At 37.0% G+C, this 144,179-nt stretch overlaps 3 protein-coding genes across 3 annotated transcripts; all 3 read right to left on the bottom strand.

Annotated features, from left to right (window-relative positions):
- Nucleotides 1-9,411: 9,411 nt before the first annotated feature.
- On the bottom strand, nt 9,412-32,893 carry LOC149829701 (actin-interacting protein 1-2-like). Its single transcript, XM_090015263.1, has 6 exons — nt 32,889-32,893; nt 31,630-31,791; nt 27,371-27,554; nt 15,323-15,745; nt 12,837-13,244; nt 9,412-9,669 (listed from the first exon to the last, which is right to left on the bottom strand). The coding sequence occupies exons 1-6, from the start codon at nt 32,891-32,893 to the stop codon at nt 9,412-9,414; spliced, it is 1,440 nt and encodes a 479-aa protein (XP_089871389.1).
- Nucleotides 32,894-68,155: 35,262 nt separating this feature from the next.
- Nucleotides 68,156-90,115, bottom strand: LOC149829700 (actin-interacting protein 1-2-like). Its single transcript, XM_090015261.1, has 4 exons — nt 90,080-90,115; nt 84,842-85,264; nt 71,610-72,017; nt 68,156-68,413 (listed from the first exon to the last, which is right to left on the bottom strand). The coding sequence occupies exons 1-4, from the start codon at nt 90,113-90,115 to the stop codon at nt 68,156-68,158; spliced, it is 1,125 nt and encodes a 374-aa protein (XP_089871387.1).
- Nucleotides 90,116-96,463: 6,348 nt separating this feature from the next.
- LOC149829699 (actin-interacting protein 1-2-like) lies at nt 96,464-143,937 on the bottom strand. Its single transcript, XM_090015260.1, has 6 exons — nt 143,890-143,937; nt 135,035-135,442; nt 131,597-131,850; nt 101,114-101,275; nt 96,861-97,044; nt 96,464-96,550 (listed from the first exon to the last, which is right to left on the bottom strand). The coding sequence occupies exons 1-6, from the start codon at nt 143,935-143,937 to the stop codon at nt 96,464-96,466; spliced, it is 1,143 nt and encodes a 380-aa protein (XP_089871386.1).
- Between the last annotated feature and the right edge of the window lie 242 nt (nt 143,938-144,179).

The following is a 144,179-nucleotide window of genomic DNA, read 5'->3' as shown; positions in this document are numbered from 1 at the left end:
TTCCAACTATTATAAAAATATAGGTTTTCAACTTCGGATATGAGAAATAAAGATTTGAGAACAAAAATTATTCAGCAAAAAATATGTGAATATGCGAATTTCATCCTAAATATGTAAATTTCCTTCTAAACATATGAATTTCCTCTTATATATATGATATTTTTCTCTTAAATATACAAATTTCCTTCTAAATATATAAATTTTCTTCCAAATATATGCATTTTTTCTCAAATATACAAATTTTTTTCCAAATATGTGAATTTTCTCTTAAATATGTGATTTCTCCTAAATATTTGAGAAGAAAATCATATATTTAAGCAAAAAATCGCATATTTGAAAGAAACCCACATATTTATGAAGAAATTCACATATTTAGGAGGAAAATCATATATTTGAGAGGACATTCACATATTTGGTAGGAAATTTGCATATTTAGGAAGAAATTCATATATTTGAGAGAAAAAATAAATATTTAGGAGAAAATTTATATATTTGGAAAAAAAATTGCATATATAAGAGAAAATTCACATATTTAAGAGAAATTTCTCATATTTAAGAAGAAATTCACATATTTAGGAGAATATTTTCATATTTGAGAGAAAAAAACACATATATAGGAGAAAATTCACATGTTTAAGAGAAATTTGCATATTCACGTATTTTCTGCAAAACCATTTTTTTTTCATATCTGTATCTCTCTGATCTAATAATGAAAACCTATATTTTTATAGTCGTTAGAAGAAGATATAGGCCTGTAACTTTCCTGTTTTTAGTAAGAACTGAAAACTTTTCTAAGGTTTATGTTTTTGAGTTTAAAAAATAGAACAGAAATATGCCCTACAAACTAGAATAATTGAACAATCTATCTTTCAAAGAATGTTTCTTCCCCACCACTAATCTGATCAAGCTGATCTTAGTGGCATTAAAAAGCGAACAACATGATCTCTCTGCACTTTTTATTATTTTTTTAGATTTTTGGCACGTGGCTAGAAAATAGCATAGAATAATCAGGATAGGCACAATCACATTTGTTCATCTTTTATTTTAAAAATGTTATCAGGGTTGTATCCCTGCATTCGTTTATCATTTTCTAGCAAATCAAGTATCGTTGGTAATGTATTTATGCCTAGTTTGTTTGTTCTTCTTTATATTTTTTCATAATCTTTCATTTTTTGGGTAAAAAATAAGTGGTAAAGTCTGTAGCAAATCTTGGATGCAATACTTAGACACATATTTAAGAGAAAATTTAAATATTTGAGAGAAAAATCACATATTCAGGAGGAATTTTGCATATTTAAGAGGAAGATCGTGTATTTAGGAGAAAATTCGCATATTTACAAATTTTTGTTGAACATTCATTGTTCTCAGATATGTATCTCTCTGATTCAACGTTGAAAACATATATTTTTAAGTTGTTGGAAAGTTAAGATACATGTCAATAAGTTTTCTATTTTGAGTCAGAACTGAAAACCCCTCTAAGGTTCTCGTTGGAGTTACAAAATTGGAAACGAAACATGCTTTGTAGACTGGAACAACCAAATAGTCTAACTTTTAAAGGATGTTTCTCTCCAACCACTCATTAGATCATGGTAACCTTGGTGGCATTGGAAATATAACACCTCGATATGCCTCTATTCTTTTTATTATGTTTTTGGGTTTCTAGTATAAATGGCTAAAAAATAGTATAGAATAATTGGGATAGGAATAACCATGCTTGTTCAGCTCTTGTTTTAAGAATGTTGTCAGGGTTGTATCTCGTTCGTAGTTTTTCTGCAAATCAGGTATCGTTGAAAAGGTATTTTTGTGTAGTTTCTTTATCCTTTTATTTAGTTTTATGGAATATGGTGCACACCGACAATAAGTCAGTTCGTGATCAAGACATCGAAATAAAATTCTATTGCAAAAGCAGTCAAAGTGAAATTTTATGGAATATGACAATGACTGATACTACTAGAATTTGACTTAGTAGGTCACTAAATTTGAAAAAACTGATTAACAGAGAAAACACATAAAACAAAAATATCTTTCCAACGAATCAATAATTGTAATTTTTTGATATCGGGGTGCCATGATATGGTATGAATAACCGGTTTGAATGATGCACCAGAAATACAGTCACTCGAATGACTGTACTCTTTGTTCAGATCTATTTTTGGTGACTGCAAATACAAAATCTGTCAGCGGACTGAACACTGGAAATATAGGAGAGTTCATTAGATTTTCAACAAATCTAAGTAAGCACAAAATAGACCTATATCTACGAAGATACACTCTGATTATCAGGACTGGGTCAGACAAACCAAAATGCATAAACACACATCAAGCACAAATGCACAAGTTTTGATTTTCAATTTTAATTTTTTGGTGGTTAAAATTTGACCTGCACAAAAAATATACTTCCAATGGTGATTTATCAAATTTTCAACTGCCCTTTCTCTGAAACCCAACTCCGGTTAGACAATGCTCAACTCAAACACGAAAGATAATCAACCACACAAGCTTTCAAGAAAATAACTTAACAAATCTGTATTCATTCAAAAGACATGCATGTTTCAAATATGGTGCAACACAATCCAACTCTAACAATGAGATGACAGATTTAAGAAGCAATAACAACATCCACAACACAAATTTAATAGAGCAATTGGGTTTTAGCCAAACTGATGGAGACAAAAATTGGCCAGTTCAAGCCACAAACATGTTTCTTCAATTCTAGTGGTCACAAGATAAGAAGTGTAATCTAAAATTGCCACCAAGGAACACATGCAACATTATGGGTCACGAACAGTAGCAGAGATGCACTTAAAACAACAATGGTGGATGCCCTTCATGTCCATCACGATACCATGAGGATGGAAGGCATCCTACTCGGTTCCTCCAAGCTCGAATACTCCAAGTTTGGCTCAAAACACAAAAATTGCCATTCTTTCTCCAAGTTTCTTCTCAAAACTTTTGCAAAATTCTTCAAATTGTTGTACATATATTGTATTTGAATCGTTATACCAGATAATGTCCTTAAGTGATTTACACAATGACATCTATGTCGGAGACAACGATTTACCTTTGCTACAAATAACAATCCAACTTATTGACGTGTTTAGTAAAATTAATTTTTATTTCAACCCAGAGAGATTTACATAATTTGTCTGTTATATGTTCAAACCACAAACTCATCATTTATAAAAGAAATGTCACTTCGTCTATTCTTTACTGACGAAGCAAAGCGAAGCGACACCCTCCTAAACTTGTGCGACCTGTCATTCATTTATAAAGGAAACATCGTTTCACATACCGCTCATTTTAAAAAAGCGCACACAAATAAATTGCATTGCACATTAATTAAAAAACATCATTTCATTTGCCTTTTGCAAAAATGAATTATAATTGATTGCAAGTCAATCAATATCAAGCAACAATATGCCTTTGTTTGTCTTTCTCAATGAAATCGATTTGTATTTATGAAGTTACCTCGATTTGTATCGCTGAAGTTACCTCAATTTATACTTTACTAAGTCTAAACATTGTGTTGATTTGTTTGTTGTTTTTCTTTTCTGCCTTTTATGAATCAGTCATTTTGTAAATCGCGATAGGACATATCATTCATATAGACAAAGCTCTTAAAGGCAAATCGTAATAGGATATTCAAATGGATTTAGTGGGATGAGATGTATTTGATTGTCAGATGGGTTTAGGTAGGGGAGTGATTGGATTGGGTTGGATGTGAGACCTATTTAGCTCTCATCAAATTTAAACCCAATCTAAACTATTATATATAGAGAGAGATACAAATTTACATATATATATTTTAATTAAATTTATTTGGGTCTCAAATGAACCCAAAAGTTATTATATTTAAGTATGATCCATTTGGAATTTAGATAGATCAAAAACTTATTATATTTTAGTAAAATTCACAGTACACTAAAATGATTCATTTAGATCATAAGTGAATCCAATTCTTTTTTTCTTAAGTAGGAGTTATTTGGACCTCGAATTGAATTCAGATTTAAACAAATTCATTTTACCTTCATGAGAACCATTTAGGTCTCAGGTAGATCCAAAAGCCTTATTTACTTACTGGAATCCAATTGGATCTCCAAATGGGTCTAAATGTTAATATACATAATGAGATCAAATTGAGTCTTTAAGTAGATTCGATATCTTATTTTCTTAGTAGGATCCAATTTGGTCTCTAAATGGATCTAAAATACTTTTACATTAGATTAGATTTATTTGGGTCTTAAACGGATCCAAATCTCTTATAGGTCCAGTCCAAACCCTGATCTGAGTCTAAACTATTTCCATATCCATGATGGTCATGTATTGTATCTAAGCCAAACCATTGATTATGATGTATTATAACTAAATACTCATATTTTTTGTAAATGAATGTGGTTGTAAATCACATCGATTTGTAGTTATGAAGTTACCGCGACAATGATATGTCTTTGTGAACGAAATCAATTTGTATTTATAAAGTTACATTGATTTGTATCATTGAAGTTAACTCGATTTGTTCTTTACTAAGTCTAAACATCGTCTCGATTTGTTTATTGTTTTTCTTTTTTTACCTTTTATGAATCAGTCATTGTGTAAATCGCGATATGACGTGTCGTTCACTTAGACAAAGCTCGTAAAGGCAAACCCAATCTAAACTATTATATATATATATATACACATTTACATATATATTTTTTAATTAAATTTATTTGGGTATCAAATAAACCCAATTTTTTTTTATTTAAGATGATCCATTTGAAATATAGATAGATCCAAAACTTAAACCATAAACCCCAAACCCCAAACCCCAAACCCCAAACCCCAAACCCTAAAGCCTAAAGCCTAAACTACAAACCCTAAAACCTAAAACCCTAAACCCTAAAACACTAAACACCAAACCCTAAACCCTAGACCCTAAACCCTAAACCTTAAATTCTAAAACCCTAAACCCTTAAAACACAAAAACCTAAACCCTAATCGTGATAGGGCATATCATTCTTATAGACAAAGCTCGTAAACACAAATCATGATAGGACAAATCATTTTTGCTTTATGTTCATGGGTGTACAGATCGTGATAGAACACTTCTTCTATAAAAAACAAATCGCGATCTCTTATAGAACTGATTGCAAGCCAATCGGTATCAAGCAAATCGCGATAACATGTAGCCTTTATACGTACAAATCCTTTCAGCCTTTTATCATTTTTTGTGTAAATCACGATAGGAAGAAAGGTCGTAAAAGTAAATCATAATTTCTGTAGTACACAACGCTAAATGCTTCTTCAATTTTTTTTTATGAAGGCCGAACATTACAACAATTTATTCAGTAGCACTTGTGTGTTGAACTTATTAAAAAAAGAATTATATATTTATAGAATGTCACATTACAAAAAAGAATTATAGAATTACAACAAAGAATTATAGAATTACAATAAATAATTATCGGGATACAAAAATCACATAATGTTTATTCAGTAGCACTTGACGACTCAGATGGACTATGATATACAAATCGTCTCTTTCTTTTTCTTGGTGGACTCTCTTTTCTCGGTGGCCTCTTGGTTTCCTCGAACTTATTCAAACCACTGGTAATCATCTCTACCAGTGTACCATATTGTGATCGCATTTATCTCTCCAAATTCTGCACCTACTTCCGTAACTCCTTATTCTCTCTCTCCAACATCTCTAACCTTGTGACAGAGACTACCTTCTTTTTTGTGAGTTGTGTTTGCTCCTCACCGTGTACTACAACTGAGGGAATCGTTGTTGTAGGCAGAGGGACACAATGAACATTTTTTCTATGCTGGGAGATGACATGTTGGGGGACGGGAGGGATGCATGGGTTCCCAATATTTTCACGTTGCTTCTTCTCAATCTCCAGATTTTGATGCATGGGTTCCTAATATTTTTTAAAATAGTTGAGGTCATATTGTCGTTCTTTATAATCATATGCTATGTTACAAACACCTCATTTGTTCCAGCTATCCAATTGTTTCCTAAAGTGTTCATGCTAATTCTCGTTCCTGACCCCACCACTATTCATCTTCCTTCTCACTTCCACAAGCTGCTTTGGGGTAGACTATCCCAAGCCAGCTTACAGGAGAACTTGACTACCATGCTGCAACTTGGCTTCAGATTTGCTAAATAGCCAAATATTGCAGCCAGACAGTCTCGCAGCCTCAGCAATAACCTCTTGGTCCTCGTCCTCCCCATCTTCATACAGTCTCCACACAACCTGTACATTGGAGATTATGGTTTAGGTATAGGCATAATTATTCATGCTAATGAATGCTAAATATTAAAATGATTTATAATAACGAGTGCTAAATATATTACAACGATTGTTGCTAATGAATGTTTTGTATTAAAATGATTTACACTAATGAATGCTAAAACGATACCGCTTTGTACTAACGAAGACAAAATCATTCAACGATCATTACTTAAGAATGCTAAAGATTATAACGATTTACACTAATAAAAGTTAAATACTAAAGCGATAACGATTTATACTAAGGAATACAAAATCCTGCAACGATCATTACTTAATAATGTTAAACATTAGAACGATTTATACTAATGAATGCTAAATGCTAATACGATAATGATTTGTACTAACGAAGACAAAATCCTACAGTGATGATTACTTAAAAATGCTAAACATTTCAAAGATTTACACTAATAAAAGTTAAATGCTAAAGCAATAACGATTTGTACTAAGGAATACAAAATCTTATAAGCAATCATTACTTTAGAATGTTAAACATTAGAACGATTTATACTAATGAATGCTAAATGCTAATGCGATAATGATTTGTACTAACGAAGACAAATTCTTGCAGCGATGATTACTTAAGAATGCTAAACATTTCAACAATTTATACTAATGAATGATAAATGCTGAAACGATTATAAACGATTTTAAACCATTTACCTCATTTAATTGCAGACCATCTAAAATGAACTTAGCATTATCCTCCTTGACATTTATTGTAGCCTATCGGTCGATCTTGGAAAAACCATAAATCGCAGGGCCACACTGAGGACAAAAGGCGACAATATGCTCTCATGCTCAGGCCTACAAAAATAATATATTAGTAAGACTATAACCTTCAACGACATTAGTCTATAACTACCAAATATGTAATAAATAATTACCTTAACAAATGGCTAAAACCCTTCGACGGTTTTTGTACCCTTACTCACACTGTAAAGTTGACTGCATAAGAATGCAAGAATAGTAGCACCCCCTGCATAGTTGTCTACTTCATCGAAGTCTTTCAAGAACTGCAGCCACAGGTAACTTAACCTCGAACCAGACAAATCCGAAAATAGAGTAAGTCCAAAAAAATAAAGAAGGAAGCTGCGCAACTCTTGGTCAGCTCTTTCAGATGCACATGTAGCAGACCGGCCTTCCCATTTATTACGAAAAGAAGAAACTTTCATTAATGTGAAATTGCTTTCACCAAAAATACATTGACCCCAATCCTCCATCGACATTCCTAGAAGGGTCGTGCACTTGTCCCTTGCATTATAGTTTGAATCTCATGCTAGGACAACAATTCTATGGCACTTAAGACCCGTAATTTGTGGCACATCTTCTAGGGTCATGGTGATCTCAAAAGAATCAAACTGGAATGTGTTCATCTTATGATTTCACTTATTGACCGGGTGGGTCATAGTGTTCCAACACGAGAAAGCCACTGAAGTGCATATTTCATAATTGATCATTCTGATATTCACTCAGATGTCCATATTACGACAGAACTGCAGGCCACTGACACCGCCCTTTGAGCTTTTCACCTGGCGCTCTACTTATCTTCTGACCTCTGTGTAGCACAAAATAACATATTATTTGTACCAAATCAAAATTACTCTCATTTGTACTTTTACATGTCGCTATACACAGTAATTCCTATATATAATAATCGTTGCACACTCGCTATCACTGTAATCATATACACAATAATCAATATCAAAGTAATCGCTATACGTACTAATCGCTATACATAGGTCACAATAATCACTATACATAGTAATCGCTATCACAGTAATCACTGTACATAATAATACCTATCACAATAAATCATTACGTAATCGTTATATGTTACATATAAACAGATTCAGATATCCTTCAAATTTGGATATTTATCAGATTTGATAGCAAAATCAGAATCGAATTATACTCGAATAGTTTTAGCTTATCAAATGCAACTGAACAATCAAATTTGGTCGGATATAGGATCAAAAATATGATTCACTGAGTGGCAGTTGTGCCAGAGAATGATGTTAAGGCACTTTGTGCATTTGAGAAAGGAGGTGAGACGGCCTTTGTATTTGCATTGAAAACTGGATTTAGCAACTACCACCTCATAAAATGGTAGATGCCAAATCCAGAAATGGACTGCTGCCACTTTGTCAAATGCATAAACTCCCTCCAACTACCAGTTCCCATATGGAGACTTATTTCACATTCTTAAGATCGAAATATCATCAAGAGGGCATTTATTGCATCCCCACCCAAGGGAAGCCACTTCTTGAAGGGACGCATGAGAAAAAGTTCTTTCCCATGGGGGGAAGGTGTGAACCAGTGTTGTCGATATTGGCCTGAATGTCGATGCACCAGAAAATATTGACCTGAATTGGCTATTTTTTAATAAAATGTAAAAAATAGATTAAAATTAATTTTTTTTATTATTTTAATGGCTTTAACATGTGTCACGTTCTGATTGACACAATATTTTTTAATTATTTTTTGGCCAATTCAGAATAATTCACTTGAGAATGGATATTGGAGGATTCACCTGAATCATTGGGCCAAACGATACAAGTCCGATTCCGATACAGACAACAGTGGTGTGAACCCATTTTGACAGGAAAGATGCTTGTTTGCCTTTATTATGTAAACACCACCACATGTTTTCCATGGAGATGTTTGTTTCACCTCCCTTAGTAAAAGTTCTCTTTCCTACGAAAGAATGTCTCTTTCATCCCCCCCCCGAAAAGAAAGCAATATCCATGCTTGAACAAAGAAGAGAGTGCGAATAGGCCAAGGGATTAAGCTTTCTATTATTTCATCACAATTCCAGCAATGAACATTGCATACACAAATATGATCATGGAAAATATTTAGGTGTATGCATGGCTGATCAGACCGACAAAAGGAGAAGGAAAAAAAAAACACCCAATATAACCCAAAAAAGGCGAAAAACTCACATCAGCAAAATCATATCAAAACACGAGCCATTCTGCTATGTTCTTCTAGTCTTCAATCAAAGACAAACTGGAAAGGGTTTTCCTACAAACAAAACAGAGAATTCTTTTGACGAAGACTGCACAGAGCAAGAAATGTAAGGCCACACAACTTGCTTCCAAAACCAAATCAACCATCAATTGCAATTACGATCCCGTTACTGCTGCACTAATCTCCACACACGAATGCATGCATCTTCACCAGAGCTTACAACAGTGCAATCATCATTGAAAACTAATCCATAAACACCTCCCAAGTGAGCACCCTTTATGGTTATACGACTTGAAGCTGGCTTATCAACTTCATATATAATTATGCTTGTGTCTAGAGATCCCGTAGCAACCATTGTGCTATCAGGAGACCAAGCCACACAATTTATACGAGCAGTATGGTACAACATGTTCTTAAGCTTAACCTGCAGAAGATAGTCAACTGGTTAGTGAGACAAATGTTCAGGAAGTTAAAAATCAAACCTTGGTAATTAACATTACATTTCTAAAAAGGATTAATGCGGAAGGGAAAGGAAGAAAGAGAGATGGACTGTGCAAATGGGAACCAAAAAGTTAGAAGTATGAACAACTTAAATATAGTGACAAAATCTATCAAAAATAAAGAAAAAAAAAACATGGATGAAGCATGACAGCCTTCCACTACTTTAATGTGTGTAAAAAGAATTTAGGAAACAAAAAGAAAATTAAAAAACCATATAGGATTTACATTGTGCCTGATAAATTGAACCATGGCATTTTGCTATGTCACATGGGTGCGGGTGCGGGTGCGGGTGCGACACGGGTGCGGCACAATTTCAAAAATTTTGGACACGGGGACTCGGCTATATATATATATAATTCTAGTAAACAATTAAAATTAAGTAGCCAAAACTATGACCTTAATTTTTTCGAAAGTTTCAATTTGGCATTCCCATTTCTTTATGGTAGTTCTTAAGCTAGCTTTTCTAATACTTGTGAAACCAGTATTTTTTTAAACTGGAAAAGCATTTATTTAGCTATCTCAAATGGTTGGGTTACCTTTTATCGTGTTTTATACATATTTTTACATAAGTTGTGACTTGTGAAACAGTCACACAGACTGTGCACACAGTCTGTGCAATGCAGTCTGTGACTGTGCAGACTGTGCACAGTCACACAGACTGTGCACAGTCACACAGACTGTGTGCAATGACTGTGCAGTTGCAGTTGCACAGTCTGTGACTGTGCAACTGCATGCATTGCACAGTCTGGTTATATATTAAAAAAAAGATATATAAAAATTGTTTTTTTTTGTTTTTTGTCTTAAAAATGGACATTTTTGGACTCGGTCAAAGTTGACCGAGTCCAAAATGTGGACGGACGCGGCCTGGACTCGTTGACCGAGTCTGACTCGGCGTTGACCGAGTCCGGGCCGAGTCCGAAGCCGCACCCGTGTCGGGGCGTGTCGACTCGGGTGCGGCACCTCCCTAGCCGAGTCTGTGTGACATAGGCATTTTGTAGTCTAGGAAAACAAGGGTAATTATAATACCGCACACAAGGCCGTAAATGCTTAAGAATTTTCAAGGTTTTTGGATCTAGAATGCCATTGACATACAATAGAATGAATGTCTACTACATTTTTCATAACAGGGATATTACGCCGAATCAATTCATTCTAGGTCTTGATTGCTTTGTCACCTTCTCATAAAAATCCAGAACATGCAATTAATAGCAAAGTACACCATTATTATCAAAACTAGTATTTGTCTTATGCACCACAATTTGCTTTGTAATCCCATTGTTGCTTAAAGCTAAACTTATGGTCCCCAATAGTAATATTCCTGCTTATTGCTGATCTCCAATCTTTACTGAGCTCCTCCTTTTCCCAGTTCCTTCAACTTGCTTCATGTCAAATTTTTTGTGTTCTGTAATTTCAAACAGCTTGTAACATGCCCATTCTATCCCTGACAATGCTCATCTTTCTGTTTAATTAACTCTTAAGGACAAGATGTAAGGATACGTGGCATTTCTTCAATATGTGTTTTTATTTTTGCTTTACGTAACATGCATTAGTATTGTATCATTGTCATCAATGACTCGTGTAATTGATTTGTAGTACCAGTTGGAGTCACACTATCTCAACCGGGCCATATTCAGGCAAACCTAGCTTGACTAATAAAAAAAAATTAACTCAATCCTAGTGAGGATTAATCTATTATGAGAGATCATCCCATGTGATTAATGAGTTGGGACATCAACCTGTTGTAGTTAGAATATTCATTTTCTCTTTCCTATTTCATTGAGTCAAATTGAAATGACAAAAATTGACACAGAATTAGAGCAGCCATGACGAAGTGATCTATTAATCTCATCTTCATGCTTTTTCCTCTAATCTTCTAACCTCTTTCTTCTCTATGGATTTAATATTTTTCAGAAGATTTCTTTGTTTTGAATGTTAAATTTTAAAACACTTACTGGAATCATAGGCAGATCTGACTGTTAGCTTTGAACAAATCTGGAATCTAACTTGTTTTTTGGTCCCATAGGCTTGGGTGAAGGGGATAAATGGATTGGTACGTGGAAATGGTAGCTCTATCTCAGCTGGTGGTGTGGTTGGCTGGAACCAAATAATCAAATCTTCAAGGAAGTACGACCTTGCAAAGGGGGGTGATTGAATTGGTAATTAAGTTTATGGTTCAAATCAAGCTTGCAAAGGGGTCAAGCTGAGGTTCCAGACAGACTTATGGTCCAGGGATGTAACTCTTGCTGAAAGATATCCACCGTTTTTTCACATAAACAGAGATAACAACATACTTGTAAGTGAATGTTGGAAAGGAAGAGCTAGTTAGTTCACTGAATTCAGAAGGAATTTCAAGGAGCAAGAGGTAGAAGATTGGTTTTGGTTATGGCTATTGGATTTTTAGGCCCATGGAAAATTTCTGACAGCGAGAATTCCTTATATGGAAATGTGACGGATGTGTTATGTTCTCTATAGCTTCATTTAGCCATGCTTTTGGCTGTAAAGATGTAGACCACTTTCCAAATGACACCGTCCAGGGTTTCCATCCCTCTCCTACAGCCAAGATATTTGTGTGGCTCTTAGCACTTGATAAGGTTAATAACCAGTGCAAATTGAAAGACAAAAGTTTCCAGCTTGCAAGTACTTGCTACTTCTGTTTCGATGAGAACGAAACAATTGAGCATTTGTTTTGGTTTTATCCAGCATTTCAGTGGTTGTTCAAACAAGCTTTGGATTGTGCCAATAAAATGGCCAGATGGGGATTTAGCTTGGATTGGTCGGAATAGGACTGGTGGTTAAGAATCTTAATTTGATCTATTCTGTAAGCTTGTTGAAATATTTCTTATCCCCTGGCTTAAATTATTTCTCTTAGACAAAAAAAAAGGATTTACATGGTTTGCAAAGTGTTATAATGTGCATCTCCCTCGCATACTGTCTGTAGACTCTGTACATACACCAATTCTTGTTTTCTTTTTGTTATGTGTGTGTGCTTGTGTTCAAGGATTGATACACACACACACACACACACACACACACACACACATATATATATATATATATATATATAGAGAGAGAGAGAGAGAGAGATGGTACCTCTCGAGTGACATGGTCCCATACAACAGCTTCTCGATTGAGATCACCAGAAATAAACATAGAGGCATCTGGGGAGAAACGAATGATGTTAATAGCACCACGATGCTTCTCAAGGACTGACTCTTCAGTGAGAGTGTCCCCATTGACAGAATAGACGTGGAGTTTCCCATCTTGGCCACCAACAATGGCCTCACTTCCATCAGGTGAAATTGCAGATGCCGTCACAGCAAACCCAAGATTCAGAGTTGACAACACTTTGGATCCACGAAGCATGATTACTCCTGAATCAGTTGAAAGCAATGCCAGCTCGGGCTTATCAAGTGCAATATTTAAGTCCTTTGGTTGTGCACCAATATCAATTTGTTCTTCATCACCACACTGATCAGCATGCAGCGGAATTCTCCTTACCTGTAAAATTTTGGGAAAAGGATCATCTCTTGTAGCAAAAGCAAGTTGAACATATTGTACATAGCTACAGTTGTTGTACAGTCAGCAAAATATAAGCCCCACAGCAGGATATCATCAATTGGAATTTGGCAGGTAGATTAAGAAATTGTTCCTTATTAAAGGAATATGCTATTCATCAGACTTGGTGAGCAATACTACCGTGTATTGAACTTTTATAATTGGCTGGAAAGCTTTCCAGACAAGAATATATGGACTATCCCTGATATTTACTATCCGAACATCAAAGAAGAGGACCAAATATTTGGAGAACACCTGATAAAATCATCAAATTGGACTAGGACAATATAACTTAAAAACGAGGAGAAAATCTCCAACCGAATAGCCTTTGGAAATCTTTCACATGTTATTGCCATTAGACATACTAGCGAGCACAGACATGCTCCCAGTCTATGCCACAGGGACTCACCAAAGAGGCCTCTGCACCCACGTCGACGCGACGCGGGTGTGGCACCCAATTCGGTCAACCCGCACCCAAGGTTATCATTGTCCAAAATGGACTTGGTTAACTTTGTCCATTAAAAAAAGGGACAGGGCTCGATAATGGGTAAGGGTACCTCGAGCACCCCCCTCCCCCCCCAATTAAAAAAATAAGGGGGTACCTCGAGAAGGGGTAAAGAGGGATGGGGCTTGAGAATGGGGTACCACGAGAAAGGGTAAAGGGGTGGTGTTAAAATATATATATATATATATATACCCTCTTGTGTGACAATCAAAGTGCTATCAACATGTGATTCAATCCTATCTACCACAGTCGTGCCAAACATATTGAAATTGATCAACATTTTGTAAGACAAAAGGTTGAAGAGAAGGAAATTGAACCAGAATACGTGTGGACTGCTGATCAAGTTGTTGACTTGTTTACAAAAGGACTTATCAAGGACAGATTTTGGATGTTCATGGTCCAAAACCATGTACAACTGGAGGGGGGGTGAAAAGATACTGTCATTTAGTATAAGGTCTGGAACTCAGAATCCAGACCCAATTCCTTTCATTTTAAACACATGCTCATTAGTGTTTTATTAATGGCATGCTGTAATTTTATCATAACATGTAATGGGTATTTTCATACCCTAGCTATTGTATTTGTGTGTATTTAATCAGAGAAGCAAAAATGAATACCCTGATTAGGGATTTTTGCTGCAGCCACGTTCTCTCTCCCCATGTTGTGCTGTTGCTTGTAGATGAAGAAAGGAACCCATGATTTCTATCAAGGCGGGTTGACCCGTTTATTAAACGGGTTAGTTTAAGCCCAACCTAAACCCGCCTAAAAGGCGGGTTGGCGGGTCGGGTTGGGAGGTCGTGTCAGGTTTTGCCACCCCTAATCTCAATATTTGTCATATTTTATGACAAAATCTTTGCAGTTTGTAGTTCTACTTTTAAAGGCAGTGACATTTTTTATTGATAAAAATATAATTTACAATCAAGCTCCTTTACCACCAGAGAAAATTATTAACACTATCACAGTTCACTATACATGGAGTTCACAAAACTATACTAGTCATCAATAACTTCACTTTTCATATTCTTTATATATTTTATATTTTTCACTCCATTGTTCTCTAAAATGCCAAAATTACTTCTGTAATATCACATAAGGGCATTTTATGAAGCACATTCTTGTGCCATTTCTATATTGAGGGATCTAACATTTCTCCATCAACGCAAGATTTCATTTTCTTGTTATTCAATTGCAATGAACATCTAGTCAGTCTTTTCCCTCAAGACATGTTTTATTTAGAACACAAGATCTTGTTGGCTTACTATGCCTGACTCAACATTGAGTAGTAATTTTAGCTAGTGTGTAAATTGCCTACCCCATCAAGGTGCAAGATTGAATTGAAATATATTCATTTCAGTGATCATATTGGATAATAGAAAGACACATCATCATGTTCTCCAGCCTAGTTGCAATCATAAGTCATCAAGAAAATCAGCTTCAAAAAGATGGTGCAAGCACACAAACCACAAGATATAAAAATAAAGGCAACTACTACATGTACATGAAGAAATGGTGCTACCTTGTTATCAAAGGCAAATGTGGTGAGCTCTCCTTCCACCACTGCAAAACATTTAATTTGAGAGTTCTCCCTTCTCTGTAACCTTCCTGCACATCCAACTCCTTGCATCCATCGGACAATCACCCCATCATAACTGCTAGATAGAATAATATTCTGGCTGCCTTCAGAGGTGACTGCCAAACCAGTGACGCTCTTCATGTGCCCAGAAAATGATACTGGCATCTTTTCTAGGTCATTGGCTGAATATATACTAATAGTGCCACCAAGGGAAACAGTGACAAGATGATTATTCTGCCACAGGCAACCAACTAGCATTCCATCCAGTCCAGAATCAGATGAAGTAAGTGTCTTCTTCACCTTACCGTTTCCATTTTCATCAATCTCCCACACTTTTGCACTTTTATTTGCAGACACTGTTAGCACCTGAAACAGCAGGATAAGCTTTCGCAGTAAGATATGAGAGTTGGCTACTAGAGAAATAAATATATAAAACAAATAATGAATAGGTATCTTTCTGTTGAGTCACACCAAAAGAAAAAATCATAATCAGCAAGTGCATTCTCTTTGAAGACCTAAAAATAAGAAAAAACAATGTATCAAATATTGCATTAACACTTTCCTTTAATACACCTGTAAAATTGCAACAGGCAATTCAGTCAAAACCAGAAATCCAGCAGTAGCCGATGTGATTCGAAGCTAACAAGGAAAATGAAGGGCTTTTCACCATCTCTATTTCTCATAGTGACATAATCACTTCAACAGATTAAGTTTGCAAACTAAAGGCTATTAAGATACAGCATACAATGCAAACTACTTGTCTTAGATGTTCAAATGATATAACCCAAATATTGTTAAGATATATATATATACATATATATATATACTTGTATATATATTATGTACTTTAAAGTTAAGTCAACTGTGGTTGACTTAGACTAGTTGTTGGACTGCTGGTCCAACGGCTAGAAATCTAGCCATTGGACTAGGTCCAACAGCTAGTCAAACTAATGTGGACTCCCTTTTTCTCTCCTTTAATCTCTTTTCTTCCTCCGTTTCTCTATAAATATGGGTGCCTTTGTAAGGTAAGAGAGTGATGGGTAGTTTTAAGCTTCTTGTGTGTTTTTTAGTGTATTGTAATGATGATTAAAATGTATTTTTCTTTGTATTTTTAATGTTCTTTATTAATGAAGTTATTCATTCACATTCTATTGTGTTTTATTTTAGTTATTACGTTTTTATCCAAATGCATTGTGTTTTTATTCTTGGAGTTCATTATAGAGTGCATTGAGGTCCATGCCATTTTGTGACATGGTATCAGAGCAAGGCATCATGGTCTTGAAAAAGATTCGTATTAATGAATAGCATGGATTCGAGGATTTTGCATTCCGGTATGTATCTTTAGCTTTTCTATCTTCATATGTATGGTAGGTGTTTTGAAAGGGTTATATTAAAAATGAATGTCTTCTTTTGAAATTAGAATATGTAGAAATTGTTAGAAGTCAAGCACCTTCGACCAAATCTTCATCCACAGCAGAAGAGAAAGGGATTTGCAAGAAGGAGAGGCGGCAATGACTGACATGATTCTCAATGAGAGGTTGTGCCCTATATTCAATGTTATATATATGATACAAGTTGGATTGGGTCTGTCAACCCAGACCCGATAATACCAACCATGTAAATACAATACAAAAGAATCATTTTGGGTCTAGAACTAGACCTGTACACTACATTCTCAATACCCTCCTTCAAGTTGTGCATGGTTTTGCAACATGGACAACTTGTTCTTCAAGAACCAAAAACGCATATTGGTACGGCCCTTAGTGAACAAATCTGCCACTTGGTCAGCCGTAGGAACATAAGTAGGTGCAACTTCTCTATCTTCAATCTTTTGCCGAATGAAGTATTGATCAATCTCTATATGCTTTGTGCGACTATGGTGAATAGGATTAAAAGCAATTTGTATGACACCTTGATTATCGTGCAAGAGAGTGGTGGGTAGCATAGATTCTCCAACTTCAGTCAAAAGATGTCTCAGCCATGTGGCCTTTATTGTAGGAGCCACCATAGATCGATACTCAGCTTCAATACTAGATCGTGCAAATGCACGTTGTTTCTTGTTACTCTACGCCATCAAGTTCCCATCAAGAAAAGCACAATATCCAGAAACCGACTGCCTGTCATCTGGAACTCCAGCCCAATCTGCATTTGTGTATACATCCAGTCGATGTTGCTCCCCTTTAGTCTTGGATTGATGATAAACTAGACCATCTCCAAGAGTTCCTTTTAAATATTGAAGGATTCTCTTGACAACATTCATATGCTTTGTTCGTGGGTCATGCATGAATTGTGAAACTTGATTCACTGCATACACAATGTCTGGTCTAGTGAAGGTGAGATATTGGAACATACCCACAAGACTCCGATATTTCTTGGAATCTTCATATGCTTCCCCATCCCGGGATCCGAGTTTATGATTAAGGACACTAGGGGTGGATAGAGGTTTATAATCCTTCATGCCTGCCTTATCCAACAAATCCAAAGTATATTTGTGTTGGGTTAGTGAAGTGTTTCATCCTGTCGATCCACCTCAACCCCTAAGAAATAACGCAAAACCCCCAAATCTTTCATCTTAAACTGTCGACTCAATAAGATCTTGGTAGCTTCTATGTGTTCATCGGAGTTCCCAGTAATAATAATATCATCCACATATATAAGAATTAAGGTGCGTGCCTGACAATCTCGAAAAATAAAAAGCGAATGATCAAGATGAGATCGAACCCATGTCTCTGAACTTCAATAGAGAAACTATCAAACCATGAGCGGGAGGCCTGCTTTAGCCCATAGATGGCTCTTCGTAGCTTGCAAACATGTGTGTTGGGGCTATGTTTGGTATAACTAGAGGGTTGCTCCATATACACCTCTTCCTTGAGAGTGCCATGCAAAAAATACATTTTTGACATCAAGTTGACTTAGAGTCCATCCATACTGAACTGACAAGGACAGAACTAATCGAATAGTTTCCATCTTGATCACAGAACTAAATGTTTCGGCATAATCTTGCCCGTATTCTTGAGTGAACCCTTTCGCTACTAGCCTCACCTTATAGCGTTCAATGGATTCATCGAGTTTATACTTGATTTTATAGACCTATTTAGATCCTACAACATTCTTGTTCGATGGTCTAGGAACAATCTCCCAAGGCCCACACTCATGTAAAGCTTTCATTTCCTCATTCATGACCTCAACCCATTTGATTGACGTAGATGCTTGTGAGAAACTGATAGGTTCATCATGCTTTTCAATCTGGGAGATGAACAGTTGTAAGTCTGTAGAGAAGTTGTCATAACTTACCCATCTTTCAATAGGATGGTGAATCCTCTCAAGCCTCCTGGGTTGCACAATAGGTCGTTGAACTTTGTCTTTGTTTCACTGCACATAGGTAATCCCTTAAAACTTTGTAACATCTGAAATGACAGGCATAGTAATATCTTGTGTGTTTGTCGACATTTCCTTTTCTGGGTGTACAACTGTACTATTTTGTTCTGCAGATAGTGTATGACATGAGGGTACGTCATGCATCACCATTTGATCAAGCACCTCAGCAACAAGCCATGGCTGATAACTTTTAGCATCCTTACAGTGTCCCTCTGTACTTCCTGAATCATCAGTATGAGTCTCGTCAAACACGACATTCCATGAAACTCTGATGCGACTGGTAGTGGAGTCATAGCAGTGATATCCTCTATATTGATCAACATATCCAACAAACCTACACCTGCATGCCTTTTTCTGAAACTTATCACGTTAAGAACTGTCAATATGAACATAGCATATGCAGCCAAACACTCGCAACTCATTATAGTCAGGATGAACCCCAAATAGTGTAAATAGCGTAAAATAAGGGGATTGATCTGCTAACAATTTCATTGGCAGTCGATTTATGACATAGACAGCTGAATGAAAAACTTTCATCCACAAGTTTAAAGGAATGTGAGTGTTATGCAACATACTCAGCGCACTCTCTACAATGTGCCAGTATTTTCTTTCAGCCGCACCATTTTGTTGTGGTGTGTGTGGACAAGATATTCGACGACCTATTCCATTATCTTAGAGAAATTCAGTAAATTCCTTTGATAAGTACTCTCATCCACCGTCACAATGAAAATATTGAATTTTAGTTGAAAATTGATTACAAACTAAAGCACAGAATGAGCAAAAAAGCTTGAAAACTTCAGATTTATATTTGATAAAATAAATACAGGTGTATCTAGAGTAACTATCAATGAAAGTAATGTAATAATGATTGCCCAATAAAGAAGACTGCGGGGCATGTCTCCAGACATCAGAATAGACAATTTCAAAAAGCACAAAATCTCTTTGATTTATTGAATGAAATGGAAGAACATGACTTTTACATAATTGACAACGGAAACAAAGAAGAAAATCAGCCTCGACATTCAAACTAGACTGCGGAACAAGTCCACTAGACACAAGCTTCTCAATAAATGAATGATTACAATGACTAAGACGACGATGCCAAATCTCTGGCTTATTACATTGAGATAGACTAAAACAAACTTTTAATGACACTGGACGAACTGGTTGTGAATTTATTGATGCATCATGAACTAGAAGAGACTCCTTGAAGACATACATGTTTCCCTGTCGTTCTCCTTCAACGAGTGTCTTCTTCGTGAGAAGATCCTTGACACATACAGAAAGAGTAAATTCGACAAAAGAATTAGTATCATTGACAAGTTTAGAAACAGAAACAATGTTTTTAACAATACTAGGAAAATGGTAAACATCAGATAAAGGTAATGAGGAATTGGGGAGTAGAAGGAAAATATTTCCAACATGAGAGATAGGATGAAGAACACCATCTCCGGTTTTAATAAATCTTACCAATATCACATGTCACATGTGCAGCAGCCCGGAGTTAATGTACCAAGTCTCCTACTCAGTTTGCTTAAAGCTCAATTCTGAAAGAGCGAAAATCAAAAGATTCTTCACATTTTTCTTTTCATCTCCTTTACGGTCGTCTTCTGCTTGTCCCCTAGTAGAAGGCCCAGCACCATTAAACTTGCCTTTGTTTTGCGGATTATGCCAGCAATTTGCTTTAATGTGCTCCATTTTATTACACTGAAAACATGTCGGGATGTTTATAGGGTTCCCTGGATACAAGTTAGGTGACATGTAGGGTATGGGAAAAAGCCCATGGCCTCCTTGATTACCTCTTCTATGTCCACGCCCACCTCAAAAGCCCCCACGTCCTCGCCCTAATACTACTCATGTGACAAGTACCTCATGGTTGTTGGAATTCAGGGTCATCTTCTCGCCCCTAATGGTAACTTCATATTGTAGTAGCTTAGTCCGTAGATCTTCAAAACTGGACAATGAAGGGAGGCATAGAAGAGAGGTGACTAACATGTGGTAGTCAGAACCCAGACCATTCAGTGCCTGTTGAACCTTTTCTTTGTTAAGAATTACGCAACCCACCATGGCTAGTTGATATGTAATACTCTTGATTTTGTTCATGTATTATGTCACTGATAAACTCTATTTCTTCAAAAGCTGAAATTCTCTCTTTAAATGCAAAATCCTAGCTTATGAAATCTGTGAATAAGTCTGCGCCAATATTTGCCACAACTCTCTGGCTGAACATTCATCTAGGATGGCCACTAATATCTCATGGGAAAGCATAGAGGTAATGTAAGCCACAACTGCCTGATCTTTTCTTCTTCATGTTACAAATTTTGAATTATGAATCAATTTGTTGGAAACCTCCCCTTTATCATCTCGCTCTTCTTGCAGGATGAATTCTAGTGGTGCATGGATCGTTCCATCAAGATATCCAGAGAGATCCAGACTCTTAATAAAAGGAAAACTTTGTCGCTTCCAGGTCAAGTAGTTATATGAGTTGTCCAAGGAAACTGGAAGGGAGAATCCATGTGAAAGGACAACAAAAGAACACTCTGACCAGCAGTTTGATTTACCAGCAATGTAAATTTGTTTTTTTTTTCTTTTTGCTACGAAAATAATATTGCAGGGAAACAAATAATCAGTAGAACACGACAAATTAATGATCTGAATTTTTTTTTGTATGGACCGAAACTTTGATTTGGTTTTGGAGAATAAGATTTGACTTGAAAGACAAAAGAGAGATCTAAGTTTAAATGGAAACACAAATCTGATCTGATACGATCAGATTTGATTTAACGCTGCTGAAGGGAAGAATCAATATGCCATGGCCAGATCTAATTTAGTCTGGCTTGGAACGAAAACACTAGATCTGGAACGATCCGATCCAGCATCAAAGAGGAAAAAAAATAATCAAGATTTAAGAAAACAGATCTGGTTTGACGTGACCAGACTGTTTGACGTGAACAGATTCAGTTTTAAGAGATCGAAAACTTAGAGAGGAAGAAAGATGTTTAAAAATTTTAAGAGAGAGATTTTTAACCCAATATGATAAGATCAATTTTCAGGACAGAAGGAGAATAGAATCTGATCTGATAAGATCAGATCTTGGATCAAAGAAAGGAAGAAGAGAACTCGACCTAGTATTTACTTCTCAGCCTGCTCTGATACCATGTTAGAAGTCACGCACCTTCGACCAGATCTTCATCCACAGCAGAAGAGAAAGGGATTTGCAAGAAGGAGAGGCAGCAATGACTGGCACGATTCTCAATGAGAGGTTGTGCCCTATATTCAATGTAATATATATGATACAAGTTGGATCGGGTCTGTCAACCCAGACCCGATAACACCAACCATGTAAATACAATACAAAAGAATCATTTTGGGTCTAGAACCAGACCCGTACCCTACATTCTCAATAGAAATTATTGTCTTTTAATATATTTTTTAGATTATGGATATGTATATTGAAAAAATTATATTTTGCAAAAATATGTGGTTTCTTAAAATCTTATGTGTTTCATGTTTTGCAAAATATTAATTTTTTACATTTTTTTTTGTGTCTCTTAATGTATGTATTTACATAGATTATCTTTGGGATTTTTAATATATAGTGATATTTCTTTGGTGATTCTAACTATGTGACCATGCATGATTTTAATTATGTAGCCTTTGTGATTATTATTGGATGGCATAAGCATGATTTGTCATCATGAACTCGAATGCATATTTTAATTTCTCTATTATGCATTATATTTTTTAGTGGGTTCTTGTGTATGCTTCTTGAGCATTTTATGAATAAAACTTATATTTTTTAAAAGACTCTTGTATGATTGTTGCTTAGCCCTTAGTAGTTTTATGTGCTTTTTGGTAGCTTAGTGACTTGAGTGTTTGTGCACTTTTGTAACCCTTAGTGGTTTCTTTCTTGTGCATTGATACTTCATTGCATGTTTCTTAAAGATTTTATATTTGTTACATTGTGATAAAATTCTTTGTATGATATATATGAGTTCATGGTTGTTGATAGTTATATAGCTCTTTGTGAATCTCTATATGTTTGTCATCAATTGTCTAATAGTAGACTAATGATTTAGATCTAGCTTCTTAGAAGCTTTTCTTTAATAAAATCATATACTTTTGTCTTTTTATTGAGATTTATTGGATCTTTTGTATATGATGTGCCTTAGTGCACTTGTTTCTTGATTGGTGGATTCATGATTCCATTATCTTTTGAAAGATACTCTAACATCATAATTTCATCACACCTATGTAGATTATTTATATTGGGCATGATTCTTGTCCATTATTTGCTTGTCAAAGTTTGTAAAATTTGTCATGAGACATCTTGTGTTGGAAGTGATTGCATCAATTGACATATTGTTGTGCATATGATTGAACTATATTCATTCTAAGTCTTCATCTACCTTTATTGGATTTGATTTAAAACTTTGTTTTTTCAAATCGGTACTTTTATATATGAACTCACTTATTTGAAAATCAATTTCCGTGAGTATTTTTTGCCTTCTTTTGGCATTGTTTTTTGTCCATCATAGATTTTTCTAGGATGCGCCATTTATTTTTGGCCTTGTTGTTGGGTCAGAGTTAGCCGTTGAGGTGAGTTATGTGTGCACCTCATGTCATCTTACTAGTCTAGATTCCCAAAGGTTATGAGTGATGTGTTGTCACTTGTCTTGGGTTTGATTGGTATCTACATCCATGTTGCTTTTGTTGAACAAGAGATGCTTGTTGGGGTGAGTTGTGTGCACCTTGGTTTTCTTATCAGTATAGATTGTCGCCTTATAGTTTGGCTCTAATTGACGGTTGTTTGATCTCTAGTTCTATGAGTGTGTTATATCACTCATTTGTTTATTTGGACAATGTTATTATGAATACTTATAATTATGTTTATCTGTGATGGTTATCTATTTTGAAAATATGGTGTTTGAAAGATTGTTAAAATTGATACATTTATCCTTCTTGATGACATTAGTTTGTTTTTATTACAAGCTCTCTTACTTTGTGTCTTCTCCTATTATGTCTCTTATTTAAAAGATATTTTTGTGGTGAGTTATATGCACCCATTGGTTATTCACATTTTGTGTGTTTGTATTATACTCTTATTTTAGTAGCTGATGCACTTGAATATTGAGGTTTGTCTCTTATTTAAGTGTCATTTTACGTAGACAAGAAAGATTTGTTTGCAATGAGTTAGGTGCACCCATTGGTTATTCATACTTTTTGTGTGTTTGTATTATGCTCTTTTTCTAGTAGCTGAAACATTGAGGTTTGTCTCTTATTTAAGTGTTATTTTATATAGATGAGATGTTCACACTTTTTGTGTGTTTGTTAAGCTCATAAGTGGCATTGTCATTGATCTCTTGTTCTAGCAGCTATTACACTTGAATTTTGAGGTTTGAAGGTCAAGCGAGGTAAATTGCTTATGGTGGTCGAACTATTGTGAAGGTTTGCAAAATATCATTTCTTGATATTTGTGGGATTTTCAAATCTCTCCACAAAATTTCTAAAAAAGATTCACTCATTTACCCTTGTCTGGGAAATGGTTATTGAAAATTCTTCATGCATTTTGCATTGAATATGTTTTAATTGCATGCTTAAAGATATTTTAAATGTGTTCCATGATTAGTTATCTTGGGTGATTTACATCATGATATGCCTTGGTTGCATAGGATGCAATATTTTGAGTGTATTTATAGATATTGTTTCTATTGTTGAGATTTAAATTGTTATTAATATTTGTCATTATTACAAAATATCTCTTGTTATGATTTGTACGTGGGATTTTGAACTTCCCCATTATTTCTGTTGTACATTTAATATGGCTACTTGTTTTGAAAAACCCTGCTTTATGAATATTTTTTATGTGGGTTAAACTCTTTTGTGAGTTATTTATTCATGGTATTGATGTTGTTTGAAAATTCATATTTCATGCATTAATGTGCTTTTCGAGATAGATGTGTGTATTGACTTTCAATAATGCATGTTTTCATGAATGTTTAAAGTGATGAATGATTTATACGTTTATCTTTGAGATATTTTATGCATGCATCTCTTCTTTTGATAATATGCAATTGTGTTCTCTTATAAATCAAGAACTATGATTTCGTAAAATTATCTATTGAGGTGAGACTCTCAATGAATATTGTGTATAAAAATTTAATGACTTTCAAAATTGATGTTGAAAAATTTTCTTACTATTAAAAGATTTTGAAAATTATTAAAATGTCTTATTAAATATGTATTGTATTTTTGGCGTGTTTGGTCATTTATATATATATATATATATATATATATATATATATATATAGAGAGAGAGAGAGAGAGAGAGAGAGAGACAAAGAGATGGGTGTGTACGAAATGAAATATGCGAATGAAATGTGCTAAATGGGTTTTTCTGCTCTTTTGGTGTGGGTTTTTTTTTTGCAGTTCTGACCCCATAAATGTGTTGGGCATGGTCAATTTACGAGGAATCCACACTTGGATCATGTGTTTTCGATGAAAAAAATGATATTTGGAGCCTAAAAATTAACAAAGATTTTGGAATGGTGATTTTTTAAACGTTATAAAAATCCGCTCATGTGTCAGAATCGAACACTTAAAGAGTTGAACCCTATAAAATCAAGTACATAGATCACATTTGTACGATTAGAATTTAAAAATAAAACAAAAAAACCCTGAAAAACTCATTTAGCATGTTTCATCTAGCATATTTTATTTAGCACATACCCATTACTCTCTCTCTCTCTCTCTATATATATATATATATATATATATATAGTTATTTTTAATTGGATTGCTCCTTTTGCACTCTTTAAAATATTGGCATTATTGATGATTCTAGAGAACTTTCAAGCATATCAAGGAAGATCTAGAAGCTCCTTCAAGAATTTGTATTATAGAAGAACATGTCGATATCTTGTGTAATGGGATTCCTTTTGTAATTGCAAACTTATAGTGAGTCAATGTAAGTTTGAGCGGGGGCGTTAACATATATCATGGTTGCCAGTCGAGGAAGCAGGAGCAGGAAGCGTGGCACTTTCAAAATTTTAGGAAGCGAGAAACGTGAGACTACTTAAAAGTGAATCAAGAATCATCTTGGAAGCGACCTAGGAAGTGAACCGGAAGCAACCTACGAAGCGAGGGGGAAGCGAAAAAATAAAAATAAAAAAAAATGAAAAAAGGGAGGAAGCGCAGGAGAAGCGCGGGGTAAGCAACGGGAAAGCACGCTTCTCAAAAAAAATGGCGCTTCCCAACGCGTTTCGGAAGCACAACATTTCGTGCTTCCACTAGGCTAGGTGCTTTCGGTAACTCTGATATATATACTTTAAAGTTAAGTCAACTTTGGTTGACTTGGACTAGTTGTTTGACTTATGGTCCAATGGTTAGTGTGATCTCCCTTTTTCTCTCCTTTAATCTCTCTCTTCTTCCTTCTTTTCTCTATAAATATGGGTGGGTGGGTGCCTTTGTAAGGTGAGGGAGTGATGAGTAGTTTTAGGCAGAGTTACTGGAAGCACCTAGCCTAGTGGGGAAGCATGTTTCGGAAGCGTAAAAGGTCGCACTTCCAAAACGCACTGAGAAGCGCCAATTTTTTTGAAAAGCGCATTTCCCATTTATGGGAAGCGCGTTTCTCTTTTATGGGAAACATGCTTCCCATTTATAGGAAACACACTTCCCATTTATGGGAAGCACGCTTCTCCTTCGCTTTCCCTGCATTTCCTCTCTTTTTTTGTATTTTTATTTTTATTTTATTTTTCGCTTCCCCCTCGCTTCCTAGGTCGCTTCCAGATTCGCTTCTGGTTCGCTTTCGAGACGATTCTTGATTCGCTTTTAAGTCGTCCCATGCTTCCCGCTTCCTAAAATTTTGAAAGTGCCACGCTTCCCGCTTCCACTTCACATATCGCTTCCCGCTTCCTCGACTAGCAACCATGGTTTTAGGTTTCTTGTGTGTTTTTTAGTGTATTGTAATGAGGATTAAAATGTATTTTTTTTGTATTTTTACTGTTCTTTATTAATGAAGTTATTTACTCACATTCTATTGTGTTTCATTTTAGTTCTTATGTTTTTGTTCAAATGCATTATGTTTTGACCCTCGGAGTCCATTATGGACGGTATTGGGATCCGTGCCATTTTGTGACAAATATAACCTCAACCAGGTTTATCCAACTACACAGAAAATATGAAAGAATTTTCTATCAATACCAAAGTAAAGCAGACTAAAGCACACAATGAAACTTTGGATTAACACTTCCACTCACACCTGTAATACAGACAAGTACAGCCCCATCAGAACCAGTATGGTGCTGGAGACCATTAGAATATAGGTAAACCAGATTGTATAAAACTTTCATTCAACAGATAAATGAATGTGCTTCTTCGATCAACCAAAAAACAAAAAAGTAGAAGAAAAACTCTCCATTAGTCAGGCATTTGATTATATGAGTAACATTTAAATTTAATTGTGTTCCAATTAAAATGTTCATATTATCAATCTAAGAATCTGAAAAAGGAAAAAGTAGATATCATTCAATGTAGATATTTGCATACTAAGTCCACCACTGGAAGTATAATTATTAATCAATAATGAAAATAGCATAGGAATATCATAAATACCTCTTTACTGTCAGGACTCCAACTAACAGCATAGATGCTACCATTGTGACCTTCAGCAGATAGCTCCCCAATCTTTTCTCCTGTCCTCCCATCATATAGTATACCTTTCTTATCTGAACTTACACTGATAAACTTGCTTCCATCAGGAGAAAACCTTACACAATTGACAAAGTTGGAATGTTCCCTGCACTTCAAACAATAATGTTTCCTTTACATACTACCTCTGTTCGGTAAGACACAATCAAGAACATCTTCCTCAGCACATTATATTTTATTATGGCCACAAGCCTACATTGCTACAATGCCATGAATGAGTTTTTTATCATTGACATAAAATTAAAATAATGACTACATTTCTCCTACAAGAAATTTTGAAAAAAAAAAAGAAAAAATACCAAGCACTCGATGTTAATTAATATGAACCCTAGAACATTTTTCCAGAAGTTTTGCATTGGACTCTGCAAATCAAGGACACGACTGTTGCTCCAAAATAAAGAGTATGCTTCAACAATTAATGGGGAAAGGCATCTTGTAAACAATGTAGCCAAATCACACCAATGCACAATATTTGATGGGCCAAACAAGCAATGCAAGGAAACTTGAATAAATGTTATGTTTCTGCGTTCTATCTTGAACCAAGAGGCTACCATGAATTAAAATCTTAGAAGGATGAAGACATCTAACACTCAATCCAATTGCATCGATCAGAAGATGGCAGGTTTAGTGGATACTTAAGGGAAGTTTTCCACTTTTTCACTTTTTCTGTTTTGGTTAGCCTAACTGGAGTGCAGACCAGTGAATTAATGAGGTAACAAAAATAAAGGGTTCATATACATCATGATGACCACTTTAGAGGTTTATCCCAGGGTTACCGGAAGTACCATAGGACATGGGGAAGCATGCTTCTCCGAAGCATATTTCGGAGGCGCGAAACGTGGCGCTTCCAAAATGTATCTTTTTTTCCTTTTTTTGTTTTTTCCTTTTTTTGTTTTTTCCTTTTTTCGCTTCCCCCTCACTTCCCGCTTCCACTACCCGAATCGCTTCCCCAACTGGCAACTCCGGTTTATCCTTTGAAGTACAATATGTTATAAGGAAGCATTACATGAGAGTCAAAATTGATTGGCTAGTGAAGTCCTTTTTTGTATTCAAGACCCAATAGGTCAAAAGATATAGTTATGAAGGGCATTTTTGTAAACTGACTTAAATTACCTTTATAAGGGTCAATATGAGAGGGATAGGGCACGATTCCAGCCCCTATTCTCTTTCTCCCTTGTCTTTTCTCACTTCCTCTCTTTTCCTATATCTTCTTCTTCCTCCTCACTCACTCATTTCTCTCACCTTGTTTCACAGTTCGCACACACCACATATTCTTTCACACATCAAAGGAACATAATCATGTTACCATCAATCTGAAGATGGTATCAGACCAGATGAAGATATGAAGGGAAATTTTGAAGCATACATCAACCACAAAATGACAAGGGGATTCATGACCTGCCACATGGGAGCTCCCATCAGTTTTGGTTGCATTCATGCAGATAATATTTCAGAAGATTTTGGTTAGGGAGCTCCAAAATCCAAAATTCAGTTTTTAAACATTATAACAAAAAGTATTCTTAGGTATTTCCAAAAAATCTATGTAGTATAAACCTCCTTCTTTACAGCCTTCTCCAATCAGCTTCCCTGAGAGACGATCCCGCACTCATAAACCAATAGAAGAGAAAGAAACATTATACCAAAGGTCACATAATTAAGAGACAAATAAAAGATTTAGGCTTACCTTGGGAATATATCTAATTTTTTGAATAAAAAATCTCTTTAAAATATTTTCAAAATTTCTTATTCCCTTTATCTCAAGAGATATTCTATCAACAATAAAAAACATTTGACTCGCTTGAGTTATGACATCCAGATAAAATATCACAATTTAGTGTCATATGAAATGAGGCACATGAGCCAAGAAGCCAAAGAGACTTACTGGGATCAAAGATGCCAACAGAAGAGACCGTAGCTTCGGTTGGTGAAGCTCCTTTGAATAGAGGTTGAAGAGCTTCTACAATTTGAGTCAAGGACATGCTCTCAATAGTTGATTCTTGTGTAGCTTTGAATTCACTTGACTCTTGAGCAACGGAGGCTACCTTCTTCTCATAGGGTATCTTTAGTTTAGGACAATATATCTTGACATACCCCGGTTCACGACAATAATAGCAAATAATTTATTTTTTTTTCAAACTCATTGTCTTGCTTTCCATAGCTATCATTGTTTGGTCTCTTATAATGTGATAGTTATAATGTAGTAGTTGGTAAGCATGGACATGGTTTCTCAGCCTAGACACGGCTATGACCGAATTATCATCATCTTTAAATGTCTTTTTTTTAGTCTATTTTCTTTCATACTTAGCTCTTCAATAGAGAGAACTTCTCCTTTATGAAGAAAAGCCGATTTAGTAGACTCAAACTCCGGTCTTAGACCATTGATGAATTGATAGAAATGTTTCACATCAATTTGTCTTTGACGGAGTTCTATGTCTTTGGGATAATGTCATTGTGACTCAAGAAGAGCAAACTCATTCCAAAGGTCGAACAACTTACTAAAATATTCTCTAATACATTTTTCTCCTTGAATCATAGTGTGTACCTTGTCTTACAAGTTGCAAATGTGGGTAATATCTTTAAGACTATGTCACAGGGACTCTTCAACTAGGTGCCGCACTCACATCGCACCCGCACCCGATGCGATCAACCTGACCCTGGGTGCAGTCAATGCACCCAGGGTCATTTATGTCCAACTTTTTGCCGCATCCCCGCACCCAAGTTTTTTTAAAGTGTCGCACCCCTGCCCCTGCACCTGCACCCATGTGACATAGATTTAAGAGAATACATTTTCTTAAGATAGTCTCATGCAAATATTTATTTGCATGTTCAAATTTAGCTAGACTCAAGCACTTCTTGATATCAAGACTACTAATGACCCAAGACATAATCTTGGCATGCCCCATTCTCCATTCTTTCCATTTTTTCTCATATGTGGCCATAGCCATAAAGATTCAAATAGAGATACATGTTTAAATTACTTTGAATAGAAAGCTAATCTAGTTTGATCTAATTTCAAATCTAACAAATATGTTAATCAAATCCTCAAACTGTATGAATCCATATGTATATATGAAACTTAAACCTTTATGAATGTGCAATTAGATTTTCTAGAGAAGCGTCATTTGTTAGTAGCCTTTTCCCTTATCGGTTAACTTACTCTTTTATCATTTATATATCCATAACCTATGTTAACTGTTAAGAAAAAGAAAGTTTGCCAAGCCCCTCATGTTCTTGTCATATTTTCTGCTTTTTGCCATTTTTATAACCTTCCAGCCTTAAACACAGAGGGAGAGAGACCTAAATTAGTAAGTGTTCCTGATGTGCTCAGACTAGATTCATAACTATATCGCTCTCATGAAGGGGGCTTGGCAGTTATAATGTATTTTGAAGCAATATTATCAAGATATGAACTGTGATCTGGAAACCAGCAGGGCCCATCCTCTAGGACAGAAAAGCTCTCTAGTTATGGCTTGAAAAATCTGTTTAGATTTTTGGTAGAAAAAGTGGTAGTCCTGTCCCTACAAGAACAAAGATCAATTATATTAAAACATTTACCTAGACGGTGCAGTTAATTTAAACCTGTGTTGGCCATTTTAGGAATAATAGTTTAAATGTTATCTTCAATACCCTGATATATTCCCCTTGGATGTTATTAGTTAATTCTCTTACTAGTTTTAAACAGACTACACATCAGATAAAGGGCAGGTATACATCTCCCTCACTAGAGCACATAATTCCTTACAATTTGGAGAAAATATTATTTACATCATGTGCATTGCTTTTGGAAAATGTCATTCAAGCATGAAGATACTAGGAACACTTATTTATACCATGATTTTATATTCCATTGCAAGTTAAACGTTATAGTAATGTTTCAAGCCAGAGTGCACTCCTAAAGTTTGAGAATGGTCATTATTTACTTAAAAGCTAACACATCATATACTGAATAGCTATTAGAATTTCATTTGCTTCGACAGGCTAACATGTCACGCTTCAGTTCCTGCATTGGATCCTCATACCTTTACCAAAAAAGAAAGACAATGTACCAAAGGATTCTTCATACAAAACAATTATGTTAAAACAGCTGAACCTTTAGCAAATTTGCACTATCCTTGACCTAATATAGTATAAATCAATCTCTTAAAACCATAAACAAGACTAACCTTTGTGACAGTTTGAACCTAAATGGTGGTCCCTCATAGAAATTCACCAAGTAATCTTCTCCACATGTAACAATACGAAAAGGTCTTGTAGGCTTGAATGCACAACTTAAGACACGTCTTGAATGACCGTCAAACTCACCAACAGTTGATCCGGAATCCCACCTACAAACAAAAACAAAAAATACAACAAAGAGAAGGAGATCACCATGACAAAGATGGATTAAACTATAAATTGTGCAAAGCACAAAATACAACCGAAACAAATTTAAATGTAAAATATCAAGGCAATCTCAATCAAACTTCACATATGGTAAATAATGCTAGAAAAAAAAAAGATATTATCTCTATCATAAACAGAATGTCAATGATAGAAAGACAAAAAAATCACCCTTTCCTTACTCTTTGAGGTATCAAAAGAAAATGGAATTAGCAACATTATGCATGCTTGCTTTGTCATTTTTTAATTGTGTGCAAATGATTCAATTATAAATAATAAAAAAACTACATGTGACGTGCACTAAATGGAATTAGCAACATTAAACTGTTTAAGAGAAAAAAGTTTGTTCGGTTCTGAGTGCCAAACGTGTAAGCCTGTTAGGTTATTAGTGGACAGGGTCACACGCATTTACTTTTTTTTTCCCTTTTTTTCGACAGTACCATTGGGATTCGAACTTACAACCAACACAAGTGACGTGCACTAACTGCTCTTGCCAGATAAGCGGATCTCCCGTTGGTATCTATTTTTTTTCTATTATATTTTTTTATAATCCAAAGAAGAATAAAAAATCATCACCGACGGCAGATTGTCGGTCCCTCATATTTTGCTTGCACTCTGAGACTAGGCCATGGGTTAGATTTAGATGGTGCATTCATTTATGTGAATCCATTGGCATTCATAAACGATAGGACGAACTCGGTCTGGATTCAAGTGGGTCTGGCGTCCTACTCTGTCCTTGAGGGACCTTTTACCAGACTGGCTTTTGAGAAAGCTACGATTCCGAGTCGACCAGACGTTTGCTGCATGGATTGTCAAAGTTGGGCCGCATTTAAAAAATGTGACGCCTCTTTTTCTAGTCTTTTGGCTACGATGAAACAAACATTTAGCGGCGTTTTCTTGTCAAGGAATAGGGTTCTGCGGCACTTCTTTAGTGGATTCCTCTGCGGCGGAAACTAAATGGGACCCACATGAGAACAGTTTTTCGAGAAAAATGAGAGTTAAGTGTGTAAAATGACACACCCGTCGAGGCATTTTTCCATACGCCATGTTTGTTTTGGCATTGTAAGTTCTGCAAAAACGCACGCCCATCGATGCATTTTTTGCGAAAAAACTTGAATTTTCCATGACACACAAACACCCCCTTAAACATCACAGTTAAAATTGTCATGTTGGCATCGGTGAGTCTCAGTTTTTTTTTTGTTACCTTTTCTTTCTTATTTTTAATAAGCAAGATGGGGTTAGGCCGACTCCACCCGTTACACTACATACCATTGGGTTTTGAACTTGCAACGTTCCATCACATGGTGACTTGCACTAACAGCTCCTACCAAACAAGCAGAGCCCCCGTTGGTTACCTTTTATTAATCCTTTCATACTTCTCTCAATTAAATTGAACTGGCAAGAGCTTTTAAAAATCGATGCCTATTTTTGTATGATAGATCATTCCCATCCATGAAAATGGAACAAACAGGTCTTTGAAATATAAAAAACATTATTTTTTGACAAAATATTATTATGTAATATATACAAATTGGGGTCTCAGGTTCATGGCGTTATCCCTCAACTTGCTCATCAAACAGCAAAAAAAAATAAAAAGAAAAAGACAATTCTCCCTCAATCAACACAGCTTATTTGTCTCTTCTGGTTCATTTTTTATGTTTGTAAATGTAGCTATGAGAAACTCAAAGTTAACCAAGCAATGGGTCAAGTCAAGCTAGATGATGGGTTCAGGGCTAGTCAAACTCTTCCTATTTATTTCTTGTCCTAAGTAAGATTATGTTAAGACGTTGCCAAAATACATATTTGCTCCTAATTAAGTGAGTCATTAGTAGCCAAAGCTGTGTTGTTGGTAGGAGCTGTCAGTGCATGTCTCCTTGTAGTGGGAAGTTGCAGGTTCAAAACCCAATGGTAGGTTGAATAACTGATGGGGTCTGCCAAACCCCACCTTGCCTTTCAAAAAAAAGAAGTGAGAGCCATTAGTCTCTTAGCCTAGTTGATCATGTCTCATTAATTTATAACCTTAGGGAGACTGGTCATGCCCTTCAACGGACAAGATGGCGTGGATGCCAATTCCTTGGGTGGTAAGTCATGGATACAAATATAGTAAGTAGCAAGTCATGGAGACGTGGATTGGTAGCCCCAAAGGGTTTTGTGTAATGGAAGGGCCCTTGGCTGCTAGGCGGGTGGTTAGAGTTTCTCACAAATGTCAGCCCCTTGCATTATGAAGGGTAAGGGTTTCATGCCTTTAGCTCGTGCCGAAGCAAGACGACTCCCTAAAGACAAGGTGTGTCTCAGGGGGTTTACACCGTGGTATCAACGGCTGAATGTGCGATATGCATAGCCAGCGCAGGGTCTGATTTCGCAGGTGGTTTCAACATTCCTCATAAAAAAAAGACTTCTTGATGTTTAATAGAGTCTTCCTTTTATATATATATAGTTAGCTAGTTAGTTAGTTAGTTAGTGGAGATGTGCATACAATATATACATAGTTAGTTAGTTAGTTAGTGGGGATGTGCATACAATATTAATGAGTTGAAATGAGCAATATCTCATAGCTCGTGTTATTTTATGTGAATCTTTATAGATATGATCTACATGGTCTATTTGGTTGGGATCAAATTTTTTGTTTCATGGGAATCCAGTTTATGCAAGTGTTTTTTTTTGGTGATTCAAAAATCAATGGTCACAAATGCTCAATTTTTTCATAGCTTAAAAAAAGTTTCTTTTGTTGAAAAAATGTGATCGATATAAAACTCGGTTGTTAGAAAAAGAACACCGTGGATTATCATGGGTTGTAGATTTTGAACCTTCTTTTAGTTGGACGGTCCCTCTTCCTATATATAGAGCACCTACTCCCATCTAGTAAAAGGTTTGGGTTTTCCAAATCTTGTAGTTTTTTTTTTTGTTGATAAGACCTTATAAATGTGATCTATATGCATTTTTAAACAGAAAACAAGTTTTAGATCATGCGATTGTAATCATTGTATAGGTTTTTTAAGACCTTAAAAAAATCAACGGCCTAAAATGTAGCAAAGTTTCATGATTTAAAAAATCTTATTTTATGTCCAAAAACATGATCCGGACATGATTCTTATCAAATAACTATGTTGAACACGGAGTCCGATTGAGAAGATACTACATCTATGATTTTACTATGTGTGTAGGTAATCCCGAAGCAGCTTAGCATTACTTTATATATATATATATATATATATATATATATATAGGAAGATGGGTCCGTGCTAAACCCATTTGGTGCTAAACCGCATGCTAAATGGGTTTTTGGGCTTCTTCGGTGCTTTTTATGCAGTTTTAGCTCTATAAATGTGTTGGGCATGGTGGATTTACTAAGGATCCACACCTGGCTCTTGTGTTTTCAATAATGTTTGGAGCCTAAAAATTTTACAAAGATTTTGGACCGTTGTTTTTTTGAACCTTATAAAAACCCACCCATATATTGGAATCAAATGCTTCAAGAGCTGATCCCTATAAATCAAGTACATAGATCACATTACGGTCAGAATTTAAAAGTAAAATGAAAAAAAGGATGAAAAAACCCATTTAGCATGTGGTTTAGCATCAAATGAGTTTAGCACAAACTCATTAATATATATATATATATAACCTTGGTTCCATTCGCAGGTAGATCATAGATCAACCACCAATGGGGTAAAATTCTGAGGTCAAGACTTTCGCCCTCGCGCCTATGCTGGGCTTTGGCTTAAGTAATTCTTGTTTGATTAAATTTCACAATTTATCCCCTACTGTTTGGTGCACTGAAATCTATTGTCAAACAACCGAGGCATAGAAAGTAAGGTCGTAGCTCTAGATCATAGGGTTTTATTGTTGTTGTAACTTGCAATTAATGGGAAAAAATCACAATCACATTAGAAACGGTTGAAGGCATACATGTATACATTATGTTTACACTTTAAAGTGATAATTTCCTACTAAAATTCTAATATATGATACAAAAGGGCAGCCTTTAATTTTGCTCCCAATACATCACTAAGCCATGCCTGCGTATGTCAAATCGACTTCTTTCACTTTCTTACTAATATTATATTTCCATGCCTCTCTCTCTATTTGGTAGATTTTTTTTTCTATAAACTTGAGTAAGGCCCTGTTTGGAAGCTGTCAGTATGTGGCAGGAATGGAAATTTTTGTGTGTATATTGTTGGGGTTAAAACGGATGTACTGGGTCTCCCCATGAGTGTGAATTGATGGAAACAATACGACGATGACACTGGTAGAAAAATAAACCAAAACAAACCAGTAGCGAAAATAAAAACAGCACACAACGATTTACGTGGTTCTCTCTCAACTGAGGTACGTCCACAGCGACCAATAGGTCAACAACTTTTACTATCTTCAAACAAAGATTACAGAGTGGCCAAAAGGCATAAGCCTTACAAATACACAAGGTGTAACGAAATGAACAAGAGGATATACCTCACTGAGGAACAAAGAACGAATGATCTGAAGAATCAGCTTGACAAAGTTGTCCTGAAAGAAGTATCGTAGCACTTCTTGCTTTTTGTTCCCTCCGCACCTTTTCGGTGCCCTAAAAGTGTTTCTCACACTCTCTCCCTAATGTTCTGCCTTTTTTGCTCTCTTCCGCTGCTTTTGTTCTCTCATCCATCCCCTAAATAGAGGACGAGACTCGCATTAAATGTGGAAGACTAAACGTCCTGCATAACTTACGATGTGCCTGAAGTGCCTTATCACAAATCGCTATCCAGTGATAACCACAATTCGTCATCCAGCTGAAGCACATAACGTTAACCACAAATCGCTATGCAGCTGAAGGCACTCACCACAAATTGCGATCGACAACTCGCTGAACCTCAAACTCTGAACAACTAAAGCATCATTCAGCTGAGAGGACTTCTACAAATCACTATCCAACGAATACTCCAAATCGTCCTCGAAAAGATCAAGCATCGTGCTTAGAATTATGCAGCGATACTGAATGTGCATCGAACCAATGGATCCCACAAAGGAGGAAACCGCAACAATTCTCCCCCTTCCCGACTTATGTGGAAGCTTCTTCCATTCCTGCTAGGAATCGACACTTCTCATGCTTGTCCTTGGTCAGCATATCTGATGTATTGTCATCAGTATGCACTTTCTCTAGTTGCAGCAATTTTTTATTCAAGACATATCGAATCCAGTGGTATCAAACATTAATATGTTTCGATCTTGAATGAAACGAGAAATTCTAACTCAAATGAATAGCACTTTGACTATCACAATGAAGAACATACTCTTCTTGCTTCAAGCCCAACTCTTGCAAGAATTTCTTCACCCACAACAATTCTTTACTGGCTTCTATAATGGCAATGAACTCAACTTCTATAGTGGAGAGAGCTAGACATTTCTGTAATTTCGACTGCCATACAACTGCTCCCCTGCAAAAGTAATCAAATACCCAGAAGTAGACTTTCTACTGTCTACATCACCAGCCATATCAGAATTTGTGAATCTATCAAGAATGGGTTCACCCTTTCCAAAACACAGACTCATCTTTAATGTGCCCTGAAGATACCTTAGAATCCATTTCACTGCTGCCCAATGTTCTTTCCCTGAATTTGACAGAAATCGACTAACAACTCCAACAGCATGAGCTATGTCTGGTCGAGTACAGACCATAGCATATATCAACGAACCTACTGCCGAAGCATAGGGAATTTTCTGCATCTTTGTTCCTTCTTCATCATTTATAGGACATTGTCTTGAGCTAAGTTTGAAATGGCCTGCAAGTGGACAATTAACAGGCTTTGCTTTGTCCATGTTGAACCTCTCAAGAACCTTTCTGATATACTTTTCTTAAGATAACCATATCATCTCATGTGATCTGTCATGAACGATTCTCATCCCAAGAATCTGCTTTGCTGGACCTAAATCCTTCATGGCAAATGTCTCACTTAGCTCCAACTTTAACTTGCTAATCTTGCTGATGTCTTGGCTCACAATCAGTATATCATCCATATAAAGCAAGAGAATGATAAAATTACCATCTGGAAATTTCTTCACAAACACACAATGGTCTGTGGAGGTTCTTGAGTATCCATGCTCATTCATAAAGAAATCAAATTTCTTATACCACTGCCTTGGTCTTGCTTCAATCCATACAAGCTCTTCTTCAACTTGCAAACTAGGTGCTTTTTACCCTTGTCAATGAAACTCTCAGGTTGTTCCATATAAATTTCTTCTTCCAAGTCACCATATAGAAATGCAGTCTTCACATCAAGCTGCTCAACTTCCAAATTCATGCTTGCAGCTATATCGAGCACAGTTCAGATGGAGGGCATCTTCACAAGTGGTGAGAAGATCTCATCAAAGTCAACTCTTTTCTTCTGAGCAAAACCTTTCACAACAAGACGTGCCTTGTATCTAGGTTGAGAGTTGTTTTCATCAGTCTTCTACTTGAAGACCCATTTGTTCTTTAACACCTTCTTCCCTTTAGTTGTCTTTACCAGATCAAAGGTGTGATTCGCATGCAATGAATCCATTTCTTCTTTCATTGCCTTAAACCACTCAGACTTGTTTTCATCCTCCAAAACTTCTTCAAAAGTTTCTGGCTCACCTTGATCTGTAATCATCACATACTCATTTGATGAGTATTTTCTGGATGACTGCTTTTCTCTAGTGGATCTCCTTATCGGAGTCTGAGGAAGTGACTCTTGGGGTGTTGGCTCCCCCTCAATTTCTGACTCAACACTTCCTTCCTTTGCATCATTGCGAGGAGGTGGAATCTCCTCCACGAAATCATGAACAGTCGGCGCATCTAGGGGATCTAAATCAATAAGATCACCTGTACTGGACTTTGATGGCTCAGACTCACCAATGTCTTCAATGGTCTAATCTTCCAATAAGACAACATCTTGACTTCTGACCACCTTTTTATCAATAGGGTCATACAGTCTGTAGCCAAATTCTTCATGTCCATAGCCAATGAATATGCATTGCTTGACTTTTGGATCAAGCTTGGACCTCTCTTCCTTCGGAATGTGAATAAATGCTCTACAGCCAAACACTCTTAAGTGTCCATAGAAAGGTTCTTTTCCTATCCAAACTTTCTCTGGAACATCTCCCTTCAAGGGAATAAAAGGAGACAAGTTGATAAGATCAATTGTTGTCCTCATTGTCTCACCCCAGAAAGATCTTGGCAATTTAGAGTGTGACAGCAAACATCTGACTCTCTTAAGAATGATATGCTTCATCCTCTCAGCAACCCCATTCTGTTGAGGTGTCATCCTTATAGTTCTTTCATGCGTGATGCCATGATTGGTGCAATACTGATTAAATGGCCCAATGTATTTGCCACCATTATCCGAGCGAACACACTTCAACTGCCTGCCAGTTTCTTATTTAGCCATGGCCTGAAAGTGCTTGAATACATCTAGAACTTGGTCTTTAGTCCTCAGTGTATACGCCCAGACTTTCCTAGAGTGATCATCAATGAAATTCATAAAGTACAATGCACCACCAAGTGTCTTGACCTTTAAAGGTCCACACACATCAGAATGTACAAGATTTAGAACATGAGATTTTCTAGATGCAATGCATCTATGGAAAGAAACTCTATTTTGTTTACCATGGAAGCAATGAACACAAGGTTCCAAAGATGTAGCTGTTGCACCTGTCAGGAACTTTTTCTTAACTACGACTTGCAGCCCCTTCTTGCTCATATGCCCAAGCCTTCTATGCCATAATTTTGTGGACGAGCCAGTCTCCACAACATTCACAACACTCTTCCAGATCTTCGCTTACAAAGTGTAAAGGGAACGAGCCTTTGTTCCTCTGGCTATCACCAATGAGCCTTTGGTTAGCTTCCACCTTCCATCACTTTAGGTGTTGTTATAGCCCTCATCATCTAACTTTCCAGCAGAGATCAGATTCAGTCGGATGTCTGGTACATGCCTCACATTTTTCAGCAACAACTTACAGCCAACACTTGTTTCCAAGCAAATGTCGTCCATGCCAACAATCTTTGACACATCTTCATTTCCCATTCAGACATTACCGAAATCACCTTGCGAGTAGGAAGTGAAGAAATCAACCCGTGAGGTAACATGAAATGAAGCTCCAGAGTCAATCACCCAATCGGTCTCCTGATCGATCAAATTTATGCTAGTGCCATCACAGACAACCATGAGCTCTCCATCTGTGACTGTGGCACCTTATTTTTCTTCTGAGCTCTTCTCTCTGTTCTACTCCTTAAGCTTGAGCTTCCTGCACTGTCGCTTCATATGCCCCTTCTTGTGGCAATAATAATACTCGACGTCTTTCTTTGAGCTCGAGTGTGAGTGGCCTCTGGAATTGCCATGGTAGTGCAGAGCCCTGCTCTTACTTCTGCTTCTCCCCCTGTTTTCAATCACAAGTGCCTTTGAGGTAGAAGGACCTAATGACTTTCTCCTGGACTCTTCATTCAACAGACTGCTGGTAACTTGGCTCATCGTTACCATTCCATCAGGTGCAGAGTTACTGACTGTGACCACCAAGGTTTCCCAACTCTCAGGAAGGGAAATAAGAGCAACAAAGTTTGTAACTCATCATCAAAAGTGATTTTCATTGTGGCCAACTGATTTACAATGCTTTTGATCTCATTCAAATGCTCTGCAATAGAGCCGCCCTCTTTATACTTGAGGTTCACAAGCTTTCGAAATAGAAAGGCCTTATTCACTGCTGCCTTTCTATCATAAAGGCTCTCTAGTTTGGTTCAAAGACCATGCGTCAAAGTTTCTATGGATACATGATGAAAGACACTATCATCTATCCATTGTCGAATGAAACTGATCGCCTTTCGGTCTAGTTTTTTTCATTCGACATCTTTCATCTCTTCTTGTTTGCCTCTCACACCGTCTATGGGTCCATTCAAATCTTTATAACCCAAGAGGTCTTCTATTTTAGTTTTCTATGCCATCCAGTTTGTGCCATTCAAACTGATCATACGCCCAATGTTATTCTCCATGACTTCACACACAAATATACTAACCAAATCTCTGATACCATGTGTTGGGGTTAAAATGGACGTACCGGGTCTCCCCACAAGTGTGAATTGATGAAAACAATACGATGATGATAGTGGTAGAAAAATAAACCAAAACAAACTAGCTGCAAAAATAAAAATAGCACACAATGATTTATGTGGTTCCCTCTCAACTGAGGTATGTCCACGACGACCAATAGGTCAACAACTTCCACTATCTTCAAACAAAGATTACAAAGTGGCCAAAAGGCATAAGCCTTACAAACACACAAGGTGTAACGAAATGAACAAGAGGATATGCCTCACTGAGGAACAAAGAACGAATGATTTGAAGAACTAGCTTGACGAAGCTGTCTTGAAAGAAGTGTCGCAACACTTCTTGTTTTTTTTTTCCTCCGCACCCTTTCGGTGCCCTAAAAGTGTTTCTCACACTCTCTCCCTAATATTCTGCCTCTTTTGCTCTCTCCCATTGCTTTTGCTCTCTCATCCATCCCTTAAATAGAAGACAAGACTCACATTAAATGTGGAAGACTAAATATCTTGCATAACTTACGATGCGCCTTATCACAAATCGCTATCCAGCGATACCACAAATCGCTATCCAACGATAACCACAAATCGTCATCCGACTGAAACACATAACGCTAACCACAAATCGCTATGCAATTGAAGGCACTCACCACAAATCGTCATCGACAACTCGCTGAACCTCAAACTCTGAACAGTTGAATAGTCATTTAGCTGAGAGGACTTCTACAAATCGCTATCCAGCAAATACTCCAAATCATCTTCGAAAAGATCAAGCATCGTGCTTGAAATTCTGCAGTGATACTGAATGTGCATCGAACCAATGGATCCCACAAAGGAGGGAAACCCAACATATATCTCATCAAAGGGTGTTATTCTATAATATCTGCCCAACAGGTGTCCCGCTAACTCGAGTGAGCATTCAAATATTTGTCCCACATTCGTTCGTGAAGGTACTCTTAATGGATTGAATGCCATATCAACTGGTGTCCCATTTTGCAAATAAGACATATCCAGTCTAGGCAATTTTTTTGAAATGAAACCTTTTTTCCTATGACTTCCGACTACTTTATCGCCCACTTTGATTTTACGGGAGATTTACCACTTCCACATGTGCATCTGTTTGGAATGCAACTAAAAAGTTGGAAATAATACTGAAAGAACGTTAGGAAGGTTGTTGAAGCAGTCACCTGTGTGAGATCTGGTGTAGTATTTGGTAACTACCACCTCATGTAAGTGGGATGTAAAATGTGGAATTGGACGTGTCAAATACCATCTCACTTGCATCATTTCTTACAACTCCATCCATCACCAACAATTCTGGTGTTGGTATTCCCACTCTGGCTACTTCTGACAACTAGTTTCCAAACATCGCCTAAATCTATGAAACCCATCCATTTGGATGGGCAAAATTTCATGTTTATGCATCCGCACAAATATACGTGTGGTGTTGTAGTTTCAGTTTGGGTTACAAACTCTGTAGCGCATGTACAAGAGAGAGAGAGAGAGAGAGAGAACATTCACCATTCAACATTACCAAAATACATCCAACAGAATATTGGATGGGAGAGACAAAAGAGAAACATAAGAGCAAAACAGCCACAATCTAGATGGCGATTGTACATAGTTCAGAGTACAAGCCGATCAGCCCCTCCCCCCTACTATGTAATTTAAGAGCCAGATACACATCAGACATGACCCGTTGTCGAAGCCTTCCGAAATCGAATTTGATGCCCCTGAAGAAGATGTCGTTTCTTTCAGTCCATATGACCCACCATGCTGAAAGCAACCAAACCCGCCACAGTAATCTCCATTTTTTTTGTGTCGTACAATCCTGGGACCAAGCAAGAGGTCCTGAATAACGAAGCACGGACTAGTTTGAACAAGTGGCGCACCCCAAGTTTGAAAAAATAAGTCTAGAATGACCGGGCAGAGCCAAAATAGGTGAGTCGTGTCCTCTACAACCTTCTCGTAAAGAACACACATGCTTGGAAATTGAATCCCCCGTTTCCTGACATTAATTTGGGTTTGAACACGATTCAGAGCCACAAGTCACGCCAAAGCTTTTGCCCTTGGAGCTGGCTCCTTACCCCACATACAATCACTGGGAAACCAGTTCATCCCGGATGGCAACAAGGAATGGTAAACTTGCTTAATGGAGAACCTATCTCCGCTCGCCATGGCCCAGTGAAGCCATGTCATGCCATGGACAGGCCTAAAATCTCTGCCACTGAAGGATCGAAGTGTCTTCCGCCACTCTAGCCAGAGGGACGAACGACACACTGAACTGGGCGTGGAAAGAAGGGATTCATGTAGACTACCATATTTTTGCCTAACAATCATAGCCCAAGAAGATTGAGATGTGGAAGCTTCCCAAGCCCACTTCAAGACTAAAACGATGCTCCTCTTTCTCATAGTTGGAATCTCTAAGCCACCTTGGTGCCTCGGAAGCACGATCTGTTGACAAGAAACAAGCAGGTACTTTTTGTGCGACACATTCCCAGACCAAAGGAAGTGCGAAAGCAAACGATTGATCGTCTGCTCTACTGTCGTCGGTATAATAGACATGCTCATTCGAAACTCTGGTAATCGGGCTAAAACATGGCGAATGAGCATCACTCGTCCCGCAAAAGATAAATATTGAGCCTTCCAAGCCTGCAATCTTCCTTGCACCCGCTCTATGGTAGACATCCAAGTAGAAGTTCCCGCTGATTATAGAGAGTGCAACGATGGACCCAAGAAATTGACAGGAAGTCGGATATTGGGCAGTTGAAGATCCTTGCAGCAGCCGATTGGAGAAGAGGGTCAGCATTGAGTAAGACCAGAGCGCACTTACTCTTGTTCAGGCGAAGGTCTGAAATTGCAGCAAAGACTTTAATAATGAAGTACAACCTAGACATTTGATTAACATTCGCATGTCCAAATATTAAAGTATCGTCTGCATATTGAATTGTGTGACCAACAAAACTAGGAATGCCCAAGGATTCCAAGAAGCCTGTTTCTTCTGCCCTTTTCATGAGAATAGGTAAACCATCTACCGCGATATTAAAAATGATAGGTGCTAGAGGACAACCCTGTCGTACACCTCTAGCCAACTTGAATTCTTCCCCTCTCATTCCATTGATGCAAACTGATGATACGGATTTTGTGACCAACTCCTTAACCCATGCTATAAATCGGCTGCCAAGCCCCATATTTGTTAGAGATTCAATCAGAAAATCCCATGCCATTCTGTCATAAGTCTTGTGAAAATCCAATTTTAGCATGAAGTGCGGTGATCCAGTCGACTGTAAAGAGTGAAGAAGCTCAGTTGCACAAATAATGGATCCTTGCAAACTTCGACCTGGAATAAAAGCACCCTGGTTCGGACAAAACAAGTTGATCAATGACAGCGCGCAACCGATTAGCCAACACCTTAGATATAATGCGATACAGAGCACCCGTCACCGAAATCGGCCTAAAGTTGGATATGTCTGATGCCCCTTGCCTCTTAGAAATCAAAGAGATGACTGCCACATGATATGGTTTAGGCAGCCTCGCATTACGATAGAATTCATCGAACAAGTGGAGCAGGTCAGTTTTTACAGTTGACCAAAATGCTTTGAAGAAGTCAATGTGAAAACCATTAAGGCCTGGTGCCTTCCATCCCGATAGTTCGCTAATAGCATTCGAAATCTCCACTTCAGTGAATCTAACCTGCAAAGAAACAAATTAGTTTGCCGCCAACTGCTTATAGCCCATATCGCCGATGACCCCCCTGACGCCTAAGTCGGCCGAATACAACCTGGAGAAATAAGAAGTAATAGCTAGCAGGCAATTGTGCGGACCAAACTGGCATCCATCGATCTCGATCGAGAGTATACAGTTCTTACTGTATTTATTTGATGCGTTCATATGAAAAAATTGTGTATTATCATCGCTATTAGCCAACCATGCAACTCTAGCCCTCAACTTCCATCTAAGCTCATCTCGTGCTCTCCATTCTGCAACGAGAGTAGAGAGTACGACGATACGCTCCTGCAATTGAAGCACTTGACCCTTCGGTACACCAACAAGATCGACCTGACGTTGGGCCAAATCGGAGAGCTCAGCTTCCCACTGGCCGATGAACCTAAACTTGTTCAGGTTATTAAAACTTAGCCATTCCTTAATACGTTTTCGAAGACGAAGAAGCTTAACATGGATGCGGATGGCCACCCAAGATCCCGTAGCAGGTTGAGCCCACGATTGACCTACCAACTGCTGAAAGTCTGGCACCCGAAGCCACCATTCCTCAAAGAAGAACCTACGACATGCCTTGGAGCCTGCGCCCCACGAAACAGTCATTTGTCCATGATCGGACATGGTCCGTGGCAGCAGACAAGCAGTGACATCCGGAACTGCGTGAAATAGTTCTGGGGAGAGAAAAACGCGATCAAGTATCCGCAAGCAAGGGCGAGACCTCATATTTGACCACGAGAATTGCTCCCCTACAAGAGAGAGAGAGAGATCTAAAATGGTTTACAATTTAAGTACTTGATTGCCAAATTATTCGAGATCTAAAATGGTTTACAATTTAAGTATTTGATTGCCAAATTATTCTAATGGCTGGTTGACATGGTGAGTTGATTCACTTTCTGGGAAGCATATTGATTTTGTCAGTTATCAAGTTTGAACTGAAAAGTTTACTTCAACGATAGGGTCGCGAGATCGAAACTCAGAGGAATTGACAGGGGCCTGCACAAGATTTGAATTGCTTATCCGGTTCGGGCGTCAGGTGTACGGGGGACATAAAAACAATGAAAATATCAGATACAATATAATTGCACCAACATTAAGCACCTGATCACCCTCCATCTTGAGGACAGCCTGTCAGTTGTGGGGCCTAGGGCCTGATGGAGGGCAGTCAAGTGCATAATGCACAAATTTTGTGCCATGTGATTGCACCCGATAAGAATCCACAAAATATGGTGGTTGTGTCTTAATCTTTGAGGGTCTTATATCGCAGTGGGCCGAGCCCATTAAGCGACCTGGTCTTCGATATAGGTTTTCTTGTCATTAAAAAATAAAGTTTAGATTAAAATATTGTTAAATTGTAAAATAGATGCCGTCATTATCCTAAAGAATTAAACATTAAAATTTTTTAAATATTTTCTAAATAGTCACTTTTTGAGCGCACAATGGTGAAAGTTGTCCTTAGTGACCTGTTCCAGCACACAGAGACAAGGTCCTACCCCAGAACTACCCAACAATTAAGCGCACACTCTATCCTACTGAGAAAGTGGAAACTCACTATGACACTTTAGTGATTGGATGTCATCCAAGAAAGTTTGCTCACAAAAAAACCAGGACCGTTTTATGGGACAATATTTGCTACCCCTCGTGGGTAAGGAACCCTTCAGTGAAAAACTGTAATATTTTTATTATTTTTTGCACATTTGACACGATCTACATGTTTAGTTTAGTAGAAAAGGACCTTTGAAACATGTTATTATAACATGCATGTGAGATTTTTTCAGGGTTAAAAAATCAACGGCCTACAATGTACCAAACTTTCAACCTTCAAAAAATAATATTTTTACATAAAAAAATATGATCTAAGTGTTCATTCTTACGAATTCGACCATGTTGAATACATTTGCTCAAACCAACCTTCTCCTGTGAGTTCCAATTAGAGGGTCAAATGCTTTCCCCATCTTATATTGCCCTTCGTAATGATGCATCTACTCATTCAGGAATCATGTCAGCCTTTTACATTAATGTTAGATCATGGTTGTTTTTACTTTAAGCTTACGACATTGTATGTAAGGGTGTCAATAGGTCGGCTTTGGTTCGACCTAGGTGGAACCAAACTTGGATCAGATTTTTGGGTAGGATACCGGATCTAGACCCAGGTCTAATCGAGCCTACTATAAGATAAATCATACCTAGATCCAATAAGAACTACATGAACCAGACCCAGATCATACCTGATAAAATAATAATTTTTTATCATTTTTACATTGAAAATTTATGGTCTTAATCAAAGCTTGAGTCAAGCTTGGGTCTGGTATAAAATTTCACAAACTATACTCGGGTCCATATATTAATCGGTTCTTCAAGTCGGGACATGAGTCTTAATCGGGTATTCTTTTTTGTCACCAAACCCGAACCCTATAGGGTTTGGTCGAAGTAAACCCAACCCGTTGACACCCCTAATTATATAGAGTCAAACATATTACTTTTCCCTAACAATTATGAGGGTGTGCTTGAGTGCCGAGATCTTGTAATATCGTGTATTAAATTTAGAGATATTTGAGGTTTTGGCTAAGTGCCATAAAAAAATCGATAAATCCTCGATTTTAGGTAGCGTCAATTGAGTTTGGGTTTGACCCATGGGTCATTGATAAGACCTAAATGAGCCAAACAAGATATGATAAAAACTTTTATTTTTGACCTTTAAAATCAAGCAAAATTTGAGCAAAATTCAGGTTAAATTCAAGTTATACATCATTAGATGTACCTCAAAATGTTGAATTCAACTATATTTTATTTTTCTGAACTCAGGCTATGGTCTGCTCGAAAATCATATTTTTTAAAAAAGGGTCTGTCTCGATGGGACCGAGTCCAGATTGGATCAAACTGAATCCAATCTGTATGATCCAAGTTAATATGGATCTGAACTCAATCTAAAACCCATATTAATTAGGATCTGATCCAGTTCAAGATCCATATAAATATTAGATATGAATTTGCATCTTGGATCTGGACCCAGATCTAAAATCTAGGTCCAACGAAATTAAAGCTTTCAATTCGGTATAAAGGTTTAATTTAAGGAAATTTAAGGTTAAAAAGACTCCAAGATGGATAAGGCACTCTATGAAATTTTCTAGATATTTATTAATTATTAATTAATTAATTAATTAATTAATTCCAAATTTTAGTTATATATGGTAGTTACCAAATAGTGAGGTCTCTAAAAGAGTCCCTTTGATTGCTTTAAAAAAAAATTACTTTTCAATAGGGATGAGTTGGGGTCGCTACAGGTTTGGTATCAGAGTCGACCATAAAATATTATATTTTAATCATTTTTGTGTACCAGAATTTTCTTTTGATAATCAAGCCATGTCCAAATTTTATCAGAAAGTCATGACTTGTATTCTAGAGCAGTCTCCATCACTAGTAAGGGCTACCTGGTATTTTTTTTTACTAATATCAATTTATTTAAATTTCATATGATAGACTGTGAGAATGGCTTAATTTAATTCCTTTTTATGTGAATTAGGAATTTGATGTGAATATGCAATTATGATTGTTGAGGGGATCAATCCTAAGGGGGTAGGTTTGATAAGGGTGCAAATTTTTTAACTATTTTTCATGTTTTAGATATATACCCGCTCCCGAGCTTTGACTTCTGGTGCTCCCACTGATTGACAGGAGCAAAGGGACTTCATGTTGAATGCCCTGAACACCTTGACAACGATAGTGACCACATACGTCCAGGCACAGGTGGCGCAACAGATCATGTGTGTCTATCTTGCCGAGGTCACTCCAAACCCCACCGTGGTGATGTTCAAGAAGTTTCTTAGGTTGAATCTCCAACCTTCTCAGTGAAGGCCGACCCAGAGGCAGCTGAGAGTTGGGTTGAGGAGACTAAAAGGGCGTTTTGTATCCTGCCTGTGCCTGAGGATAGGCAGACTAATTTTGGCATGTTCCAATTGAAGGGTGATGCCAAGAAATTGTGGGACACCCTGTGATGAGTGAAATACGACAGAGTGGAGGTAATTCCTTGAGTGACTTTCAATGAGAATTTCTTAGATGCTTAGTTCCCTGCTTATGCACGAGAACGTATGTAGCAATATTTTTTTGGGTTTGTTCAGGGGAACATGAGTTTGGTGAACTATACCACCAAATTCAGGAGTTTGGAGCGCTACTACTTGAACCTTTTTACTAATGATAAGGCAAGGGCAGCGAAGTATGTTCGTGGGCTGAAAGACGGACTCCAGGTTCGTGTGATGACGAGTTGTCCTACTATATTCAGTGATGTGATCAAGTCTGCATCCATCTTGAATGAGGAGTGGAAGAGGTTCAAGGATGAATCACAGAAGAGTGGGGGGTAACTAGGGCATCACCAGTGGCGAAGCGAGGAAGAACCCACCTGTGGGTGGCAGGGGGTAAGGTAAAGAGGCAGAGGACACAACAAGGGCATCAGAAGGGTCGACCCCAACAGAGGAAGCAATAGGGGAAGACTTTGTTCATGTGTCAAAGGTGCAACAAGAGTCATCATTAGGGCTCTTGTCCACTCTTTAAGGGAGTCTGCTACTAGTGCCAACAGCCCGAACATATCGTTATCTATTGTCCGAACAAGCCAACGACTCATGGAGGACAACAATAGTAGCAACATAGGCCTCAACAATAGGCGCAACAGAGGACCAACAGGAGAGTGTACGCTGCAACAACTGCCACACAGGGTAATCAAAATGACCTGCTCGAAGGTATTTTCGTAGTCTTTGAACACTATGCTCATGTGATGTTTGATTTGGTGCTACCCATTCTTTATATCCTCCTCCTTTGCGAGTTTGCTTGATCTTGTTACATCTAGCCTCGAGAAGGCTTTTTACGTGATGTCTCCGATGGGTACATCTTCTTCTTGCGAGAAATATTTTCCTACAGTCTGAGTGATCATCGAGGGGCATGAGTTGTTTGCTGACCTGATCATACTGAACATGAATTTCTATGATGTCATTTTGGGTATAGACTGGTTGTCTAAATACAATGCTACTCTTTAGTGTTGGAGAAATGAGGTTCCGTTAGAGCGCCCTGATTTGTCTGTATTGGTGTTTTAGGCGATTTGATCAACGAGCGAGGTGAAGATTGTCTCGACATTGAAGATCTCCAAGTACCATAAGCAAGGTTGTATGGTGTTCTTGGCCAGTGTGTCTGCGACAGACAGTTAGGTGACACATTTGGAGCAGTTGGACGCGGTTCATGAGTTTTTGAACGTCTTTCCCGAGGACTTGCCAGGTTTGCTACCTCACAGGAAGATCAAGTTCTCAATCGAGCTAATGCCTGGCATGACACCAGTTTCCTGAATACCGTATCACATGGCACTTGCAGAGCTGGTTGAGTTGAAGAAGGAGCTGGTTCTGTAAGATAGATCTTTGTTTCGGGTACCATCAGTTGTGAATCAGGGCAGAGGATGTTCTAAAGACCACATTCAGGTCCAGATACGGGGACTATAAGTTTTTGGTGATGTCTTTTAGACTTACCAATGCCCCTGCAACATTCATGGACCTGATGAATCGGGTCTTCAGTTTATGGTTGGATTCTTTTGTCATTATATTCACCGATACCATTCTTATCTACTCTGAGAGCGTGGAGGAGCACTGAGAGCATCTGTGGATTGTGTTGCAGACACTGAGAGAACATCAACTTTATGTTAATTTCTTGAAGTGTGAGTTTTGGCTCCACAGGGTGATGTTTCTCAGCCACGTGATCTCTAAGAAGGGCATTGAGGTCGATCCAGCCAAGGTGGAGGCAATGTTGTCTTGGAAGCAACCAAAGACAATTTTAGAGATCAAGAGTTTCTTGGGATTGGTGAGCTACTACTGTCAATTCATTGAGAACTTCTCTCGTATAGCGGCTCCAATGACTCGACTTTTATAGAAGAAGATAAAGTTGGTTTGGTCACCTCGATGTGAGGAGAGCTTTCAGAAGCTGAAGAGGAGGTTGGCCACGGCCCCAATATTAACTTTACCTTTTGGGACAGGTAGATTCATTGTGTACAATGATGCTTCCGGGACCGGACTGGACTGTGTCTTGATGCAGCACAGAAAGGTGATCGCGTACGCTTCTCGACAACTAAAGGTGCATGAGAAGAATTACCCCACGTATGACTTGGAGTTAGCGGCAATTGTCTTTGCACTGAATATCTTGTGTCACTACATGTATGCGAAATAGTTTGAGGTCCTCTCTGATCATAAGAGCCTCAAGTACATATTCACACAATGTGATTTTAATTTGAGGCAACACAAGTGTTTGGAGTTCCTGAAAGACTACAAGTTCTCCATCACCTACCACCCTGGTAAGGCAAATATAGTGGCAGACACGCTTAGCAGAAGGCTTTAGTCATGATACTTAGCTTAATAGGGCATATTTGGGATATGATCAAAGAGTTTGTGAGATGACAACCATTTGCAGATGATTCTGGATGCATCCTTTATGCGGGGATGCAGGCGTAACCTAAGATTATAGACCACATTGAGGAGCTTCAGTCAATCGATCTAGAGTTTGAGAGGTTGTGCATGAGTGCCCAGAAGCATGATGCATAGTTTTGTCGTGAGGAGGATGAAACCATTATGTTCAAAGACAGATGGTGGGTTCCAAAGGCACTGCAGGAGGAGCTGATGAGTGAGGCATACCGGTCGAGGTATTTTGTTCACCCAAGTTCTACTAAGATGTTCAAGGACCTCCAACGGATGTATTGGTGGAACAAGATAAAGCAGGACGTAGCAGAGTTTGTGTCTCGGTGTCTACCTACCAGTAGGTGAAGATCAAGCATTAGAGACCTGGTGGACTTCCTCAGTCATTAAACATTCCAGAGTGAAAGTGGGATGACAACTTAATGGACTTCATCATAGGGTTGCCGTGGACCCATTGTCAACACGATGCCATCTAGGTGATAGTGAACATGTTAACGAAGAGTGCCCACTTTCTACCGATCAGGATCAGTCAAAGCTTGGAGAGTCTAGCAGACCTCTATGTGGATGAGATAGTCTGGCTTCACGGGGTGCCACATTCGATCATGTCAGATCGATACCCTCATTTTATGTCTCATTTTTGGCACCAGTTGTAGAAGGCCCTTGGTGCCACATTGAAGTTCAACACGACTTTTCACCCACAAACTGATGGTCAGACAAAGCGCATGATACAAACACTAGAGGATATGCTTAGAGCATGCGCGTTAGATTGGGCAGGAGAGTGAGATAGGCTGTAAAGCTTGTAGAGTTTTCATACAACAATAGTTACCCTGCTAGCATTGGTATGGCCTCATACGAAGCTCTGTATGGCAGACCATGTAGATCCCCAGTGTGCTGAAATAAGGTTGGAGTGAGAGCAGTGGAGTCACCAGAGGCCATCAAGCACTACTCAGACCAGGTACGGTTGATCCGACAGAGGTTGGTCACAGCACAAAGCAGGCAGAAGAGCTATGCCAATCAGCGGCGTAGGAAGCTCAACTTTGCCATGGGTGACCACGTGTTTGTACAGATCTCGCCCACGAAGAGTGTCTTCCGGTTCGGGAAGAAGGGGAAGTTGAGTCCTCAATATGTTGGACCCTTAGAGATCCTTGAGAGTGTTGGGTAGACCGCATACCGTGTGACACTTCTCCCTTAGTTTTCTTAGATTCATAATGTCTTTCACGTCTCGATCTTGAAGAAGTATGTGACTGACCCCTCACATGTGATCCACTATGAGGCGGTTGATGTACAACCTGACTTGATGACATAGGAGAAGCTGATGAAAATTGTGGATCGCCAGGAGAGGACACTGCACAGTAGGACGATTCTATTCGTGAAGGTGTGTTGGCAACATCACAGATTGGACGAGTGCACTTGGGAGCCCAAGGTCGATATGCGTGAGCACTACCCACACCTATTCAGTACGTTCTAATTTTGTGAATGAAATTCTTTTAAGAAAGTAGGGATGTAATATCGTGTGTTTTTACACAGTCAAATTCAAAGATTTTGGTTGTGTTGCAGAAAAATTGATAAATCCTCAATTTTAGGTGGTGTCAATTGAGTTTGGGTTTGGCTCAAGTCTCATTGACAAGACCTGAATGAGCTAAACAAGATATGATAAAAACTTTTATTTTTTACCTTTAAATCAAGTAAAATTTAAGCAAAATTTGAGTTAAATTCATGTGAAAATTGGAGGCAAAATTCAAGTTATACATCATTGGATGCACCTTGAAATATTGAATTCAATGATATTTTATTTTCCTGAATTCGAACTATAGTTCGCCCAAAAATTACATTTTTTTAAAAAGTGCCCATCTCGATAGGATCGGGTTCGGGTTGGATCAGACTAGATCCGATCCGCATGATCCAAGTTAATATAGATCTAGACTCAGTCGAAGACCTATATTAATTAGGATCTGATTCAATTCAAGATCCATATGAATATTGAATATGGATTTGGATCTTGGATCCAAATTCAGATCCAAAATCTAGGTCCAACGAAATCAAAGCTTTAAATTTAGTATAAAGGTTTAATTTAAGAAAATTTAAGGTTAAAAAGACTCCTAGAGGGATAAGACACCCTCTAGATTTTTTCAATAATTATTAATTATTAATTATTAATTAATTAATTAATTAATTAATTATTAAAAATTAATTAATTTGAAATTTCAGTTAGATATGGTAGTTACCAAATAGTGGGGTCTCTATAAGAGCCCCTTTGGTTGCTTTAAAAAAAAAGTAAGTAATTAGAAAGAGGAAGGAGTTGGAAAAGTCAACAAAAAAAATCTAGAAAGATTAGGAAAGGAGGTTGGAGATAGAATCCCATATGGAAAATTCTATCTCCTGTCCATGTGAGGAAGCCCTAGAGGGGCGTCACCCTCTAGAGGCCCCCTCTGATATAAAACTTGAAAAAGAAAGAAAGAAGAAACAAAGAGAGAGAGAGAGAGAAACCGTGGGAGAGAAAGAAAGAGAAGAAAAAATAAGAAGAAAAGAAGAAGGAGAAGAAGGCTCTTTTTCTCTCCGATCATTCGATCTTTCTCCTGGTCTCTTTTGAGCTTCAAAAAAAGGTACAGGCTTCCTTCTTGATTCAAATGCAGAGAAATAGCACAGATGAGGTTTATGTAATGTTTTTGGTGGAATGAAAAAAGAAGAAAAAAATGAGAATATGATTTTACTAGGTATATATATATAGAGAGAGATTGATAGATAACATTACATTAGTTTTATATATATATATATATATATATATATATATGGTTATAATATATATATATATATTATAACCATCCATAAATTTTATTCTTTTAGCCTATGCATGCTGTTTCGATTTTCGGTGCATATAGTTAGATTTGTTCCACTGTTCACAAGGATAAATCTGTCCTACCATGTGTATGGACAAATGTGGATAGATCTGCCTATTGTAATGGTGGACAGATCTGACAAGCCTCATAAACGTGCAAATTTGGTCCGGATCTACGGATGTCAATGATTGTTTTTTTTTTTTTGGCCTGTTATGCGATAGATTTTCAGCATGTTACATAACTAGATTTTTGGTCTGTTACATGATTAAGATATTGGTCTATTATATGGCTGGTTCTTGGTCTGTACATGATCAGTTCTCGGCCTGTGGCATGATAAGTGTTCAGACTGGTCATATAACATACTAATATAATTGTTTAATGCATTATATAAGACTGTTCATGTTTTACATTATGTCACCAAAACCCAAATTTCGTAAATTATGGTTTTAGGATTGATTTTCAAATTTATTTCGTTTTTTTTATGAACTGTGAATAACCTAGCTGACAAAAGTCGGCTGAGCAGTTTCTCTAGTACACAGGCCCATCCAAGTGTTGTTAGCTGAGCAGGGTTCAAAAAATAATACGAGACACTAATATGCCCAACCAACTGCAGTCGACTAAGTATAATTCAAACACTTCTGTGCCCAACCAACTACAGTTGGCTGATCATATTTTATAATCTGTCATGCCCAGCCAACTGTAGTCGGCTGAGCAGTTTCTAAGCCTGTCAAGCCCAACTGACTGTAGTCAGCTGAGCAGATCTCATGTGTTACACTCCAGCTAACTGCAGTCAGCTGGGATAGACTCAAACAAAAAAAATGATGAAATGGAGCTGATGTCAGTGGGTTTTAGCCCAGTCGATTATCATCGTCTAGGACCCATATCCAACTTTGTTTGATGCTGCCATTTAGGCCAGCATCAAAACAACCTTTAAAGTTTCATCTTGAACTCTAAGTTAAGATCAGGTATGCTGCCACTGTTAGATTGAATATGGCTTGTTTTGTTGCTGCCACATGAACTGTAGTAAGTCTGATTTTTTTTGGCCTATTATATAGTTGATTTTTTGCATGTACATTACCGAATTCTTGGCCTGATATATGACATATTTTCAGCCTGTCATATAGCCAATTTATGGCCTGTTACATAATAAAAATTTCAACCTATTATATAGTCAGTTTATGGCCTGTTTCATAACAAAAATTTCAGCCTGTCATATAGTTGATTTTCAGCTGGTTACATGACAAATTATCGGACTGGTTAAATACATAATCATGTGATTGTTCATGTATGTCATGATAAGACTGTTCATGCTTTATAAAACGTTACATAATGTGTGCTTCTATATGACTGTTATGCACACTTTTACAGGATTGTCATGCCTTATGAATATTACTAAAAATAAGTTATGTGACTGATTATGCATGCTTTTATGTGACTGTTCTTGTATCAAAAAATGTCACAAAATTTTTATATGGTTGTGTCGTAAAGCGACACCACATACGTGGAGAAATTAATATGAGACTGCATATGGTTATCGGTTGAGGCTGTGATGGTTTTGCCTAAGCCTAACCGATTGCCAATGAGGTCTTAGTGTTATGCCGTGTATGATTAACATACCTTCGGGCTCAGTATGTTTTGATTGGTAACCCGAGCATACTCGAATTTGGTAAAGATGTGGTTGTTTACATATGCTCATGAACTTGAGTTTTGTGTTGGCTTAAATATGCATATAGTGAACACGTGAATTCTGAAATTACATTGTTGTTGCATCAGCATGATCATGTGTACGTCTGTATATTATGCATGAGATGAATCATGAAAATAAAAATGTATATTGAAAGCATGTGTTCATATGCATATGTAAATTATTTATTCATGCACATTCGTATTGTGTGTGAATGAATGTGCATTTGTGAACATGTTTGGATAATTATGTGATCACATGTTCACTTTGCATAAGATGCACCAGTGGTCAGATGTGATCCACTGTAGGCCATGTGGACCATGAGCAGGTGTTGCTCTAAGTTTATTCTATGCATTGCAAAAATCCATTTGAAACTATTGATTTCTGAATTAATTGCACTGGCCAAGGTCACATGTTGTATTTTGCATGTTGATTTGTAAAATAAATCTTTTGAAAAGAATGTCTTTTGATAAAAGATAAAAAAGATAAAATAGTGTAATTAATGTTTCTTCTTGAATGTTCCTTTTACATTATGGGAATCCTAGATGGCGGTTTTGGAGAACCGTAAGGATACTAAAACTCTGTGTGCGATTGTGCTCCTAAATATGATATGGTGGTTCACCTCTCAGCCACGATTTAGGGAGTTTCTGTCACTTTGCCTGAGGGTGGTGTGCAGACATAGTTATTATTGGTATACCAAGAAAGTGATATCAGTAGATGTTGATTTTCCTGGTGTTCCGACATTAAATGTTGATTTCTAATGTTCTGATGTATGACATTGATTTTTGATATCGGTCGAGGGCCAAATCTGAAACCCATTAATAAAACACAAATTATGTGTTAAGCTATAATTAGGATATCTTGAACTTCGGGAATTGTTGTGCCCATTTTTTCATATCCGCAGGTTTTAATGAAAAGTGAAACTAAAATTGTGTACATTTAATAGCGACATGCATACAAAAGAAAACTCTGACAAGAATTTAGTAAGCTATTCATGCATGTGCATTGATATCATGCATATTTACTATTCTGAAATTAGTTTATGCACCTTTACCTATTTTCATTTCATGTGAGATATTGTTGTTGCATGCTAATTGTTATTAAATGCATGATTGGTTGTTTGGATTATGAGATAGTTGTAGTCATGTTCCTCTAAAAATGTTATATGAATTGATTTATACTTCTCTTGCCTATTTGTATCTTTAGAAAAATTTGTACACAGGATCTTTAATTTTGACCCTATGCTCTTTATGTTTTTCATAGGTCCTGAAGCCCAATGATGAGGACATCTACTATATGGGGCTTATGAGGCTTCATGACTACTTTATAATATTTTGTTTGGGACAGTGTGGCTCTATAATTAAGGACATTTATTTGATTATGTTCTTAAACTTTAATTATTGATGAATAAAGTTAATTAGTCGATTGTTGGGTTAATGTAAGATCCCTTGTGGTTTGGATTGTGTTATATCTGTAAGGCTCCGGATCTCTGGGTAGAGTTTCCACAATTATAAAAAAAAAAATCCACTTTTCAATAGGGATGAGTTTGGTTTGTTACAGATCTCTGGATTGAAGTCAAATTCGACAGATGCCAAATCCTTTTTTTAGAAAGGCAAGATGGGGTTAGGCATAACCCCACCAGTTATTGTTCAATGTACCACTAAGGTTTTTTAACCTGCAACATCCCACCACAAGGAGACGTACACTGATAGCTCTTACCAACCACGCCGAGCCCCATTGGTAACTCATGCCAAATCCTCCAATTACTAAAATGAGAGATCTCAAATCCGTGGATCTAAAATCTTCAAAACTGCCAAAAATGCAAGGCTTTTTGGCAAGGGGGTCAAGCTAAAAATCCTTTGAGGATCCCAATTTCATAAGATGTTAGAGCAGTATTTCAAAGAATGGCTAAGTGCCATGAATATTTGACACAGGCAAACACATGACAACATTTCACGTGGGGTCTAAACTTTGTAGTTGTGGGCCCCATGCAATGCTGTCGTGTGATTGGCTAGTGTCATATAGTCATGGTTGTTAGCTGCTCCTTTAATCTCAAACTCAAAGAGACTTGTGCACACTTACATATTTTTATTAGTTTTTTTACACCTAATGGTGGGTTTGACCGATTAGATTGTGCCTTGCTGGTGACTGATTAGATCTTGGTACTAGCCCTTGTGTGTGGATGTAGAATTATTATGGACCAGCAACTCGAAAAATGATTTTGTGGATGTGCAATCATGTTAAGGGGGTGTTTGATTCACCGAAGAATCTCTTGGAGGGACACCACACTCCCTGCTGAGGTGTTGTCCCGCATTTGATTCACCTATCATGTGTGTTCTGTGCTCAATTTAATTGAGGGGATGCAAAAGTCCAAAACATTTGTCTCTCACTCAAGATTCTTATATCCAGAACATTTGTCGCTTTGCTTGTTCGACCGACAAATGTTCTACATGGCAAACACTTTTTAAGAGTGCATTGATGCCAATATGTTTTAAGAGGGGCAGAAAGGGAGATAATAAAAGTATGAAAAATTATCATAAGTATTGTACGACAAAAATGATGCATTTCACGAAAAACCTTATAATTTTCAAAAATTTGTTTGATGTCCAAAATTGCAAATATCTGTCATTAAAAAGACCATTTTAACATTTGCATGAGTGGTTTTCTTTCAGATATGCAAATTTCCCCCCAAATATGTTCCCAAGTATTGCATCAAAGATTTATGACAGACCTTATCACTGATTTTTTACCTAAAAAATAAATGATTTCAAAAACACACACAAAAGAACAAAGAAATTAGACATAAATACCATTTCAACGATACCTAATTCGCTGAAAAATTGTGAACAAATGTTGAGATACAACCCTTACAACATTTCTAAACATGAGATGAAAAGGCACGACTGTGGTTATCCTTATTATTCTATGCTAATGACCACCTGCAGTAGAAATCTGAAAAAACAACAAAAGGGACAAAGACAAATCGAGGCATTAACTTTCCAATACCATAAAGATCACCTTAATCTAATGAGTGGTTGGGGAGAAATATCCTTTGAAAGATAGACTGTTTGGTTATTCTAGTCTGCAGAGCATGTTTTTGTTTCAGTTTTAGAACTCAAAAACGAGAATCCTAAAGGGGTTTTTAGTTGTTACACAAAACAAGAACGTTACATGCATGTATCACATTTTCAACAACTATAAAAATGTAAATTTTCAACATCATATCAGAGAGATACATATCAGAGAACAAAGACTGTCATGCAAAAAATATGCAAATTTTCTTTAAAATATGTGAATTTTCTCCCAAATATATGAATTTCCTCCTAAATATGTGATTTTCTCCTACATATGTGATTTTTTTTCTAAATATGTGTCAAAGTATTGCATTTAAGATATGTGTTAGAATTTGCCATTAATTTTTTACTTAGAAAATGAAGGATTTTTGAAAAATACATAAAAAAACAAAGAAACTTGAAAAAACACATTTTCAACGATTCCTAATTCGCTAAAAAACAATGAACAAGCATTGAGAAACAACCCTGACATGATTCCTAAAATAAGAGATGAATAGGTGTGATTGTGTTTATCCAGATTATTCTATATTATTTTCTGCCCACCTGCATCAAAAATCCAAAAAAATAATAAAAAGAAAAGAGACAGATTGAGGCCTTAGCTTTCCAACACCACCAAGATCACCTTAATCTGATGAAAGGTTGGAGAAAAATATCCACTAGAAGATAGATTGTTTGGTTGTTTCAGTCTGCAGAATATATTTCTGTTCTGATTTTGAAACTGAGAAAGGGGAACCCTAAAGGGCTTTTCGGTTCTGACTTAAAACAGAAAAGTTACAGTCTTGTGTTTCCGCTTTCCAACTATTATAAAAATATAGGTTTTCAACTTCGGATATGAGAAATAAAGATTTGAGAACAAAAATTATTCTGCAAAAAATATGTGAATATGCGAATTTCATCCTAAATATGTAAATTTCCATCTAAACATATGAATTTCCTCTTATATATATGATATTTTTCTCTTGAATATACAAATTTCCTTCTAAATATATAAATTTTCTTCCAAATATATGCATTTTTTCTCAAATATACAATTTTTTTTCCAAATATGTGAATTTTCTCTTAAATATGTGATTTCTCTTAAATATTTGAGAAGAAAATCATATATTTAAGCAAAAAATCGCATATTTGAAAGAAACCCACATATTTATGAAGAAATTCACATATTTAGGAGGAAAATCGTATATTTGAGAGGACATTCACATATTTGGTAGGAAATTTGCATATTTAGGAAGAAATTCATATATTTGAGAGAAAAAATAAATATTTAGGAGAAAATTTATATATTTGGAAAAAAAATTGCATATATAAGAGAAAATTCACATATTTAAGAGAAATTTCTCATATTTAAGAAGAAATTCACATATTTAGGAGAATATTTTCATATTTGAGAGAAAAAAATACATATATAGGAGAAAATTCACATGTTTAAGAGAAATTTGCATATTCACGTATTTTCTGCAAAACCATTTTTTTTTCATATCTGTATCTCTCTGATCTAATAATGAAAACCTATATTTTTATAGTCGTTAGAAGAAGATATAGGCCTGTAACTTTCCTGTTTTTAGTAAGAACTGAAAACCCTTCTAAGGTTTATGTTTTTGAGTTTAAAAAATAGAACAGAAATATGCCCTACAAACTAGAATAATTGAACAATCTATCTTTCAAAGAATGTTTCTTCCCCACCACTAATCTGATCAAGCTGATCTTAGTGGCATTAAAAAGCGAACAACATGATCTCTCTGCACTTTTTATTATTTTTTTAGATTTTTGGCACGTGGCTAGAAAATAGCATAGAATAATCAGGATAGGCACAATCACATTTGTTCATCTTTTATTTTAAAAATGTTATCAGGGTTGTATCCCTGCATCCGTTTATCATTTTCTAGCAAATCAAGTATCGTTGGTAATGTATTTATGCCTAGTTTGTTTGTTCTTCTTTATATTTTTTCATAATCTTTCATTTTTTGGGTAAAAAATAAGTGGTAAAGTCTGTAGCAAATCTTGGATGCAATACTTAGACACATATTTAAGAGAAAATTTAAATATTTGAGAGAAAAATCACATATTCAGGAGGAATTTTGCATATTTAAGAGGAAGATCGTGTATTTAGGAGAAAATTCGCATATTCGCATATTTACAAATTTTTGTTGAACATTCATTGTTCTCAGATATGTATCTCTCTGATTCAACGTTGAAAACATATATTTTTAAGTTGTTGGAAAGTTAAGATACATGTCAATAAGTTTTCTATTTTGAGTCAGAACTCAAAACCCCTCTAAGGTTCTCGTCGGAGTTACAAAATTGGAAACGAAACATGCTTTGTAGACTGGAACAACCAAATAGTCTAACTTTTAAATGATGTTTCTCTCCAACCACTCATTAGATCATGGTAACCTTGGTGGCATTGGAAATATAACACCTCGATATGCCTCTATTCTTTTTATTATGTTTTTGGGTTTCTAGTATAAATGGCTAAAAAATAGTATAGAATAATTGGGATAGGAATAACCATGCTTGTTCAGCTCTTGTTTTAAGAATGTTGTCAGGGTTGTATCTCGTTCATAGTTTTTCTGCAAATCAGGTATCATTGAAAAGGTATTTTTGTGTAGTTTCTTTATCCTTTTATTTAGTTTTATGGAATATGGTGCACACCGACAATAAGTCAGTTCGTGATCAAGACATCGAAATAAAATTCTATTGCAAAAGCAGTCAAAGTGAAATTTTATGGAATATGACAATGACTGATACTACTAGAATTTGACTTAGTAGGTCACTAAATTTGAAAAAACTGATTAACAGAGAAAACACAGAAAACAAAAATATCTTTCCAATGAATCAATAATTATAATTTTTTGATATCGGGGTGCCATGATATGGTATGAATAACCGGTCTGAATGATGCACCAGAAATACAGTCACTCGAATGACTGTACTCTTTGTTCAGATCTATTTTTGGTGACTGCAAATACAAAATCTGTCAGCGGACTGAACACTGGAAATATAGGAGAGTTCATTAGATTTTCAACAAATCTAAGTAAGCACAAAATAGACCTATATCTACGAAGATACACTCTGATTATCAGGACTGGGTCAGACAAACCAAAATGCATAAACACACATCAAGCACAAATGCACAAGTTTTGATTTTCGATTTTAATTTTTTGGTGGTTAAAATTTGACCTGCACAAAAAATATACTTCCAATGGTGATTTATCAAATTTTCAACTACCCTTTCTCTGAAACCCAACTCCGGTTAGACAATGCTCAACTCAAACACGAAAGATAATCAACCACACAAGCTTTCAAGAAAATAACTTAACAAATCTGTATTCATTCAAAAGACATGCATGTTTCAAATATGGTGCAACACAATCCAACTCTAACAATGAGATGACAGATTTAAGAAGCAATAACAACATCCACAACACAAATTTAATAGAGCAATTGGGTTTTAGCCAAACTGATGGAGACAAAAATTGGCCAGTTCAAGCCACAAACATGTTTCTTCAATCCTAGTGGTCACAAGATAAGAAGTGTAATCTAAAATTGCCACCAAGGAACACATGCAACATTGTGGGTCACGAACAGTAGCAGAGATGCACTTAAAACAACAATGGTGGATGCCCTTCATGTCCATCACGATACCATGAGGATGGAAGGCATCCTACTCGGTTCCTCCAAGCTCGAATACTCCAAGTTTGGCTCAAAACACAAAAATTGCCATTCTTTCTCCAAGTTTCTTCTCAAAACTTTTGCAAAATTCTTCAAATTGTTGTACATATATTGTATTTGAATCGTTATACCAGATAATGTCCTTAAGTGATTTACACAATGACATCTATGTCGGAGACAACGATTTACCTTTGCTACAAATAACAGTCCAACTTATTGACGTGTTTAGTAAAATTAATTTTTATTTCAACCCAGAGAGATTTACATAATTTGTCTGTTATATGTTCAAACCACAAACTCATCATTTATAAAGGAAATGTCACTTCGTCTATTCTTTACTGACGAAGCAAAGCGAAGCGACACCCTCCTAAACTTGTGCGACCTGTCATTCATTTATAAAGGAAACATCGTTTCACATACCGCTCATTTTAAAAAAGCGCACACAAATAAATTGCATTGCACATTAATTAAAAAACATCATTTCATTTGCCTTTTGCAAAAATGAATTATAATTGATTGCAAGTCAATCAATATCAAGCAACAATATGCCTTTGTTTGTCTTTCTCAATGAAATCGATTTGTATTTATGAAGTTACCTCGATTTGTATCGCTGAAGTTACCTCAATTTATACTTTACTAAGTCTAAACATTGTGTCGATTTGTTTGTTGTTTTTCTTTTCTGCCTTTTATGAATCAGTCATTTTGTAAATCACGATAGGACATATCATTCATATAGACAAAGCTCGTAAAGGCAAATCATAATAGGATATTCAAATGGATTTGGTGGGATGAGATGTATTTGATTGTCAGATGGGTTTAGGTAGGGGAGTGATTGGATTGGGTTGGATGTGAGACCTATTTAGCTCTCATCAAATTTAAACCCAATCTAAACTATTATATATAGAGAGAGATACAAATTTACATATATATATTTTAATTAAATTTATTTGGGTCTCAAATGAACCCAAAAGTTATTATATTTAAGTATGATCCATTTGGAATTTAGATAGATCAAAAACTTATTATATTTTAGTAAAATTCACAGTACACTAAAATGATTCATTTAGATCATAAGTGAATCCAATTCTTTTTTTCTTAAGTAGGAGTTATTTGGACCTCGAATTGAATTCAGATTTAAACAAATTCATTTTACATTCATGAGAACCATTTAGGTCTCAGGTAGATCCAAAAGCCTTATTTACTTACTGGAATCCAATTGGATCTCCAAATGGGTCTAAATGTTAATATACATAATGAGATCAAATTGAGTCTTTAAGTAGATTCGATATCTTATTTTCTTAGTAGGATCCAATTTGATCTCTAAATGGATCTAAAATACTTTTACATTAGATTACATTTATTTGGGTCTTAAACGGATCCAAATCTCTTATAGGTCCAGTCCAAACCCTGATCTGAGTCTAAACTATTTCCATATACATGATGGTCATGTATTGTATCTAAGCCAAACCATTGATTATGATGTATTATAACTAAATACTCATATTTTTTGTAAATGAATGTGGTTGTAAATCACATCGATTTGTAGTTATGAAGTTACCGCGACAATGATATGTCTTTGTGAACGAAATCAATTTGTATTTATAAAGTTACATTGATTTGTATCATTGAAGTTAACTCGATTTGTTCTTTACTAAGTCTAAACATCGTCTCGATTTGTTTATTGTTTTTCTTTTTTTACCTTTTATGAATCAGTCATTGTGTAAATCGCGATATGACGTGTCGTTCACTTAGACAAAGCTCGTAAAGGCAAACCCAATCTAAACTATTATATATATATATATATATACACATTTACATATATATTTTTTAATTAAATTTATTTGGGTATCAAATAAACCCAAATTTTTTTTATTTAAGATGATCCATTTGAAATATAGATAGATCCAAAACTTAAACCCTAAACCCCAAACCCCAAACCCCAAACCCTAAAGCCTAAACTACAAACCCTAAAACCTAAAACCCTAAACCCTAAAACACTAAACACCAAACCCTAAACCCTAGACCCTAAACCCTAAACCTTAAATTCTAAAACCCTAAACCCTTAAAACACAAAAACCTAAACCCTAATCGTGATAGGGCATATCATTCTTATAGACAAAGCTCGTAAACACAAATCATGATAGGACAAATCATTTTTGCTTTATGTTCATGGGTGTACAGATCGTGATAGAACACTTCTTCTATAAAAAACAAATCGCGATCTCTTATAGAACTGATTGCAAGCCAATCGGTATCAAGCAAATCGCGATAACATGTAGCCTTTATACGTACAAATCCTTTCAGCCTTTTATCATTTTTTGTGTAAATCACGATAGGAAGAAAGGTCGTAAAAGTAAATCATAATTTCTGTAGTACACAACGCTAAATGCTTCTTCAATTTTTTTTTATGAAGGCCGAACATTACAACAATTTATTCAGTAGCACTTGTGTGTTGAACTTATTAAAAAAAGAATTATATATTTATAGAATGTCACATTACAAAAAAGAATTATAGAATTACAACAAAGAATTATAGAATTACAATAAATAATTATCGGGATACAAAAATCACATAATGTTTATTCAGTAGCACTTGACGACTCAGATGGACTATGATATACAAATCGTCTCTTTCTTTTTCTTGGTGGACTCTCTTTTCTTGGTGGACTCTCTTTTAGGTATAGGCATAATTATTCATGCTAATGAATACTAAATATTAAAATGATTTATAATAACGAGTGCTAAATATATTACAACGATTGTTGCTAATGAATGTTTTGTATTAAAATGATTTACACTAATGAATGCTACATATTACAACAATTTACAATAATGAATGCTAAAACGATACCGCTTTGTACTAACGAAGACAAAATCATTCAACGATCATTACTTAAGAATACTAAAGATTATAACAATTTACACTAATAAAAGTTAAATGCTAAAGCGATAACGATTTATACTAAGGAATACAAAATCCTGCAACGATCATTACTTAATAATGTTAAACATTAGAACAATTTATACTAATGAATGCTAAATGCTAATACGATAATGATTTGTACTAACGAAGACAAAATCCTACAGCGATGATTACTTAAAAATGCTAAACATTTCAAAGATTTACACTAATAAAAGTTAAATGCTAAAGCAATAACGATTTGTACTAAGGAATACAAAATCTTATAAGCACTCATTACTTTAGAATGTTAAACATTAGAACAATTTATACTAATGAATGCTAAATGCTAATGCGATAATGATTTGTACTAACGAAGACAAATTCTTGCAGCGATGATTACTTAAGAATGCTAAACATTTCAACAATTTATACTAATGAATGATAAATGCTTAAACGATTATAAACGATTTTAAACCATTTACCTCATTTAATTGCAGACCATCTAAAATGAACTTAGCATTATCCTCCTTGACATTTATTGTAGCCTATCGGTCGATCTTGGAAAAACCATAAACCGCAGGGCCACACTGAGGACAAAAGGCGACAATATGCTCTCATGCTCAGGCCTACAAAAATAATATATTAGTAAGACTATAACCTTCAACGACATTAGTCTATAACTACCAAATATGTAATAAATAATTACCTTAACAAATGGCTAAAACCCTTCAACGGTTTTTGTACCCTTACTCACACGGTAAAGTTGACTGCATAAGAATGCAAGAATAGTAGCACCCCATGCATAGTTGTCTACTTCATCGAAGTCTTTCAAGAACTGCAGCCACAGGTAACTTAACCTCGAACCAGACAAATCCGAAAATAGAGTAAGTCCAAAAAAATAAAGATGAAAGCTGCGCAACTCTTGGTCAGCTCTTTCAGATGCACATGTAGCAGACCGGCCTTCCCATTTATTACGAAAAGAAGAAACTTTCATTAATGTGAAATTGCTTTCACCAAAAATACATTGACCCCAATCCTCCATCGACATTCCTAGAAGGGTCGTGCACTTGTCCCTTGCATTATAGTTTGAATCTCATGCTAGGACAACAATTCTATGGCACTTAAGACCCGTAATTTGTGGCACATCTTCTAGGGTCATGGTGATCTCAAAAGAATCAAACTGGAATGTGTTCATCTTATGATTTCACTTATTGACCGGGTGGGTCATAGTGTTCCAACACGAGAAAGCCACTGAAGTGCATATTTCATAATTGATCATTCTGATATTCACTCAGATGTCCATATTACGACAGAACTGCAGGCCACTGACACCGCCCTTTGAGCTTTTCACCTGGCGTTCTACTTATCTTCTGACCTCTTTGTAGCACAAAATAACATATTATTTGTATCAAATCAAAATTACTCTCATTTGTACTTTTACATGTCGCTATACACAGTAATTCCTATATATAATAATTGTTGCACACTCGCTATCACTGTAATCATATACACAATAATCAATATCAAAGTAATCGCTATACGTACTAATCGCTATACATAGGTCACAATAATCACTATACATAGTAATCGCTATCACAGTAATCACTGTACATAATAATACCTATCACAATAAATCATTACGTAATCGCTATATGTTACATATAAACAGATTCAGATATCCTTCAAATTTGGATATTTATCAGATTTGATAGCAAAATCAGAATCGAATTATACTCGAATAGTTTTAGCTTATCAAATGCAACTGGACAATCGAATTTGGTCGGATATAGGATCAAAAATATGATTCACTGAGTGGCAGTTGTGCCAGAGAATGATGTTAAGGCACTTTATGCATTTGAGAAAGGAGGTGAGACGGCCTTTGTATTTGCATTGAAAACTGGATTTAGCAACTACCACCTCATAAAATGGTAGATGCCAAATCCAGAAATGGACTGCTGGCACTTTGTCAAATGCATAAACTCCCTCCAACTACCAGTTCCCATATGGAGACTTATTTCACATTCTTAAGATCGAAATATCATCAAGAGGGCATTTATTGCATCCCCACCCAAGGGAAGCCACTTCTTGAAGGGACGCATGAGAAAAAGTTCTTTCCCATGGGGGGAAGGTGTGAACCAGTGTTGTCGATATTGGCCTGAATGTCGATGCACCAGAAAATACTGACCTGAATTGGCTATTTTTTAATAAAATGTAAAAAATAGATTAAAATTAATTTTTTATATTATTTTAATGGCTTTAACATGTGTCACGTTCTGATTGACACAATATTTTTTAATTATTTTTTGGCCAATTCAGAATAATTCACTTGAGAATGGATATTGGAGGATTCACCTGAATCATTGGGCCAAACGATACAAGTCCGATTCTAATACAGACAACAGTGGTGTGAACCCATTTTGACAGGAAAGATGCTTGTTTGCCTTTATTATGTAAACACCACCACATGTTTTCCATGGAGATGTTTGTTTCACCTCCCTTAGTAAAAGTTCTCTTTCCTACGAAAGAGTGTCTCTTTCATCCCCCCCCGAAAAGAAAGCAATATCCATGCTTGAACAAAGAAGCGAGTGCGAATAGGCCAAGGGATTAAGCATTCTATTATTTCATCACAATTCCAGCAATGAACATTGCATACACAAATATGATCATGGAAAATATTTAGGTGTATGCATGGCTGATCAGACCGACAAAAGGAGAAGGAAAAAAAAAAACACCCAATATAACCCCAAAAAGGCGAAAAACTCACATCAGCAAAATCATATCAAAACACGAGCCATTCTGCTATGTTCTTCTAGTCTTCAATCAAAGACAAACTGGAAAGGGTTTTCCTATAAACAAAACAGAGAATTCTTTTGACGAAGACTGCACAGAGCAAGAAATGTAAGGCCACACAACTTGCTTCCAAAACCAAATCAACCATCAATTGCAGTTACGATCCCGTTACTGCTGCACTAATCTCCACACACGAATGCATGCATCTTCACCAGAGCTTACAACAGTGCAATCATCATTGAAAACTAATCCATAAACACCTCCCAAGTGAGCACCCTTTATGGTTATATGACTTGAAGCTGGCTTATCAACTTCATATATAATTATGCTTGTGTCTAGAGATCCCGTAGCAACCATTGTGCTATCAGGAGACCAAGCCACACAATTTATACGAGCAGTATGGTACAACATGTTCTTAAGCTTAACCTGCAGAAGATAGTCAACTGGTTAGTGAGACAAATGTTCAGGAAGTTAAAAATCAAACCTTGGTAATTAACATTACATTTCTAAAAAGGATTAATGCGGAAGGGAAAGGAAGAAAGAGAGATGGACTATGCAAATGGGAACCAAAAAGTTAGAAGTATGAACAACTTAAATATAGTGACAAAATCTATCAAAAATAAAGAAAAAAAAAACATGGATGAAGCATGATAGCCTTCCACTACTTTAATGTGTGTAAAAAGAATTTAGGAAACAAAAAGAAAATTAAAAAACCATATAGGATTTACATTGTGCCTGATAAATTGAACCATGGCATTTTGCTATGTCACATGGGTGCGGGTGCGACATGGGTGCGGCGCAATTTCAAAAATTTTGGACACGGGGACTCGGCTATATATATATATAATTCTAGTAAACAATTAAAATTAAGTAGCCAAAACTATGACCTTAATTTTTTTGAAAGTTTCAATTTGGCATTCCCATTTCTTTATGGTAGTTCTTAAGCTAGCTTTTCTAATACTTGTGAAACTAGTATTTTTTTAAACTGGAAAAGCATTTATTTAGCTATCTCAAATGGTTGGGTTACCTTTTATCGTGTTTTATACATATTTTTACATAAGTTGTGACTTGTGAAACAGTCACACAAACTGTGCACACAGTCTGTGCAATGCAGTCTGTGACTGTGCAGACTGTGCACAGTCACACAGACTGTGTGCAATGACTGTGCAGTTGCAGTTGCACAGTCTGTGACTGTGCAACTGCATTGCACAGTCTGGTTATATATTAAAAAAAAAGATATATAAAAATTGTTTTTTTTTGTTTTTTGTCTTAAAAATGGACATTTTTGGACTCGGTCAAAGTTGACCGAGTCCAAAATGTGGACGGACGCGGCCTAGACTCGTTGACCGAGTCCGACTCGACGTTGACCGAGTCTGACTCGGCGTTGACCGAGTCCGGGCCGAGTCCGAAGCCGCACCCGTGTCCGCACCCGTGTCGGGGCGTGTCGACTCGGGTGCGGCACCTCCCTAGCCGAGTCCGTGTGACATAGGCATTTTGTAGTCTAGGAAAACAAGGGTAATTATAATACCGCACACAAGGCCATAAATGCTTAAGAATTTTCAAGGTTTTTGGATCTAGAATGCCATTGACATACAATAGAATGAATGTCTACTACATTTTTCATAACAGGGATATTGCGCCGAATCAATTCATTCTAGGTCTTGATTGCTTTGTCACCTTCTCATGAAAATCCAGAACATGCAATTAATAGCAAAGTACACCATTATTATCAAAACTGGTATTTGTCTTATGCACCACAATTTGCTTTGTAATCCCATTGTTGCTTAAAGCTAAACTTATGGTCCCCAATAGTAATATTCCTGCTTATTGCTGATCTCCAATCTTTACTGGGCTCCTCCTTTTCCCAGTTCCTTCAACTTGCTTCATGTCAAATTTTTTGTGTTCTGTAATTTCAGACAGCTTGTAACATGCCCATTCTATCCCTGACAATGCTCATCTTTCTGTTTAATTAACTCTTAAGGACAAGATGTAAGGATACGTGGCATTTCTTCAATATGTGTTTTTATTTTTGCTTTACGTAACATGCATTAGTATTGTATCATTGTCATCAATGGCTCGGGTAATTGATTTGTAGTACCAGTTGGAGTCACACTATCTCAACCAGGCCATATTCAGGCAAACCTAGCTTGACTAATAAAAAAAAATTAACTCAATCCTAGTGAGGATTAATCTATTATGAGAGATCATCCCATGTGATTAATGAGTTGGGACATCAACCTGTTGTAGTTGGAATATTCATTTTCTCTTTCCTATTTCATTGAGTCAAATTGAAATGACAAAAATTGACACAAAATTAGAGCAGCCATGACGAAGTGATCTATTAATCTCATCTTCATGCTTTTTCCTCTAATCTTCTAACCTCTTTCTTCTCTATGGATTTAATATTTTTCAGAAGATTTCTTTGTTTTGAATGTTAAATTTTAAAACACATACTGGAATCATAGGCAGATCTGACTGTTAGCTTTGAACAAATCTGGAATCTAACTTGTTTTTTGGTCCCATAGGCTTGGGTGAAGGGGATAAATGGATTGGTACGTGGAAATGGTAGCTCTATCTCAGCTGGTGGTGTGGTTGGCTGGAACCAAATAATCAAATCTTCAAGGGAGTACGACCTTGCAAAGGGGGGTGATTGAATTGGTAATTAAGTTTATGGTTCAAATCAAGCTTGCAAAGGGGTCAGGCTGAGGTTCCAGACTGACTTATGGTCCAGGGATGTAACTCTTGCTGAAAGATATCCACCATTTTTTCACATAAACAGAGATAACAGCATACTTGTAAGTGAATGTTGGAAAGGAAGAGCTAGTTAGTTCACTGAATTCAGAAGGAATTTCAAGGAGCAAGAGGTAGAAGATTGGTTTTGGTTATGGCTATTGGATTTTTAGGCCCATGGAAAATTTCTGACAGCGAGAATTCCTTATATGGAAATGTGACGGATGTGTTATGTTCTCTATAGCTTCATTTAGCCATGCTTTTGGCTGTAAAGATGTAGACCACTTTCCAAATGACACCGTCCAGGGTTTCCATCCCTCTCCTACAGCCAAGATATTTGTGTGGCTCTTAGCACTTGATAAGGTTAATAACCAGTGCAAATTGAAAGACAAAAGTTTCCAGCTTGCAAGTACTTGCTACTTCTGTTTCGATGAGAATGAAACAATTGAGCATTTGTTTTGGTTTTATCCAGCATTTCAGTGGTTGTTCAAACAAGCTTTGGATTGTGCCAATAAAATGGCCAGATGGGGATTTAGCTTGGATTGGTCGGAATAGGCCTGGTGGTTAAGAATCTTAATTTGATCTATTCTGTAAGCTTGTTGAAAGATTTCTTATCCCCTGGCTTAAATTATTTCTCTTAGACAAAAAAAAAGGATTTACATGGTTTGCAAAGTGTTATAATGTGCATCTCCCTAGCATACTGTCTGTAGACTCTGTACATACACCAATTCTTGTTTTCTTTTTGTTATGTGTGTGTGCTTGTGTTCAAGGATTGATACACACACACACACACACACACACACACACATATCTATATATATATATATATATATATATATATATATATATATATATAGAGAGAGAGAGAGAGAGAGAGAGAGAGAGATGGTACCTCTCGAGTGACATGGTCCCATACAACAGCTTCTCGATTGAGATCACCAGAAATAAACATAGAGGCATCTGGGGAGAAACGAATGACGTTAATAGCACCACGATGCTTCTCAAGGACTGACTCTTCAGTGAGAGTGTCCCCATTGACAGAATAGACGTGGAGTTTCCCATCTTGGCCACCAACAATGGCCTCACTTCCATCAGGTGAAATTGCAGATGCCGTCACAGCAAACCCAAGATTCAGAGTTGACAACACTTTGGATCCACGAAGCATGATTACTCCTGAATCAGTTGAAAGCAATGCCAGCTCGGGCTTATCAAGTGCAATATTTAAGTCCTTTGGTTGTGCACCAATATCAATTTGTTCTTCATCACCACACTGATCAGCATGCAACGAAATTCTCCTTACCTGTAAAATTTTGGGGAAAAGGATCATCTCTTGTAGCAAAAGCAAGTTGAACATATTGTACATAGCTACAGTTGTTGTACAGTCAGCAAAATATAAGCCCCACAGCAGGATATCATCAATTGGAATTTGGCAGGTAGATTAAGAAATTGTTCCTTATTAAAGGAATATGCTTTTCATCAGACTTGGTGAGCAATACTACCGTGTATTGAACTTTTATAATTGGCTGCAAAGCTTTCCAGACAAGAATATATGGACTATCCCTGATATTTACTATCCAAACATCAAAGAAGAGGACCAAATATTTGGAGAACACCTGATAAAATCATCAAATTGGACTAGGACAATATAACTTAAAAACGAGGAGAAAATCTCCAACCGAATAGCCTTTGGAAATCTTTCACATGTTATTGCCATTAGACATACTAGCGAGCACAGACATGCTCCCAGTCTATGTCACAGGGACTCACCAAAGAGGCCTCTGCACCCACGTCGACGCGACGCGGGTGTGGCACCCAATTCGGTCAACCCGCACCCAAGGTTATCATTGTCCAAAATGGACTTGGTTAACTTTGTCCATTAAAAAAAGGGACAGGGCTCGATAATGGGTAAGGGTACCTCGAGCACCCCCCTCCCCCCCCAATTAAAAAAATAAGGGGGTACCTCGAGAAGGGGTAAAGAGGGATGGGGCTTGAGAATGGGGTACCACGAGAAAGGGTAAAGGGGTGGTGTTAAAATATATATATATATATATATATATATACCCTCCCGCACCCCCACACCCAAGTTCTTTTAAAGTGCCGCATCGCCGCCCCCGCATCTGCACCCGTACCTATGTGACATAGCTCCCAGTTTATCCAATACATATATGCACATGTATGAATAAAAATTGTAGTTAGTTGCCTGTTTATAGAGAGCGTGAGAGAGGTTGACTATACCATGCACGTGCGAAAATCAAATTCCACTTGTACAACTTACATAATGAATAACAAATAGTGTCAACTGTCACATACAAATCAATTCCTTATGCTGTGAACATTGGATCAAGAGAATTTCTGCTCATGACATTTTATATGTCAAAATTACAACTGGCACGGTAACAATGTCAGAACAAAACAATATCCATAGTACTATGATTAGGCCAATGAAGCACTGCTCGTCATATTATATCATTACATGGCAAGGTGTACCTTTCAAAAGGTATATGTGTAATTAGGTTAACCTAAAGTTAGACATAACATACAAGAGAGTTGACTGCGACATCACCCACCATATGAGGCACTTTACAGCCCTGTGGTACCTCCTGTTATCTCTTCTCTATTCTTCGTCTTCACCACATGAACATAAAGTTGAATTACTTGCTTAAAAGATGTAGTACTGCTCATTTCAAGCATGGGCGTGAACAAATCTCAATTCATTTTTTATTTCTTCTCAAGGAGTATTGAAAATGATATTACTTGCATATTTTGGTCAAACTATTTCAATGGAATATTATATAGAATTTCAAAGGCTATTTAAGTTTCTAATTCAAGAATTTGACATCAAGAAATTGGTCTCATTTACGTACCTCTTAGAGATTGAAGTTACAAGAACAACAAAGAGTATATTTATCTTTTAGAGAGAATATGTTGGAAGATACTGTTATTAGTCAGTTTGGAGCCTTGTGAATTAACTAACATATCTGTTATCCGATTAGCCTGATTAATCAATTCATGCACAATGAAATGATACTGAGATGGGCCATGAATATTCAAAAAATTGAAGGCTACTCATCAAAAAGGAATCTTCTATGCCAATTCCTTTGAAGTACAAAATAGATGACCTGCATGTATGTGCATAAAAGAACCGCCTCTGGTTTTAATTTCTTTGAGAGTGAATTTCGTACCATTGAATAGAAAAGAGACAAATGATCATAAGCTTAAATGTTGAAGCCAAATTATAAAGCCATGTCTTTTGGGCCATTTGAAAAGAATTCATGTAAAAGCAATATTACAAAAGGCAGAGATTCAGGTGAAACTTCTAGGAAGCTTTATGGTGATAAATAATATCTATGAAAAGAAGCAACCATATATTGGTGACTTGCCACTTTAATAAGAAAGAGTTGCATTCAAGATGTTTAGCACTTCAAATTTTCTGAACAGAATTGCAAATTCTCCAAGAGAGTTCAAGGCTTGACTTCATAAATCAATTCGATAGATATCTTTGCAACACCTCAAGATGGAGCATTGTTGCCTATCTCAATTAGGGGTGGCAATCGGGTCGGGTTGGCAGGTCGACCCGGCGGGTTGGCTGGTCAGCATACCTCAACCCGACCCGTTTATTAAACGGGTCGGCTGTGGCAAACACGAACCCGACCCGTTTATTAAACGGGTAACCCGACACGACCCGCCAACCCGTTTATAAACGGGTTGGGTCGGTTAAACGAATTGGCAGGTTAGCAGGTTGACCCGCCCGCCTAACCCGTTTATTAAACGGGTCAGCTGGGTTGGCATACCCCTAACACGAACCCGACCCGTTTAATAAATGGGTTAGGCGTGAAAAGATACTGTCATTTAGTATAAAGTCTGGATCTCAGGATCCAGACCCAATTCCTTTCATTTTAAACACATGCTCATTAATGTTTCATTAATGACATGCTATAATTTTATCATAACATGTAATGGGTATTTTCGTACCCTAGCTATTGTATCTGTGTGTATTTAATCAGAGAAGCAAAAATGAATACCCTGATTAGGGATTTTTGCTGCAGCCTCGTTCTCTCTCCCCATGCTGTGTTGTTGCTTGTAGATGAAGAAAGGAACCCATGATTTCTATCATGGTATCAGAGCAGCAGGTTCAATATTGAAGATCGGTTCCTTCTATGACTGATTTGTCTCCTTCTAAGGTACCTGTTTTCTCATTTTTCCTATCGATTTCTCTTGTATTTAAATCTGCAGTCCGGACTGAAATCTCTTCTTCGTACTCTCCTCTTTCTTTTTGCTCTTTTGAAATACATCATTAATCTGCTTATTGTCTTCTTCAAGTACCTCCTTTTGATTCCCCTTTTTTATTTAAGCCAACGTGTTTCTCTTATTTCCAAAATCCAAAACTGAAATTTGGTCACGTTGGCATATTTCCTCCTTCTTTCATTCCCTGTTGTTCTTCTGTCATATCTACTACTTCTTTCACATTGCTGCACGTGATCTTACCCATCCATAAGCAAAATAATCAAGCAAGATCATTTTTTTTATCTATGTGTGATTACAAGAGTTGAAAAGGATCACTCCAAACTCATTTGCATATTGACGTCAGATCAGATTGTGATCTGCACGCCCAGATCTATCTTGATTAAAATAATTTCATCTTCGAATTCATTTTCATCTCTGTTTTGCCTGTTTTCTCATTATTCTAAAAGGAAAACACATTATTTTCAAAATAACGTACCTATTACTGATTGAATTTTATTCAGAACAGATTCTTTACTGTGCAGTCCTGTTTTTCTGCCTCGTGTTCATCAGTTAAAAAAAAAAACTAGTCTGGTCTTTAGACTTCTCTGATATTAAAATTTATGTTCTGAATTATACTAGAATTCAATTATGGTTGGGTCTTTGTCGTAAGGCCATTTCTTGTTTTTTATTCCTTCTCTTGGTTGGATCTTATTCCTTCTTGTTTTTGGCTTCAAAAGAATATGGACTCATTCCCTGATTCTCAGTCTGGTCTTTCCACAAACTTTCTCAGCCAACTCGTGTCTGAGAAACTGAACAATTCCAATTTCCTAACTTGGAAGCAACAAATCATACCATTCATAAGAAGTCAAGACCTTTCTGGACATCTGGATGGTTCTGTTCCTGTTCCTCCAGAATTCATACCACAAGAAGAAAAGAATGGTGAGAAAGATCTTTCTATTACCTATGTTAGAAATCCTGAGTATGTATCCTGGATGAAGTGAGATCAGGCGTTGGTTGCCTATATCACTTCTACATTGTCACAAGAAGTGCTTGTGGCAATTCCAGATGACTGCTCTGTTAAAATGTAAAACTGTGCAAATGTTTCATATTTACTGACAAAAATGATAAACTTTCTCCTCGTGTGATTCCCTGTGCCTTTTTAGGATATGCTGAAAACCAGAAAGGTTATAGATGTTTTGACTTCAAAAATAATAAACTATATGTGTCTAGAAATGTTTCCTTTCTTGAAAAGGAGAGCTTCTTTGATTTTAGAAAATTAAAAGACGTCACTGAGTACTCCTTTTTGCTAGATCTAATATCAACATATGATGAATATGACCTTGATTGTAACTTTGATGATGATCAAAGAATTATTGATCTTAATGTTGAAAATGAAGAAGTTCGTAGAGATACTAGTATTCAATATTCCAGGCGACAAGAGTCTAATCCTCCATGTGCACTTGAAAAATATTCTAACATTCCAACTAGACAATCATCCCGAATCTCGAGGCCTCCAGGAAAGTTTATATCAGTGGTGGAGCCAGGGGTGGGTATGGGTGGGCGGCCGCCCACCCTAAAATTTGAAACCGAGTCGACTCATGACTCGAAAAATCGAGTCGAATCGGGACTCGTGAAACCGAGTCGACCGAGACCCGGGCTCTCGATGAGTCTAGAGCCTGCCAAAAGAGGCGAGGGGTAAAACCCTAGCCAGTTTTCTAAAGCTCTGCCCCTCCGTTCCAGCGTTCCCCTTCAGTCACAGGCAAGACGGCAACCCCATTCGCCGGCAACCCTTGTGCTCTGCTGTGCCGCCGGCCTCCCTTCGGTGAACCCGCGGTGGCGGTGCCCCCCTCCGAGCTTCTCCCTCTCGGCTGCAATCTCCGGCGACGCGAGGCACCGGTGTCGCAGTCAGTCGGACCTTTGCCAATCTCCGGCAACCATCGCTAGCAGTTTGAAGAAGACCCTCTTATCTCCTAAATTTGAGGGTGGGTTTTGTTCATGTTCAGTGGCTCTGGTGATACAGTATCCAGTTATCCATTCTACAGGAGCAATACAGGCCAATCCTTCAATTTGGTTCTTGATCCTTTCTTTTTGGGGCACAACTGAACGTGGGTCTAGTTTCTTTCCTCCTTTTTGGGCGCAACCTCATTGGAAGAGTCAATCTTGCTATCCTTTCTTGGTCATCGTGCGTGCATAGGACTCTCCTTTTGTGCCTGCTGCTAAAACAAGGTATGGATGTCTATCAATGTAACGAAGGCAACGGATAGCGTATCTTTATCTACCAGATAGTTGGTGAGTGAATTGCTTGTTCTCGATTGTCTAGGATTCTTGTAGTGAGTAACTGTGGCCATTGGCAGATTTTAATAATTGGGCATCTGTATTTTTTGTCTAACAGGCATTTTTATACTCTTTTTGCTTGAATTCTGCATATGGTGCATGTTGGTCATCATCGGTGTCATAAAAAATGTATTCATTTTTTAGCTGAAAGCTTTTCGGGGTTCTACGACCAATCTTGGTGGTCAGAGGCGGAGCTGGGGGGGGCGGGGGCAGGAATGGGCTGTAGCCCAGTCCTGCCTCTCGAAACAGTTAAATTTTTTTTTTTTTAAAAGCCCAGTCCTAGCCCAGCTCAGCCCTGACTGCAGCAAATAGTTTGATTTGTCCATATAAAATAGATTTTTATTAATAATTGTAGCCATTTTTTATTTTATCTCAAATTTTTTTTTTCGGGGGCGCTGCCCCCGAGCTCCCGACTATCACGCCATTTTTTTGTTTGCTACACCCCTATTTGCCCATCCCCCACGTCAATCCTAGCTACGCCACTGGTTTGTATCATACGAGTCTTTCTCACCCACATATAGGGCAGTTATTGCATTAATTCACTCATATGAAGAACCATCCACATATTTTCAAGCAAAAACTGATATCAAATGGATAGAAGCCATGAAAACTGAATTAGATGCACTTGAAAAGGCTTCTACATGGAATATTCAAGATCTTCCTTCAGGGAAGAAAACTATAGGATGTCGATGGGTTTATAAAATTAAAACCAAGAGTGATGGTACTCTTGAAAGATATAAAACCCGTTTAGTAGCCAAAGGTTATGCCCAAGAATATGGGATTGATTATGAAGAAACCTTTGCTCCGATGGCTCGTATCAAAAAATGGTCTATTTTGCAAATGGATGTCAAAAATGTTTTTTTAAATGGAAAGCTAGTTGAAGAAGTATACATGGAACCCCCTCCTGGTCTAAGTATTCCTAAGGGTAAAGTCCTTCGCTTAGAAAAAACTCTTTACGGACTTAAACAAGCACCAAAAGCTTGGTATGATAGGTTTAGTCGTGTTATGATTGATATTGGTTTTCAATTCTGTTTAACTGACACTGCTTTGTTTATTAAGAATTCTGATGCAGGGATCATTGTGCTTCTTCTCTATGTGGATGATATGATCATCACCGGAAGCGATAAACAGGGAGTTGAAACAATCAAAACACTTCTTAAATCTCATTTTGAAATGACTGATTTGGGCTTGTTGAGATACTTTTTAGGCATTGAAGTTGCTTATTCTCCTAGAGGATATTTATTATCTCAAACTAAATTTGCTTTTGATATTGTTTTCAGGTCTGGTATTACTGATGATAAGAAAGTTGACACTCCAGAAGTTGTTAATGTTAAAATGAAGATTGATGATGGAGAACTTCTTGCAGACCCTACTCCTTATAGACAGCTTGTCGGAGCACTTTCCTATCTATCCATTACCAGACCAGATATAGCACATGCTATTCATACAGCAAGTCAATTTCAACATGCTCCTACTTCTGTTCATATGGGAGCAGTCATGCGTATTATCATATACATCAAGTCCTCTCTTTCACAAGGACTTTTCTTATCTTCCTCCTCTTCTCTTGATTTAATTGCATATACTGATGCTGATTGGGGAGGTGATCCCAATAACAGACACTCAACCACTGGCTTTTGTGTCTTTTTAGGGGAATCATTGATCTCGTGGAGGTGTAAAAAGCAGCAGAAGGTATCTCTCTCATCCACCGAAGCTGAATACAGAGCCATGGCAACCACGACCATGGAAGTAGTTTGGCTCCGACGACTGCTTGCTGACATGGGAGCTGAAGCAACAAAGGCTTCACAAATGTGTTGTGACAACAAAAGTGCGATCTACATTGCCAGTAACAGAACATTCCACGAACGCACCAAACACATCGAAATGGATTGTCACTACGTTAGAGAGGAATATCTACACGGGATAATTGATCTGCCATATGTCACTTCAGAATATCAGTTAGCAGACTTCTTTACAAAGCCTCTCGCTGCTCCCCGATTTCACTTTCTCTTAGACAAACTTTCGCTCATTGTACCGTAAGTTTGAGGGGGAGTGTTAAAATGTAAAACTGTACACATATGTATATATAATAATATTATATTATTATTATATATATATAAATACATTTTTCATTTCTTTCTTTTCTGTATTTTTTTTCCTTTATTTTTATTTTTTGTCTTTATGTCATCTAGTTCAGTTTGAACTAGAATGACTGTTGCTAGTCAAGTCCTGTCCAGACTTGACTAGCAATAGAGCTGTTGGACTGACACATTCCAACAGCTCTTAATAGAGCTGTTGGACAGTGTCCAACAGCTCTATTGAGTCCTCTTTCAGCTGTGTATATAAAGGGGTGCAGCCCCTCTTGTATTTCATTCCAATGCTTCTTAAGCAATTGGTTTTTCATATCAATAAATAATACATTTTTGTTTTTATTTTGTTTCCGGTTATACCCTTTTTAAGGGTTATGCTTTAGTGTCATTCTTGACACTTGCCCTTGTTAATCTAAGCTCGTGTTTCGAAGATCCCCATTTCATTTCATGCTCAACAATGCAATTATGGCATCGACTGGTTCAGACATATTCTCAAGTTTCTCAGGCCAGAGTATTATTTTTAAAGAAAGAGTTTCAAATGCTAAGAAAGGACTCCATGACTATTATGGAGTATTTGAACAAAATGAAGACTATTACAGATCAATTGGCCATTGTGGGATGCCCTGTTAGTGACAAAGATATGGTGCGACAAACTTTGAGTAGGCTGGGGTCGGACTATCATATGATGGTTACTTCCTTATTGTGTTTGCCAGATTTACCTACATTTGAAGATCTTCGTGTCAAGCTTTTACAGTATGAGATGACGTTGAAAGGATTTTCTGAAGATACTCATGCTCATGTTGGAGCACACAATGTTCTTGCCACAGGAGTTGCCTATGGGCGAGGACGTGGTAGGTATGATTTTCGAGACAAATGGGGTCAAGAAAGAAATGGACAAGGAAGTCGTGGAATACTACCTACACCCAATGTTCCTCCCAATGGGCAAAGGCAAAGGACAATACCTACCTGCTTTCTCTGGAACAAAAAGGGACACATAAAGGCAAATTGCTGGTTTAACCCGCAAAATAGAGGAAAGCAATTGGAGACAAGAAAGGGAACAGATACATTGAAAAATAGTGGAGAAGTCAAAGAGTTACTATTATTTGCCTTGGCTGAATTGAATATCAAACAGAATAATCAAGGTACTTGGTATGTTGATTCGGGTGCAGCCACTCATGTCACTGGTGATGCTGGTAAGCTCCTAAATCTTGTTTCTTATGTTGGTAGAAATAGTATAGTCACTGGAGATGGGTCTCACCACCATATTTCGCACATTGAAAATTTTGTAATCCCCATGTCCAACTATTCTCTTGCACTTTCAAATGTCATTCATGCTCCTAATATCAAGAAAAATATTGTTTCTGTCTCTAAACTTGTAGATGGCATTAATGCTTCAGTTGAGTTTACTCCTTTTTCTGTTTGTGTTAAGGACCTTCAAACGAGAGAAACATTCACTGAAGGAAAACGTCAAGGAAATATGTACGTGTTCCAAGAGAATCCTTCCTCTCGTGTTCAACCTGTTGATTCCATCTTGAAGCTCACATCATCATCTTCAGTTTCTACTGAGAGTGTTTTTAATCTTTCTGAATGTATTGAGTCGAATCTTTGGCATGGTCGTCTGGGTCATTGTAGTAGTCGCTTTATTGATAAGCTTGTTTCAAGTAGTCTTATTCCCAAGTCAAGTCTAGACTTAAGTGTCAATAATAAAAAGTGTTCTAGTTGTCTTCAGTGTAAGAGTCATGTTCTTCCTTTTCATTCCATTAATAAAAGAGCTTCAAGACCATTTGAAATTATATGTTCTGATGTTTGGGGCCCGGCTCCAGTTCCTTCCATGTATGGCACTAGATATTATCTCATATTTGTTGACAGTTATTCTCGATATACATGGATCTTCTTTATGAAAAGTAAATCTAAAACCTTCAAGTTATTTCAGAATTTTCATTCTTTTGTTCAAAACCAATTCTCTCAGAATATTATTTGTTTCCAATGTGATGGAGGGGGTGAATTCTCTTCAAATGACTTCATAAATTTCCTCCAAACAAATGGAATAAGTAGATATGTGTCTTGCCCTCACACACCTCAACAAAATGGGATTACTCAACGGAAGCATTGTCATATTGTCAAGAGTGCAATGAGCATGATGCATGATAGTAACCTTCCAGTTACCTTCTGGGCAGAGGCTTTTCACACAACTGTCTATGTCATAAATTGATTGCCTATGAACATCTTAGAGAACAAATCACCCTATTTCTCTTTGCATGGTGTGCATCCAAATTATCACGATTTGCGTGTATTCGGGTGTATGTTATGTTCATGTTGACAGTTCAATGCGGCACAAGTTTCAGGATAAGGCCTTAAAGTGCAGATTTGTGGGGTATGCTGATGATTACAAAGGCTACAAATGCTATGATCCCGTGAGCAAGCGCATAAAAATATCCAGAAATGTTGTGTTTGACGAATCAAATTTTGGTCATAATGCTAGCACTCCTCCTGAAATTGAAGTTTATCACCCTTGGTTGAACTCAGATCTCTTTTCTAGTATTGATAATGTATGTTCTTCTTAATGTAATCAAAGAGACTAGGGAAACGTATCTACTGTTGCGCAAAGAAATCAAGAAAGTGTAACGTCTGAATCACTATTGGCCCCCGAAAGGTATAAAGGCATTGGTTATTCTCGACGTGAGAAGGAGATACCTCCCAGCTTTAATCAGGAGCATAATTCTCCTTATGTTTCCACTCAATCACTTGCTCACAGAAGGTCTACCCGACCTCGGCATCCTATTGATAGGTGGGTCAGTTATGAGAACTTCACGATGGATTTTCAACTTTTCTTAACCTCTTTGGGCAAGGAAGATCAACCGACAACATTTTATCAAGCAATAAATTCTAAGAGATGAATTGAAGCTATGAACAACGAAATGGCGGCTCTTCATGAGTCTGGCACTTGGGATATTGTTCCCAGACCACATAATCGGAATGTGGTTGGGTCAAAATGGGTCTATAAGATAAAGTATAAGCTAGATGGTGCTATCGAGCGATATAAGGCAAGGCTGGTTGCCAAAGGATTCACACAGGAGCAAGGACAAGACTATGATGAGACCTTTATTCTAGTTGTGAAAATGGGAACTATCCGCATCATAGTATCATTGGCTGTTGAGCACCAGTGGACTCTCAACCAATTGGATGTGAAGAATGCGTTTCTACATGGAACTCCGAAGGAAGAAGTATACATGGAGCAACCCACTGGGTATGCAAAAGGGAACTCTAAAGAATACGTGTGCAGGTTAAAGATAGCTATATATGGTCTAAAGCAGGCATCTCGATCTTGGTTTGAGAGTTTCGCTCTTGAAGTAGAAAAATATGGGTTTAGTCGGTCTCTTCTTGACCATTCTCTTTTCATATTTAAATGCAAAGATATAATTACCCTGTTATTGATATATGTTGATGACATTATCATTACAGGTAACTCTAATGAACATATTGAACAGGTTAAAGAACTTTTGAATCATAAATTCAAGATGAAGGATCTTGGTAAACTGAGATACTTTCTTGGAGTAGAAGTTGACAGGACTCCTTAAGGCATGATGCTTACTCAGCATAAGTATACCATTGATGTTCTTAGCAAGGCAGGTATGACAGATTGTAAGCCCCTCAGCACACCCAATGTACTTCATCAGAAACTCAGTTGCTAAGATGGAGATTTGTACGAGGATCTTTCAGGATATCGCAGGATAGTAGGAATGCTTCAATATCTTACCTTCACTCGGCCTGACATTGTCTATTCTGTCAATCAGGTATCTCAGTTCATGCATGAACCACATATTGGGCATATAAAAACCGTTAAACGCATTCTTCGATATTTGAAGGGTACTATTGGAGATGGTCTTCTGTACAGAAAGAGTATGCCTGGTCATCACATGCATGAACTCCTTACTTACACAGATGTTGATTGGGCAGGAGATCCAGATGAACGTAGGTCTGTCTCAGGATACTGCATTTTCATTGGGCTAAATCTTGTCTCCTGGAGCCGTAGAAAACAAAAAGCCATAGCCAGGTCGAGCACAGAAGATGAATATAGATCAATGTCAGCTACTACAGCCGAAGTAACATGGATCAGACACCTGTTGACAGAAGAGAATCGATTTCTAAAAGTATTCTCTTGTGTGACAATCAAAGTGCTATCAACATGTCATTCAATCCTATCTACCACAGTCGTGCCAAACATATTGAAATTGATCAACATTTTGTAAGACAAAAGGTTGAAGAGAAGGAAATTGAACCAGAATACGTGCGGACTGCTGATCAAGTTGTTGACTTGTTTACAAAAGGACTTATCAAGGACAGATTTTGGATGTTCATGGTCCAAAACCATGTACAACTGGAGGGGGGGTGAAAAGATACTGTCATTTAGTATAAGGTCTGGAACTCAGAATCCAGACCCAATTCCTTTCATTTTAAACACATGCTCATTAATGTTTCATTAATGGCATGCTGTAATTTTATCATAACATGTAATGGGTATTTTCATACCCTAGCTATTGTATTTGTGTGTATTTAATCAGAGAAGCAAAAATGAATACCCTGATTAGGGATTTTTGCTGCAGTCACGTTCTCTCTCCCCATGTTGTGCTGTTGCTTGTAGATGAAGAAAGGAACCCATGATTTCTATCAAGGTGGGTCGACCCGTTTATTAAACGGGTTAGTTTAAGCCCAACCTGAACCCGCCTAAAAGGCGGGTTGGCGGGTCGGGTTGGGAGGTCGTGTCAGGTTTTGCCACCCTTAATCTCAATATTTGTCATATTTTATGACAAAATCTTTGCAGTTTGTAGTTCTACTTTTAAAGGCAGTGACATTTTTTATTGATAAAAATATAATTTACAATCAAGCTCCTTTACCACCGGAGAAAATTATTAACACTATCACAGTTCACTATACATGGAGTTCACAAAACTATACTAGTCATCAATAACTTCACTTTTCATATTCTTTATATATTTTATATTTTTCACTCCATTGTTCTCTAAAATGCCAAAATTACTTCTGTAATATCACATAAGGGCATTTTGTGAAGCACATTCTTGTACCATTTCTATATTGAGGGATCTAACATTTCTCCATCAACGCAAGATTTCATTTTCTTGTTATTCAATTGCAATGAACATCTAGTCAGTCTTTTCCCTCAAGACATGTTTTATTTAGAACACAAGATCTTGTTGGCTTACTATGCCTGACTCAACATTGAGTAGTAATTTTAGCTAGTGTGTAAATTGCCTACCCCATCAAGGTGCAAGATTGAATTGAAATATATTCATTTCAGTGATCATATTGGATAATAGAAAGACACATCATCATGTTCTCCAGCCTAGTTGCAATCATAAGTCATCAAGAAAATCAGCTTCAAAAAGATGGTGCAAGCACACAAACCACAAGATATAAAAATAAAGGCAACTACTACATGTACATGAAGAAATGGTGCTACCTTGTTATCAAAGGCAAATGTGGTGAGCTCTCCTTCCACCACTGCAAAACATTTAATTTGAGAGTTCTCCCTTCTCTGTAACCTTCCTGCACATCCAACTCCTTGCATCCATCGGACAATCACCCCATCATAACTGCTAGATAGAATAATATTCTGGCTGCCTTCAGAGGTGACTGCCAAACCAGTGACGCTCTTCATGTGCCCAGAAAATGATACTGGCATCTTTTCTAGGTCATTGGCTGAATATATACTAATAGTGCCACCAAGGGAAACAGTGACAAGATGATTATTCTGCCACAGGCAACCAACTAGCATTCCATCCAGTCCAGAATCAGATGAAGTAAGTGTCTTCTTCACCTTACCGTTTCCATTTTCATCAATCTCCCACACTTTTGCAGTTTTATCTGCAGACACTGTTAGCACCTGAAACAGCAGGATAAGCTTTTGCAGTAAGATATGAGAGTTGGCTACTAGAGAAATAAATATATAAAACAAAGAATGAATAGGTATCTTTCTGTTGAGTCACACCAAAAGAAAAAATCATAATCAGCAAGTGCATTCTCTTTGAAGACCTAAAAATAAGAAAAAACAATGTATCAAATATTGCATTAACACTTTCCTTTAATCCACCTGTAAAATTGCAACAGGCAATTCAGTCAAAACCAGAAATCCAGCAGTAGCCGATGTGATTCGAAGCTAACAAGGAAAATGAAGGGCTTTTCACCATCTCTATTTCTCATAGTGACATAATCACTTCAACAGATTAAGTTTGCAAACTAAAGGCTATTAAGATATAGCATACAATGCAAACTACTTGTCTTAGATGTTCAAATGATATAACCCAAATATTGTTAAGATATATATATATATATATACATATATATATACTTGTATATATATTATATACTTTAAAGTTAAGTCAACTGTGGTTGACTTAGACTAGTTGTTGGACTGCTGGTCCAACGGCTAGAAATCTAGCCATTGGACTAGGTCCAACAGCTAGTCAAACTAATGTGGACTCCCTTTTTCTCTCCTTTAATCTCTTTTCTTCCTCCGTTTCTCTATAAATATGGGTGCCTTTGTAAGGTAAGAGAGTGATGGGTAGTTTTAAGCTTCTTGTGTGTTTTTGAGTGTATTGTAATGATGATTAAAATGTATTTTTCTTTGTATTTTTAATGTTCTTTATTAATGAAGTTATTCATTCACATTCTATTGTGTTTTATTTTAGTTATTATGTTTTTATCCAAATGCATTGTGTTTTTATTCTTGGAGTTCATTATAGAGTGCATTGAGGTCCATGCCATTTTGTGACATGGTATCAGAGCAAGGCATCATGGTCTTGAAAAAGATTCGTATTAATGAATAGCATGGATTCAAGGATTTTGCATTCCGGTATGTATCTTTAGCTTTTCTATCTTCATATGTATGGTAGGTGTTTTGAAAGGGTTATATTAAAAATGAATGTCTTCTTTTGAAATTAGAATATGTAGAAATTGTTAGAAGTCAAGCACCTTCGACCAGATCTTCATCCACAGCAGAAGAGAAAGGGATTTGCAAGAAGGAGAGGCGGCAATGACTGACACGATTCTCAATGAGAGGTTGTGCCCTATATTCAATGTTATATATATGATACAAGTTGGATTGGGTCTGTCAACCCAGACCCGATAATACCAACCATGTAAATACAATACAAAAGAATCATTTTGGGTCTAGAACTAGACCTGTACACTACATTCTCAGTACCCTCCTTCAAGTTGTGCATGGTTTTGCAACATGGACAACTTGTTCTTCAAGAACCAAAAACGCATATTGGTACGGCCCTTAGTGAACAAATCTGCCACTTGGTCAGCCGTAGGAACATAAGTAGGTGCAACTTCTCTATCTTCAATCTTTTGCCGAATGAAGTATTGATCAATCTCTATATGCTTTGTGCGACTATGGTGAATAGGATTAAAAGCAATTTGTATGACACCTTGATTATCGCGCAAGAGAGTGGCGGGTAGCATAGATTCTCCAACTTCAGTCAAAAGATGTCTCAGCCATGTGGCCTTTATTGTAGCAGCCACCATAGATCGATACTCAGCTTCAATACTAGATCGTGCAAATGCACGTTGTTTCTTGTTACTCTACGCCATCAAGTTCCCATCAAGAAAAGCACAATATCCAGAAACCGACTGCCTGTCATCTGGAACTCCAGCCCAATCTGCATTTGTGTATACATCCAGTCGATGTTGCTCCCCTTTAGTCTTGGATTGATGATAAACTAGACCATCTCCAAGAGTTCTTTTTAAATATCGAAGGATTCTCTTGACAACATTCATATGCTTTGTTCGTGGGTCATGCATGAATTGTGAAACTTGATTCACTGCATACACAATGTCTGGTCTAGTGAAGGTGAGATATTGGAACATACCCACAAGACTCCGATATTTCTTGGAATCTTCATATGCTTCCCCATCCCGGGATCCGAGTTTATGATTAAGGACACTAGGGGTGGATAGAGGTTTATAATCCTTCATGCCTGCCTTATCCAACAAATCCAAAGTATATTTGTGTTGGGTTAGTGAAGTGTTTCATCCTGTCGATCCACCTCAACCCCTAAGAAATAACGCAAAACCCCCAAATCTTTCATCTTAAACTGTCGACTCAATAAGATCTTGGTAGCTTCTATGTGTTCATCGGAGTTCCCAGTAATAATAATATCATCCACATATATAAGAATTAAGGTGCGTACCTGACAATCTCGAAAAATAAAAAGCGAATGATCAAGATGAGATCGAACCCATGTCTCTGAACTTCAATAGAGAAACTATCAAACCATGAGCGGGAGGCCTGCTTTAGCCCATAGATGGCTCTTTGTAGCTTGCAAACATGTGTGTTGGGGCTATGTTTGGTATAACTAGAGGGTTGCTCCATATACACCTCTTCCTTGAGAGTGCCATGCAAAAAATACATTTTTGACATCAAGTTGACTTAGAGTCCATCCATACTGAACTGACAAGGACAGAACTAATCGAATAGTTTCCATCTTGATCACAGAACTAAATGTTTCGGCATAATCTTGCCCGTATTCTTGAGTGAACCCTTTCGCTACTAGCCTCACCTTATAGCGTTCAATGGATTCATCGAGTTTATACTTGATTTTATAGACCTATTTAGATCCTACAACATTCTTGTTCGATGGTCTAGGAACAATCTTTCAAGTCCCACACTCATGTAAAGCTTTCATTTCCTCATTCATGACCTCAACCCATTTGATTGACATAGATGCTTGTGAGAAACTGATAGGTTCATCATGCTTTTCAATCTGGGAGATGAACAGTTGTAAGTCTGTAGAGAAGTTGTCATAACTTACCCATCTTTCAATAGGATGGTGAATCCTCTCAAGCCTCCTGGGTTGCACAATAGGTCGTTGAACTTTGTCTTTGTTTCACTGCACATAGGTAATCCCTTAAAACTTTGTAACATCTGAAATGACAGGCATAGTAATATCTTGTGTGTTTGTCGACATTTCCTTTTCTAGGTGTACAACTGTACTATTTTGTTCTGCAGATAGTGTATGACATGAGGGTACGTCATGCATCACCATTTGATCAAGCACCTCAGCAACAAGCCATGGCTGATAACTTTTAGCATCCTTACAGTGTCCCTCTGTACTTCCTAAATCATCAGTATGAGTCTCGTCAAACACGACATTCCATGAAACTCTGATGCGACTGGTAGTGGAGTCATAGCAGTGATATCCTCTATATTGATCAACATATCCAACAAACCTACACCTGCATGCCTTTTTCTGAAACTTATCACGTTAAGAACTGTCAATATGAACATAGCATATGCAGCCAAACACTCGCAACTCATTATAGTCAGGATGAACCCCAAATAGTGTAAATAGCGTAAAATAAGGGGATTGATCTGCTAACAATTTCATTGGCAGTCGATTTATGACATAGACAGCTGAATGAAAAACTTTCATCCACAAGTTTAAAGGAATGTGAGTGTTATGCAACATACTCAACGCACTCTCTACAATGTGCCAGTATTTTCTTTCAGCCGCACCATTTTGTTGTGGTGTGTGTGGACAAGATATTCGACGACCTATTCCATTATCTTAGAGAAATTCAGTAAATTCCTTTGATAAGTACTCTCATCCACCATCACAATGAAAATATTGAATTTTAGTTGAAAATTGATTACAAACTAAAGCACAGAATGAGCAAAAAAGCTTGAAAACTTCAGATTTATATTTGATAAAATAAATACAGGTGTATCTAGAGTAACTATCAATGAAAGTAATGTAATAATGATTGCCCAATAAAGAAGACTGTGGGGCATGTCTCCAGACATCAGAATAGACAATTTCAAAAAGCACAAAATCTCTTTGATTTATTGAATGAAATGGAAGAACATGACTTTTACATAATTGACAACGGAAACAAAGAAGAAAATCAGCCTCGACATTCAAACTAGACTGCGGAACAAGTCCACTAGACACAAGCTTCTCAATAAATGAATGATTACAATGACTAAGACGACGATGCCAAATCTCTGGCTTATTACATTGAGATAGACTAAAACAAACTTTGAATGACACTGGACGAACTGGTTGTGAATTTATTGATGCATCATGAACTAGAAGAGACTCCTTGAAGACATACATGTTTCCCTGTCGTTCTCCTTCAACGAGTGTCTTCTTTGTGAGAAGATCCTTGACACATACAGAAAGAGTAAATTCGACAAAAGAATTAGTATCATCGACAAGTTTAGAAACAGAAACAATGTTTTTAACAATACTAGGAGAATGGTAAACATCAGATAAAGGTAATGAGGAATTGGGGAGTAGAAGGAAAATATTTCCAACATGAGAGATAGGATGAAGAACACCATCTCCGGTTTTAATAAATCTTACCAATATCACATGTCACATGTGCAGCAGCCCGGAGTTAATGTACCAAGTCTCCTACTCAGTTTGCTTGAAGCTCAATTCTGAAAGAGCGAAAATCAAAAGATTCTTCACATTTTTCTTTTCATCTCCTTTACGGTCGTCTCCTGCTTGTCCCCTAGTAGAAGGCCCAGCACCATTAAACTTGCCTTTGTTTTGCGGATTATGCCAGCAATTTGCTTTAATGTGCTCAATTTTATTACACTGAAAACATGTTGGGATGTTTATAGGGTTCCCTGGATACAAGTTAGGTGACATGTAGGGTATGGGAAAAAGCCCACGGCCTCCTTGATTACCTCTTCTATGTCCACGCCCGCCTCAAAATCCCCCATGTCCTCGCCCTAATACTACTCATGTGACAAGTACCTCATGGTTGTTGGAATTCAGGGTCATCTTCTCGCCCCTAATGGTAACTTCATATTGTAGTAGCTTAGTCCGTAGATCTTCAAAACTGGGCAATGAAGGGAGGCATAGAAGAGAGGTGACTAACATGTGGTAGTCAGAACCCAGACCATTCAGTGCCTGTTGAACCTTTTCTTTGTTAAGAATTACGCAACCCACCATGGCTAGTTGATATGTAATACTCTTGATTTTGTTCATGTATTATGTCACTGATAAACTCTATTTCTTCAAAAGCTGAAATTCTCTCTTTAAATGCAAAATCCTAGCTTATGAAATCTGTGAATAAGTCTGCGCCAATATTTGCCACAACTCTCTGGCTGAACATTCATCTAGGATGGCCACTAATATCTCATGGGAAAGCATAGAGGTAATGTAAGCCACAACTGCCTGATCTTTTCTTCTTCATGTTACAAATTTTGAATTATGAATCAATTTGTTGGAAACCTCCCCTTTATCATCTCGCTCTTCTTGCAGGACGAATTCTAGTGGTGCATGGATCGTTCCATCAAGATATCCAGAGAGATCCAGACTCTTAATAAAAGGAAAACTTTGTCGCTTCCAGGTCAAGTAGTTATATGAGTTGTCCAAGGAAACTGGAAGGGAGAATCCATGTGAAAGGACAACAAAAGAACACTCTAACCAGCAGTTTGATTTACCAGCAATGTAAATCTGTTTTTTTTTCTTTTTGCTACGAAAATAATATTGCAGGGAAACAAATAATCAGTAGAACACGACAAATTAATGATCTGAATTTTTTTTTTGTATGGACCGAAACTTTGATTTGGTTTTGGAGAATAAGATTTGACTTGAAAGACAAAAGAGAGATCTAAGTTTAAATGGAAACACAAATCTGATCTGATACGATCAGATTTGATTTAACGCTGCTGAAGGGAAGAATCAATATGCCATGGCCAGATCTAATTTAGTCTGGCTTGGAACGAAAACACTAGATCTGGAACGATCCGATCCAGCATCAAAGAGGAAAAAAAATAATCAAGATTTAAGAAAACAGATCTGGTTTGACGTGACCAGACTGTTTGACGTAAACAGATTCAGTTTTAAGAGATCGAAAACTTAGAGAGGAAGAAAGATGTTTAAAAATTTTAAGAAAGAGATTTTTAACCCAATATGATAAGATCAATTTTCAGGACAGAAGGAGAATAGAATCTGATCTGATAAGATTAGATCTTGGATCAAAGAAAGGAAGAAGAGAACTCGACCTAGTATTTACTTCTCAGCCTGCTCTGATACCATGTTAGAAGTCACGCACCTTCGACCAGATCTTCATCCACAGCAGAAGAGAAAGGGATTTGCAAGAAGGAGAGGCAGCAATGACTGACACGATTCTCAATGAGAAGTTGTGCCCTATATTCAATGTAATATATATGATACAAGTTGGATCGGGTCTGTCAACCCAGACCCGATAACACCAACCATGTAAATACAATACAAAAGAATCATTTTGGGTCTAGAACCAGACCCGTACCCTACATTCTCAATAGAAATTATTGTCTTTTAATATATTTTTTAGATTATGGATATGTATATTGAAAAAATTATATTTTGCAAAAATATGTGGTTTCTTAAAATCTTATGTGTTTCATGTTTTGCAAAATATTAATTTTTTACATTTTTTTTTTGTGTCTCTTAATGTATGTATTTACATAGATTATCTTTGGGATTTTTAATATATAGTGATGTTTCTTTGGTGATTCTAACTATGTGACCATGCATGATTTTAATTATGTAGCCTTTGTGATTATTATTGGATGGCATAAGCATGATTTGTCATCATGAACTCGAATGCATATTTTAATTTCTCTATTATGCATTATATTTTTTAGTGGGTTCTTGTGTATGCTTCTTGAGCATTTTATGAATAAAACTTATATTTTTTAAAAGACTCTTGTATGATTGTTGCTTAGCCCATAGTAGTTTTATGTGCTTTTTGGTAGCTTAGTGACTTGAGTGTTTGTGCACTTTTGTAACCCTTAGTGGTTTCTTTCTTGTGCATTGATACTTCATTTCATGTTTCTTAAAGATTTTATATTTGTTACATTGTGATAAAATTCTTTGTATGATATATATGAGTTCATGGTTGTTGATAGTTATATAGCTCTTTGTGAATCTCTATATGTTTGTCATCAATTGTCTAATAGTAGACTAATGATTTAGATCTAGCTTCTTAGAAGCTTTTCTTTAATAAAATCATATACTTTTGTCTTTTTATTGAGATTTATTGGATCTTTTGTATATGATGTGCCTTAGTGCACTTGTTTCTTGATTGGTGGATTCATGATTCTATTATCTTTTGAAAGATACTCTAACATCATAATTTCATCACATCTATGTAGATTATTTATATTGGGCATGATTCTTGTCCATTATTTGCTTGTCAAAGTTTGTAAAATTTGTCATGAGACATCTTGTGTTGGAAGTGATTGCATCAATTGACATATTGTTGTGCATATGATTGAACTATATTCATTCTAAGTCTTCATCTACCTTTATTGGATTTGATTTAAAACTTTGTTTTTTCAAATCGGTACTTTTATATATGAACTCACTTATTTGAAAATCAATTTCCGTGAGTATTTTTTGCCTTCTTTTGGCATTGTTTTTTGTCCATCATAGATTTTTCTAGGATGCGCCATTTATTTTTGGCCTTGTTGTTGGGTCAGAGTTAGCCTTTGAGGTGAGTTATGTGTGCACCTCATGTCATCTTACTAGTCTAGATTCCCAAAGGTTATGAGTGATGTGTTGTCACTTGTCTTGGGTTTGATTGGTATCTACATCCATGTTGCTTTTGTTGAACAAGAGATTCTTGTTGGGGTGAGTTGTGTGCACCTTGGTTTTCTTATCAGTATAGATTGTCGCCTTATAGTTTGGCTCTAATTGACGGTTGTTTGATCTCTAGTTCTATGAGTGTGTTATATCACTCATTTGTTTATTTGGACAATGTTATTATGAATACTTATAATTATGTTTATCTGTGATGGTTATCTATTTTGAAAATATGGTGTTTGAAAGATTGTTAAAATCGATACATTTATCCTTCTTGATGACATTAGTTTGTTTTTATTACAAGCTCTCTTACTTCGTGTCTTCTCCTATTATGTCTCTTATTTAAAAGATATTTTTGTGGTGAGTTATATGCACCCATTGGTTATTCACATTTTGTGTGTTTGTATTATACTCTTATTCTAGTAGCTGATGCACTTGAATATTGAGGTTTGTCTCTTATTTAAGTGTCATTTTACGTAGACAAGAAAGATTTGTTTGCAATGAGTTAGGTGCACCCATTGGTTATTCATACTTTTTGTGTGTTTGTATTATGCTCTTTTTCTAGTAGCTGAAACATTGAGGTTTGTCTCTTATTTAAGTGTTATTTTATATAGATGAGATGTTCACACTTTTTGTGTGTTTGTTAAGCTCATAAGTGGCATTGTCATTGATCTCTTGTTCTAGCAGCTATTACACTTGAATTTTGAGGTTTGAAGGTCAAGCGAGGTAAATTGCTTATGGTGGTCGAACTATTGTGAAGGTTTGCAAAATATCATTTCTTGATATTTGTGGGATTTTCAAATCTCTCCACAAAATTTCTAAAAAAAAATCACTCATTTACCCTTGTCTGGGAAATGGTTATTGAAAATTCTTCATGCATTTTGCATTGAATATGTTTTAATTGCATGCTTAAAGATATTTTAAATGTGTTCCATGATTAGTTATCTTGGGTGATTTACATCATGATATGCCTTGGTTGCATAGGATACAATATTTTGAGTGTATTTATAGATATTGTTTCTATTGTTGAGATTTAAATTGTTATTAATATTTGTCATTATTACAAAATATCTCTTGTTATGATTTGTACGTGGGATTTTGAACTTCCCCATTATTTCTGTTGTACATTCAATATGGCTACTTGTTTTGAAAAACCCTGCTTTATGAATATTTTTTGTGTGGGTTAAACTCTTTTGTGAGTTATTTATTCATGGTATTGATGTTGTTTGAAAATTCATATTTCATGCATTAATGTGCTTTTCGAGATAGATGTGTGTATTGACTTTCAATAATGCATGTTTTCATGAATGTTTAAAGTGATGAATGATTTATACGTTTATCTTTGAGATATTTTATGCATGCATCTCTTCTTTTGATAATATGCAATTGTGTTCTCTTATAAATCAAGAACTATGATTTCATAAAATTATCTATTGAGGTGAGACTCTCAATGAATATTGTGTATAAAAATTTAATGACTTTCAAAATTGATGTTGAAAAATTTTCTTACTATTAAAAGATTTTGAAAATTATTAAAATGTCTTATTAAATATGTATTGTATTTTTGGCGTGTTTGGTCATTTATATATATATATATATAGAGAGAGAGAGAGAGAGAGAGAGACACAGAGAGATGGGTGTGTACGAAATGAAATATGTGAATGAAATGTGCTAAATGGGTTTTTCTGCTCTTTTGGTGTGGGTTTTTTTTTTGCAGTTCTGACCCCATAAATGTGTTGGGCATGGTCAATTTACGAGGAATCCACACTTGGATCATGTGTTTTTGATGAAAAAAATGATATTTGGAGCCTAAAAATTAACAAAGATTTTGGAATGGTGATTTTTTAAACGTTATAAAAACCCGCTCATGTGTCAGAATCGAACACTTAAAGAGTTGAACCCTATAAAATCAAGTACATAGATCACATTTGTACGATTAGAATTTAAAAATAAAACAAAAAAACCCTGAAAAACTCATTTAGCATGTTTCATCTAGCATATTTTATTTAGCACGTACCCATTACTCTCTCTCTCTCTCTCTATATATATATATATATAGTTATTTTTAGTTGGATTGCTCCTTTTGCACTCTTTAAAATATTGGCATTATTGATGATTCTAGAGACCTTTCGAGCATATCAAGGAAGATCTAGAAGCTCCTTCAAGAATTTGTATTATAGAAGAACATGTCGATATCTTGTGTAATGGGATTCCTTTTGTAATTGCAAACTTATAGTGAGTCAATGTAAGTTTGAGCGGGGGCGTTAACATATATCATGGTTGCCAGTCGAGGAAGCAGGAGCAGGAAGCGTGGCACTTTCAAAATTTTAGGAAGCGAGAAACGTGAGACAACTTAAAAGCGAATCAAGAATCATCTTGGAAGCGACCTAGGAAGCGAACCAGAAGCGACCTACGAAGCGAGGGGGAAGTGAAAAAATAATAATAAAAAAAAATGAAAAAAGGGAGGAAGCGCAGGAGAAGCGCGGGGTAAGCAACGGGAAAGCACGCTTTTCAAAAAAAATGGCGCTTCTCAACGCGTTTCGGAAGCACAACATTTCGTGCTTCCACTAGGCTAGGTGCTTTCGGTAACTCTGATATATATACTTTAAAGTTAAGTCAACTTTGGTTGACTTGGACTAGTTGTTTGACTTATGGTCCAATGGTTAGTGTGGTCTCCCTTTTTCTCTCCTTTAATCTCTCTCTTCTTCCTTCTTTTCTCTATAAATATGGGTGGGTGGGTGCCTTTGTAAGGTGAGGGAGTGATGAGTAGTTTTAGGCAGAGTTACTGGAAGCACCTAGCCTAGTGGGGAAGCATGTTTCAGAAGCGTAAAACGTCGCGCTTCCAAAATGCACTGAGAAGCGCCAATTTTTTTGAAAAGCGCATTTCCCATTTATGGGAAGCGCGTTTCTCTTTTATGGGAAACATGCTTCCCATTTATAGGAAACACACTTCCCATTTATGGGAAGCACGCTTCTCCTTCGCTTTCCCTGCATTTCCTCCCTTTTTTTGTATTTTTATTTTTATTTTATTTTTCGCTTCCCCCTCGCTTCCTAGGTCGCTTCCAGATTCGCTTCTGGTTCGCTTTCGAGACGATTCTTGATTCGCTTTTAAGTCATCCCATGCTTCCCGCTTCCTAAAATTTTGAAAGTGCCACGCTTCCCGCTTCCACTTCACATATCGCTTCCCGCTTCCTCGACTAGCAACCATGGTTTTAGGCTTCTTGTGTGTTTTTTAGTGTATTGTAATGAGGATTAAAATGTATTTTTTTTGTATTTTTACTGTTCTTTATTAATGAAGTTATTTACTCACATTCTATTGTGTTTCATTTTAGTTCTTATGTTTTTGTTCAAATGCATTATGTTTTGACCCTCGGAGTCCATTATGGAGGGTATTGGGATCCGTGCCATTTTGTGACAAATATAACCTCAACCAGGTTTATCCAACTGCACAGAAAATATGAAAGAATTTTCTATCAATACCAAAGTAAAGCAGACTAAAGCACACAATGAAACTTTGGATTAACACTTCCACTCACACCTGTAATACAGACAAGTACAGCCCCATCAGAACCAGTATGGTGCTGGAGACCATTAGAATATAGGTAAACCAGATTGTATAAAACTTTCATTCAACAGATAAATGAATGTGCTTCTTCGATCAACCAAAAAACAAAAAAGTAGAAGAAAAACTCTCCATTAGTCAGGCATTTGATTATATAAGTAACATTTAAATTTAATTGTGTTCCAATTAAAATGTTCATATTATCAATCTAAGAATCTGAAAAAGGAAAAAGTAGATATCATTCAATGTAGATATTTGCATCCTAAGTCCACCACTGGAAGTATAATTATTAATCAATAATGAAAATAGCATAGGAATATCATAAATACCGCTTTACTGTCAGGACTCCAACTAACAGCATAGATGCTACCATTGTGACCTTCAGCAGATAGCTCCCCAATCTTTTCTCCTGTCCTCCCATCATATAGTATACCTTTCTTATCTGAACTTACACTGATAAACTTGCTTCCATCAGGAGAAAACCTTACGCAATTGACAAAGTTGGAATGTTCCCTGCACTTCAAACAATAATTTTTCCTTTACATACTACCTCTGTTCGGTAAGACACAATCAAGAACATCTTCCTCAGCACATTATATTTTATTATGGCCACAAGCCTACATTGCTACAATGCCATGAATGAGTTTTTTATCATTGACATAAAATTAAAATAATGACTACATTTCTCCTACAAGAAATTTTGAAAAAAAAAAAGAAAAAATACCAAGCACTCGATGTTAATTAATATGAACCCTAGAACATTTTTCCAGAAGTTTTGCATTGGACTCTGCAAATCAAGGACACGACTGTTGCTCCAAAATAAAGAGTATGCTTCAACAATTAATGGGGAAAGGCATCTTGTAAACAATGTAGCCAAATCACACCAATGCACAATATTTGATGGGCCAAACAAGCAATGCAAGGAAACTTGAATAAATGTTATGTTTCTGCGTTCTATCTTGAACCAAGAGGCTACCATGAATTAAAATCTTAGAAGGATGAAAACATCTAACACTCAATCCAATTGCATCGATCAGAAGATGGCAGGTTTAGTGGATACTTAAGGGAAGTTTTCCACTTTTTCACTTTTTCTGTTTTGGTTAGCTTAACTGGAGTGCAGACCAGTGAATTAATGAGGTAACAAAAATAAAGGGTTCATATACATCATGATGACCAGTTTAGAGGTTTATCCCAGGGTTACCGGAAGTACCATAGGACATGGGGAAGCATGCTTCTCCGAAGCGTATTTCGGAGGCGCGAAACGTGGCGCTTCCAAAATGTATCTTTTCTTCCTTTTTTTGTTTTTTCCTTTTTTTGTTTTTTCCTTTTTTCGCTTCCCCCTCACTTCCCGCTTCCGCTACCCGAATCGCTTCCCCAACTGGCAACTCTGGTTTATCCTTTGAAGTACAATATGTTATAAGGAAGCATTACATGAGAGTCAAAATTGATTGGCTAGTGAAGTCCTTTTTTGTATTCAAGACCCAATAGGTCAAAAGATATAGTTATGAAGGGCATTTTTGTAAACTGACTTAAATTACCTTTATAAGGGTCAATATGAGAGGGATAGGGCACGATTCCAGCCCCTATTCTCTTTCTCCCTTGTCTTTTCTCACTTCCTCTCTTTTCCTATATCTTCTTCTTCCTCCTCACTCACTCATTTCTCTCACCTTGTTTCACAGTTCGCACACACCACATATTCTTTCACACATCAAAGGAACATAATCATGTTACCATCAATCTGAAGATGGTATCAGACCAAATGAAGATATGAAGGGAAATTTTGAAGCATACATCAACCACAAAATGACAAGGGGATTCATGACCTGCCACATGGGAGCTCCAATCAGTTTTGGTTGCATTCATGCAGATAATATTTCAGAAGATTTTGGTTAGGGAGCTCCAAAATCCAAAATTCAGTTTTTAAACATTATAACAAAAAGTATTCTTAGGTATTTCCAAAAAATCTATGTAGTATAAACCTCCTTCTTTACAGCCTTCTCCAATCAGCTTCCCTGAGAGACGATCCCGCACTCATAAACCAATAGAAGAGAAAGAAACATTATACCAAAGGTCACATAATTAAGAGACAAATAAAAGATTTAGGCTTAACTTGGGAATATATCTAATTTTTTGAATAAAAAATCTCTTTAAAATATTTTCAAAATTTCTTATTCCCTTTATCTCAAGAGATATTCTATCAACAATAAAAAACATTTGACTCGCTTGAGTTATGACATCCAGATAAAATATCACAATTTAGTGTCATATGAAATGAGGCACATGAGCCAAGAAGCCAAAGAGACTTACTGGGATCAAAGATGCCAACAGAAGAGACCGTAGCTTCGGTTGGTGAAGCTCCTTTGAATAGATGTTGAAGAGCTTCTACAATTTGAGTCAAGGACATGCTCTCAATAGTTGATTCTTGTGTAGCTTTGAATTCACTTGACTCTTGAGCAACGGAGGCTACCTTCTTCTCATAGGGTATCTTTAGTTTAGGACAATATATCTTGACATACCCCGGTTCACGACAATAATAGCAAATAATTTATTTTTTTTTCAAACTCATTGTCTTGCTTTCCATAGCTATAATTGTTTGGTCTCTTATAATGTGATAGTTATAATGTAGTAGTTGGTAAGCATGGACATGGTTTCTCAGCCTAGACACGGCTATGACCGAATTATCATCATCTTTAAATGTCTTTTTTTTAGTCTATTTTCTTTCATACTTAGCTCTTCAATAGAGAGAACTTCTCCTTTATGAAGAAAAGCCGATTTAGTAGACTCAAACTCCGGTCTTAGACCATTGATGAATTGATAGAAATGTTTCACATCAATTTGTCTTTGACGGAGTTCTATGTCTTTGGGATAATGTCATTGTGACTCAAGAAGAGCAAACTCATTCCAAAGGTCGAACAACTTACTAAAATATTCTCTAATACATTTTTCTCTTTGAATCATAGTGTGTACCTTGTCTTACAAGTTGCAAATGTGGGTAATATCTTTAAGACTATGTCACAGGGACTCTTCAACTAGGTGCCGCACTCACATCGCACCCGCACCCGATGCGATCAACCTGACCCTGGGTGCAGTCAATGCACCCAGGGTCATTTATGTCCAACTTTTTGCCGCATCCCCGCACCCAAGTTTTTTTAAAGTGTCGCACCCCTGCCCCTGCACCCATGTGACATAGATTTAAGAGAATACATTTTCTTAAGATAGTCTCATGCAAATATTTATTTGCATGTTCAAATTTAGCTAGACTCAAGCACTTCTTGATATCAAGACTACTAATGACCCAAGACATAATCTTGGCATGCCCCATTCTCCATTCTTTCCATTTTTTCTCATATGTGGCCATAGCCATAAAGATTCAAATAGAGATACATGTTTAAATTACTTTGAATAGAAAGCTAATCTAGTTTGATCTAATTTCAAATCTAACAAATATGTTAATCAAATCCTCAAACTGTATGAATCCATATGTATATATGAAACTTAAACCTTTATGAATGTGCAATTAGATTTTCTAGAGAAGCGTCATTTGTTAGTAGCCTTTTCCCTTATCGGTTAACTTACTCTTTTATCATTTATATATCCATAACCTATGTTAACTGTTAAGAAAAAGAAAGTTTGCCAAGCCCCTCATGTTCTTGTCATATTTTCTGCTTTTTGCCATTTTTATAACCTTCCAGCCTTAAACACAGAGGGAGAGAGACCTAAATTAGTAAGTGTTCCTGATGTGCTCAGACTAGATTCATAACTATATCGCTCTCATGAAGGGGGCTTGGCAGTTATAATGTATTTTGAAGCAATATTATCAAGATATGAACTGTGATCTGGAAACCAGCAGGGCCCATTCTCTAGGACAGAAAAGCTCTCTAGTTATGGCTTGAAAAATCTGTTTAGATTTTTGGTAGAAAAAGTGGTAGTCCTGTCCCTACAAGAACAAAGATCAATTATATTAAAACATTTACCTAGACGGTGCAGTTAATTTAAACCTGTGTTGGCCATTTTAGGAATAATAGTTTAAATGTTATCTTCAATACCCTGATATATTCCCCTTGGATGTTATTAGTTAATTCTCTTACTAGTTTTAAACAGACTACACATCAGATAAAGGGCAGGTATACATCTCCCTCACTAGAGCACATAATTCCTTACAATTTGGAGAAAATATTATTTACATCATGTGCATTGCTTTTGGAAAATGTCATTCAAGCATGAAGATACTAGGAACACTTATTTATACCATGATTTTATATTCCATTGCAAGTTAAACGTTATAGTAATGTTTCAAGCCAGAGTGCACTCCTAAAGTTTGAGAATGGTCATTATTTACTTAAAAGCTAACACATCATATACTGAATAGCTATTAGAATTTCATTTGCTTCGACAGGCTAACATGTCACGCTTCAGTTCCTGCATTGGATCCTCATACCTTTACCAAAAAAGAAAGACAATGTACCAAAGGATTCTTCATACAAAACAATTATGTTAAAACAGCTGAACCTTTAGCAAATTTGCACTATCCTTGACCTAATATAGTATAAATCAATCTCTTAAAACCATAAACAAGACTAACCTTTGTGACAGTTTGAACCTAAATGGTGGTCCCTCATAGAAATTCACCAAGTAATCTTCTCCACATGTAACAATACGAAAAGGTCTTGTAGGCTTGAATGCACAACTTAAGACACGTCTTGAATGACCGTCAAACTCACCAACAGTTGATCCTGAATCCCACCTACAAACAAAAACAAAAAATACAACAAAGAGAAGGAGATCACCATGACAAAGATGGATTAAACTATAAATTGTGCAAAGCACAAAATACAACCGAAACAAATTTAAATGTAAAATATCAAGGCAATCTCAATCAAACTTCACATATGGTAAATAATGCTAGAAAAAAAAAAGATATTATCTCTATCATAAACAGAATGTCAATGATAGAAAGACAAAAAAATCACCCTTTCCTTACTCTTTGAGGTATCAAAAGAAAATGGAATTAGCAACATTATGCATGCTTGCTTTGTCATTTTTTAATTGTGTGCAAATGATTCAATTATAAATAATAAAAAAACTACATGTGACGTGCACTAAATGGAATTAGCAACATTAAACTGTTTAAGAGAAAAAAGTTTGTTCGGTTCTGAGTGCCAAACGTGTAAGCCTGTTAGGTTATTAGTGGACAGGGTCACACGCATTTACTTTTTTTTTCCCTTTTTTTCGACAGTACCATTGGGATTCGAACTTACAACCAACACAAGTGACATGCACTAACTGCTCTTGCCAGATAAGCGGATCTCCCGTTGGTATCTATTTTTTTTCTATTATATTTTTTTATAATCCAAAGAAGAATAAAAAATCATCACCGACGGCAGATTGTCGGTCCCTCATATTTTGCTTGCACTCTGAGACTAGGCCATGGGTTAGATTTAGATGGTGCATTCATTTATGTGAATCCATTGGCATTCATAAACGATAGGACGAACTCGGTCTGGATTCAAGTGGGTCCGGCGTCCTACTCTGTCCTTGAGGGACCTTTTACCAGACTGGCTTTTGAGAAAGCTACGATTCCGAGTCGACCAGACGTTTGCTGCATGGATTGTCAAAGTTGGGCCGCATTTAAAAAATGTGACGCCTCTTTTTCTAGTCTTTTGGCTACGATGAAACAAACATTTAGCGGCGTTTTCTTGTCAAGGAATAGGGTTCTGCGGCACTTCTTTAGTGGATTCCTCTGCGGCGGAAACTAAATGGGACCCACATGAGAACAGTTTTTCGAGAAAAATGAGAGTTAAGTGTGTAAAATGACACACCCGTCGAGGCATTTTTCCATACGCCATGTTTGTTTTGGCATTGTAAGTTCTGCAGAAACGCACGCCCATCGATGCATTTTTTGCGAAAAAACTTGAATTTTCCATGACACACAAACACCCCCTTAAACATCACAGTTAAAATTGTCATGTTGGCATCGGTGAGTCTCAGTTTTTTTTTTGTTACCTTTTCTTTCTTATTTTTAATAAGCAAGATGGGGTTAGGCCGACTCCACCCGTTACACTACATACCATTGGGTTTTGAACTTGCAACGTTCCATCACATGGTGACTTGCACTAACAGCTCCTACCAAACAAGCAGAGCCCCCGTTGGTTACCTTTTATTAATCCTTTCATACTTCTCTCAATTAAATTGAACTGGCAAGAGCTTTTAAAAATCGATGCCTATTTTTGTATGATAGATCATTCCCATCCATGAAAATGGAACAAACAGGTCTTTGAAATATAAAAAACATTATTTTTTGACAAAATATTATTATGTAATATATACAAATTGGGGTCTCAAGTTCATGGCGTTATCCCTCAACTTGCTCATCAAACAGCAAAAAAAAATAAAAAGAAAAAGACAATTCTCCCTCAATCAACACAGCTTATTTGTCTCTTCTGGTTCATTTTTTATGTTTGTAAATGTAGCTATGAGAAACTCAAAGTTAACCAAGCAATGGGTCAAGTCAAGCTAGATGATGGGTTCAGGGCTAGTCAAACTCTTCCTATTTATTTCTTGTCCTAAGTAAGATTATGTTAAGACGTTGCCAAAATACATATTTGCTCCTAATTAAGTGAGTCATTAGTAGCCAAAGTTGTGTTGTTGGTAGGAGCTGTCAGTGCATGTCTCCTTGTAGTGGGAAGTTGCAGGTTCAAAACCCAATGGTAGGTTGAATAACTGATGGGGTCGGCCAAACCCCACCTTGCCTTTCAAAAAAAAGAAGTGAGAGCCATTAGTCTCTTAGCATAGTTGATCATGTCTCATTAATTTATAACCTTAGGGAGACTGGTCATGCCCTTCAACGGACAAGATGGCGTGGATGCCAATTCCTTGGGTGGTAAGTCATGGATACAAATATAGTAAGTAGCAAGTCATGGAGACGTGGATTGGTAGCCCCAAAGGGTTTTGTGTAATGGAAGGGCCCTTGGCTGCTAGGCGGGTGGTTAGAGTTTCTCACAAATGTCAGCCCCTTGCATTATGAAGGGTAAGGGTATCATGCCTTTAGCTCGTGCCGAAGCAAGACGACTCCCTAAAGACAAGGTGTGTCTCAGGGGGTTTACACCGTGGTATCAACGGCTGAATGTGCGATATGCATAGCCAGCGCAGGGTCTGATTTCGCAGGTGGTTTCAACATTCCTCATAAAAAAAAGACTTCTTGATGTTTAATAGAGTCTTCCTTTTATATATATATAGTTAGTTAGTTAGTTAGTTAGTGGAGATGTGCATACAATATATACATAGTTAGTTAGTTAGTTAGTGGGGATGTGCATACAATATTAATGAGTTGAAATGAGCAATATCTCATAGCTCGTGTTATTTTATGTGAATCTTTATAGATATGATCTACATGGTCTATTTGGTTGGGATCAAATTTTTTGTTTCATGGGAATCCAGTTTATGCAAGTGTTTTTTTTTGGTGATTCAAAAATCAATGGTCACAAATGCTCAATTTTTTCATAGCTTAAAAAAAGTTTCTTTTGTTGAAAAAATGTGATCGATATAAAACTCGGTTGTTAGAAAAAGAACACCGTGGATTATCATGGGTTGTAGATTTTGGACCTTCTTTTAGTTGGACGGTCCCTCTTCCTATATATAGAGCACCTACTCCCATCTAGTAAAAGGTTTGGGTTTTCCAAATCTTGTAGTTTTTTTTTTGTTGATAAGACCTTATAAATGTGATCTATATGCATTTTTAAACAGAAAACAAGTTTTAGATCATGCGATTGTAATCATTGTATAGGTTTTTTAAGACCTTAAAAAAATCAACCGCCTAAAATGTAGCAAAGTTTCATGATTTAAAAAATCTTATTTTATGTCCAAAAATATGATCCGGACATGATTCTTATCAAATAACTATGTTGAACACGGAGTCCGATTGAGAAGATACTACATCTATGATTTTACTATGTGTGTAGGTAATCCCGAAGCAGCTTAGCATTACTTTATATATATATATATATATATATATAGGAAGATGGGTCCGTGCTAAACCCATTTGGTGCTAAACCGCATGCTAAATGGGTTTTTGGGCTTCTTCGGTGCTTTTTATGCAGTTTTAGCTCTATAAATGTGTTGGGCATGGTGGATTTACTAAGGATCCACACCTGGCTCTTGTGTTTTCAATAATGTTTGGAGCCTAAAAATTTTACAAAGATTTTGGACCGTTGTTTTTTTGAACCTTATAAAAACCCACCCATATATTGGAATCAAATGCTTCAAGAGCTGATCCCTATAAATCAAGTACATAGATCACATTACGGTCAGAATTTAAAAGTAAAATGAAAAAAAGGACAAAAAAACCCATTTAGCATGTGGTTTAGCATCAAATGAGTTTAGCACAAACTCATTAATATATATATATATATAACCTTGGTTCCATTCGCAGGTAGATCATAGATCAACCACCAATGGGGTAAAATTCTGAGGTCAAGACTTTCGCCGTCGCGCCTATGCTGGGCTTTGGCTTAAGTAATTCTTGTTTGATTAAATTTCACAATTTATCCCCTACTGTTTGGTGCACTGAAATCTATTGTCAAACAACCGAGGCATAGAAAGTAAGGTCGTAGCTCTAGATCATAGGGTTTTATTGTTGTTGTAACTTGCAATTAATGGGAAAAAATCACAATCACATTAGAAACGGTTGAAGGCATACATGTATACATTATGTTTACACTTTAAAGTGATAATTTCCTACTAAAATTCTAATATATGATACAAAAGGGCAGCCTTTAATTTTGCTCCCAATACATCACTAAGCCATGCCTGCGTATGTCAAATCGACCTCTTTCACTTTCTTACTAATATTATATTTCCATGCCTCTCTCTCTATTTGGTAGATTTTTTTTTCTATAAACTTGAGTAAGGCCCTGTTTGGAAGCTGTCAGTATGTGGCAGGAATGGAAATTTTTGTGTGTATATTGTTGGGGTTAAAACGGATGTACTGGGTCTCCCCACGAGTGTGAATTGATGGAAACAATACGACGATGACACTGGTAGAAAAATAAACCAAAACAAACCAGTAGCGAAAATAAAAACAGCACACAACGATTTACATGGTTCTCTCTCAACTGAGGTACGTCCACAGCGACCAATAGGTCAACAACTTTTACTATCTTCAAACAAAGATTACAGAGTGGCCAAAAGGCATAAGCCTTACAAATACACAAGGTGTAACGAAATGAACAAGAGGATATACCTCACTGAGGAACAAAGAACGAATGATCTGAAGAATCAGCTTGACAAAGTTGTCCTGAAAGAAGTATCGTAGCACTTCTTGCTTTTTGTTCCCTCCGCACCTTTTCGGTGCCCTAAAAGTGTTTCTCACACTCTCTCCCTAATGTTCTGCCTTTTTTGCTCTCTTCCGCTGCTTTTGTTCTCTCATCCATCCCCTAAATAGAGGACGAGACTCGCATTAAATGTGGAAGACTAAACGTCCTGCATAACTTACGATGTGCCTGAAGCGCCTTATCACAAATCGCTATCCAGTGATAACCACAATTCGTCATCCAGCTGAAGCACATAACGTTAACCACAAATCGCTATGCAGCTGAAGGCACTCACCACAAATTGCCATCGACAACTCGCTGAACCTCAAACTCTGAACAACTAAAGCATCATTCAGCTGACAGAACTTCTACAAATCACTATCCAACGAATACTCCAAATCGTCCTCGAAAAGATCAAGCATCGTGCTTAGAATTCTGCAGCGATACTGAATGTGCATCGAACCAATGGATCCCACAAAGGAGGAAACCCCAACAATTCTCCCCCTTCCCGACTTATGTGGAAGCTTCTTCCATTCCTGCTAGGAATCGACACTTCTCATGCTTGTCCTTGGTCAGCATATCTGATGTATTGTCATCAGTATGCACTTTCTCTAGTTGCAGCAATTTTTTATTCAAGACATATCGAATCCAGTGGTATCAAACATTAATATGTTTCGATCTTGAATGAAACGAGAAATTCTTACTCAAATGAATAGCACTTTGACTATCACAATGAAGAACATACTCTTCTTGCTTCAAGCCCAACTCTTGCAAGAATTTCTTCACCCACAACAATTCTTTACTGGCTTCTATAATGGCAATGAACTCAACTTCTATAGTGGAGAGAGCTAGACATTTCTGTAATTTTGACTGCCATACAACTGCTCCCCTGCAAAAGTAATCAAATACCCAGAAGTAGACTTTCTACTATCTACATCACCAGCCATATCAGAATCTGTGAATCTATCAAGAATGGGTTCACCCTTTCCAAAACACAGACTCATCTTTAATGTGCCCTGAAGATACCTTAGAATCCATTTCACTGCTGCCCAATGTTCTTTCCCTGAATTTGACAGAAATCGACTAACAACTCCAACAGCATGAGCTATGTCTGGTCGAGTACAGACCATAGCATACATCAACGAACCTACTGCCGAAGCATAGGGAATTTTCTGCATCTTTGTTCCTTCTTCATCATTTGTAGGACATTGTCTTGAGCTAAGTTTGAAATGGCCTGCAAGTGGACAATTAACAGGCTTTGCTTTGTCCATGTTGAACCTCTCAAGAACCTTTCTGATATACTTTTCTTAAGATAACCATATCATCTCATGTGATCTGTCATGAACGATTCTCATCCCAAGAATCTGCTTTGCTGGACCTAAATCCTTCATGGCAAATGTCTCACTTAGCTCCAACTTTAACTTGCTAATCTTGCTGATGTCTTGGCTCACAATCAGTATATCATCCATATAAAGCAAGAGAATGATAAAATTACCATCTGGAAATTTCTTCACAAACACACAATGGTCTGTGGAGGTTCTTGAGTATCCATGCTCATTCATAAAGAAATCAAATTTCTTATACCACTGCCTTGATCTTGCTTCAATCCATACAAGCTCTTCTTCAACTTGCAAACTAGGTGCTTTTTACCCTTGTCAATGAAACTCTCAGGTTGCTCCATATAAATTTCTTCTTCCAAGTCACCATATAGAAATGCAGTCTTCACATCAAGCTGTTCAACTTCCAAATTCATGCTTGCAGCTATATCGAGCACAGTTCAGATGGAGGGCATCTTCACAAGTGGTGAGAAGATCTCATCAAAGTCAACTCTTTTCTTCTGAGCAAAACCTTTCACAACAAGACGTGCCTTGTATCTAGGTTGAGAGTTGTTTTCATCAGTCTTCTACTTGAAGACCCATTTGTTCTTTAACACCTTCTTCCCTTTAGTTGTCTTTACCAGATCAAAGGTGTGATTCGCATGCAATGAATCCATTTCTTCTTTCATTGCCTTAAACCACTCAGACTTGTTTTCATCCTCCAAAACTTCTTCAAAAGTTTCTGGCTCACCTTGATCTGTAATCATCACATACTCATTTGATGAGTATTTTCTGGATGACTGTTTTTCTCTAGTGGATCTCCTTATCGGAGTCTGAGGAAGTGACTCTTGGGGTGTTGGCTCCCCCTCAATTTCTGACTCAACACTTCCTTCCTTTGCATCATTGCGAGGAGGTGGAATCTCCTCCACGAAATCATGAACAGTCGGCGCATCTAGGGGATCTAAATCAATAAGATCACCTGTACTGGACTCTGATGGCTCAGACCCACCAATGTCTTCAATGGTCTAATCTTCCAATAAGACAACATCTTGACTTCTGACCTCCTTTTTATCAATAGGGTCATACAGTCTGTAGCCAAATTCTTCATGTCCATAGCCAATGAATATGCATTGCTTGACTTTTGGATCAAGCTTGGACCTCTCTTCCTTCGGAATGTGAATAAATGTTCTACAGCCGAACACTCTTAAGTGTCCATAGAAAGGTTCTTTTCCTATCCAAACTTTCTCTGGAACATCTCCCTTCAAGGGAATAAAAGGAGACAAGTTGATAAGATCAATTGTTGTCCTCATTGTCTCACCCCAGAAAGATCTTGGCAATTTAGAGTGTGACAGCAAACATCTGACTCTCTTAAGAATGATGTGCTTCATCCTCTCAGCAACCCCATTCTGTTGAGGTGTCATCCTTATAGTTCTTTCATGCTTGATGCCATGATTGGTGTAATACTGATTAAATGGCCCAATGTATTTGCCACCATTATCCGAGCGAACACACTTCAACTGCCTGCCAGTTTCTTATTTAGCCATGGCCTGAAAGTGCTTGAATACATCTAGAACTTGGTCTTTAGTCCTCAGTGTATAAGCCCAGACTTTCCTAGAGTGATCATCAATGAAAGTCATAAAGTACAATGCACCACCAAGTGTCTTGACCTTTAAAGGTCCACACACATCAGAATGTACAAGATTTAGAACATGAGATTTTCTAGATGCAATGCATCTATGGAAAGAAACTCTATTTTGTTTACCATGGAAGCAATGAACACAAGGTTCCAAAGATGTACCTACTGCACCTGTCAGGAACTCTTTCTTAACTACGACTTGCAGCCCCTTCTTGCTTATATGCCCAAGCCTTCTATGCCATAATTTTGTGGACGAGCCCAGTCTCCACAACATTCACAACACTCTTCCAGATCTTCGCTTACAAAGTGTAAAGGGAACGAGCCTTTGTTCCTCTGGCTATCACCAATGAGCCTTTGGTTAGCTTCCACCTTCCATCACTTTAGGTGTTGTTATAGCCCTCATCATCTAACTTTCCAGCAGAGATCAGATTCAGTCGGATGTCTGGTACATGCCTCACATTTTTCAGCAACAACTTACAGCCAACACTTGTTTTCAAGCAAATGTTGTCCATGCCAACAATCTTTGACACATCTTCATTTCCCATTCAGACATTACCGAAATCACCTTGCGAGTAGGAAGTGAAGAAATCAACCCGTGAGGTAACATGAAATGAAGCTCCAGAGTCAATCACCCAATCGGTCTCCTGATCGATCAAATTTATGCTAGTGCCATCACAGACAACCATGAGCTCTCCATCTGTGACTGTGGCACCTTATTTTTCTTCTGAGCTCTTCTCTCTGTTCTACTCCTTAAGCTTGAGCTTCCTGCACTGTCGCTTCATATGCCCCTTCTTGTGGCAATAATAATACTCGACGTCTTTCTTTGAGGTCGAATGTGAGTGGCCTCTGGATTTGCCATGGTAGTGCAAAGCCCTGCTCTTACTTCTGCTTCTCCCCCTGTTTTCAATCACAAGCGCCTTTGAGGTAGAAGGACCTAATGACTTTCTCCTGGACTCTTCATTCAACAGACTGCTGGTAACTTGGCTCATCGTTACCATTCCATCAGGTGCAAAGTTACTGACTGTGACCACCAAGGTTTCCCAACTCTCAGGAAGGGAAATAAGAGCAACAAAGTTTGTAACTCATCATCAAAAGTGATTTTCATTGTGGCCAACTGATTTACAATGCTTTTGATCTCATTCAAATGCTCTGCAATAGAGCCGCCCTCTTTATACTTGAGGTTCACAAGCTTTCGAAATAGAAACGCCTTATTCACTGCTGCCTTTCTATCATAAAGGCTCTCTAGTTTGGTTCAAAGACCATGCGTCAAAGTTTCTATGGATACATGATGAAAGACACTATCATCTATCCATTGTCGAATGAAACTGATCGCCTTTCGGTCTAGTTTTTTTTATTCGACATCTTTTATCTCTTCTTGTTTGCCTCTCACACCGTCTATGGGTCCATCCAAATCTTTATAACCCAAGAGGTCTTCTATTTTAGTTTTCTATGCCATCCAGTTTGTGCCATTCAAACTGATCATACGCCCAATGTTATTCTCCATGACTTCACACACAAATATACTAACCAAATCTCTGATACCATATGTTGGGGTTAAAATGGACGTACCGGGTCTCCCCACAAGTGTGAATTGATGAAAACAATACGATGATGATAGTGGTAGAAAAATAAACCAAAACAAACTAGCTGCGAAAATAAAAATAGCACACAACGATTTACGTGGTTCCCTCTCAACTGAGGTATGTCCACGACGACCAATAGGTCAACAACTTCCACTATCTTCAAACAAAGATTACAAAGTGGCCAAAAGGCATAAGCCTTACAAACACACAAGGTGTAACGAAATGAACAAGAGGATATGCCTCACTGAGGAACAAAGAACGAATGATTTGAAGAACTAGCTTGACGAAGCTGTCTTGAAAGAAGTGTCGCAACACTTCTTGTTTTTTTTTTCCTCCGCACCCTTTCGGTGCACTAAAAGTGTTTCTCACACTCTCTCCCTAATATTCTGCCTTTTTTGCTCTCTCCCATTGCTTTTGCTCTCTCATCCATCCCTAAATAGAAGACAAGACTCACATTAAATGCGGAAGACTAAATATCTTGCATAACTTACGATGCACCTTATCACAAATCGCTATCCAGCGATACCACAAATCGCTATCCAACGATAACCACAAATCGTCATCTGACTGAAACACATAACGCTAACCACAAATCGCTATGCAACTGAAGGCACTCACCACAAATCGTCATCGACAACTCGCTGAACCTCAAACTCTGAACAGTTGAATAGTCATTTAGCTGAGAGGACTTCTACAAATCGCTATCCATCAAATACTCCAAATCATCTTCGAAAAGATCAAGCATCGTGCTTGAAATTCTGCAGTGATACTGAATGTGCATCGAACCAATGGATCCCACAAAGGAGGGAAACCCAACATATATCTCATCAAAGGGTGTTATTCTATAATATCTGCCCAACAGGTCTCCCGCTAACTCGAGTGAGCATTCAAATATTTGTCCCACATTCGTTCGTGAAGGTACTCTTAATGGATTGAATGCCATATCAACTGGTGTCCCATTTTGCAAATAAGACATATCCGGTCTAGGCAATTTTTTTGAAATGAAACCTTTTTTCCTATGACTTCTGACTACTTTATCGCCCACTTTGATTTTATGGGAGATTTACCACTTCCACATGTGCATCTGTTTGGAATGCAACTAAAAAGTTGGAAATAATACTGAAAGAACGTTAGGAAGGTTGTTGAAGCAGTCACCTGTGTGAGATCTGGTGTAGTATTTGGTAACTACCACCTCATGTAAGTGGGATGTAAAATGTGGAATTGGACGTGTCAAATACCATCTCACTTGCATCATTTCTTACAACTCCATCCATCACCAACAATTCTGGTGTTGGTATTCCCACTCTGGCTACTTCTGACAACTAGTTTCCAAACATCGCCTAAATCTATGAAACCCATCCATTTGGATGGGCAAAATTTCATGTTTATGCATCCGCACAAATATACGTGTGGTGTTGTAGTTTCAGTTTGGGTTACAAACTCTGTAGTGCATGTACAAGAGAGAGAGAAAGAGAGAGAACATTCACCATTCAACATTACCAAAATACATCCAACAGAATATTGGATGGGAGAGACAAAAGAGAAACATAACAGCAAAACAGCCACAATCTAGATGGCGATTGTACATAGTTCAGAGTACAAGCCGATCAGCCCCTCCCCCCTACTATGTAATTTAAGAGCCAGATACACATCAGACATGACCCATTGTCGAAGCCTTCCGAAATCGAATTTGATGCCCCTGAAGAAGATGTCGTTTCTTTCAGTCCATATGACCCACCATGCTGAAAGCAACCAAACCCGCCACAGTAATCTCCATTTTTTTTGTGTCGTACAATCCTGGGACCAAGCAAGAGGTCCCGAATAACGGAGCACGAACGAGTTTGAACAAGTGGCGCACCCCAAGTTTGAAAAAATAAGTCTAGAATGACCGGGCAGAGCCAAAATAGGTGAGTCGTGTCCTCTACAACCTTCTCGTAAAGAACACACATGCTTGGAAATTGAATCCCCCGTTTCCTGACATTAATTTGGGTTTGAACACGATCCAGAGCCACAAGTCACGCCAAAGCTTTTGCCCTTGGAGCTGGCCCCTTACCCCACATACAATCACTGGGAAACCAGTTCATCCCGGATGGCAACAAGGAATGGTAAACTTGCTTAATGGAGAACCTATCTCCGCTCGCCATGGCCCAGTGAAGCCATGTCATGCCATGGACAGGCCTAAAATCTCTGCCACTGAAGGATCGAAGTGTCTTCCGCCACTCTAGCCAGAGGGACGAATGACACACTGAACTGGGCGTGGAAAGAAGGGATTCATGTAGACTACCATATTTTTGCCTAACAATCATAGCCCAAGAAGATTGAGATGTGGAAGCTTCCCAAGCCCACTTCAAGACTAAAACGATGCTCCTCTTTCTCATAGTTGGAATCTCTAAGCCACCTTGGTGCCTCGGAAGCACGATCTGTTGACAAGAAACAAGCAGGTACTTTTTGTGCGACACATTCCCAGACCAAAGGAAGTGCGAAAGCAATCGGGTCTTCAGTTTATGGTTGGATTCTTTTGTCATTATATTCATCGATGGCATTCTTATCTACTCTGAGAGCGTGGAGGAGCACTGAGAGCATCTGTGGATTGTGTTGCAGACACTGAGAGAACATCAACTTTATGTTAAGTTCTTGAAGTGTGAGTTTTGGCTCCACAGGGTGATGTTTCTCAGCCACGTGATCTCTAAGAAGGGCATTGAGGTCGATCCAGCCAAGGTGGAGGCAATGTTGTCTTGGAAGCAACCGAAGACAATTTTAGAGATCAAGAGTTTCTTGGGATTGGTGAGCTACTACTGTCAATTCATTGAGAACTTCTCTCGTATAGCGGCTCCAATGACTCGACTTTTATAGAAGAAGATAAAGTTGGTTTGGTCACCTCGATGTGAGGAGAGCTTTCAGAAGCTGAAGAGGAGGTTGACCACGGCCCCAATATTAACTTTACCTTTTGGGACAGGTAGATTCATTGTGTACAATGATGCTTTAGGGACCGGACTGGACTGTGTCTTGATGCAGCACAGAAAGGTGATCGCGTATGCTTCTCGACAACTAAAGGTGCATGAGAAGAATTACCCCACGTATGACTTGGAGTTAGCGGCAATTGTCTTTGCACTGAAGATCTTGTGTCACTACATGTATGCGAAATAGTTTGAGGTCCTCTCTGATCATAAGAGCCTCAAGTACATATTCACACAATGTGATTTTAATTTGAGGCAACACAAGTGTTTGGAGTTCCTGAAGGACTACAAGTTCTCCATCACCTACCACCCTGGTAAGGCAAATGTAGTGGCAGACACGCTTGACAGAAGGCTTTAGTCATGATACTTAGCTTAATAGGGCATATTTGGGATATGATCAAAGAGTTTGTGAGATGACAACCATTTGCAGATGATTCTGGATGCATCCTTTATGCGGGGATGCAGGCGTAACCTAAGATTATAGACCACATTGAGGAGCTTCAGTCAATCGATCTAGAGTTTAAGAGGTTGTGCATGAGTGCCCAGAAGCATGATGCATAGTTTTGTCGTGAGGAGGATGAAACCATCATGTTCAAAGACAGATGGTGGGTTCCAAAGGCACTGCAGGAGGAGCTGATGAGTGAGGCATACCGGTCGAGGTATTTTGTTCACCCAAGTTCTACTAAGATGTTCAAGGACCTCCAACGGATGTATTGGTGGAACAAGATAAAGCAGGACATAGCAGAGTTTGTGTCTCGGTGTCTACCTACCAGTAGGTGAAGATCAAGCATTAGAGACCTGGTGGACTTCCTCAGTCATTAAACATTCCAGAGTGAAAGTGGGATGACAACTTAATGGACTTCATCATAGGGTTGTCGTGGACCCATTGTCAACACGATGCCATCTAGGTGATAGTGAACATGTTAACGAAGAGTGCCCACTTTCTACCGATCAGGATCAGTCAAAGCTTGGAGAGTCTAGCAGACCTCTATGTGGATGAGATAGTCTGGCTTCACGGGGTGCCACATTCGATCATGTCAGATCGATACCCTCATTTTATGTCTCGTTTTTGGCACCAGTTGTAGAAGACCCTTGGTGCCACATTAAAGTTCAACACGACTTTTCACCCACAAACTGATGGTCAGACAAAGCGCATGATACAAACACTAGAGGATATGCTTAGAGCATGCGCGTTAGATTGGGCAGGAGAGTGAGATAGGTTGTAAAGCTTGTAGAGTTTTCATACAACAATAGTTACCCTGCCAGCATTGGTATGGCCTCATACGAAGCTCTGTATGGCAGACCATGTAGATCCCCAGTGTGCTGAAATAAGGTTGGAGTGAGAGCAGTGGAGTCACCAGAGGCCATCAAGCACTACTCAGACCAGGTACGGTTGATCCGACAGAGGTTGGTCGCAGCACAAAGCAGGCAGAAGAGCTATGCCAATCAGCGGCGTAGGAAGCTCAACTTTGCCATGGGTGACCACGTGTTTGTACAGATCTCGCCCACGAAGAGTGTCTTCCGGTTCGGGAAGAAGGGGAAGTTGAGTCCTCAATATGTTGGACCCTTAGAGATCCTTGAGAGTGTTGGGTAGACCGCATACCGTGTGACACTTCTCCCTTAGTTTTCTTAGATTCATAATGTCTTTCACGTCTCGATCTTGAAGAAGTATGTGACTGACCCCTCACATGTGATCCACTATGAGGCGGTTGATGTACAACCTGACTTGATGACATAGGAGAAGCTGATGAAATCTGTGGATCGCCAAGAGAGGACACTGCACAGTAGGACGATTCTATTCGTGAAGGTGTGTTGGCAACATCACAGATTGGACGAGTGCACTTGAGAGCCCAAGGTCGATATGCGTGAGCACTACCCACACCTATTCAGTACGTTCTAATTTTGTGAATGAAATTCTTTTAAGAAGGTATGGATGTAATATCGTGTGTTTTTACACAGTCAAATTCAAAGATTTTGGTTGTGTTGCAGAAAATTGATAAATCCTTAATTTTAGGTGGTGTCAATTGAGTTTGGGTTTGGCTCAAGTCTCATTGACAAGACCTGAACGAGCTAAACAAGATATGATAAAAACTTTTATTTTTTACCTTTAAAATCAAGTAAAATTTAAGCAAAATTTGAGTTAAATTCATGTGAAAATCGGAGGCAAAATTCAAGTTATACATCATTGGATGCACCTTGAAATATTGAATTCAATGATATTTTATTTTCCTGAATTCGAACTATAGTTCGCCCAAAAATTACATTTTTTTAAAAAGTGCCCATCTCGATAGGATCGGGTTCGGGTTGGATCGGACTAGATCCGATCCGCATGATCCAAGTTAATATAGATCTAGACTCAGTCGAAGACCTATATTAATTAGGATCTGATTCAATTCAAGATCCATATGAATATTGAATATGGATTTGGATCTTGGATCCAAATTCAGATCCAAAATCTAGGTCCAACGAAATCAAAGCTTTAAATTTAGTATAAAGGTTTAATTTAAGAAAATTTAAGGTTAAAAAGACTCCTAGAGGGATAAGACACCCTCTAGATTTTTTTAATAATTAATAATTAATAATTATTAATTAATTAATTAATTATGAAAAATTAATTAATTTGAAATTTCAGTTAGATATGGTAGTTACCAAATAGTGGGGTCTCTATAAGAGCCCCTTTGGTTGCTTTAAAAAAAAAGTAAGTAATTAGAAAGAGGAAGGAGTTGGAAAAGTCAACAAAAAAAATCTAGAAAGATTAGGAAAGGAGGTTGGAGATAGAATCCCATATGGAAAATTCTATCTCCTGTCCATGTGAGGAAGCCCTAGAGGGGCGTCACCCTCTAGAGGCCCCCTCTGATATAAAACTTGAAAAAGAAAGAAAGAAGAAACAAAGAGAGAGAGAGAGAGAAACCGTGGGAGAGAAAGAAAGAGAAGAAAAAATAAGAAGAAAAGAAGGAGAAGAAGGCACTTTTTCTCTCCGATCATTCGATCTTTCTCCTGGTCTCTTTTGAGCTTCAAAAAAAGGTACAGGCTTCCTTCTTGATTCAAATGCAGAGAAATAGCACAGATGAGGTTTATGTAATGTTTTTGGTGGAATGAAAAAAGAAGAAAAAAACGAGAATATGATTTTACTAGGTATATATATAGAGAGAGAGATTGATAGATAACATTACATTAGTTTTATATATATATATATATATATGGTTATAATATATATATATATATATATTATAACCATCCATAAATTTTATTCTTTTAGCCTATGCATGCTGTTTCGATTTTCGGTGCATATAGTTAGATTTGTTCCACTGTTCACAAGGATAAATCTGTCCTACCATGTGTATGGACAAATGTGGATAGATCTGCCTATTGTAATGGTGGACAGATCTGACAAGCCTCATAAACGTACAAATTTCGTCCGGATCTACGGATGTCAATGATTGTTTTTTTTTTTTTGGCCTGTTTTGCGATAGATTTTCAGCATGTTACATAACTAGATTTTTGGTCTGTTACATGATTAAGATATTGGTCTATTATATGGCTGGTTCTTGGTCTGTACATGATCAGTTCTCGGCCTGTGGCATGATAAGTGTTCAGACTGGTCATATAACATACTAATATAATTGTTTAATGCATTATATAAGACTGTTCATGTTTTACATTATGTCACCAAAACCCAAATTTCGTAAATTATGGTTTTAGGATTGATTTTCAAATTTATTTCATTTTTTTTATGAACTGTGAACAACCTAGCTGACAAAAGTCGGCTGAGCAGTTTCTCTAGTACACAGGCCCATCCAAGTGTTGTTAGCTGAGCAGGGTTCAAAAAATAATACGAGACACTAATATGCCCAACCAACTGCAGTCGACTAAATATAATTCAAACACTTCTGTGCCCAACCAACTACAGTTGGCTGATCATATTTTATAATCTGTCATGCCCAGCCAACTGTAGTCGGCTGAGCAGTTTCTAAGTCTGTCAAGCCCAACTGACTGTAGTCAGCTGAGCAGATCTCATGTGTTACACTCCAGCTGACTGCAGTCAGCTGGGATAGACTCAAACAAAAAAAATGATGAAATGGAGCTGATGTCAGTGGGTTTTAGCCCAGTCGATTATCATCGTCTAGGACCCATATCCAACTTTGTTTGATGCTGCCATTTAGGCCAGCATCAAAACAACCTTTAAAGTTTCATCTTGAACTCTAAGTTAAGATCAGGTATGCTGCCACTGTTAGATTGAATATGGCTTGTTTTGTTGCTGCCACATGAACTGTAGTAAGTCTGATTTTTTTTGGCCTATTATATAGTTGATTTTTTGCATGTACATTACCAAATTCTTGGCCTGATATATGACATATTTTCAGCCTGTCATATAGCCAATTTATGGCCTGTTACATAATAAAAATTTCAACCTATTATATAGTCAGTTTATAGCCTGTTTCATAACAAAAATTTCAGCCTGTCATATAGTTGATTTTCAGCTGGTTACATGACAAATTATCGGACTGGTTAAATACATAATCATGTGACTGTTCATGTATGTCATGATAAGACTGTTCATGCTTTATAAAACGTTACATAATGTGTGCTTCTATATGACTGTTATGCACACTTTTACAGGATTGTCATGCCTTATGAATATTACTAAAAATATGTTATGTGATTGATTATGCATGCTTTTATGTGACTGTTCTTGTATCAAAAAATGTCACAAAATTTTTATATGGTTGTGTCGTAAAGAGACACCACATACGTGGAGAAATTAATATGAGACTGCATATCGTTATCGGTTGAGGCTGTGATGGTTTTGCCTAAGCCTAACCGATTGCCAATGAGGTCTTAGTGTTATGCCGTGTATGATTAACATACCTTCGGGCTCAGTATGTTTTGATTGGTAACCCGAGCATACTCGAATTTGGTAAAGATGTGGTTGTTTACATATGCTCATGAACTTGAGTTTTGTGTTGGCTTAAATATGCATATAGTGAACACGTGAATTCTGAAATTACATTGTTGTTGCATCAGCATGATCATGTGTACGGCTGTATATTATGCATGAGATGAATCATGAAAATAAAAATGTATATTGAAAGCATGTGTTCATATGCATATGTAAATTGTTTATTCATGCACATTCGTATTGTGTGTGAATGAATGTGCATTTGTGAACATGTTTGGATAATTATGTGATCACATGTTCACTTTGCATAAGATGCACCAGTGGTCAGATGTGATCCACTGTAGGCCATGTGGACCATGAGCAGGTGTTGCTCTAAGTTTATTCTATGCATTGCAAAAATCCATTTGAAACTATTGATTTCTGAATTAATTGCACTGTTAAATTTTGTAACGGGCCAAGGTCACATGTTGTATTTTGCATGTTGATTTGTAAAATAAATCTTTTGAAAAGAATGTCTTTTGATAAAAGATAAAAAAGATAAAATAGTGTAATTAATGTTTCTTCTTGAATGTTCCTTTTACATTATGGGAATCCTAGATGGCGGTTTTGGAGAACCGTAAGGATACTAAAACTCTGTGTGCGATTGTGCTCCTAAATATGATATGGTGGTTCACCTCTCAGCCACGATTTAGGGAGTTTCTGTCACTTTGCCTGAGGGTGGTGTGCAGACATAGTTATTATTGGTATACCAAGAAAGTGATATCAGTAGATGTTGATTTTCCTGGTGTTCCGACATTAAATGTTGATTTCTAATGTTCTGATGTATGACATTGATTTTTGATATCGGTCGAGGGCCAAATCTGAAACCCATTAATAAAACACAAATTATGTGTTAAGCTATAACTAGGATATCTTGAACTTCGGGAATTGTTGTGCCCATTTTTTCATATCCGCAGGTTTTAATGAAAAGTGAAACTAAAATTGTGTACATTTAATAGCGACATGCATACAAAAGAAAACTCTGACAAGAATTTAATAAGCTATTCATGCATGTGCATTGATATCATGCATATTTACTATTCTGAAATTAGTTTATGCACCTTTACCTATTTTCATTTCATGTGAGATATTGTTGTTGCATGCTAATTGTTATTAAATGCATGATTGGTTGTTTGGATTATGAGATAGTTGTAGTCATGTTCCTCTAAAAATGTTATATGAATTGATTTATACTTCTCTTGCCTATTTGTATCTTTAGAAAAATTCGTACAAAGGATCTTTAATTTTGACCCTGTGCTCTTTATGTTTTTCATAGGTCCTGAAGCCCAATGATGAGGACATCTACTATATGGGGCTTATGAGGCTTCATGACTACTTTCTGATATTTTGTTTGGGACAGTGTGGCTCTATAATTAAGGACATTTATTTGATTATGTTCTTAAACTTTAATTATTGATGAATAAAGTTAATTAGTCGATTGTTGGGTTAATGTAAGATCCCTTGTGGTTTGGATTGTGTTATATCTGTAAGGCTCCGGATCTCTGGGTAGAGTTTCCACAATTATAAAAAAAAAATCCACTTTTCAATAGGGATGAGTTTGGTTTGTTACAGATCTCTGGATTGAAGTCAAATTCGACAGATGCCAAATCCTTTTTTTTAGAAAGGCAAGATGGGGTTAGGCATAACCCCACCAGTTATTGTTTAATGTACCACTAAGGTTTTTAACCTGCAACATCCCACCACAAGGAGACGTACACTGATAGCTCTTACCAACCACACCGAGCCCCATTGGTAACTCATGCCAAATCCTCCAATTACTAAAATGAGAGATCTCAAATCCGTGGATCTAAAATCTTCAAAACTGCCAAAAATGCAAGGCTTTTTGGCAAGGGGGTCAAGCTAAAAATCCTTTGAGGATCCCAATTTCATAAGATGTTAGAGCAGTATTTCAAAGAATGGCTAAGTGCCATGGCTATTTGACACAGGCAAACACATGACAACATTTCACGTGGGGTCTAAACTTTGTAGTTGTGGGCCCCATGCAATGCTGTCGTGTGATTGGCTAGTGTCATATAGTCATGGTTGTTAGCTGCTCCTTTAATCTCAAACTCAAAGAGACTTGTGCACACTTACATATTTTTATTAGTTTTTTTACACCTAATGGTGGGTTTGACCGATTAGATTGTGCCTTGCTGGTGACTGATTAGATCTTGGTACTAGCCCTTGTGTGTGGATGTAGAATTATTATGGACCAGCAACTCGAAAAATGATTTTGTGGATGTGCAATCATGTTAAGGGGGTGTTTGATTCACCGAAGAATCTCTTGGAGGGACACCACACTCCCTGCTGAGGTGTTGTCCCGCATTTGATTCACCTATCATGTGTGTTATGTGCTCAATTTAATTGAGGGGATGCAAAAGTCCAAAACATTTGTCTCTCACTCAAGATTCTTATATCCAGAACATTTGTCGCTTTGCTTGTTCGACCGACAAATGTTCTACATGGGAAACACTTTTTAAGAGTGCATTGATGCCAATATGTTTTAAGAGGGGCAGAAAGGGAGATAATAAAAGTATGAAAAATTATCATAAGTATTGTACGACAAAAATGATGCATTTCACGAAAAACCTTATAATTTTCAAAAATTTGTTTGATGTCCAAAATTGCAAATATCTGTCATTAAAAAGACCATTTTAACCTTTGCATGAGTGGTTTTCTTTCAGATATGCAAATTTTCCCCCAAATATGTTCCCAAGTATTGCATCAAAGATTTATGACAGACCTTATCACTGATTTTTTACCTAAAAAATAAATGATTTCAAAAACACACACAAAAGAACAAAGAAATTAGACATAAATACCATTTCAACGATACCTAATTCGCTGAAAAATTGTGAACAAATGTTGAGATACAACCCTTACAACATTTCTAAACAGGAGATGAAAAGGCACGACTGTGGTTATCCTTATTATTCTATGCTAATGACCACCTGCAGTAGAAATCTGAAAAAACAACAAAAGGGACAAAGACAAATCGAGGCATTAACTTTCCAATACCATAAAGATCACCTTAATCTAATGAGTGGTTGGGGAGAAATATCCTTTGAAAGATAGACTGTTTGGTTATTCTAGTCTGCAGAACATGTTTTTGTTTCAGTTTTAGAACTCAAAAACGAGAATCCTAAAGGGGTTTTTAGTTGTTACACAAAACAAGAAAGTTACATGCATGTATCTCATTTTCAACAACTATAAAAATGTAAATTTTCAACATCATATCAGAGAGATACATATCAGAGAACAAAGACTGTCATGCAAAAAATATGCAAATTTTCTTTAAAATATGTGAATTTTCTCCCAAATATATGAATTTCCTCCTAAATATGTGATTTTCTCCTACATATGTGATTTTTTTTCTAAATATGTGTCAAAGTATTGCATTTAAGATATGTGTTAGAATTTGCCATTAATTTTTTACTTAGAAAATGAAGGATTTTTGAAAAATACATAAAAAAACAAAGAAACTTGACAAAACACATTTTCAACGATTCCTAATTCGCTAAAAAACAATGAACAAGCATTGAGAAACAACCCTGACATGATTCCTAAAATAAGAGAAGAATAGGTGTGATTGTGTTTATCCATATTATTCTATATTATTTTCTGCCCACCTGCATCAAAAATCCAAAAAAATAATAAAAAGAAAAGAGACAGATTGAGGCCTTAGCTTTCCAACACCACCAAGATCACCTTAATCTGATGAAAGGTTGGAGAAAAATATCCACTAGAAGATAGATTGTTTGGTTGTTTCAGTCTGCAGAATATATTTCTGTTCTGATTTTGAAACTGAGAAAGGGGAACCCTAAAGGGCTTTTCGGTTCTGACTTAAAACAGAAAAGTTACAGTCTTGTGTTTCCGCTTTCCAACTATTATAAAAATATAGGTTTTCAACTTCGGATATGAGAAATAAAGATTTGAGAACAAAAATTATTCTGCAAAAAATATGTGAATATGCGAATTTCATCCTAAATATGTAAATTTCCTTCTAAACATATGAATTTCCTCTTATATATATGATATTTTTCTCTTAAATATACAAATTTCCTTCTAAATATATAAATTTTCTTCCAAATATATGCATTTTTTCTCAAATATACAAATTGTTTTCCAAATATGTGAATTTTCTCTTAAATATGTGATTTCTCCTAAATATTTGAGAAGAAAATCATATATTTAAGCAAAAAATCGCATATTTGAAAGAAACCCACATATTTATGAAGAAATTCACATATTTAGGAGGAAAATCATATATTTGAGAGGACATTCACATATTTGGTAGGAAATTTGCATATTTAGGAAGAAATTCATATATTTGAGAGAAAAAATAAATATTTAGGAGAAAATTTATATATTTGGAAAAAAAATTGCATATATAAGAGAAAATTCACATATTTAAGAGAAATTTCTCATATTTAAGAAGAAATTCACATATTTAGGAGAATATTTTCATATTTGAGAGAAAAAAATACATATATAGGAGAAAATTCACATGTTTAAGAGAAATTTGCATATTCACGTATTTTCTGCAAAACCATTTTTTTTTCATATCTGTATCTCTCTGATCTAATAATGAAAACCTATATTTTTATAGTCGTTAGAAGAAGATATAGGCCTGTAACTTTCCTGTTCTTATTAAGAACTGAAAACCCTTCTAAGGTTTATGTTTTTGAGTTTAAAAAATAGAACAGAAATATGCCCTACAAACTAGAATAATTGAACAATCTATCTTTCAAAGAATGTTTCTTCCCCACCACTAATCTGATCAAGCTGATCTTAGTGGCATTAAAAAGCGAACAACATGATCTCTCTGCACTTTTTATTATTTTTTTAGATTTTTGGCACGTGGCTAGAAAATAGCATAGAATAATCAGGATAGGCACAATCACATTTGTTCATCTTTTATTTTAAAAATGTTATCAGGGTTGTATCCCTGCATCCGTTTATCATTTTCTAGCAAATCAAGTATCGTTGGTAATGTATTTATGCCTAGTTTGTTTGTTCTTCTTTATATTTTTTCATAATCTTTCATTTTTTGGGTAAAAAATAAGTGGTAAAGTCTGTAGCAAATCTTGGATGCAATACTTAGACACATATTTAAGAGAAAATTTAAATATTTGAAAGAAAAATCACATATTCAGGAGGAATTTTGCATATTTAAGAGGAAGATCGTGTATTTAGGAGAAAATTCGCATATTCGCATATTTACAAATTTTTGTTGAACATTCATTGTTCTCAGATATGTATCTCTCTGATTCAACGTTGAAAACATATATTTTTAAGTTGTTGGAAAGTTAAGATACATGTCAATAAGTTTTCTATTTTGAGTCAGAACTGAAAACCCCTCTAAGGTTCTCGTTGGAGTTACAAAATTGGAAACGAAACATGCTTTGTAGACTGGAACAACCAAATAGTCTAACTTTTAAAGGATGTTTCTCTCCAACCACTCATTAGATCATGGTAACCTTGATGGCATTGGAAATATAACACCTCGATATGCCTCTATTCTTTTTATTATGTTTTTGGGTTTCTAGTATAAATGGCTAAAAAATAGTATAGAATAATTGGGATAGGAATAACCATGCTTGTTCAGCTCTTGTTTTAAGAATGTTGTCAGGGTTGTATCTCGTTCGTAGTTTTTCTGCAAATCAGGTATCGTTGAAAAGGTATTTTTGTGTAGTTTCTTTATCCTTTTATTTAGTTTTATGGAATATGGTGCACACCGACAATAAGTCAGTTCGTGATCAAGACATCAAAATAAAATTCTATTGTAAAAGCAGTCAAAGTGAAATTTTATGGAATATGACAATGACTGATACTACTAGAATTTGACTTAGTAGGTCACTAAATTTGAAAAAACTGATTAACAGAGAAAACACAGAAAACAAAAATATCTTTCCAACGAATCAATAATTGTAATTTTTTGATATCGGGGTGCCATGATATGGTATGAATAACCGGTCTGAATGATGCACCAGAAATACAGTCACTCGAATGACTGTACTCTTTGTTCAGATCTATTTTTGGTGACTGCAAATACAAAATCTGTCAGCGGACTGAACACTGGAAATATAGGAGAGTTCATTAGATTTTCAACAAATCTAAGTAAGCACAAAATAGACCTATATCTACGAAGATACACTCTGATTATCAGGACTGGGTCAGACAAACCAAAATGCATAAACACACATCAAGCACAAATGCACAAGTTTTGATTTTCGATTTTAATTTTTTGGTGGTTAAAATTTGACCTGCACAAAAAATATACTTCCAATGGTGATTTATCAAATTTTCAACTGCCCTTTCTCTGAAACCCAACTCCGGTTAGACAATGCTCAACTCAAACACGAAAGATAATCAACCACACAAGCTTTCAAGAAAATAACTTAACAAATCTGTATTCATTCAAAAGACATGCATGTTTCAAATATGGTGCAACACAATCCAACTCTAACAATGAGATGACAGATTTAAGAAGCAATAACAACATCCACAACACAAATTTAATAGAGCAATTGGGTTTTAGCCAAACTGATGGAGACAAAAATTGGCCAGTTCAAGCCACAAACATGCTTCTTCAATCCTAGTGGTCACAAGATAAGAAGTGTAATCTAAAATTGCCACCAAGGAACACATGCAACATTATGGGTCACGAACAGTAGCAGAGATGCACTTAAAACACCAATGGTGGATGCCCTTCATGTCCATCACGATACCATGAGGATGGAAGGCATCCTACTCGGTTCCTCCAAGCTCGAATACTCCAAGTTTGGCTCAAAACACAAAAATTGCCATTCTTTCTCCAAGTTTCTTCTCAAAACTTTTGCAAAATTCTTCAAATTGTTGTACATATATTGTATTTGAATCGTTATACCAGATAATGTCCTTAAGTGATTTACACAATGACATCTATGTCGGAGACAACGATTTACCTTTGCTACAAATAACAGTCCAACTTATTGACGTGTTTAGTAAATTAATTTTTATTTCAACCTAGAGAGATTTACATAATTTGTCTGTTATATGTTCAAACCACAAACTCATCATTTATAAAGGAAATGTCACTTCGTCTATTCTTTACTGACGAAGCAAAGCGAAGCGACACCCTCCTAAACTTGTGCGACCTGTCATTCATTTATAAAGGAAACATCGTTTCACATACCGCTCATTTTAAAAAAGCACACACAAATAAATTGCATTGCACATTAATTAAAAAACATCATTTCATTTGCCTTTTGCAAAAATGAATTATAATTGATTGCAAGTCAATCAATATCAAGCAACAATATGCCTTTGTTTGTCTTTCTCAATGAAATCGATTTGTATTTATGAAGTTACCTCGATTTGTATCGCTGAAGTTACCTCAATTTATACTTTACTAAGTCTAAACATTGTGTCGATTTGTTTGTTGTTTTTCTTTTCTGCCTTTTATGAATCAGTCATTTTGTAAATCGCGATAGGACATATCATTCATATAGACAAAGCTCGTAAAGGCAAATCGTAATAGGATATTCAAATGGATTTGGTGGGATGAGATGTATTTGATTGTCAGATGGGTTTAGGTAGGGGAGTGATTGGATTGGGTTGGATGTGAGACCTATTTAGCTCTCATCAAATTTAAACCCAATCTAAACTATTATATATAGAGAGAGATACAAATTTACATATATATATTTTAATTAAATTTATTTGGGTCTCAAATGAACCCAAAAGTTATTATATTTAAGTATGATCCATTTGGAATTTAGATAGATCAAAAACTTATTATATTTTAGTAAAATTCACAGTACACTAAAATGATTCATTTAGATCATAAGTGAATCCAATTCTTTTTTTCTTAAGTAGGAGTTATTTGGACCTCGAATTGAATTCAGATTTAAACAAATTCATTTTACCTTCATGAAAACCATTTAGGTCTCAGGTAGATCCAAAAGCCTTATTTACTTACTGGAATCCAATTGGATCTCCAAATGGGTCTAAATGTTAATATACATAATGAGATCAAATTGAGACTTTAAGTAGATTCGATATCTTATTTTCTTAGTAGGATCCAATTTGGTCTCTAAATGGATCTAAAATACTTTTACATTAGATTAGATTTATTTGGGTCTTAAACGGATCCAAATCTCTTATAGGTCCAGTCCAAACCCTGATCTGAGTCTAAACTATTTCCATATCCATGATGGTCATGTATTGTATCTAAGCCAAACCATTGATTATGATGTATTATAACTAAATACTCATATTTTTTGTAAATGAATGTGGTTGTAAATCACATCGATTTGTAGTTATGAAGTTACCGCGACAATGATATGTCTTTGTGAACGAAATCAATTTGTATTTATAAAGTTACATTGATTTGTATCATTGAAGTTAACTCGATTTGTTCTTTACTAAGTCTAAACATCGTCTCGATTTGTTTATTATTTTTCTTTTTTTACCTTTTATGAATCAGTCATTGTGTAAATCGCGATATGACGTGTCGTTCACTTAGACAAAGCTCGTAAAGGCAAACCCAATCTAAACTATTATATATATATATATATATATATATATATATACACATTTACATATATATTTTTTAATTAAATTTATTTGGGTATCAAAGAAACCCAAATTTTTTTTATTTAAGATGATCCATTTGAAATATAGATAGATCCAAAACTTAAACCCTAAACCCCAAACCCCAAACCCCAAACCCTAAATCCTAAACTACAAACCCTAAAACCTAAAACCCTAAACCATAAAACACTAAACACCAAACCCTAAACCCTAGACCCTAAACCCTAAACCTTAAATTCTAAAACCCTAAACCCTTAAAACACAAAAACCTAAACCCTAATCGTGATAGGGCATATCATTCTTATAGACAAAGCTCGTAAACACAAATCACGATAGGACAAATCATTTTTGCTTTATGTTCATGGGTGTACAGATCGTGATAGAACACTTCTTCTATAAAAAATAAATCGCGATCTCTTATAGAACTGATTGCAAGCCAATCGGTATCAAGCAAATCGCGATAACATGTAGCCTTTATACGTACAAATCCTTTCAGCCTTTTATCATTTTTTGTGTAAATCACGATAGGAAGAAAGGTCGTAAAAGTAAATCATAATTTCTGTAGTACACAACGCTAAATGCTTCTTCAATTTTTTTTTATGAAGGCCGAACATTACAACAATTTATTCAGTAGCACTTGTGTGTTGAACTTATTAAAAAAAGAATTATATATTTATAGAATGTCACATTACAAAAAAGAATTATAGAATTACAACAAAGAATTATAGAATTACAATAAATAATTATCGGGATACAAAAATCACATAATGTTTATTCAGTAGCACTTGACGACTCAGATGGACTATGATATACAAATCGCCTCTTTCTTTTCCTTGGTGGACTCTCTTTTCTGGGTGGCCTCTTGGTTTCCTCGAACTTATTCAAACCACTGGTAATCATCTCTACCAGTGTACCATATTGTGATCGCATTTATCTCTCCAAATTCTGCACCTACTTCCGTAACTCCTTATTCTCTCTCTCCAACATCTCTAACCTTGTGACAGAGACTACCTTCTTTTTTGTGAGTTGTGTTTGCTCCTCACCGTGTACTACAACTGAGGGAATCGTTGTTGTAGGCAGAGGGACACGATGAACATTTTTTCTATGCTGGGAGATGACATGTTGGGGGACGGGAGGGATGCATGGGTTCCCAATATTTTCACGTTGCTTCTTCTCAATCTCCAGATTTTGATGCATGGGTTCCTAATATTTTTTAAAAAGTTGAGGTCATATTGTCGTTCTTTATAATCATATGCTATGTTACAAACACCTCATTTGTTCCAGCTATCCAATTGTTTCCTAAAGCGTTCGTGCTAATTCTCGTTCCTGACCCCACCACTATTCATCTTCCTTCTCACTTCCACAAGCTGCTTTGGGGTAGACTGTCCCAAGCCAGCTTACAGGAGAACTTGACTACCATGCTGCAACTTGGCTTCAGATTTGCTAAATAGCCAAATATTGCAGCCAGACAGTCTCGCAGCCTCAGCAATAACCTCTTGGTCCTCGTCCTCCCCATCTTCATACAGTCTCCACACAACCAGTACATTGGAGATTATGGTTTAGGTATAGGCATAATTATTCATGCTAATGAATGCTAAATATTAAAATGATTTATAATAACGAGTGCTAAATATATTACAACGATTGTTGCTAATGAATGTTTTGTATTAAAATGATTTACACTAATGAATGCTACATATTACAACAATTTACAATAATGAATGTTAAAATGATACCGCTTTGTACTAACGAAGACAAAATCATTCAACGATCATTACTTAAGAATGCTAAAGATTATAACGATTTACACTAATAAAAGTTAAATGCTAAAGCGATAACGATTTATACTAAGGAATACAAAATCCTGCAACGATCATTACTTAATAATGTTAAACATTAGAACGATTTATACTAATGAATGCTAAATGCTAATACGATAATGATTTGTACTAACGAAGACAAAATCCTACAGCGATGATTACTTAAAAATGCTAAACATTTCAAAGATTTACACTAATAAAAGTTAAATGCTAAAGCAACAACGATTTGTACTAAGGAATACAAAATCTTATAAGCAATCATTACTTTAGAATGTTAAACATTAGAACGATTTATACTAATGAATGCTAAATGCTAATGCGATAATGATTTGTACTAACGAAGACAAATTCTTGCAGCGATGATTACTTAAGAATGCTAAACATTTCAACAATTTATACTAATGAATGATAAATGCTGAAACGATTATAAACGATTTTAAACCATTTACCTCATTTAATTGCAGACCATCTAAAATGAACTTAACATTATCCTCCTTGACATGTATTGTAGCCTATCGGTCGATCTTGGAAAAACCATAAATCGCAGGGCCATACTGAGGACAAAAGGCGACAATATGCTCTCATGCTCAGGCCTACAAAAATAATATATTAGTAAGACTATAACCTTCAACGACATTAGTCTATAACTACCAAATATGTAATAAATAATTACCTTAACAAATGGCTAAAACCCTTCGACGGTTTTTGTACCCTTACTCACACGGTAAAGTTGACTGCATAAGAATGCAAGAATAGTAGCACCCCATGCATAGTTGTCTACTTCATCGAAGTCTTTCAAGAACTGCAGCCACAGGTAACTTAACCTCGAACCAGACAAATCCGAAAATAGAGTAAGTCCAAAAAAATAAAGAAGGAAGCTGCGCAACTCTTGGTCAGCTCTTTCAGATGCACATGTAGCAGACCGGCCTTCCCATTTATTACGAAAAGAAGAAACTTTCATTAATGTGAAATTGCTTTCACCAAAAATACATTGACCCCAATCCTCCATCGACATTCCTAGAAGGGTCGTGCACTTGTCCCTTGCATTATAGTTTGAATCTCATGCTAGGACAACAATTCTATGGCACTTAAGACCCGTAATTTGTGGCACATCTTCTAGGGTCAAGGTGATCTCAAAAGAATCAAACTGAAATGTGTTCATCTTATGATTTCACTTATTGACCGGGTGGGTCATAGTGTTCCAACACGAGAAAGCCACTGAAGTGCATATTTCATAATTGATCATTCTGATATTCACTCAGATGTCCATATTACGACAGAACTGCAGGCCACTGACACCGCCCTTTGAGCTTTTCACCTGGCGCTCTACTTATCTTCTGACCTCTGTGTAGCACAAAATAACATATTATTTGTATCAAATCAAAATTACTCTCATTTGTACTTTTACATGTCGCTATACACAGTAATTCCTATATATAATAATCGTTGCACACTCGCTATCACTGTAATCATATACACAATAATCAATATCAAAGTAATCGCTATACGTACTAATCGCTATACATAGGTCACAATAATCACTATACATAGTAATCACTATCACAGTAATCACTGTACATAATAATACCTATCAAAATAAATCATTACGTAATCGCTATATGTTACATATAAACAGATTCAGATATCCTTCAAATTTGGATATTTATCAGATTTGATTGCAAAATCAGAATCGAATTATACTCGAATAGTTTTAGCTTATCAAATGCAACTGAACAATCAAATTTGGTCGGATATAGGATCAAAAATATGATTCACTGAGTGGCAGTTGTGCCAGAGAATGATGTTAAGGCACTTTATGCATTTGAGAAAGGAGGTGAGACGGCCTTTGTATTTGCATTGAAAACTGGATTTAGCAACTACCACCTCATAAAATGGTAGATGCCAAATCCAGAAATGGACTGCTGCCACTTTGTCAAATGCATAAACTCCCTCCAACTACCAGTTCCCATATGGAGACTTATTTCACATTCTTAAGATCGAAATATCATCAAGAGGGCATTTATTGCATCCCCACCCAAGGGAAGCCACTTCTTGAAGGGACGCATGAGAAAAAGTCCTTTCCCATGGGGGGAAGGTGTGAACCAGTGTTGTCGATATTGGCCTGAATGTCGATGCACCAGAAAATACTGACCTGAATTGGCTATTTTTTAATAAAATGTAAAAAATAGATTAAAATTAATTTTTTATATTATTTTAATGGCTTTAACATGTGTCACGTTCTGATTGACACAATATTTTTTAATTATTTTTTGGCCAATTCAGAATAATTCACTTGAGAATGGATATTGGAGGATTCACCTGAATCATTGGGCCAAACGATACAAGTCCGATTCCGATACAGACAACAGTGGTGTGAACCCATTTTGACAGGAAAGATGCTTGTTTGCCTTTATTATGTAAACACCACCACATGTTTTCCATGGAGATGTTTGTTTCACCTCCCTTAGTAAAAGTTCTCTTTCCTACGAAAGAGTGTCTCTTTAATCCCCTCCCGAAAAGAAAGCAATATCCATGCTTGAACAAAGAAGAGAGTGCGAATAGGCCAAGGGATTAAGCATTCTATTATTTCATCACAATTCCAGCAATGAACATTGCATACACAAATATGATCATGGAAAATATTTAGGTGTATGCATGGCTGATCAGACCGACAAAAGGAGAAGGAAAAAAAAAAACACCCAATATAACCCAAAAAAGGCGAAAAACTCACATCAGCAAAATCATATCAAAACACGAGCCATTCTGCTATGTTCTTCTAGTCTTCAATCAAAGACAAACTGGAAAGGGTTTTCCTACAAACAAAACAGAGAATTCTTTTGACGAAGACTGCACAGAGCAAGAAATGTAAGGCCACACAACTTGCTTCCAAAACCAAATCAACCATCAATTGCAGTTACGATCCCGTTACTGCTGCACTAATCTCCACACACGAATGCATGCATCTTCACCAGAGCTTACAATAGTGCAATCATCATTGAAAACTAATCCATAAACACCTCCCAAGTGAGCACCCTTTATGGTTATACGACTTGAAGCTGGCTTATCAACTTCATATATAATTATGCTTGTGTCTAGAGATCCCGTAGCAACCATTGTGCTATCAGAAGACCAAGCCACACAATTTATACGAGCAGTATGGTACAACATGTTCTTAAGCTTAACCTGCAGAAGATAGTCAACTGGTTAGTGAGACAAATGTTCAGGAAGTTAAAAATCAAACCTTGGTAATTAACATTACATTTCTAAAAAGGATTAATGCGGAAGGGAAAGGAAGAAAGAGAGATGGACTATGCAAATGGGAACCAAAAAGTTAGAAGTATGAACAACTTAAATATAGTGACAAAATCTATCAAAAATAAAGAAAAAAAAAACATGGATGAAGCATGACAGCCTTCCACTACTTTAATGTGTGTAAAAAGAATTTAGGAAACAAAAAGAAAATTAAAAAACCATATAGGATTTACATTGTGCCTGATAAATTGAACCATGGCATTTTGCTATGTCACATGGGTGCGGGTGCGGGTGCGACACGGGTGCGGCGCAATTTCAAAAATTTTGGACACGGGGACTCGGCTATATATATATATAATTCTAGTAAACAATTAAAATTAAGTAGCCAAAACTATGACCTTAATTTTTTCGAAAGTTTCAATTTGGCATTCCCATTTCTTTATGGTAGTTCTTAAGCTAGCTTTTCTAATACTTGTGAAACTAGTATTTTTTTAAACTGGAAAAGCATTTATTTAGCTATCTCAAATGGTTGGGTTACCTTTTATCGTGTTTTATACATATTTTTACATAAGTTGTGACTTGTGAAACAGTCACACAGACTGTGCACACAGTCTGTGCAATGCAGACTGTGACTGTGTAGACTGTGCACAGTCACACAGACTGTGTGCAATGACTGTGCAGTTGCAGTTGCACAGTCTGTGACTGTGCAACTGCATGCATTGCACAGTCTGGTTATATATTAAAAAAAAAGATATATAAATTTTTTTTTTTTTTGTTTTTTGTCTTAAAAATGGATATTTTTGGACTCGGTCAAAGTTGACCGAGTCCAAAATGTGGACGGACGCGGCCTGGACTCGTTGATCGAGTCCGACTCGGCATTGACCGAGTCCGGGCCGAGTCCAAAGCCGCACCCGTGTCCGCACCCGTGTCGGGGCGTGTCGACTCGGGTGCGGCACCTCCCTAGCCGAGTCCGTGTGACATAGGCATTTTGTAGTCTAGGAAAACAAGGGTAATTATAATACCGCACACAAGGCCATAAATGCTTAAGAATTTTCAAGGTTTTTGGATCTAGAATGCCATTGACATACAATAGAATGAATGTCTACTACATTTTTCATAACAGGGATATTGCGCCGAATCAATTCATTCTAGGTCTTGATTGCTTTGTCACCTTCTCATGAAAATTCAGAACATGCAATTAATAGCAAAGTACACCATTATTATCAAAACTGGTATTTGTCTTATGCACCACAATTTGCTTTGTAATCCCATTGTTGCTTAAAGCTAAACTTATGGTCCCCAATAGTAATATTCCTGCTTATTGCTGATCTCCAATCTTTACTGGGCTCCTCCTTTTCCCAGTTCCTTCAACTTGCTTCATGTCAAATTTTTTGTGTTCTGTAATTTCAGACAGCTTGTAACATGCCCATTCTATCCCTGACAGTGCTCATCTTTCTGTTTAATTAACTCTTAAGGACAAGATGTAAGGATACGTGGCATTTCTTCAATATGTGTTTTTATTTTTGCTTTACGTAACATGCATTAGTATTGTATCATTGTCATCAATGGCTCGGGTAATTGATTTGTAGTACCAGTTGGAGTCACACTATCTCAACCGGGCCATATTCAGGCAAACCTAGCTTGACTAATAAAAAAAAATTAACTCAATCCTAGTGAGGATTAATCTATTATGAGAGATCATCCCATGTGATTAATGAGTTGGGACATCAACCTGTTGTAGTTGGAATATTCATTTTCTCTTTTTTATTTCATTGAGTCAAATTGAAATGACAAAAATTGACACAGAATTAGAGCAGCCATGACGAAGTGATCTATTAATCTCATCTTCATGCTTTTTCCTCTAATCTTCTAACCTCTTTCTTCTCTATGGATTTAATATTTTTCAGAAGATTTCTTTGTTTTGAATGTTAAATTTTAAAACACTTACTGGAATCATAGGCATATCTGACTGTTAGCTTTGAACAAATCTGGAATCTAACTTGTTTTTTGGTCCCATAGGCTTGGGTGAAGGGGATAAATGGATTGGTACGTGGAAATGGTAGCTCTATCTCAGCTGGTGGTGTGGTTGGCTGGAACCAAATAATCAAATCTTCAAGGGAGTACGACCTTGCAAAGGGGGGTGATTGAATTGGTAATTAAGTTTATGGTTCAAATCAAGCTTGCAAAGGGGTCAAGCTGAGGTCCAGACTGACTTATGGTCCAGGGATGTAACTCTTGCTGAAAGATATCCACCGTTTTTTCACATAAACAGAGATAACAGCATACTTGTAAGTGAATGTTGGAAAGGAAGAGCTAGTTAGTTCACTGAATTCAGAAGGAATTTCAAGGAGCAAGAGGTAGAAGATTGGTTTTGGTTATGGCTATTGGATTTTTAGGCCCATGGAAAATTTCCGACAGCGAGAATTCCTTATATGGAAATGTGACGGATGTGTTATGTTCTCTATAGCTTCATTTAGCCATGCTTTTGGCTGTAAAGATGTAGACCACTTTCCAAATGACACCGTCCAGGGTTTCCATCCCTCTCCTACAGCCAAGATATTTGTGTGGCTCTTAGCACTTGATAAGGTTAATAACCAGTGCAAATTGAAAGACAAAAGTTTCCAGCTTGCAAGTACTTGCTACTTCTGTTTCGATGAGAACGAAACAATTGAGCATTTGTTTTGGTTTTATCCAGCATTTCAGTGGTTGTTCAAACAAGCTTTGGATTGTGCCAATAAAATGGCCAGATGGGGATTTAGCTTGGATTGGTCGGAATAGGACTGGTGGTTAAGAATCTTAATTTGATCTATTCTGTAAGCTTGTTGAAAGATTTCTTATCCCCTGGCTTAAATTATTTCTCTTAGACAAAAAAAAAGGATTTACATGGTTTGCAAAGTGTTATAATGTGCATCTCCCTCGCATACTGTTTGTAGACTCTGTACATACACCAATTCTTGTTTTCTTTTTGTTATGTGTGTGTGCTTGTGTTCAAGGATTGATACACACACACACACACACACACACACACACACACACACACACATATATATATATATATATATATATATATATATATATATATATATATATATATAGAGAGAGAGAGAGATGGTACCTCTCGAGTGACATGGTCCCATACAACAGCTTCTCGATTGAGATCACCAGAAATAAACATAGAGGCATCTGGGGAGAAACAAATGGCGTCAATAGCACCACGATGCTTCTCAAGGACTGACTCTTCAGTGAGAGTGTCCCCATTGACAGAATAGACGTGGAGTTTCCCATCTTGGCCACCAACAATGGCCTCACTTCCATCAGGTGAAATTGCAGATGCCGTCACAGCAAACCCAAGATTCAGAGTTGACAACACTTTGGATCCACGAAGCATGATTACTTCGGAATCAGTTGAAAGCAATGCCAGCTCGGGCTTATCAAGTGCAATATTTAAGTCCTTTGGTTGTGCACCAATATCAATTTGTTCTTCATCACCACACTGATTAGCATGCAGCGGAATTCTCCTTACCTGTAAAATTTTGGGAAAAGGATCATCTCTTGTAGCAAAAGCAAGTTGAACATATTGTACATAGCTACAGTTGTTGTACAGTCAGCAAAATATAAGCCCCACAGCAGGATATCATCAATTGGAATTTGGCAGGTAGATTAAGAAATTGTTCCTTATTAAAGGAATATGCTATTCATCAGACTTGGTGAGCAATACTACCGTGTATTGAACTTTTATAATTGGCTGGAAAGCTTTCCAGACAAGAATATATGGACTATCTCTGATATTTACTATCCAAACATCAAAGAAGAGGACCAAATATTTGGAGAACACCTGATAAAATCATCAAATTGGACTAGGACAATATAACTTAAAAACGAGGAGAAAATCTCCAACCGAATAGCCTTTGGAAATCTTTCACATATTATTGCCATTAGACATACTAGCGAGCACAGACATGCTCCCAGTCTATGTCACAGGGACTCACCAAAGAGGCCTCTGCACCCACGTCGACGCGACGCGGGTGTGGCACCCAATTCGGTCAACCCGCACCCAAGGTTATCATTGTCCAAAATGGACTTGGTTAACTTTGTCCATTAAAAAAAGGGACAGGGCTCGATAATGGGTAACGGTACCTCGAGCACCCCCCTCCCCCCCCCCCCAATTAAAAAAAAAAGGGGTACCTCGAGAAGGGGTAAAGAGGGATGGGGCTTGAGAATGGGGTACCACGAGAAAGGGTAAAGGGGTGGTGTTAAATATATATATATATATATATATATATATATATATATATATATATATATACCCTCCCGCACCCCCACACCCAAGTTCTTTTAAAGTGCAACATCGCCGCCCCCGCATCTGCACCCGTACCTATGTGACATAGCTCCCAGTTTATCCAATACATATATGCACATGTATGAATACAAATTGTAGTTAGTTGCCTGTTTATAGAGAGCGTGAGAGAGGTTGACTATACCATGCACGTGCGAAAATCAAATTCCACTTGTACAACTTACATAATGAATAACAAATAGTGTCAACTGTCACATACAAATCAATTCCTTATGCTGTGAACATTGGATCAAGAGAATTTCTGCTCATGACATTTTATATGTCAAAATTACAACTGGCACGGTAACAATGTCAGAACAAAACAATATCCATAGTGCTATGATTAGGCCAATGAAGCACTGCTCGTCATATTATATCATTACATGGCAAGGTGTACCTTTCAAAAGGTATATGTGTAATTAGGTTAACCTAAAGTTAGACATAACATACAAGAGAGTTGACTGCGACATCACCCACCATATGAGGCACTTTACAGCCCTGTGGTACCTCCTGTTATCTCTTCTCTATTCTTCGTCTTCACCACATGAACATAAAGTTGAATTACTTGCTTAAAAGATGTAGTACTGCTCATTTCAAGCATGGGCGTGAACAAATCTCAATTCATTTTTTATTTCTTCTCAAGGAGTATTGAAAATGATATTACTTGCATATTTTGGTCAAACTATTTCAATGGAATATTATATAGAATTTCAAAGGCTATTTAAGTTTCTAATTCAAGAATTTGACATCAAGAAATTGGTCTCATTTACGTACCTCTTAGAGATTGAAGTTACAAGAACAACAAAGAGTATATTTATCTTTTAGAGAGAATATGTTGGAAGATACTGTTATTAGTCAGTTTGGAGCCTTGTGAATTAACTAACATATGTGTTATCCGATTAGCCTGATTAATCAATTCATGCACAATGAAATGATACTAAGATGGGCCATGAATATTCAAAAAATTGAAGGCTACTCATCAAAAAGGAATCTTCTATGCCAATTCCTTTGAAGTACAAAATAGATGACCTGCATGTATGTGCATAAAAGAACCGCCTCTGGTTTTATTTTCTTTGAGAGTGAATTCCGTACCATTGAATAGAAAAGAGACAAATGATCATAAGCTTAAATGTTGAAGCCACATTATAAAGCCATGTCTTTTGGGCCATTTGAAAAGAATTCATGTAAAAGCAATATTACAAAAGGCAGAGATTCAGGTGAAACTTCTAGGAAGCTTTATGGTGATAAATAATATCTATGAAAAGAAGCAACCATATATTGGTGACCTGCCACTTTAATAAGAAAGAGTTGCATTCAAGATGTTTAGCACTTCAAAATTTCTGAACAGAATTGCAAATTCTCCAAGAGAGTTCAAGGCTTGACTTCATAAATCAATTCGATAGATATCTTTGCAACACCTCAAGATGGAGCATTGTTGCCTATCTCAATTAGGGGTGGCAATCGGGTCGGGTTGGCAGGTCGACCCGGCGGGTTGGCTGGTCAGCATACCTCAACCCGACCCGTTTATTAAACGGGTCGGCTGTGGCAAACACGAACCCGACCCGTTTATTAAACGGGTAACCCGACACGACCCGCCAACCCGTTTATAAACGGGTTGGGTCGGGTAAACGGATTGGCAGGTTAGCAGGTTGACCCGCCCGCCTAACCCGTTTATTAAACGGGTCAGCTGGGTTGGCATACCCCTAACACGAACCCGACCCGTTTAATAAACGGGTTAGGCATGAAAAGATACTGTCATTTAGTATAAAGTTTGGATCTCAGGATCCAGACCCAATTCCTTTCATTTTAAACACATGCTCATTAATGTTTCATTAATGACATGCTATAATTTTATCATAACATGTAATGGGTATTTTCGTACCCTAGCTATTGTATCTGTGTGTATTTAATCAGAGAAGCAAAAATGAATACCCTGATTAGGGATTTTTGCTGCAGCCTCGTTCTCTCTCCCCATGCTGTGTTGTTGCTTGTAGATGAAGAAAGGAACCCATGATTTCTATCATGGTATCAGAGCAGCAGGTTCAATATTGAAGATCGGTTCCTTCTATGACTGATTTGTCTCCTTCTAAGGTACCTGTTTTCTCATTTTTCCTATCGATTTCTCTTGTATTTAAATCTGCAGTCTGGACTGAAATCTCTTCTTCGTACTCTCCTCTTTCTTTTTGCTCTTTTGAAATACATCATTAATCTGCTTATTGTCTTCTTCAAGTACCTCCTTTTGATTCCCCTTTTTTATTTAAGCCAACGTGTTTCTCTTATTTCCAAAATCCAAAACTGAAATTTGGTCACGTTGGCATATTTCCTCCTTCTTTCATTCCCTGTTGTTCTTCTGTCATATCTACTACTTCTTTCACATTGCTGCACGTGATCTTACCCATCCATAAGCAAAATAATCAAGCAAGATCAATTTTTTTGATCTATGTGTGATTACAAGAGTTGAAAAGGATCACTCCAAACTCATTTGCATATTGACGTCAGATCAGATTGTGATCTGCACGCCCAGATCTATCTTGATTGAAATAATTTCATCTTCGAATTCATTTTCATCTCTGTTTTGCCTGTTTTCTGTTCCTGTTCCTCTAGAATTCATACCACAAGAAGAAAAGAATGGTGAGAAAGATCTTTCTATTACCTATGTTAGAAATCCTGAGTATGTATCCTGGATGAAGTGAGATCAGGCGTTGGTTGCCTATATCACTTCTACATTGTCACAAGAAGTGCTTGTGGCAATTCCAGATGACTGCTCTGTTAAAATGTAAAATTGTGCAAATGTTTCATATTTACTGACAAAAATGATAAACTTTCTCCTCGTGTGATTCCCTGTGCCTTTTTAGGATATGCTGAAAACCAGAAAGGTTATAGATGTTTTGACTTCAAAAATAATAAACTATATGTGTCTAGAAATGTTTCCTTTCTTGAAAAGGAGAGCTTCTTTGATTTTAGAAAATTAAAAGACGTCACTGAGTACTCCTTTTTGCTAGATCTAATATCAACATCTGATGAATATGACCTTGATTGTAACTTTGATGATGATCAAAGAATTATTGATCTTAATGTTGAAAATGAAGAAGTTCATAGAGATACTAGTATTCAACATTCCAGGCGACAAAAGTCTAATCCTCCATGTGCACTTGAAAAATATTCTAACATTCCAACTAGACAATCATCCCGAATCTCGAGGCCTCCAGGAAAGTTTATATCAGTGGCGGAGCCAGGGGTGGGCATGGGTGGGCGGCCGCCCACCCTAAAATTTGAAATCGAGTCGACTCATGACTCGGAAAACCGAGTCGAATCGGGACTCGTGAAACCGAGTCGACCGAGACCCGGGCTCTCGATGAGTCTAGAGCCTGCCAAAAGAGGCGAGGGGTAAAACCCTAGCCAGTTTTCTAAAGCTCTGCCCCTCCGTTCCAGCGTTCCCCTTCAGTCACAGGCAAGACGGCAACCCCATTCGCCGGCAACCCTTGTGCTCTGCAGTGCCGCCGGCCTCCCTTCGGTGAACCCGCGGTGGCGGTGCCCCCCTCCGAGCTTCTCCCTCTCGGCTGCAATCTCCGGCGACGCGAGGCACCGGTGTCGCAGTCAGTCGGACCTTTGCCAATCTCTGGCAACCATCGCTAGCAGTTTGAAGAAGACCCTCTTATCTCCTAAATTTGAGGGTGGGTTTTGTTCATGTTCAGTGGCTCTAGTGATACAGTATCCAGTTATCCATTCTACAGGAGCAATACAGGCCAATCCTTCAATTTGGTTCTTGATCCTTTCTTTTTGGGGCACAACTGAACGTGGGTCTAGTTTCTTTCCTCCTTTTTGGGCGCAACCTCATTGGAAGAGTCAATCTTGCTATCCTTTCTTGGTCATCGTGCGTGCATAGGACTCTCCTTTTGTGCCTGCTGCTAAAACAAGGTATGGATGTCTATCAATGTAACGAAGGCAACGGATAACGTATCTTTATCTACCAGATAGTTGGTGAGTGAATTGCTTGTTCTCGATTGTCTAGGATTCTTGTAGTGAGTAACTGTGGCCATTGACAGATTTTAATAATTGGGCGTCTGTATTTTTTGTCTAACAGGCATTTTTATACTCTTTTTGCTTGAATTCTGCATATGGTGCATGTTGGTCATCATCGGTGTCATAAAAAATGTATTCATTTTTTAGCTTAAAGCTTTTTCGGGGTTCTACGGCCAATCTTGGTGGTCAGAGGCGGAGCTGGGGGGGGCGGGGGCAGGAATGGGCTGTAGCCCAGTCCTGCCTCTCGAAACAGTTAATTTTTTTTTTTTTTAAAAGCCCAGTCCTAGCCCAGCTCAGCCCTGACTGCAGCAAATAGTTTGATTTGTCCATATAAAATAGATTTTTATTAATAATTGTAGCCATTTTTTATTTTATCTCAATTTTTTTTTTCGGGGGCGCTGCCCCCGAGCCCCCGACTATCACGCCATTTTTTTTTTTGCTACACCCCTGTTTGCCCATCCCCCACGTCAATCCTAGCTACGCCACTGGTTTGTATCATACGAGTCTTTCTCACCCACATATAGGGCAGTTATTGCATTAATTCACTCATATGAAGAACCATCCACATATTTTCAAGCAAAAACTGATATCAAATGGATAGAAGCCATGAAAACTGAATTAGATGCACTTGAAAAGGCTTCTACATGGAATATTCAAGATCTTCCTTCAGGGAAGAAAACTATAGGATGTCGATGGGTTTATAAAATTAAAACCAAGAGTGATGGTACTCTTGAAAGATATAAAGCCCGTTTAGTAGCCAAAGGTTATGCCCAAGAATATGGGATTGATTATGAAGAAACCTTTGCTCCGATGGCTCGTATGACTACTGTCCGAACCTTAATTGCCTTAGCTTCTATCAAAAAATGGTCTATTTTTCAAATGGATGTCAAAAATGTTTTTTTAAATGGAAAGCTAGTTGAAGAAGTATACATGGAACCCCCTTCTGGTCTAAGTATTCCTAAGGGTAAAGTCCTTCGCTTAGAAAAAACTCTTTACGGACTTAAACAAGCACCAAAAGCTTGGTATGATAGGTTTAGTCGTGTTATGATTGATATTGGTTTTCAATTCTGTTTAACTGACACTGCTTTGTTTATTAAGAATTCTGATGCAGGGATCATTGTGCTTCTTCTCTATGTGGATGATATGATCATCACCGGAAGCGATAAACAGGGAGTTGAAACAATCAAAACACTTCTTAAATCTCATTTTGAAATGACTGATTTGGGCTTGTTGAGATACTTTTTAGGCATTGAAGTTGCTTATTCTCCTAGAGGATATTTATTATCTCAGACTAAATTTGCTTTTGATATTGTTTTCAGGTCTGGTATTACTGATGATAAGAAAGTTGACACTCCAGAAGTTGTTAATGTTAAAATGAAGATTGATGAGGGAGAACTTCTTGCAGACCCTACTCCTTATAGACAGCTTGTCGGGGCACTTTCCTATCTATCCATTACCAGACCAGATATAGCACATGCTGTTCATACAGCAAGTCAATTTCAACATGCTCCTACTTCTGTTCATATGGGAGCAGTCATGCGTATTATCATATATATCAAGTCCTCTCTTTCACAAGGACTTTTCTTATCTTCCTCCTCTTCTCTTGATTTAATTGCATATACTGATGCTGATTGGGGAGGTGATCCCAATAACAGACACTCAACCACTGGCTTTTGTGTCTTTTTAGGGGAATCATTGATCTCGTGGAGGTGTAAAAAGCAGCAGAAGGTATCTCTCTCATCCACCGAAGCTGAATACAGAGCCATGGCAACCATGACCATGGAAGTAGTTTGGCTCCGACGACTGCTTGCTGACATGGGAGCTGAAGCAACAAAGGCTTCACAAATGTGTTGTGACAACAAAAGTGCGATCTACATTGCCAGTAACAGAACATTCCACGAACGCACCAAACACATCGAAATGGATTGTCACTACGTCAGAGAGGAATATCTACACGGGATAATTGATCTGCCATATGTCACTTCAGAATATCAGTTAGCAGACTTCTTTACAAAGCCTCCCGCTGATTGTAGAGAGTGCAATGATGGACCCAAGAAATTGACAGGAAGTCGGATATTGGGCAGTTGAAGATCCTTGCAGCAGCCGATTGGAGAAGAAGGTCAGCATTGAGTAAGACCAGAGCGCACTTACTCTCGTTCAGGCGAAGGTCTGAAATTGCAGCAAAGACTTTAATAATGAAGTACAACCTAGACATTTGATTAACATTCGCATGTCCAAATATTAAAGTATCGTCTGCATATTGAATTGTGTGACCAACAAAACCATGAATGCCCAAGGATTCCAAGAAGCCTGTTTCTTCTGCCCTTTTCATGAGAATAGGTAAACCATCTACCGCGATATTAAAAATGATAGGTGCTAGAGGACAACCCTGTCGTACACCTCTAGCCAACTTGAATTCTTCCCCTCTCATTCCATTGATGCAAACTGATGATACGGATTTTGTGACCAACTCCTTAACCCATGCTATAAATCGGCTGCCAAGCCCCATATTTGTTAGAGATTCAATCAGAAAATCCCATGCCATTCTGTCATAAGTCTTGTGAAAATCCAATTTTAGCATGAAGTGCGGTGATCCAGTCGACTGTAAAGAGTGAAGAAGCTCAGTTGCACAAATAAAGGATCCTTGCAAACTTCGATCTGGAATAAAAGCACCCTGGTTCGAACAAAACAAGTTGATCAATGACAGCGCGCAACCGATTAGCCAACACCTTAGATATAATGCGATACAGAGCACCCATCACCGAAATCGGCCTAAAGTTGGATATGTCTGATGCCCCTTGCCTCTTAGAAATCAAAGAGATGACTGCCACATGATATGGTTTAGACAGCCTCGCATTACGATAGAATTCATCGAACAAGTGGAGCAGGTCAGTTTTTACAGTTGACCAAAATGCTTTAAAGAAGTCAATGTGAAAACCATTAAGGCCTGGTGCCTTCCATCCCGATAGTTCGCTAATAGCATTCGAAATCTCCACTTCAGTGAATCTAACCTGCAAAGAAACAAATTGGTTTGCCGCCAACTGCTTAGAGCCCATATCGCCGATGACCCCCCTGACGCCTAAGTCGGCCGAATACAACCTGGAGAAATAAGAAGTAATAGCTGGCAGGCAATTATGCGGACCAAACTGGCATCCATCGATCTCGATCGAGAGTATACAGTTCTTACTGTATTTATTTGATGCGTTCATATGAAAAAATTGTGTATTATCATCGCTATTAGCCAACCATGCAACTCTAGCCCTCAACTTCCATCTAAGCTCATCTCGTGCTCTCCATTCTGCAACGAGAGTAGAGAGTACGACGATACGCTCCTGCAATTGAAGCACTTGACCCTTCGGTACACCAACAAGATCGACCTGACGTTGGGCCAAATCGGAGAGCTCAGCTTCCCACTGGCCGATGAACCTAAACTTGTTCAGGTTATTAAAACTTAGCCATTCCTTAATACGTTTCCGAAGACGAAGAAGCTTAACATGGATGCGGATGGCCACCCAAGATCCCGTAGCAGGTTGAGCCCACGATTGACCTACCAACTGCTGAAAGTCTGGCACCCGAAGCCACCATTCCTCAAAGAAGAACCTACGACATGCCTTGAAGCCTGCACCCCACGAAACAGTCATTTGTCCATGATCGGACATGGTCCGTGGCAACAGACAAGCAGTGACATCCGGAACTGCGTGAAATAGTTCTGGGGAGAGAAAAACGCGATCAAGTATCCGCAAGCAAGGGCGAGACCTCATATTTGACCACGAGAATTGCTCCCCTACAAGAGAGAGAGAGAGAGAGATCTAAAATGGTTTACAATTTAAGTACTTGATTGCCAAATTATTCGAGATCTAAAATGGTTTACAATTTAAGTATTTGATTGCCAAATTATTCT

This window comes from Nuphar pumila, chromosome 8, assembly GCF_984573655.1.
Source record: "Nuphar pumila chromosome 8, dmNupPumi1.hap1.1, whole genome shotgun sequence".
In the NCBI taxonomy this organism is placed as follows: Eukaryota; Viridiplantae; Streptophyta; class Magnoliopsida; order Nymphaeales; family Nymphaeaceae; genus Nuphar; species Nuphar pumila.
Note: the sequence above shows the minus strand (reverse complement) of the source record. Positions and strands in the feature narration are given on the sequence as shown.

What these genes read in the sequence shown, in the direction of transcription:
- LOC149829700 (XM_090015261.1), bottom strand. Translation starts at nt 90,115, where the DNA reads ATGGGGGATTTTGAGGCGGGCGTGGACATAGAAGAG. An exon ending in CGGGCGTGGACATAGAAGAG is followed by an intron (nt 85,265 to 90,079) that starts GTAATCAAGGAG and finishes CTGCTGTTTCAG; the next exon opens with GTGCTAACAGTGTCTGCAGA. An exon ending in CATTTGCCTTTGATAACAAG is followed by an intron (nt 72,018 to 84,841) that starts GTAGCACCATTT and finishes AAAATTTTACAG; the next exon opens with GTAAGGAGAATTTCGTTGCA.
- LOC149829701 (XM_090015263.1), bottom strand. An exon ending in AGGTTCAAACTGTCACAAAG is followed by an intron (nt 27,555 to 31,629) that starts GTTAGTCTTGTT and finishes TTTGAAGTGCAG; the next exon opens with GGAACATTCCAACTTTGTCA. An exon ending in GGAGTCCTGACAGTAAAGAG is followed by an intron (nt 15,746 to 27,370) that starts GTATTTATGATA and finishes CTGCTGTTTCAG; the next exon opens with GTGCTAACAGTGTCTGCAAA.
- LOC149829699 (XM_090015260.1), bottom strand. Translation starts at nt 143,937, where the DNA reads ATGTCCGATCATGGACAAATGACTGTTTCGTGGGGTGCAGGCTTCAAG. An exon ending in GTGTGGAGATTAGTGCAGCA is followed by an intron (nt 101,276 to 131,596) that starts GTAACGGGATCG and finishes TTTTGTTTGTAG; the next exon opens with GTGGGATTCAGGATCAACTG. An exon ending in GGAGTCCTGACAGTAAAGCG is followed by an intron (nt 96,551 to 96,860) that starts GTATTTATGATA and finishes AATGGTCTCCAG; the next exon opens with CACCATACTGGTTCTGATGG.